Source organism: Trachypithecus francoisi, unplaced genomic scaffold (genome assembly GCF_009764315.1).
Source record: "Trachypithecus francoisi isolate TF-2019V2 unplaced genomic scaffold, Tfra_2.0 Lachesis_group11, whole genome shotgun sequence".
Lineage (NCBI taxonomy): Eukaryota > Metazoa > Chordata > Mammalia > Primates > Cercopithecidae > Trachypithecus > Trachypithecus francoisi.
In genome coordinates, this window is record NW_022681456.1 from 100,413,258 (window position 1) to 100,535,153 (window position 121,896).

A 121,896-nucleotide genomic window follows, 5' to 3' on the forward strand; every position below is an offset into this window, starting at 1 on the left:
GCCTGTTGTTTGGGCTACATCTTTTCACTTGAGGTCATAAGTGCATCTTATGGGTAGTAGAAAGTTGTAGGGGCGAGGGGTACTTGTCCACAGGTCTATGAATAATTGATTACTACTAACTACAAACTCATATCACAGTCACATGTACCTTTTGTTTAGTTAATAGTGATAGAAAAGAAAAAAAAAAACACAGCAAATTGATTTAGGCAGGGCTCTGTTTACCACCAGCCACATTTTTCTCCCACTTTACCATCAGATAGGTCTGAGAGTGGTCTATCTCTCTGAGCGGTCTCCTCAGAAATTGCCCTGGGGATTTCCTATCCAGGAGAAGAAGCTGGGATAGGTGGTCTCTTCTGGTCTCCTCCAGCCCTCCAAGCTAAGTTAATGCTGCACCTCTTAGTAAAACAGGAGAGTTCCCTGCTCCCCTGTAATCCCTTGCAGGATATGCCACAGGGGTGCGGCTTGTCTGGCCGCCACTCAAACCCCTTACAGGAGGGGGAGCACACAGATGGGCAGGTGCAGGAGCTGAGGTGAGTGCTTTTGGGCTTTGGCCCCATGGTGGCATCTAGGGGTGTGTGCCTATGACTCTCAAAGTCCCAGGGGGCATACTACAGTGCTCTTTTAGCTCTGCTGTCCGTAGACGGCTTAAGTGTTAACCAGCTCAGTGCCCTCTTGATACCTGGGTTCTTGTCTGCCATCCAGGAAGAATCAGGTCACACACAGATTTGAAGGATGGTGAATGCGGGAATTTTATTGGGTGATGGATGTGGCTCTTAGAGGGAAGGATGGGGAGCTGAAAAGGGGATGGAGTGGGAAGAGGATATTTTCCTGGAGTTTAGCTGTCCCATGGCACATCTCTCTGACTGTCCCCAGCTGAACTCCTCTCAACATTCAGATGCTCCTTCTTTTCTCTCCTTCTCCACCATGCCACTCTTCTGCTCCTCTGCTCTTTTGTTCATCTGTTTGTTTGCTTGTGAAGCCTGGGGTTTGGGGTTATATGGGTACAGGATAGAGGGGTGTGGTGAGCCAAAAGGCAACATTTGGCTTGAAAACAGGAATGCCTGTTCCCATTTAGGGCTGTGGGTTTCCAGGCTTGGGGGTGGGGCCTTTGCTGGGGAACTGCCCTCTTCTACCCAGTATTTCCCTGTCACCTGTCTGTATCATTAGGACTATAATGTGCAGGGCAGCTGTATGGCCTGGAAGCACCTTGTTTCACAATCCTAGGAGCAAGGTCTACTGTCTTCTGGGCCTCTTCCCAGGACCTCTGCCTCTCCAGGTTTGGCTTCCCAGTCCCTCACCAAAGCATTAGGTTCATTAACTCCCTGTTGTGGCTTCAGTTGGACGTGGAGGATGGAGGTGAGGGAAGGCGCCTTCTAGCCTGGGTGGGGGGCAGAAGGCACAAGGGGATGAGAACCCTCAGGACAGAAGAAGGGGTGAGCCAGTTGAGAGGTGGGTGCTGCCCTCAGTCCTGCTCTGTACCCCACCTCCCTAAAGTGAATGGACTCACCCACTTTACCCTTGCCAACCTGAACAAAGAAAATGCCATTCACCTAGCTGTGAGGTGGGCTTTTTGTGCATGCATGAGAATGGGCTGCGAAGCCACCACTCCAGGGTGCACAGAGAAGGTGGGGCACAGCCTGCTCTCTGGGCTCTGTCCTGAGGACAGACCTGGACAAGGGCCTTCACTTCTGACCCCTCCCAGCAGGGGAGGGGAGGGTGTAGAGCTAGATAAAACCAGTGTTTGCTATTTTAATTACCTCCCTCTAAGGGCATTTTCATATGAAACTTTGTTCTATGTTACATTAAGGGAGAGAGATTTTTAGAGGAGCTGGGGGAGGAGGCCCCAGGGGTTTTCTTCTCCCCACAGATACATCTATCAGTGAAATAAAACACAGCAAAGCACACAGCACAATGCCCAGCACATGGTAAGTGCTCACTGAACATCATTAACACTCTCTTCCATTGCAGTTGGTGAAAACAACACTCAGGATACTTCAGCTTGGTGAAGAAGAAAAATAAAGCCCAAGTTCTACCTCTGGGGCCTTGTCCTCCATGTGGTAGCTCAAGGCTAAGGGCAGCTCTGGCTCCAGGATTGCTTTTGCTCAGAATGGGCCAGCATGTCAGAAGTGGTGTTGCCTGCCCTCTGCCATTCTGCATCTTCAGCTCAGCCCACTGTGCCTTTCCAAAGGACAGGCCATATTCCTATCCTCCTGCTCCATGTGGAGCTCCCACAGCTCATCTTTCCTTCCAACTGGGGGGTGGTGATATAGTTTGAATCTGCCTCCCCGCCCAAATCTCATGTCAAATTGTAATCCCCAGTATCGGAGGTGTGGCCTGATGGGAGGTGACTGGATCATGGGGGTGGATTACTCATGAAGGTTTAGCACCATCCCTTTGGTACTGTCCTTGTGATAGTGGGTGACTTCTTGCAAGATCTGGCTGTTTAAAACTATGTGGCACCTCACTCTTTCTCTCTTGCTCCTGCTCTAGCCATCTGACATGTCTGCTCTCCCTTCACCTACTATCATGATTGTAAGTTTCCTGAGGCCTCCCTGGAAGCCAAGCAGATGTCAGCATCATGCTTCCTGTACAGCCTGCAGAACTATGAGCCAATTAAACCTCTCTTCTTTATAAATTACCCAGTCTCAAGTATCCCTTTATAGCAATACAAGGACAGACAAATATAGGTGGGCAGCCCTGAGAGAGCTCTGCCCCTCCCCTGTCTGAGTGGCTCAAAGCTAGGATCTTTTCTTGGTGCCCTCAGGGGCCTGAGGATAAAGTGCGCCCCAGCATGCAGGCTCTATAGGAAGAAAGATGGAGGGAGGCACTGCTAGGAAAAGGAAGAACACTTAGCTCACACCTCAAGAAGGTGTGACTAGATGAGCAGAAGCCCCTGTCCCAGGGGAAAAAGTGTTCTATCCCAAGGCACATCCTGGTGTAGGAAGATTTGGAGCTCAGGTGGGATTCAGGCTCAGCAGGGCTTCAGGCTCACTATCCTTTGCTCAAAGATACTATCAAAATAAGATGTCAGGAACTTCTCAGCTATGCCAAACAAAGGCCCAAAGGCCCAGCTGTCTACCATGAAGAGGAGGGACAGCCTTCTCTCTAGGGCCACAATGCCCTATATCATTCAGCCTGGGACCTTTCTTTCAGAGTTGGTTCTTTGCACCCTCAAAGCATCATCTCATCTGTTACTTTATTTGTGACTCACAGGAAGCTTCTGAGTCAGGCAGGGCGTGTGTTATCACAATTTCATAGAAAGGGAAACTGAGGCACAGGGTGGGCTAAGTGACTCAGGCTAGAGTGAGTGGAGGACAGCACTCAGATCTTCTTGGATCCAAACCAGACATCCTTCTCCCACACAAAACCCTCACCCTAATCTTTTTTTTTTTTTTTTTTTTTTTTTGAGACGGAGTCTCGCTCTGCCGCCCAGGCTGGAGTGCAGTGGCCGGGTCTCAGCTCACTGCAAGCTCCGCCTCCCGGGTTTACGCCATTCTCCTGCCTCAGCCTCCCAAGCAGCTGGGACTACAGGCGCCCGCCATGTCGCCCGGCTAGTTTTTTGTATTTTTTAGTAGAGACGGGGTTTCATCATGTTAGCCAGGATGGTCTCGATCTCCTGACCTCGTGATCCGCCCGTCTCGGCCTCCCAAAGTGCTGGGATTACAGGCTTGAGCCACCGCGCCCGGCCGGCCCTCACCCTAATCTTAACACTTCTGTGGCTCCATGGGTTCCTCAGTGATTTTAGGAGGATTGTGTTGGTGTGTGTTGCGGGAAGTCAGGGATCCCCGAACGGAGGGACCGGCTGAAGCTGCAGCAGAAGAATATAAATTGTGAAGATTTCATGGACATTTATTAGTTCCCCAAATTAATACTTTTATAATTTCTTGTGCCTGTCTTTACTGCAGTCTCTGAACATAAATTGTGAAGATTTCATAGACATTTATCACTTCCCCAATCAATACCCTTGTGATTTCCTATGCCTGTCTTTACCTTAATCTCTTAATCCCTTCATCTTCGTAAACTGAGGAGGATGAATGTCACCTCAGGACCCTGTGATGATTGCGTTAACTGCACAAATTGTTTGTGGAGCATGTGTGTTTGAACAATATGAAATCTGGGCACCTTGAAAAAAGAACAGGATAACAGCAATCTTCAGGGAACAAGAGAGATAAGACTTGGAGCCTGACTGTGCTAGTGAGCTAGGCAGAACAGAGCCATATTTCTCTTCTTTCAAAATCAAATAGGAGAAATATTGCTGAATTCTTTTTCTCAGCAAGGAACATCCCTGAGAAAGAATGCAGCCTGAGGGTAGGTCTATAGACGGCCCCCTTAAGGCAACCACCTTTTAGGGTCGAAGCTGAAGGGATGAAATAAGCCCGGGTCTCCCGTAGCGCTCCCAGGTTTATTAGGATGAGGAAATTCCTGCCTAATACATTTTGGTCAGACAGGTTGTCTGCTCTCAAACCCTGTCTCTTGATAAGATGTTATCAATGACAACACATGCCTGAAACTTCATTAGCAATTTTAATTTCGCCCCATCCTGTGGTCCTGTGATCTCGCTCTGCCTCCACTTGCTTTGTGATATTTCATTACCTTGTAAAGTATGTGATCCCTGTGACCCACCCCCTATTCGTGCACTCCCTTGCCTTTTGAAAATCACTAATAAAAACTTGCTGGTTTTATGGCTGGGGGAGCATCACAGAACCTGCCGACATGTGACGTTTCCCCTGGACACCCAGCTTTAAATTTCTCTCTCTTGTACTCTTTACTTTTATTTCTCAAACCAGCTGAGATGCTTAGGAGATAGAAAAGAACCCACGATAAATATTGGGGGTGGGGTTTTCCTGTGATAGGTGTGCACATGTGCCTGTGTGCGCGTGTGCATGCCTGCATGTGTGTGTGATGCCTTACTTGTTGCGGGAAGGGCAGGAGGGTTGGCAGTCTCTGATTTTTTGTCTCTATTTTGGATATTTTAGGTGCCACTCCTGAGAGAGCCAGAGAGCTGTAGTGTGTTAAGACAAGGGGTCTGAGGAGGAGGAGACCTGTGAAGTAAAGGTGATTGAAGACCCTGAGTCCCACAGGAAGCCCAGCCTGTTCCCCACAGAGATGTGAGCTCTGCCCAGGTCAGTCACGGTGCTGGGAAGGGTCTGGGGGAGGCAGGGGCAGGTCCATGGAATTTCTCCTCTGGACATGATTTTGGGGAGAAGAAGAGATCAAATATTATAAAACATCTGCACAGCATGTGGCATCTCATTAGGGGGATGGGACCACCCCCATTACACACACACACACACACACACACACACACACACAGACTCCCCTTTTTAGCTTGGCCTTTCCTCACCAGGAAAATTTTCAAGCATTCTTTTTAGGCTGTAACCAATAGTCATCAATATATTTTCCAGTAAGATTCAGTGCACACATACATACATTAACAATTAACGAATTTTTCATGCAACATCTTGTAATAAAGTCCCAGAAAAGGGTACTGTTGGCAAATTTAGGGCTGAGATTTTTGTCCTTGCTGGAATTTTTGGAGTAGAGTGTTTAAACTGCAGACCTAGATCCATTAGAAGGTTGTGACATCAATTTGGTCAGCTCTTTAAAAGAATAGCATAGCATAGCACAATAGGAAATATCAGAGTGCATCAGAAGTCACAAATGTTAGTATTATGTGGTGAAACATTTGGTTCATTGCCAATATGTGTGTGTATCTCGAGAGTCTCTTTGTAAAATGCCTTGATGACAGTGGGTTACATTAAAAAGCATTAAAGACACACTGTTTTCAGAAGCTTTCCTGAAAGTACTTTATATTGAGGAAGGACTAGCTTTTTAGGCTTGTGAAGAAAGGAAAGGTGTGGCTGGAGGTGATGGGAGGGAGGCCCTGGACCCCCCAGGGGGATGTGGAGAAAGGCTCCAGCCAAGCTAGGGCAGCATGTGACTTCCTGGGGTCCAGAGCTTTCTGCTCCAGAACTGGGTTGGAGGAGTAGCAGAGGTGTCTCCTGTCCCCCTGATGAAGAAAGAAGAATCTAGTGAATAAGGAAAAGCATGGAAATAGTAGAGATCAGGAGTTCTTGACAAATCCATCAACCACCCTGTGCCTTCATGTCCCCATCAACAAAATAGGATGGTGGGGGTGATAGACCTTCATGTTCCTGACGAAATGAAACATAGTCAACACAAAACCAAAAGAAACATTGGAAGCTTCTTAAGAGATAACATTCTCTAAATTGATTTTTGGGGAATACAAATTCGTATACAACCACCTATCCTGGAAGTCAGGAAAAGTGTACGCTTTAACCCATTTTGGTTGCTTGGTTGTGAATAAACCAGTCCCCATACTCAAGGAGGTTTTCCAAACTAGTTAGGAAGCTAACAGGGCCTCAGAAGAGGAAGATAACATGGAGAGCTCTAACTAATTGCCCACAGGGTGGTACAAACCCCGAGGGGTACAGGCATTCAGAGAAGGTTGAGGGCAGGATAAGCTTAACATGTGTGATGCACAAGGTCAAACAGCTGGATGTGCAAGAGTAGGGGTGACATGTCTAAGAGGAAATATAATAGGGAGGGCTTGACTAGTTGAGAATGAGAGCAAGGCGGGGAGGCATAAGAATGTGAGGTCTCACTCAACAAAGGCTGTTGCACATCTGTAAAGACTCAAAGTTACTGTGCTGTGCCAGGAACAGGAGTGGATTCACAGAAGATGAAGGCAGCAGTGTCTCCCCTCAGAAGTGGGGGCTGCACCAGGGACCAGCAATTTGGTGGCTTCACCTGCAAAAGGAAGTTAAAAGGCAACTGTGCCTCTCAGACTGCAGGCCGACACACTAGGGATTGTGAAATCAAAATTTTAATGAATGAGAACAGATTAAAGTAGATTAGAACTTACCAGTGTGCAACATAGTCACACTGGAAATTTAGCTACACAACAATCCATCCACCGACATAGAGAAATGATCCAAGAAACTGCCAGTAACATGGTCAAGAGTAGGGAATGGCATCCATTGTCAGGGAGGATGCCTGGATGTGAGGGAGATTCCCTGGATGGAATCCCTCTTGGCCTGGCTGGCTCCAGCTGAGATAGTGAAGCACAAGATTCCATTAGGTGCATCCGTGCATGATGGGAATGTGTCAAATATATTCTCACTGTGATGGTGACTGTGAGTCACCATCAAAAGACCCGGATGCCATTGACTTAATACCTCCCAAGCTTCCTTACACCGTGTCTAGTCGCCGACTGAATGATTGTATGCTTGTTGTAGGCAGCTGCTTATGTGCCCTTGGTGATGAAAGGGTTGGCAGGGCAGGGAGAAATGGGGGGTGGCTGGTAAGTCTGGGTTAAAGTTGAGAGTAGCTGTGGCACACAGCAGCAGCACATGCAAACACAGGAGCTGAGGCCTTTCCTTGAAAGAACCTAATGGGCCTAGAATGTTTTCAACTCTCTTGATGCCTTTGACCTGAGACTGCCTTCACTGCCCCAAATCTGAAATGCAAGTTCATAGGACAAGCTGTGAGTGAGGAGCTGGAAACTCCCAATCAGCAGGTCTGGAGACATCTGTGATGCCGGGGGCACGGCGGAATTTCCTGGGAAGGAAATACGTCAACCTGTATGTAAGCACAATATGGTGGGGCAGGGGGAGGGTCTCTTCACTAAGGAAAAGAGCAAGCTGCTTTCTGGGGGTGGCAGCTGTCCCTACGCAGTGGCATTTCTCAGCCTCCCAGAATCAGCCCCAAGAGTTCTCTGTTCCAGGCTCTCCTACTGGGGAAATCCTACCGATGAAAATCAACAATTGACACACCCAGAAGAGGACAAGAGAAACATCCAACAATCCCCGAAGACAGGCTCCCTCTGCTCTGCCTCACTATTAAACACATACCTTGCTTTCCAGATGTGGCCGGTGGTCCCCTCTAAGGGGACACTGGTCAGTGCTGAGGGATGATTGAGAGACCATGGAAACCTGACTCAAACAACGTCCCCAAAGTGAGCTGGGCAGATTTCCAAAGTGGTGAAACAGAATCCCAAAGGCAGGGTGTGCCCAGATGGGCCTTGGACATATGCTGCACAGTATGTCTCAGAGATAAGGTGACAGGGTGGGAAAAGGAGGTGTGTCCGGGGCCACAGACATTGCTTCTTGCACCCCAGCTGGGTGTGAGCTGTTTCAGGCTAGCATGCTCTTTCCCTGCCCTGTTCCTGGTTCTCTGGCTGGTTTTGCAGGTCAAAGGACCTCCTTCTACCTGGAATGTCTAAAGTGACAGAAGAATTTAGGGGGACACATCGCCCAGAAGATAGTCCTGCCCTGCATCTGCTTGACCCTCTGGTGGCTCATACATTTGGACAGGCTGCCAGCCACCACCCAGCAGGCTGGACGGTCCCCAAGATAAGGGACAAATCCCCGAGAGATCAGTCAGTCTTCCCTGTCTCCGACTGCTGGTACACCTCCTACCCCTGGCCCTAACAGCCCCTCGCTAGGGCTGCTCATTCTTCCTGTGCAGGCGAGAGCCTTAGCAAAGTGGTAATGTCACAGGGTGGACCTAGGAAATACTGCTCAGTAGGAACTCTTCCCAGGATCCCGAAGAATCAGCAACTGCAGGATCTGCCTGAGCTATCTTCTTGTGGTATCATAGATGTCCCCTCATCAAACAGGCTTAAGCTGCAGGGCACCCATGCAGACAGAGTTTGAACATACTGGAAATTTAGCTGCACAACAATCCATCCACTGACACAGAGAAATGATCCAAGAACCTGCCAGCAACATGGTCAAGAGTGGGGAGTGGCATCCAAGGAAAACATGTCAGGGAGATTCCCTGGATGGAATCCCTCTCGGCCTGGCTGGCTCCAAGTGAGATAGTGAAATGCAAGATGCGAGAATCAAACATATTCTTGGTATTTAGGACTAACTCACTTAAAGAGTTATCTAAGATCATTCTATTAACCCCAGGCAAGATGGGGTTAATAGAGGTCTAAAACTGAGGTCTAAACCTCGGTTTCCTGAACTTTTACTCATTTAATCATATATTCCCTACATGGACCTAGGCTTTAAATAACTTTGTTTACCCAAAGGCATTCAGCTGCTAATCAAAGCTCATAATCAGCATAAGATGACCAGTGTGACCCAACTGACTTCAAAGAAATGCAGTTTTGCTTAGTCCAGGTGACATTGCCTAAAAAAGTATGATTTCCACTGGGCTTTCTAAAATATTGAACATACCTTGAACATTTCCTAGATCTCCAGGGACCCAGGAGCCCCACGTTGGGACCATGATGAGCTGGGCTAGGGAGGTGGCAAACTGTGGGGACACTGTGTGTGTTATTCTAAAAGATTTCTTTTATTATTATTATTATTTTTTCCTTATTTTACTTTAAGTTCTGGGATACATGTGCAGAACGTGCAGGTCTGTTACATTGGTACATGTGTGCCATGGTGGTTTGCTGTACTCTAAAAGATTTCTAACAGTTGGTTTCCCCCATCTGTTCTCAGCCTGCTGGTAGGCAAGAAAGTCATCTTTATTTTGTACTCCTCTTTATCCCTTTCTCTTCCCTCCCACATAGGCAGTGATCTTCCCGTTCTCTCTGCCTCTCAGAGCTGGGCTTTCCCCACACAGTGTTGCTCTCTCCAGGGAGCACATCTCATCAGAGCAGCTGCCGCTGGGGAGCCTCTGCCAGGGTAGGTCGTCAAGGCAAGCAAGCCTGATCCCTGCCCTCATGATGCTCAAGAACATGCTGGGACAGAGGACACGATATGTAAATAGTTTGATTCCAATATAGTGTGAGACTTAAACTCTGGGTCAACGACAACCTGAGCTAGAGGTTGGTGGGGCATTGTTAATGGCCCGATTAATTGTAAAAATTAAAGCAGCAAATACTAGTTTGGTCTAGCTCTGTGCGATGTGCATTATACTTCTTCACAGACCTTATTTTGCTTGAACCTCACACCAACCCTGTAAGATAGATTGATATAGAGGGTATTTGTGTTCTGGTTTATAGAAGATACAGGCATCACGATTCTCTATTATACTGATGAGAAGACCAAGAGTGAGAGAATTCACAGCTGCTAGGTGACAGGCCCAGGGTTGAAATGCAGATTATCTTGATTCCACTCAACCACAGCGTTCTGAAGTTAGAGGAGAGGCAGGCCACATCAGACTGACATAATCATAAACTATATTTTGAGATGGTTGAAATTCATGCCAGGTCTGATGAGGTAGGATTGAGATGGGTGAAAATGATGGCATGTGAATCCCAGGTGGGTGGAACTAGCTGGAAACAACAGCTGCAAAGCAGTGGTTGCTCAGAAGCAGGGGTCTGCCTTGCTTGGCAGCAACCACTCCCAACAACTCACACTATTTGTGTGTCCACAGGCATTTTCAGCGGTAGCCTTAACCCTTCAGAGAAGCCATCCTCCTGCCTCATTCCCAGGTCATTCTCCACCAACCCCTGATACAGCCCCCAGCCCAGGCAGGCCTGGCAGCTGGTTCCCACCCTGTGCTGGAGGTAACTGAGTCTAGCAAGAACCTCACCAGCAGTGTCCTGTCCAACCACTGCAGCTCCTGTGCTGAGGAGACCACCCCCTGGCACAGGGATGGCAGCACGAACCAGAGAGCCTGGCCTGTCTTCCCCATGGTGGGTAGCCAGGCTGGGACCCTAGGAGGCAGTTCCACAGCAGTGCCAGCAGCCTGCTGAGGTGGTACATGACTCCTTACCACACAGCAGACAGGGAAGGGAGAGGCCATGGGCAGCAAGGGGACTTGGCATGGGGAGCGGAGAGGGAGAACCTGGCTCTTTCTGAACTGAGTGTATGTCAAGCCTCTGAGCCAGAAAGACCCTCCCTTCCCTCTCAGGGCTACAGAAGGACAGCTGGCGCTGGAAAACAGGACCACGCAAGATGTTACTGGCTTTCTTAAGGCTGGGCCTAATACAGACAGAGAAAAAAGCTACTGAGAAAAGTATCCCTGCCATAGGCCAGTAAACTTCAAGAAAGGCCTTGAGACTCCATCGTATGAGCCAGCCATGTGCTGTGATTGCACAAAATGCAAATGTGAGTTTGAACTGGATCTATGCAAAGAGAGGGTCAGCATCTGTGGTGCTCAACCCTGACTGCTCATAAGAATCACCTGTGGCACTTTGGAAACCCATGACAAGTGAAACTGATATTTTTAAAAGCCCTTTGATGATTGTGATGCACAGCCAGCTGGAGAGCCGCTCGTCTAGAACAAGAGAGCTTTCAGTTCCACTGTACTCTGCCTGGTGAGAGCATCTAGAGCATCCTGGCACCACATTTTAAGGGACCTTCAACAAACTGGAACAAACCCAAAGGAGGATGATCAGGATGGCAAGGTCCCTAGGACCATTTCACAGGAGAACTGGTTGAAGGAATTAGGTAAACTAGGAAAGGAGATGACTTCAGAGGCTGTGCTGGGCATCTCCCACCTGCAATGGGAGGCATGGGGAAAGGGTCACGGTCTTGGAGCAACTAGCTCAACGGACAGGCGGGGACATTTCAGGTCACATGAGGAAGACATTCCCAACTGAACTCCCGAAACGAGGGGGCATTTCCTAAAAAGTATCGAGCCTCCCATCACTAGACATATGCAAGCAGAGATGGTGCCCATCAGTCATTAGGCTGTCATTGCAGGAGATGGGAACTTAAACCAGATGGCTTCGAAGGTACTTTGAAACTCCAAAACTCTGATGCTTCACGTAGCCTTGTTACTGTCATGCGCACCCGTGTGAAGAGACCACCAAACAGGCTTTGTGTGAGCAACATGGCTATTTCACCTGGGTGCAGGCGGGCTGACTCCGAAAAGAGAGTCAGCGAGATAAGGGTGGGGCCGTTTATAGGATTTGGGTAGGTAAAGGAAAATTACAGTCAAAGGGGGGCTGTTCTCTGGCAGGCAGCAGTGGGGGGTCACAAGGTGCTCAGTGGGGGAGCTTTTTGAGCCAGGATGAGCCAGGAAAAGGAATTTCACAAGATAATATCATCGCTTAAGGCAAGGACTGGCCATTTTCACTTCTTTTGTGGTGGAATGTCATCAGTTAAGGCGAGGCAGGGCATTTGCACTTCTTTTGTGATTCTTCAGTGACTTCAGGTCATCTGTGCATATACGTGCAAGTCACAGGGGATGCGATGGCTTGGCTTGGGCTCAGAGGCCTGACAGTTACCCTTTATTCATTTCACAGATCTCTCCTGAGCACCTACCACGTGCAGGCGCTCTTCTAGGTGCAGGGACACAGCTGAGAAACAGAGCCTCTGCTCTAGTGACTCACATTGTGGTGAGGAGGGACAGATAATAAATAAACACGTATGCAACAGGTCAGGAAGGGGCAGGAGCTCCAAAGTAAAATTAGGCAGCATCAGGAGAGAGTGATGTGGGCTGGGAGCAAGACGAACAGACGCCTGGGAGGAGCGGTGCCAGGTGCGCTCTGTGGCTTCCTCCCTTCCTTTGTCTCGGGAGCTTGGTTTCCCGTAGCCAGGCATAAAGCTGCCAGCAGGGAGGATGGAGAAGTTTTAGGGGTCGCCTGCTGGCCTTTCCGAGCAGGTGCATGCATGGTGTTGGCATGCATACTTCTGGATCCTCACCCCAGGAAATACAGCCAGCGGGCTATGGGCAGTGGGCTCGGGGCTGCAGTTTCAGCAGGGAGAATGAAGGTTTCTTGGGAAGAATAATATGAAAGGCATCAGAGAGGAGAAGAGAAGGGCAGGCTGGGATAGGCCTAGGAAGCAGCAGGGCAGGCTCCCCCGTCCCTCTGTGAGGCAAGTCTTTATTTGATGACGGCTTTTAATACCCAAGGCAAAACTTCTCTGGCCTACACATCCCTAATCCTTCGGTTGATGCTCCCTCTCTGCTCATTTCCTACAAGCACCCCTCACAACGCCTCACACATGCGCGCACACACGCAGGCACACACACATGCACTGGCCCGCGAAGTTCCGCGTCAGAAGCCCCTTGCTGCCACCCTCTAGAGGAGTCAAGCATCAGTGATAATGTTCCTTTGATTCTTCATGGCCTCCAACCCCGCCCCCTAGGTTTTGATTTCAGGACTGGGGCAATTTGCTCAAGACCCCGAGTTCACGGAGATCTCAACACAGAAGCTGGCCTCCGCCTGTGACAGGACAGGAGACGAGGTAGAGTGCGAGGCCCACAAAGTCCTCAGCTGGGCGCCCCGCGGAGCCCTGCAGACGCCGCCCTCTTGCCTTTCGTGAACTGCCGGGACCTGGCCAATGCCGGCAGGAGCCAGCGCAGAAGAGCCTGGGAGCTGCGCGCCCAGGGCCGCGAGTGCGGGGGAGCTGCGGGACCGCAGGGTCCGCTCGGCAGCCGTAGTCAGGGCGCCGGGGAGTTAAGCTTCATATTTACTTCAGTGTTCCTAATGGGCTTGTTTCAGACGTGCTCACTGTTCTCGCCACCTGAAGAACCGCATTTTCATGTATTTGTATTGGGACAAGACGTAGAGTCCGATGTGTAAAGGGCCTGCTTTGAGGGAAGAAAGGCCGCAGCCCGGGGTGAGTCCGCAGAGACGGCGGGTGACGAGGAGGCGGGAGATCAGGGACAGAGGGGAGGGTAGAGGCGCCTGCCCGCTACTGGCACTGCAGGCCCGGCGCTGCGAACCTGCGGCTGCTTCTGGGGACGGGGAGCCCGGCTTCCTGCGGCGCTCAGCAAAAGGACGGGAGAGCAAACGGGTGTCTTTCAACAGCTTGTAATAAAAGCATTTGCACATATCCTGTATGAGCCTCCCTGTCTCCAGAGAGCCAGGGCCTGTGGATTTGGAGAAGGGAGCGGGGCAGCACTTCTCGCGAGGACCCCAGCCCAGCCCACAGAGGGAGGAGGAAGCTGCCGAAGCCGCGGAGCTCCGGGAGAGAAGCATGAGGGCTGGGGCCCGGCGTAGCAGTGCAACTCACCCCAGACCCGGGCACAGCGGCGGCTGCCCGGCCACCTCCGCCCGCCCGCGGCGGGATCACTTACCTACAGCCAGCATGCGGAGCTCCAGCCCAACAGCTGGGCAGGCAGCCGAGAAAGGAGCTGGCGCCGCCCACAGGGATAGGGCGCCAGCGCCCACAAATGAAGATGTGCTCAGCGTTTGTGGAACGTTCTTTTGTTTTGTGGTTTGACACTTTCCTTGCAGTTTTTGTTTTTTGATTTGTTTTGGGCTTTTTACAATTTTAGTTTAGTTTAGTTTAGTTTTTATTTTCCCAGAGGGGAGGAGAGGAAGAAAAGTGTTTACAAAGTCCTGTAGCCACCCACCTAATTTTCGCTTTTGCCAATGTAAACTGGGTTTGGTTTTCTTGTATTATTTAAATGGTTGTGGTTTCCTTTATCCAGGGAGGGTTCAATAGAAGACTGTGTTGGATAATTATACCAAGTATTGTGTATGCCCAAAAATTTGTTATAAATCCCTTAAGTAGTAATCCGTTTTTTTTTTTCTGGCTTGGTTTGGTTTTCTAATGTAAAGGTAATTGGCAATGCATTTGATATATCTTGCACAATATGGGTAACTGAGTTGGGTTCCTTTTTATCTTGCGTGTATAGGTGGGTGTGGGAGGGAGGAGCATGGGTGAGTCTCTGTGTGTGTTACACGTGTGTATGTAGTAGGTTGTGTACCTATATCCAAATGTATATGCACCCATATCGTGTGCCCACGGCATCTGTGAGTACACAATCCGCCTTTTCTGGTTTAATTGTGTGGAGATCTAAATCTGGGACCATTTGAATACAAAAACAGACCACTGCCTCTACTTCTAAGGTGGTAATCTGTAACTCTTTGCATTTCTGTCCCACAAGATAATGCAAAAACAATGCGATAATATTCACTTAAAAAATATAGTTGTGAGTTCTTTGGCATTAAAACTGTATTAAAAAAACAGAAATTTAAGGGAAAAAAGAAGGCATTTTGCTTCAATATATCTCATGTAATTTTTTATTACTTTTATGTTTCTGTTGAAGAAACTTAAATTCAGGTCAGTTTCAGTATTTTTCACATTTGTTTTAATGGAGTTACAATTGTGCCAAGTGAATATGATTATATTTTAATTCACTTCTTGTATATTTTGCTGCATGTAAATCATTTTGTATTTGGAGTGTGACACGGGTTACTTCTGAACACTTAAGTGCTTTTCTCTATGTGATTGAGGGAAAGGGAATGATTTTTCTTTTAATTTGTACAATGAACAAAGGTATTGTTGCAGTCTTACTAATGCATTTTAATGTAGCAGTTTCTCATTGTTTGAACTAGTACCCAGGGTTCTTTGTCTTACATCCAAGAAGATTAAGGAACATGGCTACAAGGGTGAGGTTGGAGCAAAAGTTTAATAAACTAAAGAAGAAAGCTCTCCACAGAAGAGGGGAGTCCAAGTGGATTGCTGGGTTGCAGCTGATTGCAATAAACTTCTATATGAAACTGCTCTCCTCCCTGTAACTGTTTTAGTAACTTTTTACCAGTAAAACTGTCTGTGCAATTGCCCTTATGCAGCTGTAGGTATGTCTCTAGGCAAAGCACCACTTCTCTTGTTTATATAACTGTGGGTTTGTTTTAGGTAAGTCTCCCTCCTCCCTGTGCCAGTTTCCATGGAGCCCACTGTGTATATGCCTGAAAAGGGGAATAAACTTTTTCCTGGGAGTTTGCTAATTATACAAAGAACAAAGGGCTTCTCTGCTGGACTCTGTCTGATTATCTGCATGCAGGTGCAGCCTGAGGTTTTTCCCATGTTGTTTTATTTTTCCCTGTTGCTGTGACTTTTGAGACAGGCTGCTTTTGCAGTCCGAGTATTCCCCAACTGATTTTTTCCTTTTCTTCTCCCTCAGTATCACCAGTGTAAGTCATTATTCTGGTATCTGCAAACAAGTTAGGACATTACTGCTTTGCGTATCTTGTGTTTGCTTCCATTTCACTCAATTTTTCTAAAATCATGTGATGGGTATATTTGTACCATGTCTTACTTTGTGAAACCAAGACCTGTTTTATTCTTTTTGTTTGTTTGTTTTTTTGAGATGGAATTTCACTCTTGTTGCCCAGGCTGGAGTGCAATGGCGCAATCTCAGCTTACTACAACCTCCACCTCCTGGGTTCAAGTGATTCTCCTGCCTCAGCCTCCCGAGCAGCTGGGATTACAGGTGCCCACCACCACACCCGGCTAATTTTTGTCTTTTTAGTAGAGACGGGGTTTCACCATGTTGACGAGGCTGATTTCAAACTCCTGACCTCAGGTGATCCGCGCACCTTGGCCTCCCAAAGTGCTGGGATTACAGGCATGAGCCACCATGCCCGGCCTGACGTGTTTTATTCTTGTCTTCATTCTGTCCACTCTGCTTGGGTTCTCTGGCTTGGTACTTCTCCAAAAACAATGCTTCACTGTGAGGTGTAGGGAGGCATTCTGACCAGCCTCTCTGTCCCTGAGCTGGCATCAGAATCCTTCACAGAAGAGGAGGCTGACCTTCTCTTCACTGCCACAGCATGGACTTCTGCCTTTGGTTTCCTGGGGAAAATGTGCCCTGACTGAGAGGATGGAAGTAGTGTCAGGCTGGCTGGAGGGAGGGGCCTCTCCATTCCAAGCCTCTGCTCTACCCAAATGCAGACAGCAGGAGCTCAAGACGGGCAACTGGGTGAAACCTTTGTTTGTCCAAAAATCAACTCTGCCATATTCATTTCTCTATCCCTTCCTCGCTCTAGACCAGGCTTTCCTCTCGCTGCCATGGAGGGGACCAGGAAAAGGGAGGAGGCAGTAAGCAGGAGCTCATGGTGGTGGAAACAAATTTTGTGGGGGCAACTCTTATGCTAGTTTGCATCTCCCTAGAACATTGCCCTATGGTGTTGTGTCCTTCAAATGTATTTTGACAGTGATGGTTGAAAAGCAACTGCTTTGGGGAAAATAGGACCCAACTATTCACCCTGAATTGACTCATTGAATCTCTTCTAGTCCCAGTGTTCAGCTCCTCTCGGCACTTATATCAGCAAGCAAGAAATTAAAATAGACCACCATCCATTCCTCAATGACAGTGAGTTGTGCTTTCATGGACTGATTCATGAAAAAGTGGAGAAATGTGTCAGCAACTCCCAGGTTAACTGTTTCTAGAGCCTAGAAACAAGAGTCTTTGTGGTTCTCCAAGTTCAACCCATCTAGATTTTCTTGGTTCCTTTTCATTGCCATAAAGGTCTTCTAGAAATTGACTTTAGGTAACATCCTTTTTCTGCTTTCCCAAGGTTTCTACCACTGTGCTGCTAAGATTCTAGTTATGATGGTGATGGGGGCCCTTTTGAACTGACAATGGGTTCTTGCTGTATATTTGGCCCCTAGATGGAAATTTGGAGTTTTGACTGACCCTACACACACACACACACACTCTCACTCTGTCTCTCTCTCTCTTTCTCTCTTTCTTTCTCTCTCTCTCAAAAGTTTTCTGCTGCCTTCTCTTTTGAATTTTTCATTCCCAGGTCTCACTGGACAGTGGCATGGGCTAATGGGGTGGGCTTGTGTCCACAGCCCGCAGGGTCCCGCCAAGTATGATCCCCTCACCCTCCCCACTCACACCCACAGCCTCCCTTCTTGTCTAATGTCAACACTGGCCAGAGTAGCCTTCCTCCCTTCACCCTACAAGAAAGATGTCAGCTGTGACAAGGGCACCTTGCCCAGTGCTGCTGTGAGGAAGGAGGTACAGACGGGAGTTCCCCATCTAGGGTAGTGGATCTTTCCTAGCCTGACCTGCTGGTCGTCTAGTCCAAGACATGTATGATGCCTGTCATCAGGATAGTTCAATGAGTAGTGACATCAATGAACCACACCCACAATGTGCTTAGTGATGTCTACTCCCACCTAAAATGGAATTTTCCCTAGGACCTTGTGAAACATAATTGCCAAATCTTCTTTAACCCTCCTGAACACCCCTGCATGGCAGGAGAAAACAGCCAGTGGCTGAAAAACCAAAGGACTTGAAGAAGCACAACTTAAGACCTTTGATTTGATCAACTTAATTTTTATTTGTCCTCTGAGCAGCCCTGCCTCTTTTATTTCTACACCTTGGTCTTTTAGTAATTCTTCATGTGTGTGGCCATATGAGCAAAAAAATCTCCAGCTGTTTGTTTTCTGCCTGTTCCTAGAAGATTTTCACGGTTTTGAGATAAAAAGAGGAGGCTTTTTCCTAGGCTTTGACTTGGATTAGTGAAAATTTCCCTGCTATTCAGAAGTTATTAGTTATAGCTCCCAGTCGACTTCCCTCTGACTGGGGAATCAGGTCAAAGAACAAGAGGATGTCTCTTATCCTCCCGTTTCCTGGTTCCAAATTCCAGGTGCTTGTCTGGAGTGAAGTTGCCTGTCACTCTCTAACAGCCGTTCTCCATCCAGAATGTCTCCTGACCCTCCAGCTGAAGACAGCAGAGCCAGCACAGGAGAAGCAGACCTTTCTATGCCCAAGTTCAAATCTTTCTGAGAAATAAGAACACTCAGAAAATGAGAAGTTCGGAATCACCAAAAGAGTGATGGTTGCTTTACAGAGGCTGAACGATGCACACTTACCACTTCTAAAGGCAAAAATATAGAACAAGAATTTAGGTTAGGGATAGACTAGAACCCTGGTAATTGGGGTTTTCAGCACCATCACGCCATTATCATAAATCTTCCAAAGGAGGATGATGGCATCTCCATGCCTAGAGGCCTGGAATAATTGAAATGCCATTCTCTAGGAGTTAGAATCAGTTTAGCAAAGAGACCAAGAAAAGGGTTGTCTGGCTCCTAGAAGCCCTCTTTAAACCCCAGGACAGTCAAAAACTTGCTGATAGAGTCTGGGCCAATTCTGTTTTTGAAAGAAGACCTGGTTCTGGGGTAAAGGTCAGCACAGAGAGGACTGAGGGGAGAATAGGGGCAAGAAAAGGGCATATTTTGGCTCCTTCTGTGTCTCTTCCCATTGTTGCAGAAAAAACAACGACAACAACCAGGTTCTCATCATACAACCAGGAAAGATTAGGCATGCAGACACTTTGAAGGGTGAGTGGTTACAGAATGTATTGGGTGAAAATAAAAAAGATTCTCAGCAAAGCGAGAGGGGTTCCTGTTAACAGGCCCCCATCTCACAGATTGAATTCCAGGTCACCAAACAGCACGAACTTCCTGAGGCCCCACCCTGTACCCCCAGTGCACAGGCCAGTCGGAGGTTCTCCAGGGACCACTTTTTACTTGGCTGTCTTACCATTTTCTGGAAAGACATTTTGAGTTCACCTAACCACAGTGACCAGTGTGGTGGAGTAGCTGATGTCCCAAGGATCTACACAGGAAGATTTTCAATCTGGTGGTGTTTTCACAGCCACATGGACCTTCCTGGCAGGTGTGAGGGTCTCTGCCACCCAGTCCCCCACTCTGCTAATGTTCTTCCTCTCATGCTATCCAGGTGCCATGTGACACAGGTCCTGTCCAAAGGCAGGTGGGGAAGCTCAAACCTGACTCACAGAGCAGCTCACAGTCGCCAGAATCTGGGTTCTCCAGCAGCCACGTTTTGAGGAAAGACGCGTCCTGCAATTGTCACGGATGGGGCACTTTCCCCCTCCCTACACAGATCTCCCTCTTCCTGCCCCTCCTAGCCCCCAGCTCTCCCTTCTCCTTGTAGCTTGGTGAGAGGGACAAGTCAGAGAGTTCCACATACAGATGTTTGCACAGTTTTTTTGTGAGGCCACTTTTGGTTTTAATTATTTATTTCTATCTCAAAGCAATGAAAAGTTAGTTTATTGCATCATATACCAATATAACAGGTAAATGCGTTTTTGCTAGATCTCCATATTGGTTTTTTGTTTTTTTGAGACAGGGTCTCACTCTGTTGCCTAGGCTGGAGTGCAGTGGCACAATCATGGCTCACTACAGCCTTGGCCTCCTGGGCTCAAGGGATCCTGTCAACTTAGCCTCCCACATGTAGCTGGGAATAGAGAAGCATGTCACCATACCCAGCTAATTTTTGTGTTTTTACAGATACTGGGTTTCCCTATTTTGCTTAGGTGCGTCTCCAACTCTTGGCTCAAGTAATCCTCCCACCTTGGCCTCCCGAAGTGCTGGGATTACAGGTGTGAGTCACCACACATAGCTGGTCTCCACATTGTTGGGGAGATGCTTGAACACCCCCTCTACCAAAACACACACACACCTTAAGGCCCAACGACTGGAGTGGAGCTCTAGATAAGGGACTTTTCTTCTTTCCAGAATAGCAAGCACTGGATAGACAGACATGGAGAGAGAACCAGAGTGACTCCTTGAATGGAAAAATTACTTTCTTGGGGGAAAGAAATCATCCCTATTAATAAGCAAGATGATTTCCACATAGAAAATTCCAAGGAATACACACACACATCCTAAAAGTAATACAAGGTCAATACAAAACACACAACTGAATTTCTATACACTAGCAATAAATAACTGAAAACCAAAAATGTCAAAATAATTACACCTATAATATCTCTGAAACATAAAACTTTTAGGTATATACAGGATCTGTGTGCTGAAAACTTACACAATGCTGTAAACAAAATCAAAGAAGTGCTAAATAAATCAAGAGTATATGGATTCATGGATTTGAAGACTCAACATATTAAATATTTTAAGTCTTCCCAAATTGACCTGTACTTTTAATGCAACTCCATCAAAATCCCAGCACAGGATATTTTATAGATAGAGACAAAGTGGTTCTATAAAGGGTAAAAAGAAGAATACAGTGAGTCTTGAAATAGATCTACACAAATACAGCCAATTGACTTCTGACAGAGGCGCAAAGGCAATTCAGTAAACAAAGACACTCTTTCAACAGATGTTATTGGAACGATTGAACTGTCATGTGCAAAACATTGAACCACAACCTAAAGCTCCTACCTTATATAAAAATCAATTCAAATGGACCACAGATTTAAATATAAAATGTAAAACTATAAAACTTTTAGAAGAAAATATAGGATACATATTCAAGACCTAGTCCTTAGACATGCCACCAAAATAATAATTTATGGAAGAAAAAATGGATAAAATGGACTTCATCAAAATTTAGGACTTTGGCTTTGTGAAGGATTCTATTAAAAGGATGAAATGACATGCTATAGACTGAGTGAAAAGATTTGCAACCGTATCTCTGACAAAGGACTTGCATCTAGAATATACAAAGAACCCTTAAAACAACACATTTTACAAAATCCCCTGAGAAAATGAGCAAAAGACACAAACAGACATCTCACCAAACAACGAATATGAGGCCAGTGGCTCACGCCTCTAATCCCAGAACTTTGGAAGGCTAAGGTAGGAGAATCACTCGAACCCAGGAGTTGGAGACCAGCCTGGACAGCACAGGGAGACACCATCTCTACAAAAAAATTTAAAAATTAGCCAGGTGTGATGGCATGCGACAGTAGTTCTAGCTACTTGGGAGGCTAAGGTAGGAGGATCGTTTGAGCCAGGGAGGTTGAGACTGCAATGAGCTGTGATCACACCACTGCACTGCAGCCTGGGTGACAAAGTGAGACCTTGTCTCATAAAAAAAAAAAAAGGAAATGAACAGCAAATATGCACATGTAAATATGATCAGCATCATTAGCCATGAGGGGAATACAAATTAAAACCACAATGAGCTATCACTATTCCTCTTACAATGGATAAGATGAAAAATAACACCAGATGCTAGCAAGAATGCAAAGAAACTGGACATCTCATACATTGCTAGCGTGAATAGAAAATGGTACAGCCACTCTGGAAAATAGCTTGGCAGTTTCTTATAAAACTCAACATGCACTTACCATGTGACTCAGCAATTGCAATCTTTGGCATATATCCTGAAGAATGGAAACTTATGTTCATAAAAAGCCTGTACATGAATGTTCTTGAGAGCCTTATTCATAAGAGCCCCAAACTGGAAACCACCCAAATTTTGTTCAATGAGTGAAGGATTCAACAAACTCTAGCATATCCATTCAATGGACTACTACTCAGGAATAAAAAGAAATAAACTGTTGATACATACTTCAACTTGAAGGATCTTCAGAGCATGAAACTGAGTGAAAAAGGTCAATTGCTGGCCGGGCGCGGTGGCTCAAGCCTGTAATCCCAGCACTTTGGGAGGCCGAGACGGGCGGATCACGAGGTCAGGAGATCAAGACTATCCTGGCTAACATGGATATGCATGAACACGGTGAAACCCCGTCTCTACTAAAAAATACAAAAAAAACTAGCCGGGCGACGTGGCGGGTGCCTGTAGTCCCAGCTACTCAGGAGGCTGAGGCAGGAGAATGGCGTAAACCCGGGAGGCAGAGCTTGCAGTGAGCTGAGATCCAGCCACTGCACTCCAGCCTGGGTGACAGCGAGACTCCATCTCAAAAAAAAAAAAAAAAAAAAAAAAAAGATCAATTGCATAGAAGGCTACACACTGTATAATTTCATGTAATACCATCCTCAAAATGACAAAACTATAGAGATGGAGAACAGATTAGCAGTGGCCAGGGGAACAGAGACAGGTGGGTGATGTAACTGAAAAGGGGCAGCACAAAGGAGTTCCACTTGGTGATACAACAGTTCTGTGTTGATGGTGGTGGTGGTGGTTACAAGATACTATACATGAGGTCAACTTGCATAGAAAACACACACACACACAAGTGCATGTAAAAATTGTGAAAACCGCATAAGGTCTGTAGTCTAACAATATTGAACCAATGCCAATTCCCTAGTTCTGATACTGTAACTGCTGTTATGGAAGATGTCACCTTTAGGGGAAGCTGTGTGAAGCATCCAAGGGACTCTGCCTACTATTTTGCAACTCCCTGTGAATATAATCACTGCAAAGTAAAAAGAAGAAAACTAGCAGTGAAAACACTGGAAACAGCCCAATGTCCATCCATATGGGACTGATCAAATAATTAATGGCACATCCACACCACACAACTACATGGAAATTGAACAATTCAGAGATTCTGAATTGTAACAGAACAGCTGGGTCTACTCCCAGGGTGGTACCCACTGAGCCACATAAAAACAAGATGAGGCTTGTTGAATAGAATGGAACATTTTAAACCCATGCGTTTCCTTGCAAATCTGTGCTTCATGTTTTAAAAGCAACCTCTTACACAAATTTTAGCTGCCTAATTTGCAAGAAGATCATGCACCCTTTTGCTGTCTGATGGGGTTCTGTGAGGTTTCTTTTTTTGTTGTTGCTATTGTTTTTCTGGATAGTAACTGTTACCATTGTAATGTATTTCACTTTGGTTGTTCTTTGTGTATATTTATCTACATTTTACAAAATTGGTGTCACACTATACATCATGAATCTTTTCCCCTTGAATTTTTCCCAGCATTTTATTGTGAAAATTTTTAAACAGAAAGGTTGAAAAATTGTACAGTGAGCAGCCATAAATCCACCACCTAGATTCTCGTTACCATTCTATGATATTTGCCAATCACTTACCTGTCCTTTTATCAGTTCCTCTGTGCACCCATTAATCCATCTTTCTTTTTCAAGGCATTTCAAAGCAAGTTGTAGACATTACTACACTTAGCACTTCAGCATGCGTATCATTAACTAGAGTTCAATATTTGTAGTTTTTTTAGATAACCTTTACGTACAATTAAATACATACATTTTTAATGTAACATTAGATTAATTTTTACAAATATATATACCTGTGTAACCTAAACCCCTATAATATATAAAATATTATCATCACTCTAGAAAGTTTCCTCATGTCGGGGGTTGCCAGATTTAGAAGGAAAAATAATAATAAGATGCCCAGTTACATTTGAATTTCAGATAAATGATGGCTTTGTGTGTGTGTGTGTGTGTGTGTGTGTGTGTGTGTAAGTATGCCCCTACTATTGCATGAGAAATTCTTGTCCTAAAAAAATCATTTGTTGCCGACGTGGGCATGATGGCTCACACCTGTAATCTCAGCACTTTGGGAGGCCATGGCAGAAGGATTTCTTGAGGTCAGGAGTTCGAGACCAGCCTGGGCAATATAGCAAGGCTCGGTCTCTATGAAAAAAGAAAAAGAAATATTAGCCAGTTGTAGTGGTACACGCTTGTAGTCCTAGCTACTTGGGTAGTTGAAGTGGGAGGATCACAGGACCCTAGGAGTTTGAGGCTGCAGTGAGCTATGATCACACCATTGCATTCCAGAGTGAGACCTTTCCTCAAAAAAAAAAAAAAAAATTACTCGGCTGCAATCCCAGTGCTTTGGGAGGCCCAGGCGGGCAGATCACGAGGTCAGGAGATTGAGACCATCCTGGCTAATACGGTGAAACCCCGTCTCTACTAAAAAAAAAAAAAAAGCCGGGTATGGTGGCGGGCACCTGTAGTCCCAGCTACTCAGGAGGCTGAAGCAGGAGAATGGTGTGAACCTGGGAGATGGAGCTTGCAGTGAGCCAAGATCACACCACTGCACTACAGCCTGGGGGACAGAGCAAGACTCCATCTCAAAAAACAAAACAAAACTCATTGTTTATCTGAAATTCAAGTTTAACTTGGCATCTTGTACTTTGTCTAGCAACTCCACAAATAACCCTTCCTAGTCAATCCTGGATCCTTTATCCTCTAGATGCATCCACTGTCTGATTTTTTTTTTTTTTTTTTTTTTTTTTGGTCATCTGTGATGGTTAATATTAGTTGTCAACTCGATTGGATTGAAGGATGCCAAGATAACTGGTAAAGTATTGTTTCTGGATGTGTCTGCAAGTGGAGACATTTGAGACTGACATTTGAGTCAGTGGACTGGGAGAAGAAAATCTGCCCTCAATGTGGGTGGACACCATCCAATCGGCTGCCAGGTGGCTAGAACAAAACCAGCAGAAGAAGGTGGGATAAGCTGACTTGCTGAGTCTTCTGGCTGCCTTCTTTCTCCCGTGCTGGATGCCTCCTTCTGCTCCTCCTGCCCTTGGACATCAAACTCCAGGTTCTTTGGCTTTTGGATTCTGGGACTCGCACCATTGGTTTTCCAGGGGCTTTCAGGCCTTTGCCCACAGACTGAAGACTGCACTGTCAGCCTCTCTAGTTTGAGGTTTTCGGACTTGGACTGAGCCACTACCAGCTTCTCTCTTCCCCAGCTTGCAGGTAGCCTATCGTGGGACTTTGCCTTGTAATCGTGTGAGCCAGTTCTCCCTAATAAACTCACACACACACACACACACACACACACCCATACATACCCTATAAGTTCTGTCCCTCTGGAAAATCCTGACTAATACAAGATCATATATTAGCTCTGCCTGTTTTACAAGGATCTAACTTCATAAATTGGAATAATAAAATATATCTCTTTTGTGTTAGACTTCTTTCACCAAAATAGCATTTTCAAAATTTATTCATGCTATTTTATCTAATATTAGTTTGTACTACTTTATAAATATGCCACAGTTTTTCCTACTGATGTACACCTGGACTGTTTTTAGTTTGGGGCTATTATAAATAGAGCTTCTACAAACATTTTTGTACAAGTCTTTTTGTGGACTGTGTTTTTTTATTTCTCTTGGGCAAATACCTAAAAATGTAATAGCTAGGTTACAGAGTATATGTATATTCAGTTTCCTAAGAAACAGGTAGACCTTTTCCAAGTAACTATACAGTTTAATATTCCCACCAACAATGCACGAAAGTTTGGGTTGTTCCAAATCCTGGCCAACATTTGGTGTTTCAGTGTTTTTATTTTTAGTCATTCTGGTAGGTGTGTAGTGGTTTTTCATTGTGGTTTTAATTTGTATTTTCCTAACAACTAATGATGTTAAGTACTTTTTAATGTTCTTGTTGGTCATTCATATATATTAATTTGTAAAATGTCTATTGAAATGTTTTGCCTATTTTAAAAGTTGGGTTGTCTTTTTATTATTGAGTTAAGGAGATTTATTTATTTATTTATGAGACGGGGTCTTGCTATGTTGCCCAGGCTGGCCTTGAACTCCTGGGCTCAAGTGATCTGCCTGCCTTGGCCTCCCAAAGTTCCAAGATTACAGGTGTAAGCCACCCCACCTGGTCAGGATTTTTAAAAAATATTCTGTTTATCAGTTATTTGTCATATATATGTCTTGCAAAATATTTCCCTTATGTCTTGTCTTTTTCCTTAATAGTGTGTTTGAAGAACAAATTTTTTATTTTTATGAGGTTTCATTTATAATTTATTGCTTTCTATATCCTAAGAAACTTTTACCTATGTCCAGTTCACAAAGATATTCTTTTGTTTTCAACTGGAGACTTTATAACTTTTATGTTTAGGTCTATGCTCCATTTGAATTAGTTTTCATGTGTGGTGTGAGGCAAGGGTAGAGGTTCATTTATGTCTGTAGAGAGATACCTAGTTGTTCCAGAACTATGTCTTAAAGAATTTTCTTTTCCCATGGGATTGCTTTGGCACCTTGTTAAGAACAAAATGGCCATGGTATGCATCTATTTGGGGGTTCTCTATTTATTCAGTTTACTTATTTGTTGATCTTTATCCCAGTATCATCTGGTAAAGTTTTGATTACTGTAACTTTAGAATAAGTCTTGAAGTCCAATAGTGTAAGTGCCCCAACTGTATTATTCTTTTCCAAGACTGTCTTGGATATTTTAAGTCCTTTGCTTTTTCATATAAAATTTAGAATCCTGTGAATAAACCTGATGGGTTTTAAAATTTGTTTAATTTTTGTTTTATTAAATATGTTTTCTGGGCCAAGCACAGTGGCTCACACCTGTAATCCTAGCACTTTGGGAGGCTGAGGCAGGCAGATCACCTGAGGTCAGAAGTTTGAGACCAGCCTGGCCAACATGCTGAAACCCTGTCTCTACTTAAAACACAAAAATTAGCCAGGTGTGGTGATGGATGCCTGTAATTCCAGCTACTCAGGAGGCTGAGGCAGGAGAATCACTTGAACCTGGTAAGTGGAGATTGCAGTGAGCCGAGATTGTGCCACCGAACTCCAGCCTGGGCAACAGAGCGAGACTCTGTCTCAAAAAAAAATGTTTTCTGAATATATTGAAATGACTTTTCTCATCTTGTCATGAGATGAAAATGTTTTTCTTTGTTCTACTGATGTGGTGAATTTGCTACTATTATTGTATTATAGTCTATCTCTACCTTCAGAGATAGTAATGTTCGTTTTATATACTTGGAAGCTCTGGTGTTGAGTGCGTAGATATTTATAACTATTATATCCTCTTGCTAAATGGACCCCTATGTAGTGACCTTCTTTGTCTCTTTGCAATCTTTGATTTGTGTCTCTATAGGTAAAGTGGATTTCTTGTAGGCAGCATATATTGGGTCGTGTTTCTTTATTCATTCAGCCACTCTGTGCCTTTTAATTATAGAATTGAGTCCATTTACATTCAGTGTTATTACTGAAAAGGTAGGACTTACTAGTGCCATTTTCTTGCTTATTTTCTGATTGTTTTGTAACTCCTCTCTTTCTTCCTTTTCTTACTGTCTTTCTTTGTAGTTATTTTCTCTGGTAGTATTTTTTAATTGATCACTTGTTATTTTTAGTGAATCTATTGTTGGTTTTGTATTGTGGTTACCATCAGCATTACAAAAAACATCTCGTAGGTGTAACACGTTATTTTAAAGAGATGACAGCTTATCTTAGGTCATGCACACAAAATAGGAGCAAACAAGGAAAGAAACCCTCTACACTTTAACCCCATTCCCCCAACACACATTTTGACTTTATATTGCCTCAATTTACTTATTTTATATTGCCTGTCTCTTATCAAGTTGTTGTAGATATTATTTTTAATAGGTTTGTCTTTTGGATTCATACTAGGATTGTATTTATATTATAAATATATAAATACACAGTTATGGTATTAGACTACTCTGGGTTTGTCCATATACTTAATTTTACCAACGGGTTTTATATCTTCAAGTGTTTTCTTTATTCACATTAATTTTTTTTTCTTTCAGAATGAGTAACTACCTTTAGCACTTCTTGAAAGATGAGTCTGGTGGTGGTGAATTCTCTCAGCTTTTGTTTGTCTGAAAAAGACTTTATCTCTCCTTCATATTTGAAGGATAACTTTGCTGGATACAATATTCTTGGATATCTGTTTTTTTCACTCAGCACATTGAAAGTGTCATCTCACTCCTTTTTGGCCTATACAGTTTCTGTTGAGAAATCTCTTGTCAAATGAATTAGAGCTACTTTATATGTTGTTTCTTTTCTCTTGCTGCTGTTGGGATCCTCTCTTAGAGAAAAAGGATCCTCTGTTTGTCATTGACCTTTGAGAGTTTGACTATTATATGCCTTGGGTTGGTCTTATTTGGGTCAAAAATGTTTGGTGTTCTTTTACTTTCCTGTACCTGGGTATTATCTTTTTCTCATGTTTTGGAAAGTTTTCTATTATTTCTTTTAATAAGGTTTCTATACTTTCTCAACTCTCTTGAATACCAATAATGTTTAATTTTGTCTTTTCAGGTAATTTTCTCTATCTTGTAGGTGATCTGTTTCTTTTCTTTTTTCTTCTTTGTCCTCTAACAGTGAATATTCAAATAGCTCATCTTTAAGCTCACTGACTCTTTCCTCTGTTCAGTGCATTTGGCTGTTGAGGGTCTGTAATGAATTTTTTAGTCCAGCAAATGTATTTCTCAATTCCAAGATTTCTGTTTGATTTTTTAAAATTACTTCAATCTCTTTGTTAAATTTCTCTGATAAATTTCTAAATCTGTTTTTTGTGTTATCTTGGAGGTCATTAAGTTTTCTTAAAACTATTATTTTGGGCTAGGCACAGTGGCTCATGCCAATAATCTCAGCACATTGGGAGTCTGAGGCGGGAAGACCACTTGAGGCCAGGAGTTTGAGACCAACCTGGGCAACATGGTGAAACCCCATCTCTACTAAAAATACAAAAATTAACTGGGTGTGGTGGTGCATGCCTGTAATCTCAGCTACTCGGGAGGCTGAGGCACAAGAATCGCTTGAACCTGAGAGATGGGGGTTGCAGTGAGCCAAGATTGCACCACTGCACTCCAGCCTGTGTGACAGAGTAAGACTCCAACTAAAACACTAATATTTTCAATTATTAGAGAGTTCACATATTGCCGTCTTATTAAGATCAGTCACCGGTTCCTTGTTTGGTTTGTTTGAAAAAGTCATGGTTCCCTGATTGCTGTTGTTTCTTGTGGATGTACATCTATGTCTTTCATTTAAGGATTAGCTCTTTGTTCAAGTCTTCTGTGTGTGGCTTGTTTTGGTTTTTATTGGATATGTTTGCTTACAGATTATCTGTAATTTATCTGTTGACTTCTTTTTTTATTGCTAGGTCACTGCCTTCTTTTTGTCACTAGATGGCACTTTCAGCCTAGGTTTGCTACAGTTCTAGTAAATGATCAGAATGCTTCCTAGCTCATTTTGCTGAGTTACAGAGGTTCCAGAGCTAAGGATGGTAGTCTTACTTCCCTCCTTTGTCACTGGCTGCCCTCAGGAATAGTTCTTTCAAGGTACTCCTGATACTTTCCTTGGGTTGAGGCAGGGATGGGTCTCCTGCCAGAGAACCCAAGATGGTAGGAAAGCTGGTTGTCCACCTCAACCTCGCTTTTTCCAGTGTGGAAACTGTGAGTCAGGGAGAAATTTTCCGTATACTTGGTGTTGAGCAGACTGGGAGGATGGGCATTGTGGACATGAAAATATGATTATCTTACTATCTTCTCAAAGTTTTTCACTTCTCTGTGGCCCCAGGAACTGTCTCATCTTCATATTTAAGTTCTGACATATTGCTGGCAATAATCTCAGAGCTATGTATTTGTTTTTGGTTTTCTGTGGAAGAAGTAAAGCAAGCCTGATTCTATGCTTCCATTTTGGAACCCCTGGTGAAATTTTGATTAATAACTATTCTGCAAATGTTTGTATGTTTTACTTCCTTTTCAGTTATCACCATTCTGCAGCCATGTTATTGACAAGCACTTTCACATAGCTCTATATACCTCACCACATTGTTCTCACTCCCTTTCGTAGATAGAAATGACTTCTAAGCCTCTGATTCTATGGACTCATCTTGCTTCATCTCTCCCAACATTCTTTGTATTCTGTCATCTGCAACCCTCTTTCTCTTCCTTTAAACTTCACTGCACCTTTTCTTTAAAATATAAATTTAATTATTATTCCTGGACCTAATGATTCCCTACTCTGGCTTCACATAACAGGAAGAACTCCAGCCTAAGAGTTAGGAATTTCTAATTTATTGACCAAGTACACCACCTAGCTCTCTCATTATCCTGGGCTCTGCCACTGACTGTGTAGCCTCAGGCTATTAATTGAACCATCAGAGCCTCAATTTACTTATTGTTAGGTGAAAAAGATTAGATTAGATTAGTGTTGTGGTTTTGTTATGTGATGGTGGTGGTTTGTTTTTCCTTTGTTAATACCAAAACTCTTTCAACAATCTAATGAAATTCATGAACTCTCTTTCTAAGGTAAAGCACATTCACACACACATTTTGCAAATAATATCCAAGTGTTTACAAACTTCCCAGAGCCTATTCATGGACTTCAGCCTAACAATCCTTAGACTGGATATACCCCTTTCTTAATAGTTCTCTCTGGTTCTAATTCCTCTTAAAATTAAAAATTAAAAAAATTCAATTTCTATTCTGTCTAATAATTCATATCTGAGAAAAATGGTTCTGACATCTCTCAGCCATATTCTGATAATCAGGATTTTTAAAAGTCCCTATGCTAAGAAGCTAAGTGGTTTAGGCAAAAAAAGCTCCATAAATCTCGATCTCCTGACCTTGTGATCCGCCCACCTTGGCCTCCTGAAGTCCTGGGATTACAGGCGTAAGCCACCTGTTTATTTTCCTCCTAGAAATAAAAGCTAATCATTGTAGAATTCGGTGGCATTCTCCCTGTGGGTAGTTGCCCCAGCCATGTGAAATGCTTGCTCCTCCTTTGCCTTCCACCATGACTGTAAGTTTCATGAGGACTTCCTAGAAGCAGAATCCACTATGCTTCCTATACAACCTGTGGAACCTCTTTTCTTTATAAATTACCTAGTCTCCAGTATTTATAGCAATGTGACTAATACAGAAAATTGGTACCGAGTAGTGGGGTGTTGCTATAATGATACCTGAAAATGTGGAAGCATCTTTGGAATTGGGTAACTAGCAGAGGTTGAAAGAGTGGGGAGGGCTCAGAAAAAGACAGGAAGATAAGGGAAAGTTTAGAACTTCCTAGAGACTTGTTAAATTATTGTGACCAAAATGCTGATAATGAAGTCCAGGCTGAGGAGGTATCAGATGGAGATGAGGAACTTATGGAGAACTGGAGCACAGGTCAGTCATTTTTGCTATGATTTAGCAAATAAACTGACTGCATTGTGCCCTCGCTCTAGGGATCTGTGGAACTTTAAATTTGAGAGAGATGATTTAGGGTATCTGGTGGAAGGAATTTCTAAGCAGTGAAATGTTCAAGATGTGGTCTGGCTGCTTCTTCTAACAATATATATGTATGAGCAAAGAAATGATCTGAAACTGGAACTTATATTTAAAAGGGAAGCAGAGAGTACAAGTTTGGAAAATTTGCAGCCCAGCCATGTGGTAGAAAAGCGAAGCCTATTTTCTGGGGAGGAATCAAAGAAGGCTGCAGAGATTTGCATAACTAAAAGGAAGGCAAATGTTGATAGACAAGACAATGGAGAAAAGGGTTCCAAGGCATTTCAGAGACCTTTGTGGCAGTCTCTCCCATCACCGGTCCAGAGTCATAGGAGAGAAGAATGGTTTTCTTGGCTGGGCCCAGGGCCCTGCTGCCTTATGTAGCCTTAGAACACTGCTCCCTGCATCTCAGTCACTCCACCTCCAGCCATGGCTAAAAAGGGCCCAGGTATAGCTGGGCCCTTAAATATTTAAGAAAGGATTTGGTCTGTTACATTTATGAGTTAATACATGAATCAAAGAACAAGCAAAAGTGATTGTACTTATTTTCTACAAATATTATGAGAGTAATAAATGGACTTACAAATTTTGTCAAGTTGAATTTAAAAGCTTGAGAAAAACTAGGATTTAGATTTTGCAACTCAATTTAAGGGACTAAAAACAAAACACTTTACTGTGAAAAAGTTTTCCACACACAGAAACCCCTCTTGAGATTTAGTGAATCTCAGTTGGCACATTTATTCAATGGTTTATTCAAAACATATTTTGGCCAGGCAAATGTCTCACACCTGTAATCCCAGAACTGTGGGAGGCCAAGGCAGGTGGATAACTGGAGGCCAGGAGTTTGAGACAAGCCTGACCAACATGGCAAAACCCTGTCTCTACTAAAAATACAAAAATTAGCTGGGTGTGGTGGGGCACACCTGTAATCCCAGCTACTCAGGTGGTTGAGGCATGAAAATCACTTGATCTGGAGAAGCAGAGGTTGCAGTGAGCTGAGATTGTGCCACTGAACTACAGCCTGTGTGACAGAGCAAGAGTCTGTCTCAAAAAACAGACAAACAAACAACATATGAACCATATGTATTAATTGCCTACTGGGTATGTATTAATCTAGGCACTGGGAGTATGGTTGTCTTAGTCTGTCTTCTGTTACCTAACAGAATACTATATGCTGGGTAATTTATTAAGAAAAGAAAGCTTATTTAGTTCATGAATATGGAGGCTGAGAAGTCTAAGGACATGGGACTGGCATCTGGTGAGGGCCTCCTTGCTGTGTCATAACATGGCAAAGGGCATCACATTACAAGTGGTCAAACATGTGCATGTCTTTCTTTCTCTTCTTATCTTCCTCTTCTTATAAAGCCACCAGTCCCATCATGGGGGTGGGGGCCCACTATGATGACCTTATCTAATCCTAATTACTTCCTAAACGTTCCACGTCAAATCAACATTTGAATTTGGGGATTAAGTTTCCAAGACATTAAATTTAGGGGACACATTCAAACCATAGCAATGTGGGGAAATGACTCCCACTTCCTTCCTTCATTCAGACTTTACACCAGCAGAGCACATATTGGAAAAATAAGTCAAACAAACAACATGATTTCAGATAATGGAGACACAAATATCAGCAATCAGAGACTAATTCTTAATCCCATCTTCCTCATTGCGAAGGGTATTCTGTCTCCTCTCCCATTTTCCAGGAATGGGATCAGCGGGCATTTCCTTTTTCCCATAGCCAAAGACACCACCAAGTGCTCCATTTCCTACCTGACTGATTCTTGATACCAATCTACTGCTTCTTTCATAATCAGTCAGTGAATCCAAAACTATTGTTTGTCTATCAACTGTCTCCTTAAGACACTTCTTGAGGGCACTTCTGTCAGGGCAGAGAAGTGAACAAAAAAGAACAATTGCTTTGTTTGCAATAAACAAAGCAAACATTCACTTAACACCTCACACTCAGCTAAACGTGAATGTGGAGAGAGCAACACAGGACTGAGGAAGTCAGGATCCTTGCCGTCGGGGGGGATCAATCTTGTAGACAAAGCAAAATTGCATTTCACCCAAAGACACCTATATTTTCTACACTTTAAGATTTCTAAAATGGGACTTCATCTTACAGTCATGACACCTTCGACTGGATGAAATACAGTAACTATAACACAAAGCAGCATTTTGCCCTGAGAGGTGTGCAAAGCCTACAGCAATTAGGACACTGGACCAAGGCCAGGATGCATATTAGAATCACCTGGGAAACTTTTAAAACTACCTTATGCCCAGATCCCACTCCAGACCAACTGAATCAGTATGAAAGAGTGGGGTTGAGCATTTTGGCATTGGTACTTTTTTTTTTTTTTTTGAGACGGAGTTTTACTTGCCATCCAGACTGGAATGCAGTGGCATGATCTCAGCTCATTGCAGCCTCTTCCTCCTGGGTTTGAGTGATTCTCCTGCCTCAGTCTCCTGAGTAGCTGGGACTACAGGCACCTGCCACCACGCCTGGCTAATTTTTTTGTGTTTTTAATAGAGATGAGGTTTCACAATGTTGACCAGGCTGGTCTCGAACTCCTGACCTCAGGTAATCCACCCACCTTGGCCTCCGAAAGTGCTGGGATTACAGGTATGAGCCACCACGCCTGGCCAGCATTGGTGGTTTTTAAAGCACCCTGTGAGATCCTAATATGTAGCCATAGTAGAGAACCAGGATAGCAATTTCAAATGAGAGTACACATTCCCTGAGGTTACCTGAAGACTTTCCAAGGGGCATGCTGACATGAATACTTTGGCAGAGGTCAGCACACTAGGGCTTATGTATGAAATCTGCTGCCTGTTTCTGTACCCCCCAGGGAACTAAGATGGTTTTTACATGTTTTAATGGTTGGGGGAAAAATCAAAAGGGAACTAATATTTGGGGACACATGAAATTCAATTGTAAGTGTCCATAATTAAAGTTTTATTGGAGCATAACCATAATCTTTTGTTTACATATTGTCTATGGCTGCTAAAAGGTCAGAGTTATAGAGTTGGGATAGGACTGTATGGCTGGCAAAGCCTGAAATATTTACTATCTGACACTTTAGAGAAAAAATTTGCTGACCCTGGCTTGAAGAGAATGAATCTTCAGAATCTCAACATCTTATGTCCTATTCCAGAAACTGACCTGCCTATAAAGCTACCAGATGTTAAGGTGTCAGGTGTGGGTGGAGGCTTATTTCCTTTCCCACACTTTTTTCGTAGTTGTCCTCCCACTTTCAGAAGAAAGGTAGGCCTCTCACCAACACTGGGGTATGAAAAAAAAACCCTAGGCACCAGACAAAAGAATAATCCCAAATACTGGTGTCTGATGGGACTCTGACCACTGGGTAACCATATATATCTATATATCGATATATGTGTGTGTGTGTGTATGTGTGTGTAATATATAGTAAATCAGGTGAGTTCCAAATATTGCGTTACCAAACCTGAAGGAGAACCCAATCAAGTTATCAGCTGGCAAATTACTGAAAGTATTTGGCTGAGTGTAGTGGTGCACGCTTGTAGTCCCAGCTACTTGGGAGACTGAGATGGGAGGACCTCCTGAGGCCAAGAGTACAAGTCCGGCTTGGGCAACCTAATGAGACCACATCCCTAAAAAAAAAAAAAAAAAAAAATTGGCGACAGATGGCTATGGGATTTTTGGCATGTAACTTAGAAAGAGTTCAAAAAATTGAGTAACATAGTGATAAAAAATTAACGTTATAATTATTTATGGAAGCAAGGTACTTTAAGGCTTACATTTAAAATATGTTAAAACATTGAGTATTGTCTCGTAGGAATAAGCAATATTTGTTCACAAATATGTGAACTAATTAGGAAGAAAAAGTCAATTAATTTCATTAAGAGGTTAATTTAAAATAACAATTTGTTATAAAGTTTAATAATTATTAGTATGTGGATTATATTTACGTTATTTTGATCAGTTATGTACTAATAATTGTAATGATGAAATGAGGATCTCAGTTTCTTGCTACAGGCAAAGGCCCTTCTTCTTCTCTGCCACTTGAGCCCCTCATAGGATGGCTCACAGTGAGGCAGTAGAATAGGGTCTGGAGGCAGAAAACCTAAGGCGATTGGCGCTGACCTCCTAGAACTCGATCAAAAGGAAAACCCCATGTCTCTGGCAGATGAAAAATGGAAAGTACCCCTGATAGGTCACCTCCCTGTGACCAATCAGACTGGTTACCTCCCACGACCAATCAGACTGGATGGGGGCCAAGTCTTCATTTGCATAGGGTGCAACCAAGTAACCAATGAGAAACCTCTAGAGAGTATTTAAACCCCAGAAGATTTTGCAGCAGGTGTTTTTTTTTTTTTTTTTTTTTTTTTTGAGATGGACTTTCGCTCTTGTTGCTCAGGCTGGAGTGCAATGGCACAATCTTGGCTCACCACAATCTCCACCTCCCTGGGTTCAAGCAATTCTCCTACCTCAGCCTCCCGAGTAGCTGGGATTACAGGCATGTACCACCACGTCCGGCTAATTTTGTATTTTAGTAGAGACAGGGTTTCTCCATGTTGGTCAGGCTGGTCTTGAACTCCCAACTTCAGGTGATCCACCTGCCTCAGCCTCCCAAAGTGCTGGGATTACAGGCATGAGCCACCGCGCCTGGCCTACAGCAGGTGTTCTTGAGCCAGTTACTAGAGTGGGCTCCCACTCTGTGGAGTGTAGTTTCATTTCAATACATCTGAGCCTTCCTTGCTTCATTCTTTCCTTGCTTTTTTTGTCCAAAATGCCAAGAACCTGGAGGACTAGTAATCAAGCCCTCCACCGATAACAACAGCATAGCTTCTCACAGAGCAAAGAACTGATAGAGAGGCTGGGCAGGACGGAAGCCATGGCCTTTTTGGAAACTAATCTTGTAAGTGACATCCTATCATTTTTATTGCATTCTGTTTATATTCGATCTATTCTATTGTTAGCCTCAAGCAGGGAGGGGGTGGGGAATTTCAGGGGGTTCTGACTACCAGGAAGTGGGATTCAGGGGCCATCTTAGAAGCTGCCTCCCACAAAAGCCAATTTTTACATAACAGTTACATCCTCTACATCTATTTAAATTTAGCATGGTTTTAGATGTCATCTTAAAAATGCATGAAAGGATGCAGTTTTCCAAAACTCTTTTAGAAACAAACAAGCAAAAATATTTATAGATCACTGAGCTTCAGGCCTCATTCATCCAGGTCCTATCCTTTGCCAGGGGCTCGCAGAGATCATGGCCAGGGCCCAGTCAGCAGAGGCAAAGGCCTTGAATGTTTTGGACAGTGAGAAACCCCATCGCCCCAGATCTGGGAGATCCTCTCCCAGCAAGTGGAATATGCAAGGGAAAGGCTATGTGAGTCTAGATTCCATGGGTGTTAAGGCCAGGCAGAGGCAGACTTTAACAGGCAAGGAAATGAAGATGATGGTGGGTTCAGGAGGAAGAGGTTAAAAAGTGCAGTTTACCTGGCCAGGCGCGGTGGCTCCACCAGCACTTTGGGAGGCCGAGGCGGGTGGATCACAAGGTCAGCAGCTCAAGACCAGCCTGACCAACATGGTGAAACCCCTTCTCTACTACAAATACAGAAAAATTAGCTGGGCGTAGTGGCGTGAGCCTGTAATCCCCTCGACTTGGGAGACTGAGGCAGGAGAATTGCTTGAAACTGGAAGGCAGAGGTTGCAGTGAGCCGAGATTGTCAATAAGAGCAAAACTCTGTCTCAGGACAAAAAAAAAAAAAAAAAAGCAGTTTACCAAAGGCAATTGTGGCCGGAGCGTGTAGGATGAACTAGGGGAAGGGAAGGCTCGAAGCCACGGACTGGCCATGAGGAGTGGCAGGAACCTAGAAGAGGGGAAACGCATGCCCGACTTGGTATCGTCCTGGAGGGTCCAGAGAGAAGAGGATGCAGGCAGCACACATTTTAAGGGATGAGTCGTCGGAACTGGATACTAATCAGATATAATCGGCTGACGACATTCCTTCTGTGGAGTAAGCCTCTTGGGAAGACACTCTTGGGTGCGGAGGGGACCCAGAGGGACGAGACCAGATGCCTGCTGGTCTCCCAGGTTCGCGCTGGAAGGCTGGGAATTTCCTTGCCTCCTCCGCACCGCACCACCCTCCACCCCCAGCCCGGAGCTTTCCCTACCTGGAGAGAAAAAACGGAAAGGCCGAGAAATCAGAGCGAGAGCGCAGAGTGAAAGGCGTGGGGATGGGGGAGGATACAAAGGGGCTAGGTCTAAGAAAACCTTCCTAGAGTCCCGACTTGGGGGCTTGACATCAAGAAGAGAAATAAGAGAAATCTGAAACGGGGGCGAGAGCAAAGGCAGGGGCGTGGGGGAAGAGGCGATTATAATCGACTTTTATGGCTTGACAGCCAGGGCGGAAATTAAATTTGGGAGCTGGCTAAGGCTCGAGAGTAAGGTGACCGCTCGCCCCGCGGGTTTGGAGCTGTGGGCTGGGGGCAGAGGGAGCAGCGGCAGGAGCGCGTGTCTGGGGCGCACGGGCCTGGAGGGGCCGGAGGAGAGCCCAGTCCCCAGCTCAGACTCCTCTCCTAGGCAAGGTCCCCAGCTGAGCCCGGGCTGGAAGCTGGAAGCGGGCTAAGTAGAGCTGACTCGGACTTAGCTGCCCAAGGAAACGCCTCCGGGCGTTCTTCGCTGCGCCCCCAGTCCGGGGCCCCGACCCCTTCTGGACACTGCAGGGGCCGTGCGGGCGCAGCGTCGCCGGCCACTCGTCGTCCCGGGGGCCCCAGCTGGGGCCGCTGCTGCTGTTCTAGAGCTTGCTGGCCCCCGCGCGCCTCTCTTGCAGTTCCTGGACTACTCGGGGGTACCACGTCGTCCCGGAAGCGCGGCCACCCAGAGGATGCTGCGGCCGCGGGGGTTTCGGGACTACTCACCCGAGCTGGGGAGGCAGGAAGTCTGTGCTGGCTAGGGATTAGTCTCAGAGGGACTGTGGGGCTTGGACACAAAAATCGTGGCGCACTGGGGAGGACACCCGGTGCGGTGGGAACTGCAGCGTAGACCCGGGAGAAAAGGGGGTTGGAGGTGGGGGGAGATCGTGCGGCACGCTTTGCATAACCTGACCTGCAGTCCTGGGCTAGAGACAGGAGTGATACCTCCGCCTGAGCCCCTGAGCCGCAGTTCAGAGAAGGCTACCGCGGTGCTGGGTCCTGCGGGAGAGCCAGCAGGGCTGGGGTGGAATAGGAGGAGGGGAAGGAGCCCTGAGAGGAGCCAGGATGGGTCTGGAGCTGGCTCCAAGTCGCATGGCCTACACACCCTCTCCGCGCTGCCCAGCGGGGCACGGCCCGACCTCGGAAGGCCCATCCGGCCCTCGGAATCGGCCGCTCTACCAGGTGCCCATAATGCTGCCGAGGATCCTGTGCCAGTCCCGTGGCAGCCGTGCAGCAAGTGGGCGGCCCGACTGACTTCAGCCGCCCCCCTCCTGCGTTCGTCGAGACTTGTAGGCGATCCCGGAGGCCTGCAGGGGCGCAGAGATCAGAGTACTGAGACATGGTATGATATTTCAGGGAGAACTGCGCAGAGGATGACCAAGGGTCACCTCCCTAGAGGGGCGAAGTCCTGAGATGTAAGGATGATTCTTAAGACAGCGCCCTTCCCGCCCCTTCCAAACCCCCAGACAGACCACCACCCGGGTCTGGGAACAGGGTGAGCACGTGGCGAGAGACTGTCTGGTTTTGTAGCTATCAAGTTGTACCCACGCTGCGCCCATGGGAAGTGACCCATCTGCTTGTTAGGTAGTGGCCTTGCTGTGAGCCAGAGCCATATGAAGAAAAGAAAGAAAAAAAGGAACAGCAAAACACGGTGCCCCTGCACAATGTGCTTTCCTTTCTTCTGCCCTCCCTCTCCCAGGCTGTCCTCTTCTTCCTCCACTTGTAGTTTGCTCAGCCCCCTTCTCTCCACTGCCAACCCCTACCCAGTTGAATAATGCTCAGTATCTGAGTCAGCGGATGTGAAACAAAGAGTTATTTCTCCTTATCTAATTTTGTGGAAGATTTACTAAAAGAGGGTGGAGGGTGTGTCTATTTAGCAGGAAAAAGATGTTTTTAACGTGAATAATGTTGAGAAATGTTCTGTGACTTTTACTGTTGGGCAAAGCAGGGAGACACCTGCCTAGCTGGCCCTTCCTGCAGGCTTGGTAAAAAGTCCTTTCACCTGGAGGATTGGTGGCCATTTGTCAGGTGCCTAAAGAATACAAGGTGCTATGCTAGGAACTAGAACTGTACAGAAATATCCCAAAGGTTCTAATGTCATGGGACCTAACTCATTTAGGAGGAAGTAAGGCTTGAAGGTAGAGAACTATCTTGCAAGGCCGCCTGTAGCAAGCTCTTTGCACAATCAGTGAGTACAGAAATCCAGGGTAAACAAAAATTACTTCCAACTGGGATATACTTCATAGAAAAGGCATCTGGGTTGGGCGCAGTGGTTTATGCCTGTAATCCCAGCACTTTGGGAGGCTGAGGGGGGTGGATCACCTGAGTTCAGGAGTTCCAGACCAGCCTGGCCAGCCTGTCTAACATGATGAAACCCTGTCTCTACTAAAAAAACTACAAAAATTAGCCAGGCGTGGTGGTGGGTGCCTGTAATCCCAGCAACTCAGGAGACTGAGGCAGGAGAATCCCTTGAACCCAGGAGGCGAAGGTTGCAGTGAGCCCAGATGGTGCCACTGCACTCCAGCATGGGCAACAAGAGTGAAACTTCGTCTCCAAAAAAAAAGAAAAGAAAAAGAAAAGGCATTTGGACAGCCCTGGGGTTGGCAGAAGCCTTCCCGGTGGTAGAAGCCAAGGTCCTTGGGTGGGACAGAATAAGGTATGTGGCTAGAGTGGAGAATCTGTAGCAGGAACTTGAGAAAAGATGCCAGAAAAGGAGATAGGGACTCCTCTGTGGCATGGGAACTGGGCTTTGACTTTCGTTGCACAGTGAAGCAACCGAAAGTCATGAGCAGGGACACAGCTGGCTCCAGAGAGGGCTGGAGAGAGATGCTTACTAGCCATGTTTGTCCGCAATCTCCCACTCTACCCTTGTTTTTTGAGACGGCATCTCGCTCTGTGGCCCAGGTTGGAGCCCACTAGTGCCATCTGGGCTCACTGCAAGCTCCGCCTCCTGGGTTCACGCCATTCTCCTGCCTCAGCCTCCGGAGTAGCTGGGACTACAGGCGCCTACCACCACGACCAGCTAATTTTTTTGGTAATTTTTTTAGTAGAGACGGGGTTTCACCATGTTAGTCAGGATGTTCTTGATATCCTGACCTCGTGATCTGCCCGCCTCTGCCTCCCAAACTGCTGGGATTACAGGCATAAGCCACTGCACCTGGCCTCACTCTACTCTCTGTAAACCTGGCTCACAGACAACTAATCTCCATGGACAAACAGCTCTGTTCCAGTGACTGGTCCTTTTCAAGAGAAAGAAACCCTGGGCTCTCTCTCTCTTCCTGGTGTTGTAGTGATATAGTGAGGGGTGTACAGATGGGGCTTCAGAAGACCTAGATTCGCATACTGACTTTGCTGCTTACTATCTCTGCAACCTTGGGCAGTTGCTGCCTGGGTCTGGGTTTCCTGAATTCTACCATGAAGGCACTGGGTGAGCCTTCTTAAAGTGAGCCTGCACCACCTTCTAGATTATAAATGTCTGTTGAAAGCCCAGTTAGATTTAGCCCTCCATGACTCTATTTTGAGACAGAGAGGAGGGTTTTGCCGGCCTGTTCTATTGCTGACTCAAGGCTGCAAGCACAGCACGTGGGGCTTAATAAATAAGTGTTGAATGAAAGAACGAAAGAATGCAATGCATGAATAAAGGAATGAATGGTTAGCTCTGCTTGGAAAGCATTGGTAAGCTGAGACCAGCCCCAGCACGGGTTCTGGCTGCCTGGGGTTAGCACCTCAAAACCCAGGTAACTCTGATGTCCCCACAGAAATCAATACTGGAGAAACCATCAGTAATTGCATTTCCCTGGGCAGTCTTTTGGCTCACCCTTTCCCTACCTGGTCTTTCTTGCCATTTCCCATGACTGTCATCCAGAGGAGTCTCCGTAAGAAAAAACAACAACAATTTGGAGTTGGTCACTGTGAATGTTTACACACAATTTTATAGACAGAATGTGTTTCATCACAAATTCTTTTCTCCTGAGCACTTTTTATTTTGAACTGTAGTGTTAGAACAACTCTTTGGTTTAACAGTTTTATCTTCTGGTTGCCAGAAGCTACTTTCAGCCAAACCACTCTTCCAGAGTGTACAAAGCTGTGTTCTTTGTGCCAGGCACTGTGCCAGTGGTTCACATTTCATCCCATGCTCACAACAGCCTATGAGGTCAGCATGATTAACCTGTTTATGAGAAGCTGGGTGACAGGCCCGAGATCCGCAGCTAGTGCAGGTTAGGGCAGGGCTATGCATGTAACATCAAAGCCTACTTTTCTTTATCAGGCATTCGGTAATGTTCACTGAATGCACAGAATTGAATATAATCTTTCATTTCTCTTTTTAACCTTTCCACTGTGGATAGAGAATAGTGGCCTACCTTTTGGAAGTGTCCCATTTTTATTATTTAGAGAGGCAGCATAGCGGCAATTAAGAGCATGGGTTCTGGAGCAAAACTGCATGGTACAAGTGTTTGCTTTGTGGGACCTTGGGCCACTTAGCTCACCTCCCTGGGCCTTGGTGCTTTCATCAGTACAAATGGCATAAGGGTACTTAGCTCATAGTATTGTTGTCAAGATTAAATGAGATACATGTATAAAGTGCTTGGTGTGATGCCTGGTGCAGAAGAGGAGAAATAAATATTAGCTGCTCTCACTGTCATCTTCATTGTCATGAATATTCTCTTCTGATTTTTACAAGATCCTTCATGTAATGCCATTCACAAACAGGAACCTCATAAATAGTATTCTTATCCCACTATTTTTAAAGAATGGGTAGTTGGCAGTTCAAAGTGAAGAAATTAGGAATGACTGTTGGAGAGGAATTTGTTGGACAGAAAAAGATGGGCTTTCGTATCTAAAGAAGATTCTTAATGCATTTTTAACATTATTAAAATGTTAGGTTAGTGTAAATTCTATATTGGAATTAAATTATTAGGAAGATGTCCACAATTACTTCCCTAAACAAATGAATATCTTTTGACTTAAAAATAGGCATAATATCTTTTGACTTATAATAGGTGAAAATTACATTACTATTATAGAACCAAACTTGGGTCTGCTCTTCTGGCACAGTAAAACCAGATATCTACACTGAAGTTTTGCAGCAATAGAAGGAAAAGCATTCATTTGTAGGGTGCCAAACAAGAACAACCAGGCAGCTAAAAACCTGTGTGGCTAGAACTGCTAGTAAGAGGGAGAATGATATAAAAACAGAATTAGAGATGAAAGCAAGGGGCCAGATTACTAAGGGCATTGGGGTGAGATGGAGCAGGAACCCCCTTTCAAGAGGCCGGAAAACCTCAAACATGGAAATAAAGAAAAATCTGGAGTTCCTTCAAGGGAAATTCCAGGAACCTAGCTAGCCCCAGAAGTAAAAAGAAATTTGTCAAACAAGAAGGTAATAGTAGTCTAAAGCAGTAGCCAAGGAAGTTAAAGTTCCAGAGATGTTTGCTTTCCTTATGGAAACTAAAGATAACATCTTAACACATGTCCCAGAGGTGTCTTTCAGAGATTTGGACCCCACTGAGTGCCCTCACTGAATGGATCTGCTGGCCTGTAGACCTCAGACAAGCGGGAATTGAAAACTGAACTCTGACCACATTCTTTGTCCTAAAATTTTTCCAGAGGGGCTTAGAGAATGTCATAGTACCCTGCGGGCTCTGGGGACACAGCCAAACTATTTCATTCTGCTTGACATTTTTCTGCCGATCCCAATTTTTTATTTTTTAAAGCTTTTCTTCCTAAACCAATTGCAAAGGAAAAAATCTTCGAATCTACCTATGACATGTAAGCCTGCTTCACGATATCCCACCCTTTTAGGCCTAAGCCAACATGTAACCTCCATGTATTGATTTACAGGTTTGCCTGTAGCTTTTGCCTGTGCTACAGGCAAAATCATAAAACAACACATGGAGGTTACATCCACCCCTGCCTTTAAAAATCCTTGCCTGCAAGCCATCGGGGAGTTCAGGTCTTAAGCTTCAGCTGCCCTGATTCTGCTTGCTTGGCGCCCTGCAGTCAGTGCCTCACTTTCTCTCACTGCTATCCCAGTGTCAGTGATTGGCTTTGCTGAGCCAGGTGAGCAGATAAAATACAGTTCTATGACATCTCTCTCTTTTGTCTTAAAATAACCCAAGTTTATTTTTGGCTTAAGAGCTTTTGAACTTTCTATTCTTGAAACACTCTTACTCAGATATTCATGAATTTGGTCTATTTAGGGGAGAAGGCATTGAGAAAAAGATAATTAAAAATGATTTTCTTTTTTTAGGCTTTTGGTTTGATCAACTTGGATGCATGGTGGTTCTCCATTTACTGAGGTGTGAATAGTGGGGGAGGAGATGTGGAATTTGAGATGTCTGTTACTAGCTTACATTTATAGAATGCATAAGTATTGTATAACAAATTATCCTGAAACTTAGTGGCGTAAAGCAGCATTTATTACCTCATTGTTTCTGGAGATTAGAAACCTAGTTGTGGATTAGCTGGGCCCTCTAGCTCTGGGAATCTTGCAGGGCTGCAGTTCTAGGACTCAACTGGGAAGCATTGTCTTCCTAGCTCCCTTGGGTAGTTGCCAGCAGAATTCACGTTCTTGCAGGTTGTTGGACTAAGGCTTTATTTACTCACAAACTGTCAGCCAGAGGTCTCCCTCAGTTCCTTGCCACATGGACCTCTCCATAGAGCAGCTCACAACATGGCAGCTGACTTCATCAGAGAAGGAGAGACACAGTGCTAGCAAGATGGAAGTCACAGTCTTTAGTAACCTAATCACAGAAACCATGTTAAATCTGTATTAGTTGGGGTCCTCCAGAGAAACTGAACCAATGGGATACATACGTGTATGTGTGTGTGTATCTGTATCTATATCTATAGAAAGATGTATTATGAGGGATTAGCTCATGTGATACAGAGGCTATGTGCAAGCTGGAGGGCCAGGAAAGCCAGTAGTGTAGTTCCACCCTAAACTTGAAGACCTGAGAACCAGAAGCAAAGATGTTCAAGGGCAGGAGAAAATGGATGTCTTGGCTGAAACAGAGAGTACATTTGTCGTTTTTTTGAGAGAGAGTCTCGCTTTGTCACCCAGGCTGGAGTGCAGAGGTGCAATCTCAGCTCACTGCAACCTCCACCTCCCGGGTTCAAGCGATTCTCTTGCCTCAGCCTCCTGAGTAGCTGGAGTTACAGGCACCTGCCACCAGGCCCAGATAATTTTTGTATTTTTAGTAGAGACAGGATTTTGCCAATGTTGGTCAGGCTGGTCTTGAACTCCTGACCTCAAGTGATTTACCCGCCTCAGCCTCCCAAAGTGCTGGGATTACAAGTGTGAGCCACAGCGCCTGGCCAATTTGTCCTTTCACTATCTTTTTATTCTATCTGGGCCCTCAATGGATTGGATGATGCCCACTTACAATATTCTTTACTCAGTCTACTGATTCAAATGCTGATCTCTTATGGGAATATCCTCAAAGGTACACCGAGAAATAATGTTATACCCACTATGAAGTTGACATTAAAAAAATTAACTGTCACACCCTCACTTTTGCCAAATTCCGTGTGTTAGAAGTAAGTCATTAGGCTCAGCCCACACTCAAGGGGAAGGGATTATGCAAGGGCTGATCACCAAGACATGGAGACCATTGGGAGCTATGTCTGAAGCTGTCTATCACAGGTATGTGGGCACTATCCCAAATGCTTTACATGTCTTAAGTCACATAATCCTTCCAGTACAACTTAAGATAGCTATGCTATTATTGTCTCAATTTCACAAATGAGATATCAAGAAGTAAAGTAACTTGCCTGAGGTCAAACAGCTAAAGTCAGTCAGGTATGGAGATTTGAACCTAAGCTGTCTTGGTTCAGCATCTGTATTCTTAACCTGTTGGCTGCATTATTTGAAATGGCGGGGTCCAGTAAGAGCTGGAATCTGGACTTCTTGGAAGAGGATTGGACTGGCAAAAGAGATCTGGAGGATGAAATAAACGAACCCTAAAAGAATCACAACTGATTTTTGATTTATTTCTCTTTTGCACCCAGACTTCTCTCCAGTGCCAAGGAGATAAGCTTTTCTCCTAGCATCTTTGTAACAGTGAAAAGGAGGCCTAGCTTAACAAAATCCATTTTGCTCCTAACAGCCCTCTTCCCCCTCCAGGTGGTAGCTTTTAGATTAATTTTGCTTATCTCTGCATGTAGGCCAAGATAATGATACGATGGAAGGAATTTAGTTTGTAGTTTAACTTTAAAGCAAGGATAATAGGATGCTAGTTCCTTCTCAAAACTAACCTCCAAGGAGATAAGGAGTGTGTACATACAAGTAACAATGTTATATTAAAGATTTATGGGATCCTAGCTTTCACTCAGTATACGAAAAAATAAAATAATAATAAGAAACATATAATTAAAGATTTATAGGAGCATTGTGACCTGACCAAGGACAAAGAAGTTTTCCACCTCCCTGTCAGACCCTTTCTGCTGCCCAGATGCCTGTAACCATCGGTCACCTCTTGACGTCAATCTCCTTCTACCCACTTCCCTTAACATTAAAGGGACTGGAAATGCACATTGCCTTGAGACAGTTCTTTAGGACATTAGTCTGCCATCTTCTCGGTTTGCTGGCTCTCTGAGCAATAATTCACTGAGTTGTTGCCCTCTTGCCCCAACACCTTGTCTCTTGACTTATTGGCTGTCGTGCAGTGAGCAGTACCAGCTTAGACTCCACTACATTATCTTGTAGTATTCATCTATTCCCTTACTTTTGACAAGTGTTTACTGACTACCAACTATGTACACAGTACACAGTACACAGTACACAGGACAGTACTAGATCCTAGGGAATGTATTTTTAGCTCTCTGGATACAAAAGATGAAATTTAGTTTGAGAAGTTTTTGAACAACTTGTTCAAAACATCTACTTAACTGTCATCTATTTCAACTTGAACCATCTTTCTATTAAATGTACCACTATTAAATGTTGTGATGGTACTAGAAAATCAGCAATTTGTAAAGCATTTGCACAAATTCTAACAAGGCTTACCACTTCGCCTTTTTCTATTATCTACTTAGGAATCAAAGCAATGCCTTAATTTAACGTATGATATTGAAAATAATTTTACAATATTTCCAATTAAGTTAATTTTCACATTGCTTTTGTGCTCTTTGTCATCACATAGAGAATGATGAATTCTATTTTACATTTTATTAGTGAACATAGGGTGTGTTTTTCCATTTGGGTCACTATTAGCTCTCTATTATCTAATTTCAAAAATACTGAGTTCAGTACCCAATCTACAAATTATACAGTAACTTCTCTAAATGAACCACAATTTAGAGGTAAGCTTACAAGCCATTTCTTCATTTGTGCATATGTGTAACAAGCCAAAGCTTAATGGTTCATTTCAGTTAAGTAGGTTGCACAAAATTTAGAAGTTCGTTAGTAAGAAATGTGACCTAGAACCATTACGGAAATGAAGAAAAAATGAAATTACATAGTTTAGACCTATATTATCCAATTCCTAATTTAGTCAGAGATTATTGAAGTGACAACCCTCCTTTTTATTAAATAAAATATTTAAAAAAATAAGAACATTGTTCTGCTCTTAATCTCTGCTAAATGGACAGTTACCAGGAGAAATATGTTATAAAAACCAGCCTATGAAGAATATCAGGAAAGGAAGTAATGTTACCCGGAAAATCTAACCTACTAAATTTTGATAAGCATACGAGCCACCAATCTAGTCACATTGCCAGGAAATTCTGATAAAAGGCAACTATTAATTTCTAATGGATAAATCTGACACAATCTCAGGATAATTGCATTTGGACTCCTTATTTTTTTTTTATTATTATTATTTTTGAGATGGAGTCTCGCTCTGTTGCCCAGGCTGTAGTGCAGGGTGCAATCTCAGCTCACTGCAAGCTCCGCCTCCCAGGTTCACACCATTCTCCTGCCTCAGACTCCTGAGTAGCTGAGACTCCAGGCGCCTGCCACCATGCCTGGCTAATTTTTTTGTATTTTTAGTAGAGACGGGGTTTCACTGTGTTAGCCAGGATGGTCTCCATCTCCTGACCTCATGATCCGCCTGCCTCGGCCTCCCAAAGTGGGAATCCTTATTTTTTTTTTAAGTTTTTGTGCTATTGCTATGGAAATATTCTGATGATTTATATGGTTGTGCCAGAGTTTTTAATTTGTCTATTAGAATTGTGAGAACTTCCTTTACAAAAGTGCTCATTTTTATGTAGCTAAGAGACCAGTACAGATCTTCTCCAAAGAATATCATCATCACAAATTAAATTAAAAATTAGCATACAAAAAGATTCACATTTTATTGCTGAAAGTGCCTCCGGATCTAAGTCAGCCCATCAATCAAGGCTTTCTTAGACACTGACTATATGTTTAGTATAATCCTGAGTACTCTGGGGCTGTGGAACTCCACATCTGCTGAACACCAGGATCTAATGGGGGGATTTATCAAATAAACAGGTTCACAGTGGCTCCACTTCTGAAGATTCAAACTGGTGGCTTCTGGCATGAGGCTCTTGGGAATCTGTTTTTTTGTTTGTGTGTTTGTTTTTCTTTTGTTTTGTTTTTAACATCACAGGTGATTCTGATGATTAGTCAGGACTGGGAACCATACCTGCAGTGGTTCCCAAAAACTGGTCCCTGGACCCACATTATCTGCATCACCTAGGAACTTATTAGAAATGAAAATTCTCAGGGCTGTGAATGGAAAATAAAAATCTTGGGACCCCAAACTCACTATGCCAAAGGGAAAGTGAAGCTTGGGAACTGAGTCACACAAAAACAAAAAAACTGCCTTCCTTTTTGTTCCCAACCAAATAGCTACAAAATAGAAGGTCACATATCTTCCCAGGGGTCCTCTCTCACAAATTGCTCACAAGGAAATTCCTTATGGGGCCCCCAAATCTTTCAGAGTACATATCCCTCTTATAAACTTGCCCTAAAATAGAGTGCTGTTGAATCTTACCCTGACAATGCAAATTAACAGCTTATTTTCACAGGTAGGGGACAAAGATAAGACTAGAAATTCCTCCATCCACCCCAAACAAATGCATAATTGACTTCCTCCTCTACTCTATGCTTGCTTTATCTTATGTAAAATGTAGATATACCCAGCATGAGAAGAATGCATAATTTACTTTAACCCCATCACTCTCTTTTCACATGTAAAATGTGGATTCAGTGAGTACTAATAAGTGCTAATAGAAGCCTCACAAAAATGTAAACATGTTACTGCCTACACCCAGCCTCTTTTTTTTTCTCCTTTCCCTTCTACCTGCTCTTTCCTCTTTAAATGTTGAAGTCCTTAAAACTCTCTTTGGAAAAATACAGGCTACAGATTCTAATGTAACTTGTGTTTCTTTTTCCCTGGCCACATCCTCAACCTTGGCAAAACAAACCTCTAACTCGATTGAGATCTGCCTCAGCCAATTTTTGGTTCACAGGCTCTATTCAGACCCACTAAATCATAGACTCTTGAAGTAGGGATTAACAATCTGTGTTTTATAAAGCCCTCCAGGTGATTCTGATGCTTGATACAGTTAGAGAATCATTTCAGATTTTTAATCTACTGAGCTTAATGACCTTTTCTTCATATGAAGATTGATGTCCAAGTTCTTTCTTTCTTTGCTGCAGAGCTAAGGAAATAGGACTTACTTTTTTCTCTTTGATTACCTAGCCAGCCACTATACCTTTGGGGGTTATCTTACTCTTAATATGCCTGAAAAAGTGTGGAGGGGAAATAGCTTTCTCAACTTACCACTTCCTTGCTGCTTGGGAAGACAAGAATATATGTAGACAGGCCCTTCTGCTTCCAAGGAATATAGGAAGGAGATAATGAATGATAACCAGTATGAAGATGTGTCAGAAGTTCTGGGATTTTATAAAGCTTTTCTGCTCTGGTCTTGTACCCTCTGTTTTTATTCCTGATTATGGAGCTCATATCTTCTCCACTTTCTCACTCCTCCTTTAGCAAACCCTATGACTCTTCACACCAATTCAAGGTCTAAAAAGAAAATACAGCCCAGCCAGAGATGGCCTCTTTCAGCATAAGTTTTATTTTTACTTGTTAATGGAAGTCTCCCTAAAACAAAATTGTAAGAGTTAAAGAAACAGGAAAGAGACACAAAATGTGGTTTGACAGTAAAGACAGGTTTATTTTAGATAACACCTGAGAGGGGCTTCTGGCCGACGTTGATTAGGAGCACTTTCTCTTACAGACTAAGAGTATATATTGGTTTTAGGGTGAGGGGGCTTATTACAAGCTTGGAATGTTTCTGTGTGAGGGAGAAGTTTTATGGCAGAGTTGGAATGTCTCTGGGAGGAGTAGGGGAATTTATCCTGGGGCAGACATCTTACTGCCTGGAGGGGGGTTATCTTAAGGCTGGCATCTTCCTGGCCGGAGGGGAGTTATCGCGGGGCTAGCATGTCTCTGGTCAGGGAGGAGTTTGGAATGTTTCTGGTTGGAGATGTTATTTGTGGTTATTGTGGTTTATGCTGACCTTAGCCCTTAGGCTGATGCACTTTGGATTTAGGCAGTTTTTTATTAAGGTGAACTTTAGAATGAGGGGCTTGTCCAAGATGACGATGCTCCTGCTCTGTTAAAAATTTGTTTACTGTCATGTGGATTTTTCTTGATGGATCATTTAGTATTATTACAATGAACATTAACTGCTATATGCTGCAACAAACAACGATGTCATGGACTTTAAAGACTGAAGATGTGTTTAGCCATTAAATGATCTAAGATGTCTAGGATTTTACTTCTTATATTTATTTCTGTTTTTCTTTTCACCACCAAGTGATCAGAAAATCTGCCTAAATACCTTTTCCAATGTTAGTTTTTACTGCTTTGAATATTTTGCTTTTAATTTGGGAGGGCTGGGAAACCAGAAAATAAGTTTGTTAAAATTGTGTTTTAAATGAGCACAGCAGATTAAGTTGTGTGATACTCAATGCTGATGAGGTTGTATTAAAGTTAGAACTTCCTGATTATTGTTCGAAAGCGTTAATGTAATCCTTTGAGAAAGCAATTTGGCAACATATAACAAGATCCTTAAAATACTTATATTCTTTAATATAATATTCTTTTTTTCTAGAATTAATGTAAGAAAATAATTTATTGCCAAAGTATTTATCTACAATGAAATTTTAACATAATTTATAATAAGGGAAAAGTATAAATGATCTAAATATTTAATAGAAGAGTTTTCAGGTAAATTATGGAACATTTAATGAAACTGTATATAGTCATTAAAACTGATTATACAAAGATTATGAAATAACTTTATCTTATGATACATGAATATGATTGAATATTAAATGAGAAGGTAATTCCCACATCCACTTGAGAGCTTAGAAATAATGAGTATTTTATATGTTATCTCATTTAAACCTCATAAAAAACCTCTAAAGTGAGCACTATTATTGTCTACATTTAATAAATGAGAAAACTATCACCAAGAGCTTAAGTAACTGGCAAATAATTGGCAGAGCTGAGATTCCAACCCCAGCAAAAGAGCCTGTGCTTACTTATAACTATGGGGCTTTAAGCAGAGACATCTCAGTTTATGCTTGGTGTCCTAGCATGATTATAGTGTCCCATTTCATTCTTAGAAGTCACAATTTGAATGATAAATCGTATGGTTACACTAGCTCTATGTGAATACACAGCCATGCTAAAAAAATAAGTAAATTATCAATAGATAAGAAACTATGGGGATTTTTTGAGACTAAATCCATGTAGAATCAGAGGAAAGAAGAAACTGGTAACCCAAACCAGCTGAGGAAAAGAAGAGCATGATCACAAAGAATCAGTGACCAAGTGGGCCCCATGCCTGGAGGCTGTCAAAGCCAGGATGGCATCCAGGAGCAACTTGTGTGGGAAGTAGTGGGTTACTATAGCAGGAATAGAGTTCAGTTGTAGTAGATTGCAAAACTGCTCACAATACATCTCCAAACAAGAGTGTTGGGAGATGTGTTCCCACACCTTTGAATCTGGGTTGGCCTTGTGGCTCTCTTTGACTGAAAGAATGTGTTAGAAGTGACACTGTGTGAGTTCTGGACACTGCCGCCAAATGAATAAGCTTGGGCTAGCCTGGTGGAAGATGAAACCACATGGAGAAGGACCAAGTGCCCCAGCTGACAGCTGGCCACCTGCCAGACATCCAAGTGAGGCTACTTAGGATTCCTCCAACCCCTGCCTGCCCAGTGGATCAGCCAACTGCCAACTGACTGCATATCTTGCAGCTGACTGCAAACGCATGAATAAGACCATAGAAAAACTGCCAGGTTGAGCCTAGGCCAAACTGCTGACCTGCAGAATTGTGAGTTGAAGAACATTGTTATTTTAAGCCTCTGAGTTTTAGGGTAGTTTAGGATGCAGCAGAAGTGAACTAATATACCAAGAAGCCCTTGCAAATATCTCCAACTTCCACCCCTCAAAAATCCAGGTAGTGTTTATTTGGAGGTGTCTGTGACAGGCAGGAGCAGTGCTTGGGATAGAAGAGCAGTGACTATATGTCTAAAGTCATTTGGGAAAAATTAATATCAACTGAGCCTGGAAAAACAAGCTACGATATATCACAGCCAATAAGACATGTAGTTCCTTCTAGAAATAAATCATGTATATCACGAGATGAGATAAGAACATGGCAAATTTTGCCAAATATCTAAGTGAACTCTATCTCTATCCAGGAATTATTATTACTGTTATTTAATGTTGCTGTTAAAAAAGAAGAGCCTAACCATTAGGCCTGCCCCTCAGCATAACTCAGATACTAGAATTTCAACTGACTGTTGCTACAGCCCATAATTTTGCCCCCGGGTAAGTAATAAAAAGAGTTAGAATGCTTTCCCCCTTGGAAGCAGATACTTGGTTATACCCAAAGGTTTGGCTGTAAATTGCAGGAAAAGATCCTCTTTCACTGCCAAGGTAATAAGATCTGGCTGGGTGTGGTGGCTCATGCCTGTAATCCCAGCACTTTGGGAGGCTGAGGGAGGTGGATCACCTGAGGTCAGGAGTTCGAGACTAGCCTGGCCAACATGGCAAAACCCCATCTCTACTAAAAATAAAAAAATTAGCCAGGTGTGGTGGTGTGCACCTGTAATCCCAGGTACTCAGGAGACTGAGGTAGGAGAATTGCTTGAATCTATGAGGTGGAGGTTGCAGTGAGCTGAGATCGTGCCACTGCACTCCAGCCTGGGAAACAGAGTGAGACTCCATCTCAATTCCAAAAACAAACAAACAAACAAACAAAAGAAGATAAGAACTGCTTACCAGTGTGCAAAAATTAATCCATCTTACTAGCAGAGGGTGATTTTATTTCTTATTGAGGTGAAATTAATATAACATACAGTTAGCTACTTTAAAGTATACAATTTAGTGGTACTTAGTATATCTGCAATGTTGTACAACTACTTCTTTGGAGTTACACAACTTTTTATCACCCCCCAAAACATCCGTACCATTAAATACTCACTCTCCGTTGTCCCCTCCCCTCGTTCCCAGTTTATCACTAATCTGCTTTTTGTTTTTATTATAGGATTTGCCTATTCTGGTATATGTCATACAAAAGGAATCATTCAATATGTGACCTTTTGTGTCTGGCTTCTTTCACTTAGTGCAATGTTTCTGAGGTTCATCCAAGTCATAGGATGTATCAGTACTTCATTCTTTTTAATGGCTAAATTATATTCCACTGTATGTATATACCATGGTTTGTTTATCCATGCATTTGTTGTTGGACATTTTTTGTTTCTAACTTTAGGCTATCATGAGTAATGCTCTTATAAACATTTGTGTACAAGTGTCTCTGTGGATGCATGTTTTCATTTCTCTTGGGGTACATACCTAGGAGTAGAAATGCTGGGTCATAAGATAGTTCCATTTTTAACATTTTGAGGAACCCCTAGCATTGGTTAAGATAACTGAAAATAAAGGGAAAAACAAATACTCTGACTGGTTCTTTCTCTTGGTACCCCAACATTTTGGTGCCTTAAAATTTTCTTCCTCGGCCGGGCGTGGTGGCTCATGCCTGTAATCCCAGCACTTTGGGAGGCTGAGGCTGGCGGATCACGAGGTCAGGAGATAGAGACCATCCTGGCAAACATGGTGAAACCCTGTCTCTACTAAAAATACAAAAAAATTAGCCAGGCGTGGTGACAGGCACCTGTAGTCCCAGCTTCTCGGGAGGCTGAGGCAGGAGAATGACATGAACCCGGGAGGTGGCAGAGCTTGCAGTGAGCGGAAATCGCACCACTGCACTCCAGCCTAGGTGATAGAGCGAGACTCCATCTCAAAAAAAAAAAAAATTTTCTTCCTCATATTTCATTATAAAGAATTAACAATAGGTCTAAAAGGGAAAATATTAAGCCATTTTCTAATGATGCCCAAAGGTGAGATAAAAGATATATTTTAAAAAACAAATATCAAGCAAATAATAACAGATGTGATAATAACAGATGTAGTAATACGGATGTAATAATAACAGATGTAGTACTACAGATGAAAAAGACTAAAAGAGATAAAGAAAAACATTTTGTAATGATAAAAGAAATATTTATCCAAAAAGACATGACAGTTAAGATCTTACATGGAACCAACCACAGATTTTCAATATACATAAATCAAATACAGGTGGAACTATAAGGAGAAATAGACAAATTTATAATTATAGTATAAGATTTAAAATATATAGTGTCCTTTAGAGAATGACAATATTTACCAAAAATAAGATTTATGTATTTAATTTTTAGAATTCATATAACATATTTAACAGGCTGCATCTAGTATCAAGCACATTGCCTTCTAACCGGTAGCTTTCAAGTGGTTGTTTGGCACACATGCAGCTAAGGCCAGGTGGCTCAGCTACAGTGACAAGTCACACCCTATAGGTGATGATAGATCCCATGGGTTTGGATAGTGTCTTAGGTCTTTCCCTTCTACATCTGAAAATATGTCAAAAGGACAGAGGGAGACAGGAACCTATTGTTCCAAAAGTAACCTGTACTTTGTCCTCCAAACTTCCCGCATTGACGCAGAAGGTAGGAGGAGCATCTTCTGAGAAGCATGTTCACCTTTGTAGGGAAACCAGCACCCATCATCAGGGGCTTAAGAGGCATTTTGAGGCATAATCAGGGGCACAGTCAGGCATAGAACCGTGCTAGACTTCCTCTATTGGAGGTTCACCTCAGCAGTTTCTAAATTACCAAGTCGTCCAAAACCAATTAATTGTAAGAAGGTACCAAACTACATCCTTGGAGCTTGCCTCTGGTGGTGCCCAGGCAGAAGGTACATCCCTGTGCTGGCGTAGCGTCCAAGACCCTCAGGGAACCGATAGGCAAGGCTGGGAGCCTGGAGTGGTTTTCAGGTTGGGAATGTGCAGAGGTGTGGGGCCAGCTCCATCTGAGCCCCTGGCTGCCAACCTGGAGTGAGGACCTGCAGCTGCAACAACAGCAGAGCAGGAAAGGATGTTGAGAAAGTCCAGGAAAAGAAAGTCAGAGGGGCTGCAGTGGCCCCATTCTCCCTGCTGTCTGATTTCCCCAACATCTTCGCCTTACTCCAGGCTGTAACGGAGCCCAGTGCAGGACACTGTGCTCTTCAGATTTCTTTTGCCAAATGGGACTTTTTGTACTTGTAATTGTTCCCTCCTCTCTGGTACTCTAAGCCTCATAGTCCTGTTTTTCTTGAATATAGCTTGCTCCATATGGTCCCTTTAGATTCCTAGAAGAAATTTCTGCTGCATCATGTTAGGTGTCCTAGAGGCAAATGAATTCAGCTTCTCAGAAAAGAGGTAACTTCTAAAGTACACATCTTATCCTAGTGGTTAAGTGTTGTCTGGAGAATATTTAACCCAATAATATATTATGTTCCATATAGGATTTTTTTTGCTATATCTGTTAGAACTGCTTTTGCTACTGTAAATGTGATATCTGTTGATGGGAGCTTCTCCTTCCCTTCTTTGAACTGGGATAAAGAAAACAGTTGACCATATAGAGTTGTAAACCAAAAATAAAATTTGAAGGCCCTGGCAACCATTTTAGAGGCCCAGGGCACTCTAAAATTTAACCTGAAAAACTGGTTCAGGCTAAGATGGGAAGTGGAGGTTAGCATGCCTCATTATACCCCTCCAGTATTAACATCAACACAGACCATAATTCTAAGAAGAAAAATTTAGAGTCTATTCTTTCTAAAGCCTGCTACTTGGCATACATACATGTATTGATTGATGCCTTATGTCTCCCTAAAATGTACAAGTTTTATCATGCAGGTAAAGATTCCAAGTAGCATGTTAAAACCTTGGTCTCCACAATCCCTTATTGTAACCCAGATACCTTTCTACTGATAATAACTCTTTCAACCAATTGCCATTGTACGATCATGCCACTTATATGATTACTGAGCACTCTAATGGTAAGAAGAAACTAAGACTAGCTGGTTGTTAATCTTAACTTTAGCCAAGACATACCCCAACTCAGTTACTTACCTAGGGATAGGTCTCAGGCTGTAGACTGCTCTCTACCATCCCAGAAGCAGGAGAAAGACCTCATTTTCCCTGTTAGAAGTGCGCTCAAACTCCACAAAGGAGTTACCTGCCTTGGATCATCATGGAAGCAGGAAAACTTGCCTTCCTTGTTGGGAGCAAGTAGAACTCCAAAAAAAAGCGGTGGGGGGGGATTTGTAAGGAAAAATAAACTTTAGATCTTGGCCACATTTGGGGAGATCAGGGATTCTCTGGAGGGGATGCTCTCACACCTCAGCAAATTGTCCTGTTGATTTGATTTGAGCCATAAAGTTAGCTCATGCTGGTACCAAGCACCAGGAGGAGATTTGTCAAAGGTCAGGGGGCATCTCCACTCATAATCCCTCAGTGGTTACCAAATGTGAACCCCCAAAATTTGAGACAGGTCTCAGTTAATTTAGAAAGTTTATTTTGCCAAGGTTGAAGATGCATGCCCATGACACAGCCTCAGGAGTTCCTGATGACATGTGCCCAAGGTTGTCAGAGCACAACTTGGTTTTATACATTTTAGGGAGATATGAGACCTCAATCAACATAGGTAAAATGAACATTAGTTCAGTCTGGAAAGGCAGGACAACTCGAAGTAAAAGCAGGGCATCTTGAAGCAGGGAGGGGGTTCCCAGGTCACAGGTAGGTGAGAGACAAGTGGTTGCATTCTTCTGAGTTTTTGATTAGCCTCTCCAAAGGACTCAATCAGATACATATTTATCTCAGTGAGCAGAGGGATGACTTTGAATAGAATGCGAGGCAAGTTTGCCCTAAGCGATTCCCAGCTTGAATTTTCCTTTTAGCTTAGTGATTTTGGGATTCCGAGATATTTTCCTTTCACAATTATATACAGTTAACAATACTGAAGGAAAGGTGGCAGGCAAACATAATTGCTTCTGGATGCAGATGTTTACATTTCTTATACCTAAGATGCTTATGAATTGGAATTGAAGAGTGCACGTTGAGCAAAATTTATACCTGGTTTAGCCTTGCCACAGGGCTGCGTAGGGCAAACAGCCCAGGCCCCTTCACTTAGGATACATTTACAGTTGCCCTCTGCACCTTCTCCTATCTTCCCACTAAGTACCTTCCAAGCAACAGATACTGTGGTGGTTGCTGAGATCTGACAAAGAAAAAGACTACTACTCAATATCTGAAACAAAAAGCTGAATCTAATGCTGCCTGAAGCACAGTCTCCTCCAGTAAAGCAAGGAGCTGATTATCTATAGAAGTTTGGGGAGCATGTGTAAGAAATCAAACATATATCTCAGTCCTGGGCCCAGTACAAACACATTCCTCCATATATCTCAGTCCTGGGCCCAGTACAAACATTCCTCCATTTGTCTCAACTTCCTGGGCCCAGTGCAAACATTCCTCCATTTGTCTCAACTTCCTGGGCCCAGTGCAAACATTCCTCCATTTGTCTCAACTTTAGAAAAACACCACCTGGAGAGTCCCCGATAAGGTCACAACCGTTTGTGGAGTGGTTTTACTGAAAGCACGGGAACCAATAAAAAAAAAAAAACTGCTAAATGTATAACTTAAAATGTTAACCAGTTGTAATGCTGTAACCCAAAGAATTCCCTTGTTTCTCTGTAACCTTACATATCCTGTTTACATCGGGCTATAAAAAGTGAGCGCATGCATCGTTCGGGGCCCTCTTGTATGCTGTGGAGCAGAGGGACCAAGTTCGAACTTGCAGTAAAGATCCTTGCCACTTGGCTTTGACTCTGGACTCTGGTGGTCTTCTTCGGGGAATAAACGGTCTGGGCATAACACATGAAGTTGAGGGATTGGTAGACTTTAAGAGGTGGGGTGGGTTGGTTGTTGCCAGCTAGGGAAACTCAGTTGTTTAGATGAGATTGTTGTGGACTGGCTGGCTTTCAAAAGCATAGGGTTATTTCTGGCTAGATTTCAGAAGTGTGTTCAGTTAGGTAAGTTGCCATCAATCCAGTAGACCAGATTATTTTATTTTATTCCTTTCTGGGTTCTTTTTTGAGACAGGGTCTCACTTTGTTGCCCAGGCTAGAGTACAGTGTACAATTACAGCTCACTGCATCCATGAACCCCTGGGTTCAAGTGAACCTACTACTTCAGTCTCTCAAAATGCTGGGATTACAGGTGTGAGCCACCATGCTCAGCCCATTAAACCAGTTTGGAACTAGTTCTGGTGGTTACTTGCTGCCATAACTACAGCACATTTAATTTTTTCCCAAGAGTGTCAGAATTTTTTTTTTTAATTTTCAAGTCACTGCCTTCAAGAAAATCATAATCTATGTGGGGAATAGTCATGCAAGCTATACATAGAGGCGGCATAACGGAGAAGTTAAAAGCACAGGTTTCTTGCTAAACATGAAAGATTGGAGACTCGCATTTCCTTTTGCTCCTTCCTGAATTTCCACCTAGATGACACTAAAGGGATTTTAAAAGGCACAAATCTAAGAGAAAGAACATGAAGGGAGACAACAAGAGGGGGTAGAAGAACAGTTGAGAGATGCCAATTAAATTTTGGAAGCCCCCAAATCAGTTTGCAATTGCTAACTGATCTAGCAGAGCAGAGAAAGCAGAAACAATACTGCCTGCAGAAAGGGGAGCCAAAAAGAAAAACCCTGCCCTCAAACCCTGGAAAATCTCAGGTATAGGTAGTATTAGTTATCTCTGAAGGTAGGGGTGAGAAGTGAGGCTGAAAACAGAAGGATGGATTGAATATCTGTGAATGAAGCAGTTAGACCCTTATATCCCTTTCCATACCATAGGCAGACAAGTAACCCAGCCCAGCAGAAAATGGAAAGGTATTGAATTGAGAAACTCAAACTCAGGCATAGGTGAAAGGCAGGAAGCTCTGCAGAAAGTAGGGGAAATAAGTGGAAATTGATATAGCTCAAAGTCAGACTCTAAAGCCTCCTTCCTTACCGTGGCTCTTAGAATGCTGGCATCTATAACACCCACCAAAGTATGAAACTGGAAGGAGAATTTCTCCTGGGGAAAATGGCCATGCCTAGAAAAAAGATTTAGAGATGCTGACACATTTCTGGGGAGGTTTTAAATAATTTAGTACATGCAATGAGCATGTGGTTCTTGCTACATTATTTTTTCACTTGCTATTTCACCATTTAGAGCAGAATAGGTATCAGTTTTCTGTTCAGTTTTAGCATATACATAAGGCTACGTGAGTAATTTATTGGCTTCTTAGAAGTCTATGTAAACAACATAGAAAAGCATGTTATATTAGCTAAAATTACTTTTAGGCCGGGCGCAGTGGCTCATGCCTGTAATCCCAGCACTTTGTGAGGCCGAGGTGGGTGGATCACGAGGTCAGGAGTTTGAGACCTGCCTGGCCAATATGGTGAAACCCCATCTCTACTGAAAATACAAAAATTAGCCAGGTGTGGTGGCATGCACCTGTAGTCCCAGCTACTTGGGAGTCTGAGGCAGAATCGCTTGAACCCCAGAGGCAGAGGTTGCAGTGAGCTGAGATCGCGCCACTGCACTCCAGCCTGGGTGACACAGCGAGGCTCCATCTCAAAAAAAAAAAAAAAAAGTACTTTTAAAACTGAACTAGTAGTAATTATTTCTAAGCACAAAAAGGCAATAGAAAATTAATGAGGCCTGTTGTCAGCTGTTTTGATCTCTAAACTTAGAATGGCAGGTTGGGGATTGAAGTCCATTTGTTTTTTCAAAAATTGTGCACTAAGCACTTATTCCCACATGTCAGGCGTTGTACTAGGTGCTGGCATTTGGTATTTTCATGATTGCACTTTAAGAAATATAAAAATGACTGAAAAGCTTTTAAAAATGTAGGGTTAAAAATTAATGATGAGGAAATATCTCTCAGAAAGTATCTTTATCACAAAAAGATAAAGAGATGGAAAATAGAAGGACCATATAAGAAAACTAGAAAATCAGCATTCAGCTCAGGAGATACAAAATCTGAATAATAGGAGTTTTATATATATATATATATCACTATATATAATTCAATACCATATATAAAGTATTTATATATTATATTAATATATATTAAGTCTATATATATATAGAGAGAGAGATGAGAGAGAGAGAGACGAGAAGAGCGAGAGAGAGAGTGAAATAAATAGAGGATAAGAAGTTACCAGAGAAATAATTTTTAAAAAATTCTCAGAATTGAGTTTCTGATTGATAGGGCCCACTGAGTGCACCAAGTTACCTCATCTTGAAATTTCAGAATCCTGGGGACAAAAAGAAGATCATAAAGGCTTCCCGAGGATTTAGAATCATAATGGCATTGGCTACTCAAAGGTGACAGTGGAAACTGTGAGATGATAGAACAATGTCTTTAAAATTGTCAGAGGAAAAAAAAATGATTTCTAACTTGGAATTATAAACAAATCACATGTGAGGATAGGGCAAGTTTTAGTCTCTAATATTTTACCCCAATCTTCCTTTTTTTCAGAAAGCTACAAAAAAAGAAACTCAAAGGATTAACTTAAGATCCAGAAAGTGGGAAATTTATTACAAAAAAAAAAGAGACAATGGGAACCCCTAGGCTGAGAGTGAAGGTAGATCTCAGACAATGGCTAGGCAGCAGCACTAGAGAGCCAGCAGTCCAGATTGGTGCAGGTTAGAAAGCTTTGGGAGAGGTAGGTCCAGGAAAATGAAATTCCTACTATACCTGAAGAACTTAAATGTACTGAGATATAGACAACTGGGCTAGAGTTTAGGGATGATAGAGTGATTCAAAATTAAATGTCTCCAGAGAAAAAAGTGACACTGATGTATTTCATTTGTTTGCCTAGAAAACAAGATTAGATGAGATTTTGTTTGCCTAGAAAACTAGGCGAACTTCCTAGTAAGTGCTTAATGAATTGTAGCTATATAATATGGATTAATACCATAGAGAAATATATAAAGCTGCATAAGAAGACTTGTGAAAGTAGCACTTAACCCTGTCAGGAGGAGATAGGAAAGGTGTCACAGTAGTAGAACGCCACAACGGGGTATAAGTGGATGAATAGAGTTTGACAGGTGATGAGTGGAAAGAACATTCCAGTGTAGAAAGGTATAAGCTGTAACATAAGAGTCTGAAAGATATGTGTTAGCAATGATAATATGAGCCAAGAAATTATATATTGTGCTTAGTTGACTTTCAAGCCTAAGGCCTACAGATAAATTGTTACAGACATTTAGGATCTCCGGGAATATTGCTCCCATGAACTCTTCCTGAGGAATGAAGTAGAAAATTAGCCTCAGATAATCAAAATGACTAGAGAGGCATTGACATAAAGACTGGTGGCACTGGTCCTTAATAGGTCTAACATCACAAAAAGAGAGATAACCATATATTGTATACGTCCTGCAAGAACATGGCAAGAGCACAGCTGTGAAGAAGCAGTGTCAAAAAAATTAAGCTTAAGTCTAATCATGATGGAAACCTAAGATGGGTGGAGAGTAAACTGAGAGAAAATTTGGAAGCCCCCAGGCCCTCGGTTCCATAAGAATGCGAGGGAAGGGTAGGAGTGAAGAATGACGTGAGACTCCCAGTGCAGGTCACGTTCCAGTATTTAATCCAACTTTTTTTAATCTTTAAGCTGATGACACCTTTGGATATTGCCTATGATCTCTGAATCACACAATGTCGCTTTGCCTTAATTTTGGCTCTCTGATGAAAAGATTGAATTAATCACACAGCTCGATTCCTAGCACATTATCATCATTAGACTGAGCAAGGTCCTTGTCTTGTTTTAGTTAGTCCCTATTAACCCCATTTCCCACTTGCATCTCCTTCCTCTCCTATAGGCAAACATTTTAGTCTTTTTAATGTGGTTTTTTACTTGTTTCTTTATATAGTTCTTACAAAACATGTATCTTTGTACGCATGTGTATTTTTGTTTTACAAAAATGTGCATCATATACATCTTAGTCTTGGGCATTATGCTTTAAGTTCAGCCATGCTGCAATGTGCAAATCTGATCTATTGCTAATCTACTCTTCCAGTGATGGACACCAAGATTATCTTCTATTTACTGTACCATAAATATTGTTACAATGCACATATTTTCATATGTCCCCTTGGGACATATGTGACCTGAGACTATGGACCTGAGACTATTTGAGCACAGGAAGGAGCTTAAATACTGCCCAATATTCATTTATTGATAATTAACAAGTATTTATTGAATGTTACCATAGTACCAGCTACTATTTTAGCTTCTAGGCATATAGTAGGAAACAAGATAGACAAGGTCCTTGCTCTCAAATAGCTCACTTTCTTTCTTTCTTTTTCTTTTTTTTTGAGACGGAGTCTGGCTCTGTCGCCCAGGCTGGAGTGCAGTGGCCGGATCTCAGCTCACTACAAGCTCCGCCTCCCGGGTTCACGCCATTCTCCTGCCTCAGCCTCCTGAGTAGCTGGGACTACAGGCGCCCGCCACCTCGCACGGCTAGTTTTTTTGTATTTTTTTCGTAGAGACGGTGTTTCACCGTGTTAGCCAGGATGGTCTCGATCTCCTGACCTCGTGATCCGCCCGTCTCGGCCCTCCAAAGTGCTGGGATTACAGGCGTGAGTCACCGTGCCCTGCTCAAATAGCTCACTTTCTAAAGAAACAAAACAAAGACTTTTTTGGGGGGTAATAGTCCTATGCAGAGAATGAAAACATTGTGATGTGCTAGTGTCAGAATGGCTATTTAGATTAGTTAGATAAGAATAAGCATTAGAGCTAAGTTCTTGAACGACAAGAAAAGGTCAGCTAGGTAAAGAGCTGGGTTAAAAGCCTCCTAGGCAGAGGACACGGTTAAGTGCAATGGCCCTGAGGAGGGAATAGCCTTGACACATGGGAGAGCAGCAAGAAGGTCCAGTGTAGGGATAAGAAAGAGTGTAATGGAAGAGAAGTGTATTAGTTATCTGTTGTTATATAACAATATTACCACAAATGTAGCAGCCTGGCACAGTTTAGCTGGGTCCTCTGCAAAGCTGCAATCAGGGTATTGGCCAAGCTAGGGTTCTCATGGGAGGCTCATCTGTGAATCTGCTTCCAAGCTCAAGTAGTTTTTGGCAGAATTCAATTTTTTGCAGGCTCTTGGCTGGAGGGCCTCAACCTCTTGCTGGCTGTTGGCTGGAAGCTGCCCTCAGTTCCTTGCTGTGGGGGCCTTCCCCTCATGGCTGCTTGCTTCCTCAACACCAACGAGAGAGAGAGAGTTTCCCAGCAAAAGAGGTTATAGTCTTGTGTAAGGTTATCACAGAGGTGATGGCCCATCACCCTGGCTGTATTCTGTTGGTTAAAAACATGTCCAGGTCCTGCCCACTCAAGGGAAAGGAATTATACTGGGATGAATACCTGGAGCTGGGGATCATGGGAACCATGTTAGGGGCTGTCAGCCACAATGAGGAAACAGAGGTGGAGGTTGGGGGAGGGTTTATATCATGAACATCATCTTAAGCACTATAGTATGAACTTGTTTTGTCTAAGTGAGGTAGAGAATGATTAGGAGACCTGAGCAGATTATATCATATTTTAAATTCTTAACTATCCCTCTGCTTCAGTGTCTAAGAGACATTGTAGTGGGGTCAGCAGGGAAGCAAGAAATCCATAGGAGGCTGTTGCTGTAGAGAGGAGACAGTGGCCTGGCTTCGATGGAAGTGTATATAGAGAGAAGTGGACAGAATTGGGATATGCTTTCGAGGTAGAGTGGATAGCACTTGCTGATAGTTTATTGGGGGACTGTTCACAGACAAATTTAGTAGTTTGCCCAAGTTTACAAACTGTCATTGGAAGAGCTAGAATTAGAACTCTGCCTGCCTGGTTCTTCATCCTGTTCTTTTTCTACTATGCCATTATAGACACCATGATATATCCAGTATATCCTCTCTATACCAACTCTCATTGCCTGCCCTCTACCTCTTACCTTCAAATTTTGCTTTAAACAAATAAACAACTATTGCACAGGCTGCTCTGAAGAAGAGGCATTGTTGCTGCAACTCTAAATCATGTTTTTAGAATTGGTAACATTAATAGTTATAGTGTCAGGTAGGCATAGCAAAAGCAATGATCTTAGAGAAAACGTGTCTACTCCAGCATTTGCATTAAGCCAGACTACCCTTCTATGTAGTAACTTCTGTGATGCCCCCTGTACACGTTTACAGAAGTCTGGGTAGCCCAAGCAATGCAAAGCATGGGGAAAGAGACTATGTTGTCTTCTTGATTTGTGCCGTCCTAAGATGTGGGGGTTTTGTCTTATGAATCCTTTATGTAGTGTCCTACTTCCTTTCCCTAGGCTGTCCTAATCCTTCCATGGGATGTATTCTTCCCTGGCTACTTTTAGAGTAGATAATGGCACATGAGTGGAAACTGTTTTTGTAAGAATAAGGACCAATTACTGAGTATTATGACAGGCAATGTGCTAAGTACTTTACATCTATTAGCTCATTTAATCATCAAAACACTCCAATGAATTATAGTCTCATTTCAGAGGAAATAAAACTAAAGCTCTAAGAAGCTGACTTATTAGCTAGTGGTTTTGCTTACCTGCATCTGAAGGTAACTCTCCTAGAAAAAAATAATTTGCCTCAATAGTGAAACATTTAACATTTAAGTGAAGTTCCATTTAGTCTTTTTCCCCCATGTTGTTTTACTTATTGTTAGACATTTTGAAAGAAACATTACGAAGTCTTTAAAAGTATACATCTTTTAAAATTTCCTATGAAAATCAACATGTTGTTTATTTTCCTTTCTTCTCCATGGCCCCAAGATAATTTCAGTGCCAACCTACATGAATAATATGCATGCTCTCAGGATTCCTGCTGAGATTAAGGGAAAAATTCTTATGTTAAAAGTAATTTGCTGAATTTTTTTTCTGGCACAGACATCTGCTTTAAAGCTTTAATTAATGTTGCATGGTTTTAAAGAGACTAGTTTCCAATAGCCCAAAAAATATCAACATTATGAAGAAGATGAAACAGATGTAGGAGCACTCAGATCAAATAAGGAGCTCAATTATCTTTGGAAGGTAAACGTTGCTGACCCCTACTTTTGCTGCCTGATACTAATTACAAAGAAAAAGAATCTTAGGAGGGCAATTCAGATGGGGCAGCTGGGAGGGGATACTGGAAAGAGAAGTAGGGAAGTGCCATAGAAAAGGTAAGGCAGCCAATGAAGGTACTTTATTTACCAGCTACCTTGTGGAAAAACCCTAGGAGGTAATGTAATATACAAACCTCAGAATTATCCCACTAGAGGGATGATGGAGCTGAAAAGTCAGGGATAAATGGTGCTCCTTGTGCCTTGTGTGTATGATGAGTGGGGGGGGGGGGGGGTTGAGGGTACTGGAGTTCATTTTCTGTGCTTTTGACCTTCCTATAATCCCATAAGACTCCTTGTTCAGTTGGGAAGGGGACTCTCAGGCACAGAGACTGGGCAGATATTGACAGTCGGAAGTCACAGAAACACACTGACAGGTCTGAGGAATGTGAGCTGGGCACAGCAGCACTTGCTACACATGCTGTGTTAATGATGGGGAGGATAAACAGGTTGCATATGTTGCTGATGGGAGTTTAAATGTGGTTACTTCTATGGAAATCAATTTGGAAACACCTATCAAAAGCATAGTTGTTTCAGTAATACTGCTTTGAAGGTTTTCTCCTACAGATATATTCATAAATGTGCAAAATGATGTATGAATAAGGTTATTAATTGCATCACTGTAAGGCAAAAGGTTGGAAATATCCTTAATATTTTTCACTAGAGGACTGGTTAAATTATGGTACCTTTACTTTTTGTATAAATTTATGAGTTCCAAGTAAAATTTTGTTACATGCATAGACTGCCTAGAGATCAAGTCAGGGCTTTCAGGGTATTCATTTCCTGAATAACTTACATTGTGTCCATTAAATAATTTATGATACATTTAAATGCAATACTATGCTTGTTTGAAAGAATGAGGAAGCTCCTTGTATAATGGTATACCGTTGATTGCAAAGATACACTGTTAGGAGAAAAAAGCAAGATGGAGCAGTGTTTGTATGTGAACACATTTGGATTTAAAAAATGGTGGTGGTGGGCCGGGCGCGGTGGCTCACGCCTGTAATCCCAGCACTTTGGGAGGCTGAGGCGGGTGGATCATGAAGTCAGGAGATAGAGACCATCCTGGCTAAAACGGTGAAACCCTGTCTCTACTGAAAATACAAAAATTAGCCGGGCGTGGTGGCGGGCGCCTGTAGTCCCAGCAACTCGGGAGGTTGAGGCAGGAGAATGGCATGAACCCCGGAGGCGGAGCTTGCAGTGAGCCGAGATTGCGCCACTGCACTCCAGCCTGGGCGACAAAGTGAGACTCTCTCTCAATAAATAAATATATAAATAAAAATTTTAAAAAAATGGTGATGGTGGTGGGAGAATGTATGTTATATGTGCATAAAATCTATGGAAAGTTCCACCAAAGATAGTTAATACTTGTTAACTTGGAGGAAGGGAACTAAGGACAAGAGTGAGGGGATACTTTTCCTTCTGTATAGCAACTGTATTCCATTAGCTACTCAAAAATAAAATGTAAATAATTTACAAAGAACATTGTATCTTGGGGGCAGTTGGGAGCTGCTAAATTTTGTTTTAATCTTTCACTGAATAGGTGATCAGACCTGTTGGGATGGACAGGCAGTTGGGTGGGATGCAGAGTTTCAGAGAGCCTAAAGGGAGAGAGAATGACTGGAGAAGGAACCAAAGTTTAGTTCCCAGGGCCAAAGCACCAATCAGGGAATAGTATTCAGCTGTTAACTTGTCAGGCAATGTACTTGGGTAGGTAGGGGACTCAGTTTGAAGGTAAATGGTATCAGGCTATCAGTTTTAACTGCATTTTTTAAGATTCTGTATGTCTATTTGGTATCCACCTATCACAGGACCAAACCATAAATAAATATGGTGAACCATATTTACCTCTGTTCTGTAAGTCGGCTTCCTGGGAACTCATGTGCAGACCACCTGATCAAGGTTGTGGCTCCACATACGTTCTTATCTAATTCTCACATACCAAGGCACTGTTTGCCCTGCCCTAAATCATCACAGGGCCAGGTATCAGGCAACTAGAGATCACCTCTATAGCCCAAAGCCTATTGGAATTATTCAAACTAGTCAATCCTCAACTGCTTCCCCTGCTCTGCCTTGCATTTGCTGCAGAACCCCAGTAAGGGCTCTGGTCTATGCCTTCCCCTCACTCCTGCTTCTGCCCCGCAGAAGTCGGCATGAATAGAGCCTCCTTTTCGCCTTTTGCCTTCTAGACTTCCAACGCTCTCTGCCATGAGTATACACATTTCCACTTAAAAACAAAAATAAACCTAGAGCCCTTAAAAGAAAGTTTTATTAGTATATAATTCACATACTGTATCACACCATATATATTAGTTTTATATGGCTACAAATTACCACAAATTGGGTGAATTAAAACAACAGAATTTGTTTTATTGAATATTGTTTTATTTTATTGAATATTTACAGAATTTTGTTTTATTTTACATTTACATAATTTACAGAATATTGTTTTATTTTATTGAAAATATTTATTTTCTCACAGTGCTGGAAGACTGGCCATCCAAAATCAAGATGTCAGCAGGGGGACGCTCCTGAAGGCTCTGGGGAAGAATCCTTTCCCTCCTTTCTATGTCCTGGTGGTTGTCAGCACTCCTTGGTGTTCTTTGGCTCGCTAACTAAATTGCTTTACTGTCTCTGTCATCACATGGCCTTCTTCCCTGTGTCTCCTCCGTGTCTTCAAATCTCTCTCTTCTCTCTCTTTTTTTAAGCCAGAGTCTCGCTCTGTCGCCCAGGCTTGAGCGCAGTGGCGCGATCTCGGCTCACTGCAAGCTCCGCCTCCCGGGTTCACGCCATTCTCCTGCCTCAGCCTCCCGAGTAGCTCAGACTACAGGTGCCCGCCACCACGCCCAGCTAACTTTTTGTATTTTTAGTAGAGAAGGGGTTTCACCATGTTAGCCAGGATAGTCTCCATCTCCTGACCTCGTGATCTGCCCGCCTCAGCCTCCCAAAGTGCTGGGATTACAGGCCTAAGCCACTGCACCTGGCCCCAAATCTCTCTCTTCTTACGAGGACACCAGTCCTTGGTTTTAGGTGTCCATCCTAATACAGTATGGCCTCATCTTAACTTGATCACATCTGCAAATATCCCATTTCTAAATAAGGTGATATTCAAGGTACAGGGGTAGGACTTTAACATATCTTTTTAGTGGATACAAATCAACCCACACCACCATACAATTCACCCATTTAAAGTATACAATTTAATGGTTTTTAGTATACTCACAGAATTGTGCAATCATTATATCAACTTTACAACATTTTCATTGCCCCACAATGAAACCCTGTCCTGTATGCATTAGCGGTCACTCTCCATTTTCCTGCAACACTCCCCCAAGTCCTAGATAACCAGTTACCCATGTTCTGTCTCTATAGATTGCCTATTCTGGACATTTCATATAAATTGAATAATATAGTATGTGGCCTTTTGTGCTGGCTTCTTTTTTTTTTTTTTGAGATGGAGTCTCACTGTTGCCCAGGCTGGAGTGCAGTGGCATGATCCTGGCTCACTGCAACCTCCACTTCCCAGGTTCAAGGGATTCTCCTGCCTCAGCCTCCCCCATAGCTGAGATTCCAGGTGCCCACCACCACGCCTGGCTACTTTTTGTATTTTTAGTAGAGATGAGGTTTCACCACATTGGCCAGGCTGGTCTCCAAGTCCTGACCTCAAGTGATTCACCTGCCTTGGCCTCCCAAAGTGCTGGGATTACAGATGTGAGCCACCGCGCCTGGCATTGCTTAGTATAATGTTTCTAAATTTCATACATGCTGTATCAGTACTTCATTCCTTTTAATAGCTGAATAATATTCAATTGTACAGATATAACACATTGTATTTAAGCATTTATTAGTAGATGGGACATTTTGGTTCTACGTTATTACTTTCTTTCTTTATTTATTTTTAAACGAGTCTTGCTCTGTTACCCAGGCTGGAGTGCAGTGGTACAATCTCGGCTCACTGCAACCTCTGCCTCCCAGGTTCAAGCAATTCTCTGCCTCAACCTCCTGAGTGGCTGGGATTACAGGTGCCCACCACCACGCCCGGCTAATTTTTTGTATTTTTTTTTTTTTTTAGTAGAGACGGGGTTTCACCATCTTGGCGAGGCTGGTCTTAAACTCCTGACCTCGTGATCTACCTGCCTTAACTTCTCAAAGTGCTGGGATTACAGGTGTGAGTCACGGTGTCTGGCCTGGTTGTTTCTACTTTTTGGTGATTTGGATAATGCTGCTATGAAAATTTGTGTTCAAACTTTTGTGTGCATATGTGTTTTCATTTCTCTTGGGAGTATACCTAGGAATGGAATTGCTGGGTCATATGGTAACAGTATGTTTAACTGAAGAACCACCAGACTGTCTTCCAAAGCAGCTACATCATTTACACTCCCATCAGCAATGTATGAGGATTCCAACCAATTTTTCCACGTCCTCGTCAACCCTTGTTATCTTTTTTTATTATGATCACCTATGTAGGTGTGAAATGATATCTCATTGTGGTTTTGATTTACATTCCCCTGATGACTACTGATGTTGAGCATCTTTTCATGTACTTATTGGTCACTTTCATCTCTTCTTTGGAGAAATGCCTAATCATATTCTTTGCATATTTTTTAATTGGGCTGTCTTTTTATTAATTAGTTCTAAGAGAGTTCTTTATATATTTTTGTACAAGTACCTTATGTATAATTTACAAATATTTTCTCCAACTTTGTGGGCTGTCTTTTCACTTTCTTGATAGTGTCCTTTGAATCACAAAAGTTTTCAATTCTGATGAAGTCCAACTTATCTATGTTTTCCTTTGTTGCTTGTACTTTTGATGCCATATCTCAGAAACAGAACTTTTTAAGGACATATTGTTTATTAAAAATGAGTAAATCATTTATGTGAAAAATTCTGGGCTAACAAAGTCATGGTGAATAAGAAGTATTTTTTCAAGTCACTAAATAATTTGTACCACCTTAGGCTTTCTTTTTAGAGTCACTTTTTTTGTGTTTCACTTAGGATTCTTGTCCTCGTACAAGAATAATAATTATGTAGATTACCATTTATTCAAATAGTTATGGGTGTATAATATTGCTGTGATTCCTATTTGTATAACTAACATTTCTGTTAATGTTAGTTCTAACTTGTTCACAGAAAGTAAAAAGAATATAATTAAAATAATATGAAATTCTACCTCTCAAAGCTAATCCAAAGTTAAAGTTTATTTTATTTTATTTTATTTATTTTTATTTATTTATTTTGAGACAGAGTCTTGCTCTGTCGCCCAGACTGGAGTGCAGTGGCGCGATTTCGGCTCACTGCAAGCTCTGCCTCCTGGTTTCACACCATTCTCCTGCCTCAGCCTCCTGAGTAGCTGGGACTACAGGTGCCCGCCACCATGCCCGGCTAATAGTTCGTATTTTTAGTAGAGACGGGGTTGCACTGTTAGCCAGGATGGTCTTGATCTCCTGATCTCGTGACCTGTCCGCCTTGGCCTCCCAAGGTGCTGGGATTACAGGTGTGAGTCACTGCACCAAGTTTATTTTAATAAAAAGATGCTCACTATATTTTAAGTCAAAATAGCAGAATTGCAAAATGTTTAGTACATTCCTATTTTGTAAAAAATTACATAGATATTTTCTTGGAAATAAGTCTAGAAGAATATAAGCAAAAAGTTAATAATGGTAATCTATGGAGGGGGCAGTTTTCATGTTTTTGGGAAAATACTTTTTCTGGTTTGGTATAAAGACTGAACGTATGTAATCCCAGCACTTTGGGAGGCCGAGACGGGCGGATCACAAGGTCAGGAGATCGAGACCATCCTGGCTAATACGGTGAAACCCCGTCTCTACTAAAGAATACAAAAAACTAGCCGGGCGAGGTGGCGGCGCCTGTAGTCCCAGCTACTTGGGAGGTGGAGGCAGGAGAATGGCGTGAACCCGGGAGGCGGAGCTTGCAGTGAGCTGAGATCTGGCCACCGCACTCCAGCCTGGGCGACAGAGCCAGACTCCGTCTCAAAAAAAAAAAAAAAAAAAAAAGACTGAACGTATGCTATAAAAATAAAGTGAAAACATCTTTCAGCCTTTTCCATGCATATTTAAAATGAAATATTTTACAAAATCACAATCTTACTAAATGTTTTATACCGTGTTTTATCCTGTGCTTTTTTCACTTCATATAATATGATGTCATTGAATATTCTTTGAAAAGATGATTTGTACTACTTGAATTAAAATTCAAGGCTTAGAGTCACATTATTTAGCCATTTCTCTATTGTTGAATGTCTAGGTTGTTGTTTACAATTTCTCACCACTTAAAAAAATGTGGTGCCTAACATTTTCATAAATAAATGATTTTTTTTTTTTTTTTTTTTTGAGACGGAGTCTCGCGCTGTCACCCAGGCTGGAGTGCTGTGGCCGGATCTCAGCTCACTGCAAGCTCCGCCTCCCGGGTTCACGCCATTCTCCTGCCTCAGCCTCCCGAGTAGCTGGGACTACAGGCGCCGCCACCTCGCCCGGCTAGTTTTTTGTAGTTTTTAGTAGAGACGGGGTTTCACCGTGTTAGTCAGGATGGTCTCGATCTCCTGACCTCGTGATCCGCCCGTCTCGGCCTCCCAAAGTGCTAGGATTACAGGCTTGAGCCACCGCGCCCGGCCAACATTTTCATAAATAAATGATTGTTTGCATCTCTGATTATTTTGATTGGGGAGACTCCTAAAATAAAGGTTACTGGATCAAAATATATGAATATTTAAAAATGTCTTCCTGAATGAATTCCTTTGAAGACACTGTAACACTGAATTACTTATTCTTTTTGGTTTCAATTCTTCAAGTGTAATTGCCTATTTCTATACTTTATTTAGTGCATGGAAGCAGCAAGGGAAAGGCATGAAGCAGCCTGGAGTGCATGTTGCACTAGAAGGCAGGAGACCTAGATTCTTTAGGTCTTGGAAAACTCACAAATTTCCAGCAGCTTTATATACCTTATCTTTCAAATAAGTGGGGGTGGGATTCCTGAGTCATAAATTCCACAGTTCTCTAGTTCTCCTTGGCTACTAGGAGAAATGCTGGGCTTCGTACTGTGGGAAAAGCAGTAAATACAGGTATCCCAGTGGAGGATACGTTTTCATGGCCTAGTCTCTAGACACATGCTTTCACAGAAACAAAATGAAATCCTTAACAATGCTGTTAATGGGTAATATTACGTCTGTTTTATTATCAGCTGTTTTACAGCTGAAAAAACTGAAGCCCACAGAATTTCAGTAACTTGCCCAAGCCGCATTCAGCTAGTAAGGGGCAGGAATAAGAATCTAGTCCATGTGTGTCTGGCTCCAAAGCCCATGCTGTTGGCACTTTACAATACTTCAAAGTTGGACAGAAATCGTATTTTTATGGACTTGATATTATTGCTTTAATGACACACATTCACAAGTTCTATGCTGATTATTCCTCCTCTAAAGAACTTTTATTTCAAAGGTACTTAATGGTGGAGCACTATTAATGCATTAATTTCAATATCAGAAAAACAGTATCAACAAAACCAATAGGAATGTATAATTATAATTTTATGAAAAAATAAGCCTACCAAAATATTAATCTTACAAACCAGATATTTCTCTAAAAATACTCTAAACTATTATGGCAAGTTTTCTTTTCCTACCTGAGGTCTACATTTCTCAGTTCTTTACTTTCATAAAAGCTTCTTTTCTCAAATATTTGAATAGATACTCTATGAATCAGCAAGTATGTGACAATACTTTATATATGTGTGTGTGTGTATATATATATTTTTTTTTTTTTTTTTTTTTTTGAGAGAGAGAGTTTCGCTCTTATCATCCAGGCTGGAGTGCAATGGCACAATCTTGGCTCACTGCAACCTTCGCCTCCTGGGTTCAAGTGATTCTTCTGTCTCAGCGTCCCAAGTAGCTGGGACTACAGGGGTGCACCACCATATCCGGCTGATTTTTGTATTTTTAGTAGACATGGGGTTTCGCCATGTTGGCCAGGCTGGTCTTGAACTCCCGATTTCAGGTGATGTGCCCGCCTCGGTCTCCCAAAGTGCTGCGATTACAGGCCTAAGCCACCATGCCTGGCCGAAAGTACTACATTTTTAACAACTTTATGTTACTGTTCCCTGTCTTTTTCTTTCCTAGCCTTATTGTTATTTTTCTTGGTGACTTTCTCCCTCTCTCTCGGTGGCAATTATCCACAAAGTCTTGTACAGCCAATAAGAAACAGACTTCTATCACCCACAACAATATGTCTAAGATAATTTCTCATATCTCTACTAATACGCTACCAGGTTTCACATCCTTAGGTGGATTTATCTTTCCAGTTTCAACAATATGAAGCTATATGAATTTTAAGTGACTGCAGCATAACCATCCCTGCAGCAATTGAACATTTGTCAGACAGTGCATATTTAAGAGCTTCACATTTTCAAAGGATGTAAAGTCTTGCTGTTTTTGTAGAAATCAAACCATCCATTATAAAAGTCTTTAGTATTTTTGTCTTTCGGGTTTTTTGATTTAGTCGTTTTTGCCATTTACATCTATAGCTTTTACTGAATTCCCCCACTCAGCTCCATGAAGGCAGAAGCTATATTGTCTCAGTCACCATTATAGCCTTATCACCTACTACATAGCAAGTGCTAAGTATCTGTTGAATGAATGAATGAATGAATAAATATATTCGTCTATCAATGATTTGAGATAACACTTTTTATATTTCAAATATAGTTATTCCTTGCTAAGCTTGGAGGTGGTATGCCACAAATACTGCCTCACAGTTGGCAAGAAAAGTCACGGTGTTATAGAAAATAGGGAGTGAGAGAGGGTAAAATAAACCAAACTCCTGACAAATAAAAGTTTTGGGGACATATGCTTTCAAAGTAAGCCAGACTTACTGACTTTAAAGATCTCCTCTAGCAGAAAAGCTTTTATCTGAATCATCTTTGTAACCTGTTTAGAAGACATTGCTTCAGGAGTATCTACTGTGGTATGTTCTCCTATAAATGTCACGCCATACATATACAGACTGTACCTTACTGGACTTGAAATTTAATTACTTTTGCTTTTGCATTCTTTCGTGATCCATTTTCATAATCCTTATTGAGAAGTAAATCTGTATAGATTTATTCATTTAGGAGAATATCCATTTAGTAGAAAATTTAAAATTTATGGCCTCCTTTTTTGCCTGGCCGATTAGAAGGCAAACATTTCATGACTAATTTGACTGGAATACGGTTTTTAGATTCATCATTAGCTTGGGCTACAACTCAGGTTGTGCTGTAACTTTGTGTCAACTCATTGATCCAACAGTGTGTCCTTCACATTTTTTCTTATTATGGCCACTGTTTTTTGTGTCATCAAAGGTGAAGGCACAGCCTTCCTCTCCTCATGTTCAGCATCTTCTGCTCTTTCTCTGGTTATAAACAATGAGTAAAAGAGAAAATCTAGTATTTCTCTGACCCTTAAGAACACATATGGGATTCACAGATTCAAAGATAAAATGCAACATTAGGGAACATTATGTCACCAGGGACTGAAAAGAACACAGATAATAGATGCCAAAAAATGTATTAAGTAATGTTAAAATTAATTTTGTGTGAAGTTGACCAAGGCTTTTAAAACTAGACCTTTGTTTCCTTGATTATTATTCTGAATTTTCTCTGTTCTCTTGCTAGTCTCAATATTTTTTATCAGAGCGTCAGGGACAGACAGGACCTAAAAAACTCCACTTGGTGTAATAACTAAACATATGTTGGGGCAAAGTATTGCTGAGTGTGTCTGTGTGTGTGTGCTTTTCTTGTTTGGTCTCAGAAACACCTTCCTTTCCTTAATAAACTTTTATGTATTTCCAGACTTTTCTCTTAATTTTATGTAACCTTACAAAGTTTTTTTTTACAGCTTTCTCTGCGTGCCAGTCAATAAATGTGTTTCACATGAACAAATAATACAGCTTGAATAAACTCAATCCTATTATTGCAGGTTGCGAAGTCACCTACTCCGTTTTTATGGCAATGCTGATTTGGGGCATTCTGCTCTTACAGGCTGATTCTCCTGTAAGGAAACGGTGTTTATTCCCCATCCTACTATGAAAGATGCTATCTGAGAGGCAAAGGTGCCTCTGCATTTCACGATTGCCCACTGGGCTAGGACAGCCTCAAGCTCGGCTTATCTGGCAGTTCCGCCAAGGGCGCGCTGCCCTCCTGGAGCTATTGGAGTCACCTGTTCAAGGTCGCGAACCCACCGGTGCAGCCGGCAATCAGCGAGGTCCAGCGGGGCTGCGCGGTTTCCGCTCTGCCCGCATTCGGCGTCGCCTGGGCCCCCACCTGGTGCCCCGCAATCTGCGCAAAGGCTGTGAGACCGCGCCCTCTCCCGACCTACCCCACCAGCCCAAGCTGGGCCCGGAACTAACACCCCACAGGCGCAGGCGGCCAGCTGCAGCCGGGAAGGGGCACCGGAAGGAGGCGGTGGCGGGGCGGCCGGGGGAGGAGCGAGCCGGGGCGGGGCGCGGCCTACAAAAGCCACGCGCGGCACGGAGGGCGGGCCTGGGCGCGAGCGGCGGAGTCAGCGGGGTGCCTGTCGCCGCAGAGGCCGCGGGCGAGGACCGGGAAGGGAGAGGGAGGAGACAGGAGGAGGAGACGCGAGTGCGGGGTGGCGCCGGTCCACCTCCGCAGCGCTCCTGCCTCCCGCCGGCTTTGGAAGGCGGGCCCGGGCTGCGGCTGCGGCGGCCTCGGCTGCCTGGGGAGGTGAAGTCCGGCTGCGGCGGCCTCGGTCGGCGCGGCGGAGGGAGGCGGCCGACCCGGCGAGGGTGGGCAGGTCTGGGTGGCCGGCGGCGAGGTGGAGGGGCGGCTTGGCATCCCCGGGGCGGGGCGGGGCTCCCGTGGGCCGTGGCCTGTGGCCGGTGCGTTTTCCTCCAGGTCAGCCTCCCCTGGGGCCTTGCAGAAGCGGTTTCTGTGTCCCCGGGGCGTCTGTGGGAAGGGTGGGGGTCGGTGCCTGCAGGGCTCTCCGTGGCCGCTCGGGAGAGGTGCTCTTCGCGCAGGCTCGCTCGGAGACTTGAGGGGGGTGCTCGCTGGCGTGCATGGGGCCTGTTCTGTCCTTGCTTTGGGGATGCTCCTAAGCGGGGAGAAAGGGATACCGCGGATGCTTGGAGGTCGAGGGAGGGATACCTAAGTGCGCAAAGGCCACTCTTTAGGGCAGGGGAAGGGCTCGCTAGAACAAGCTTTAACTGGTTGGGTGTAAGCAGTTTTGGGCTAGTCTAAACCAAACAACCGAGAATCAACGCGGAGTTCCTGCAGGTTGAGAGAGAGTACCTGGCTGAGAATGTCCAGTAGTGATGGATTGCCTTGTAGGCCCCAGAGCAATTGGGGAAGTTAGCATTCTTGTTCAAGAAGCTGCTGGGTCACTTTAGAGCTATGAGAGAATGTTGTGAGTTTGGGATTTTCTTTCATACGTTCAGGATTGAGGTTAGGGCTGGTGGTGAGGATCATGTAAAGAGGTTTGAGTGGCTGCCTTAGGTCCCGGTGTGGGAAGCTTATTCTTTTGGTGTCATCACGTGTCCATGGGAATTATTTAGAATGTGGTCTGCCCTCATGAGAGGAAAGGAGCTGTGAAGCCATTGCAGTTCTTCCTCCCTATGTGGAAAATCGAATTTCTGGAAACATCCTCTATGTTGGAGATTTTGCCTACGTAAAGGCTATCCTTATTGGCTAGCGGCACTAATTACTTTAAAAGTAGGATGGAAGTACAGTATCTGAAACATCACTGGGTTTTGAGCTCACTTCTGTGGAAAAGAATTTAAGGGAGTGGTCTAGACTTTCCAGGGAAGTTATTGTCTGGCTGTGTCCCTCTAGTCCTAATTTTATACTTAACTTTCCCCCACCTCCTTCAGCCTCATCTGTTTCAATGGTGCAACTCTCTTCATCCCCTTTTGGTTACCAGTCACCTTCAGGCCATTCAGAGGAGGAAAGAGAGGGGAATATGAAGTCAGCCAAGCCCCAAGTGAACCACACTCAGCATGGGGAAAGCCAGCGGGCCTTGAGCCCCCTGCAGTCTACTCTGAGTTCTGCTGCATCTCCTTCCCAAGCATATGAGACCTATATTGAAAATGGACTCATATGCCTTAAACACAAAATTAGAAACATCGAGAAAAAGAAGGTAACTTTTTTTTCTTCCAGTTCTGTATATGCATGATCTTAAAAGATTAAGGAGCTGACATTTTACTTTCAGAGCTCGTAGGTGTTCTTTACTAAAAATTTAACTAACCTTAGGTTTAGCTGCTTTAAACAAGCAGGCTACATGTTGGAAGTATTAAACATTTTCTGTTTCATTTGTCAAAACAACTGAATAAAAATATTCTTCATAGTAAAATTATTATGCATGCTGCTGTTGAAATACTTTAAGAGCTAGCTATTTTAGGTCAGATTAATTCCTTATGTAGTATTAATGTTTCTTTTCATAGATGTGTTAATAGCTGATTTTTTAGCTTGTTTTCCTTGTGACTTTCTGCAGCAGTTGATATTGCAGTATTACTGCTGCAGTCATTGGAAGGTTTAACCGTGGTAGAACTAGAAAATGTTTTACCACTTACTTTTGTGTTGTTAGGTGAGGATTTAAGATTGCTGGGTGAAAGCGTTGTAGTCAGCCTTGTAAAGAGACCCAAGAGTTAAGTCTAGCTACAGAAAATGCTGTTGTAAAGATCTAAATCCTTCCTCATTTCCTGAGTCATGTAGCCTGTGAAACAGATTGCACGTTGCTTTGCTGTATTATGATTCTCTTCTGCTTTTGGACAGGTGAGGTTGAGTAACGGTCTGGACCTATGGGCTCTTAAATACTTTTGTGCCAAGACCTAGTGAAACCTTAAAGTTGCTTTTAATGGAGGGATGTGAAGAGACTCTTCAGAGTCTGGTTGACTCTATTTCTTTTCTTTTTTCTTTTTTTCTTTTCTTTTTTAAACTAAGAAAGTAGTAAAAAGGGCAAGTTGCTAGTAACTTCTCTGTGGCTCTCACCATTTGTCTTTTTAATGCATGCAGTTGATCACAAGTGTGATAAGGTGAGTGCAGGTCAGCACAGATTCCCCATCAATATGATAAATGGTCAAAGCAGGATCTATTGACAGAGCCTCCCTCAGGTGGAGGACCTACATATATGTATACGTATGCTCTCTAGCTTACCTATAGTAGCTCTTTAGTTTTGAATACCTATCTGATAGTACCAGTACTTCTTTCAACCTTCTGGGAAAGATTTTTGCCACTAAAACCAATACAGAAGGAGCCTAAAAAGTGCTTTTAGAATACCATAGTGGGGCCGGTCCTGGTAGTGGATCACACCTGTAATCCCTGCGCTTGGGAGGCCAAGGCAGGTGGATCACCTGAGGTCAGGAGTTCGAGACCAACCTGGCCAACGTGATGAAACCCCGTCTCTACTAAAAATACAAAAAAAATTAGCCAGGCGTGGTGGGGGGTGCCTGTAATCCCACCTACTCGGGAGGCTGAGGCAGGAGAATCGCTTGAACCTGGTAGGTGAAGGTTGCAGTGTGCCAAGATCACGACACTGCACTCCAGCCTGGGCAACAGAGTGAGATTCCATCTCAAAAAAAAAAGAATACCATAGTGGGTTTATGTCATTATTATGGGGCCAATAAATGCAATTTATCTTTCATAATTTCCTTAAGTATCAAATATAATATGAAAAATAACTTCAGGATGAGCCTACTTTAATGATAGAAAAGAATTCTTTTATGTTTCTGTACTTCCAATAGGAGTTTCCTTTTAGGAAAATGCCACATAATTCAACAGGTAACTGAACTAACAGTTTAAGCATAAGATTAGAGTAGGGCTTCTCAACCTCTACACCACTGATGTTTGTACTGGATAATTCCTTGTTGTAAAGGACTGTCCTGTGCATTTTAAGATGCCTAGCAGCATCCCTGGCCTCTAACCACAAGATACCAGTAGCACTCTTCACCTCCCTTCCCTCTCCCAAGTTGTGATAACCAAAAATATCCCCAGATATTGCCAGGTATCTTTGGGGGACAAAATTGTCCCTTGTTGAGAAACTACTGTGTTGGGGACATATGATTTACTAGTTAAGTCCCCATGGGTTAAGTAGTCTAGTTTGTTATTAATAGAGTCATTAGGAGAAAATAGTTTTGTTACTGCTTAACTTTTGTAATTCCAGACTCATGTGATTCTGTGTATTTTTTCTCCCCTGACTGGAACTCATCTACAGTTGCTGCGTGCCTTATAGTAAAATGGTAGTCTTGCAGATTGATAGCTTGCTTCAAGGACTTTGTTCCCTAGAGACAAAGTCTGGCATTTAGTTTATTTGCTTCTGAATTTTGTATCAGACTATAGTAGATACAAGTTTCTCTTTTGTAGCTCAAACTGGAAGATTATAAGGATCGCCTGAAAAGTGGAGAGCAACTTAATCCAGACCAGTTGGTAAGTGGCTTATGATCTTTTAGTAAGACTTGCGGGTTTTCTTTTCTTAATAAAACTCTACATGGATTTAGTGAGACCAGAGTTTTTATAGTACACACACACAGTTAAAATCCACAGTTTGTTCAAAACTGTTTCAGAAGCCTTTGTTGTTTGTGCCTGTTAGATCTCAGATATGACTTTTTTTTTCTGTTGACTAGAAGACAGTATGCATGGGGGTGTAGATTGTTAAACAGGAGTGAAATTGTAGACTGTCACTAAGAGTTAACATACAGATTTAAATTAAACTTACGTGCCAGAGTGGACTGAAGGAGAAGAGAAGGGCATACTCTTTCAGCTCTTCACTGGTGTATTCTAAACCTGACATCTTTGTGCTCCAAAATGTGAAAGAATATTTACTGTAGCTTACCTTAGTTTTCTCTAGCTGCCTCACTTTAATTCCTTTCATGGTCTCTTCCTACTTTTCTCTCCTGGATTTTCGTGTCCCCTCTCAGGAGGCATGTTATCTGATAGATATCTGGCCTTTAAAAAAAAAAAAAACTTACTATAAACATTAGGCTACTTGCGTTTTTTCCATTGGTTAGCTTGTCAATGATATACCTGGTAATTGCAAATTTTATGTAATTTGTGAAGGAGAGTTTGCAATATGGAAAGGAAACAGTGCTTTGTGGATGTTTGCCATTTTGACTTGATCATGTCTCCTGGCTAAGAAGGGACACATTTATTTGAAAATTATTTGATCTTGTTTGTGGGTCTTTTGTCTTTATGTTTTTCAACTAAAATTTTTGGCTATACGTCATAGATACTGGCATTCACGGACTTTTCCCATTCCATAGTGACTCCTCTTCACTGACCCAGAATTTTTGTGATGTAGTAGTAAGTTATAATTTTGCTGAGACACATATTCGAATTGTGTGAGCTCTGTGAATGGTGTGCTCACTTAGCTGGGGAGAGGACCTAGCTGGACATGCAGCATTTCAGTGTGGCTTTGTTTTGAAGTCATGGTGTGTTCATTAACTCTTAAAGTGATAAAACTTTTTTTTGTGTGTGTAAATATTCTTGAATAAAGTGTCCTGTTAGAATTGTGTTCTTTATTTTTGAGAAACATCGGGGAGAGGGGGTTGGAGATTGATCATTCCCATGGTAGCTCTCTAAGAAATGTTAAGGACATGCTATATTAATTGCTCCAGCCAGGCAAACTTCATTCTTAATATTTCATTACTGTCTTTATAGCCACATGTTGCTTCTATAATAAATGTATGAACTTTGTTATCTGGAGTCATATGCTGACAATTGCCCAATTTATATTGCCAACAGATCAGTCCTCTGAACTCAATATTTCTGTGTCCATTTGCCTATCTGACACTTTGTAATTTTTCCCTATTCCCCAAAATCTGCTTCTCCTCTAATCTTAGCTGTGTGAGTTGATGGCTTGATCAACTAGAAGGAGGTGCCAAAAATCTTGGAGAATTTATCTCCTTTTTCCTCATAGCTCACGTCCAGCTCATCAGCAAGTCTGCTCACTTCTCCCTTTAAGGTAAATCAGGAAACTGACCATTTCTGCCATCTTCATCCAGGCTGTATAATCTTTCATCTGCATTACTTATTACAGTAGTAATTACTTCTTCCTCGCAGATTTTTCTATTTCTGCCCTCTCCAAGTCTGTTCAACGTAGTAAATTCAGTGATCCTGTTCTGATGCAAGTCAAGATGGTTATTCCTCTGCTCAGAAGTCCCCATTTGTTCACATCTGGTGGTAAAATGTCCTTACTGTGTCTACAAAGCACTACAGAATATCCTTCCTGTTTTCTTTGACATTTTGACTCCATTTCCTGCTCTTCTTTCCCTCGCTAGCTCCAGTCTACCTACCCTAGCCTCCTTGCTGCCCCTCAGACATCCCAGGCACACTTCTGCAGGGCTTTTTGCACATGATCTTCCTACTGCTTGGGATGCTCTTTCTCCAGATGTTTCAGTGGTTCAATTCCCAACCTCTTCCATCTTTTTATTTGAAGGTACCCACAGTGAGATCTGCTCTCACCTCACTACCACTTCCCCATTCACACTTCTTAGCTCCTTTCCTTGCTTAATTTTTCTTAATAGAAGTTAGCACTTCTCTGACAAGCTATGAAGTTTTATTTTGTTTCTTTCCTACCCTTACAATGTAAGTTCCATGAAAGTAAGGATTTTGTCTGTTAGTTGCTGTATTCCTTTTTTTTTTTTTTTTGAGGCGGAGTCTCGCTCTGTCGCCCGGACTGGAGTGCAGTGGCCAGATCTCAGCTCACTGCAAGCTCCGCCTCCCGGGTTTACGCCATTCTCCTGCCTCAGCCTCCTGAGTAGCCGGGACTACAGGCGCCCGCCACCTCGCCCGGCTAGTTTTTGTATTTTTAGTAGAGACGGGGTTTCACCGTGTTAGCCAGGATGGTCTCGATCTCCTGACCTCGTGATCCGCCCGTCTCGGCCTCCCAAAATGCTGGGATTACAGGCTTGAGCCACCGCGCCCGGCCCAGTTGCTGTATTCCTAATGCATAGAATATAGCATGTAGTAGGTATATAAAATATTTATTACATGTAGATTTACTAAGTATAAAATGAATGTTAGGTCTTTAGATGTAACTAAGCACGTAGTTGGTGCTACTTTTGAGAAATCACACCTCATACATGCAATATATAAGGTGGAAAATTTAGAAAATGCAGGTAAGTCAGAAGGAAAAAAATAGAATCTTCAGAGAACTGTTACCAGTATAGGCATACCTCAGAGATATTGTGGGTTCTGTTTCAGACCACCACGATAAAGTGAAGATTGCAAAAAGCAGGTCACACAAATTTTTTGGTTTCCCAGTGCATGTGAAAGTTATGTTTGTCCTATACTGTAGTCTCTTCAGTGTGCAGTAGTACTGTGTCAAAAAGAAGGTACACACCTTTATTAAAAATTATTGCTAAAAAATGCTAATAATCGTCGGAGCCTTCAGTGAGTTGTAATCTTTTTGCTGGTTGACGAGTGTTACCTCAGTGTTGATTACTGATGATAGATCAGGGTGGTGGTTGCTGAAGGTTGGAGTGGCTGTGGCAGTTTCTTAAAATAAGACAACAGTAAAATTAGCCACGTTGATGGACTCTTTCTTTCATGAAAGATGTCTCTGTAGTATGTGATGCTGTTAGATAGGATTTTGCCCACAGTAGGACTTTTTTCAAAATTGGAGTCAGTCTTTCGAACCCTGCTGCTGCTGCTTTATCAATTATAAGTTTATGTAAAATTCTAAAGGTTTTGTTGTCATTTCAACAATGTTCATGATATCTTTACCAATAGAGTCTATCTCAAGAAATCTCTTTCTTTGCTCATTCATAAGAAGCAACTCCTCATCTATTAAAAGTTTATCCTGAGATTGCAGCAATTAGTCATATCTTCAGGCTCTACTTCTAGTTCTCTTGCTGTTTTCACCACATGTGCAGTTACTTCCTCTGCTGAAGTTCTGAACCCCCTCAGAGTCATGTATGAGTGTTAGAGTCAGCTTTTTCCAAACTCCTGTTCATGTTGATATTTTGACATCCTCCCATGAACCACAAATGTTCTTAATGACATCTAGAATGTGGGGAATCTTTTCCAGAAACTTTTCAATTTATTTTGCCCAGATCTATTAGATGAATCACTATCTATGGCAGCTATAGCCTTCTCAAAATGTATTTCTTTCCTTTTTTTTTTTTTTTTTTTTTTCCTGATAAGGAGTTTCGCTCTTGTTGCCCAGGCTGGAGTACAATGGCGCGATCTCGGCTCACTGCAGCCTCTGCCTCCCAGGTTCAAGCAATTCTCCTGCCTCAGCCTCCTGAGTAGCTAGGATTACAGGCATGCGCCACCATGCCCAGCTAATTTTGTGTTTTTAGTAAAGACGGGGTTTCTCCATGTTGGTCAGGCTGGTCTCGAAATCCCGACCTCAGGTGATCTGCCTGCCTCGGCCTCCCAAAGTGCTGGGATTACAGGCATGAGCCACCGCACCCGGACTAATGTATTTCTTAAGACATGAAAGTCAAAATTACTCCTTGATCCATGGGACGTGGAATGTATGTTATGTTACCAGACATGAAAACAACATTGATTCCTTTGTATATTTCCGTCACAGCTCTTGGGTGACAAGGTGCATTGTCAATGAGCAGTAATATTTTGAAAGAAATCTTTTTTTTCTGAATGATAGGTCTCAACAGTGGGCTTAAAATATTCAGTCAGCAGTGCTGTTAGAAGGTGTGCTATCATCCAGGCTTTGTTATTTTGTTTGTAAAGCACAGAGTAGATTTTGCATAATTCTTAAGGGTCCTAGGATTTTCAGAATTGTAAATGAGTATTGGCCTTAACTTAAAGTCATCAGCTGCATTAGACCCTAGCAAGAGAGTCAGCATGTGGAAGCTTTGAAGCCAGGCATTGACTTCTTATCTCTAGTTATGGAAGTCCTAGATGGCACCTTCTTCCAATAGAAGACTCTTGCGTCTACATTAAAACTCTGTTGTTTAGTGTAGTGAGCTTCATCAATTATTTTAGCTAGATTTTCTGGCTAACTTGATGCAGATTCTACATTAGCACTTGTTGCTTCATCTTGTTCTTTTATGTGATGGAGATGGCTTCTTTCCTTAAACCTCATGAACCAGCTTCTGCTAGCTCCCAATTTTTCTTCTGCAGCTTCCTCACTCTCTCAGCCTTCACCGAATAAAAGAGAGTTAGGGTCTTGTTCTCGACTAGGTTTTGCTATTGCTGATGTGCTCAAATCTTGTGCACATCAGCAATAGCATTTGTTTGCTTATTATTCATGCATTCACTGGAGTAGCACTTTCACCCCATACAAGCTCAACCTCTTCCACTGTAAACATCTCTCATCAGAGAAATACATTTTTTACTTTCTATGAATCTACATTGATGCATTATCATCATCACCCAAAGTTCGTAGTTTAGAGTTTACATTAGGGTTCACTCTTGATTTTTAATACTGTGTTTAATACTTGAGTTTTAATACTGTGGCAGTGTTTCTGCTATACATGGTCTTTAAAGTTTGGTTGGATTATTGTGTGAAACTGTCTGTGCCTGGTTCTCTTTGAGGAGGGAGCTCTTTGAAAATATTCTCTATTTTTTCCTTTGGAAATTGATTTTGTTTAGATTTCTTTTGGCATCAGTTTTTAAAAACTTCTCATTGAAAATCACCTGTTTTATTCAGTTTTTAAAATTCATTTCCATAGATTAGGGCCAAGTAGTTTTTAATAAAAGTGTAATACAGCCTGTTTCTGTTGTAATTTTCTAGTTTTGTGTGGTTTTATTTCCTCAGTTTACTCTTATATTATCTAGGGGTATATTCCTCCCTCCCACCCAAAGTCAGCTTTGGACTTTATTCCAGTTTTTAAAAATTTTTCTGCTTTTTTGTTTTTTGGTTATTTGCTTTTCAAATTGTGAAAATTTTCTAAAATTTCTTGAAGACTGAATTTTCCTTCAAGCACTGGTTCAGTTGTATTTGATTTGATACTGTATTTTCAGTATTATTTGTGATAAGTTTTATAACTTTAGTTTGATTTGCTTTTTTAACTCAACAAGTACTTATAATAATGTAAATAAAACTTGTAATGTTCTATATGGCTCTTGCAGGCTCTTTGAAGTAGTAACTCTTAAGGGATCTGTCAAGGCTAAGCTACATAAGGTTTATGTTAAATTGGTAACATAGGTTTCTCTTTTCAAATAATAGAAAGAATGTCTAATGAAGTTGTTTTTGGAGTCACTTTAACTTGTAATAATTTAATGTAACTTTATAATTTGAATGATTTAAATTGTTACATTTATAACTTTAGTATGTTTGGTTCAGATCTGGATTTGAAATGGAGAGCTGAGATTCAAGTGAATTCTCAAGCAATAGGCAAGGGGAACTTGATGTCTTTGGTTCTGCTGAAGTTTTTGTTGTTAAAGAATTAGAATTTGGTATCTTTTTTTTGCTGCTGAACTGTGATCCTGTGTTATATTTAGTACATCTGTAGTAAACTCATAAAAAATATAGAATCTTCCCTCTTTTGTAATTCCATTGCTGTTGGCCTAGTCAAGGCAAGCCACGTAAACTTTACGTATGCTTCCTAGTTAATATCCTTGTCTTGAGATCCTTCCTTCAATTCACCAGTCCTATTGTCTGTGGTGTCCTTTTCTTGAAACAGCTCTCAGTATATTTCTTTCAAAAGTTTTAAATTGTTCAGAATCTTGAGCATATCTGATGCTCTCTAAGATCATCTGAACTATCTTTTATTCATTCAACAAGATATATTAAGTATCTACTCTAGGAGATGCTGTACTTAATATTAGGGTTATAATACCTAGGGGACAAATATGATCATTACCATGTGTAGTCTATAATGTAATGGGGAAGAGAGTGGGGAATAAGCAAATACAGATGTGATGGATGTTAAGAAGGTGAAGTACAGGATGAAAAGACATTGTAATGCAGGATCCATCCTAGTCTAGAGAGTTAAGGCCAGCTGCCCTAAGAAAGGAAGAACTTTAGTTAAGACCTAAAATATGAATGAGATTTAGCCAGTGAAAGGGGGGAGGGAGGAAGAAGAAGAACAGAAGGCTAGGCAGATGCTTGCATGTGTAAAGGCTCTGAGAAGGAACAGATTTTTGGTTTTTTACAAAGAAACTGTAAAGAAGGTCATGTGGATGGGTGATGAAGCTGGAGGGGGTAGGTCTTTGTGCACCATTTGAAAATTACTTTTTCCCAGAGACATCAGAAATGGTACAGATACATTTAAGCAGGGAACAACTACAGATTTTTAGTTAAAAAAATCAGTTTGATTGCAGTGTGAAGTATGGTTTGGAGATGGTGTATGGATGTAAGGAAATTAGAAAAGGGTTGCCTGTAGTCTAGGTGAATGATTATGGAAGCCCTACTAAGGCAGTGGCAGAGGGACTTGAATCAAGTAGCTGGATCTGAGAGGTAAAATCAGCATGGCTTGGTAATTGGATGTAGGAGTAGAGGGTAGAGCTGAGAGTGGTTTCAGGTTTCTTGCTTGAACAATGGATGGATGGTAAAATCATTTATTAAACGAGGGACCACTGGGGCAGAAGGAGGTTTTGGGAGGATGGAGTAGGATGAAGAGCTCAATTTTGTACTGTTGGTTTTAATGTGCCTGGTAGACATCAGTGTCTGGTACCAGGTGTTTAGGTAAATGGGTCTGGAGCATGGAGAAGTTTAGCCGATAGAAATATCACCTGTATGACCACTACTTGAAATCATTAGAGGAGATGAGACTGTCTTGGGTGAGAGTATGGAAAGCAGAGTAGAGAAGCCTAGGACAGAATCCTGAGGAACTCTGACATTTAATGTTTGGACAATAATGGCTAAAAATGTGATGTACTTATTAGGATCAGGCATCATTCTGAGTGTTTTATACATATGCAATCATTTAGATTGTGCAGCATCCTTGTGAGGTAGATTCTATTACTCCTATTTTACAGGTGCTAAATACAGGTGAGAGAAGCTAATGGAAAAATTGCTAGTAAATAACCAGCTGGAAAAATGGAAGTTTAGTGTTAGGAGAAACAAGAAATGTCTGTAGAGCAGGAGTGTGCCTTCTTGTTGAAGGCTGCTGCTAAGTCAACCAAAATGAGAGCTATAAAAGATCCATAGCTTTAAAGGATGACATCGACAATTGCTAACTTCAGCTAAAACAGTTCTGGTGGAAATGGAATCCAGGTTGATGAGGTCTGAAGAACTGGAGACTGAAAACACGTTTGAATTTGTGTAATGCTGGAGGGAAGTAGTTGTCACAGAAGAATTAATTTTTCTTGTTTAGATTGGGAATGACATGAACTTGTAAAATGCTGACTTAAGCATCAATAGAGAGGGAGCAGCTCTCTGTTAGAAGACCTTAAAGAGGGAATCCTAAAGGAAAGTTTTGTATGAAGGCAGAGTTCAGTAGGATCCAGGGCACAGGTAGAAGTGGGGGTGGCAAGGGGATAACTTCTTCACTTAGTAAAGAAAGGAAAAATGAAAGGATAGGTCTACATTAGATGATGGAAAGTTGTAGTTCCCAGCTGATGCCGCTTTTTTTGAGTCAAAGTTAATACCACTTGGGAGTAGAGATGGAGGAGTGTTTCTTTATAGTTTTACATCCCTCTGAGGACTGCATATCCTGGTAATGTTATCTGCTTATTCTAATTTCCGTAGCAGGAAGACTTCTATACCTTTTTATTATAAAATATATGGCGGAAACAATATATTCCATGTAAGTTATAACACATAATAAAGCAAGCACCAGAACCCAACTCTCAACTCAAATAGTATGTTTCTAACAGTGTTGAGGCTGCTTTCTAGTGTGGTACTTTCTGTTTCCTGTAACCATGACCCTGAAGTTTTCCCTTGCTTTTAAGAGCTTTTTTTTTTTTTTTTTTTTTTGGCTGCTCTGTTAGAGTTGCTTTTTTTGTACGTTATAGTAAGTGGTATCATGCTATATGTTCTGCAGTTTGCTTTTTTTACTCATTATATTTAGTGTTTTTATATCAATACAAGTGCCTGTATTTTATTTGGTTCTCTCTACTTAATTTTAGTCTGTAAATAGATGGATGCTTGAGGTTTTTTTTTTGTCACTATGAAGAATTTTACTTTGAGGAATTTTTTTTTTCAGGGTATATCATTAGGCTGTAGGACATGCTTATGATTAACTTCATAGGTGAAAATACTGAACTGTTTTCCAAAATTATTGTACCAATTTGTACTAATACTGGTATTATTACATAGGAGTTCCTATTCTGTAGTTTTATAAAGACTTAATATTAGTCTATTTTTTCAACATTATTGAGATATAATGTACTTAACACAAAGTAAACCCATTGTAAGCATACATTTGTTTATAGTAAATTTGTAGAGTTATCGAGCTTGTTAGCACAGTCTCATTGTAGAGTATTCCTATCATCCCCTCAAGGTTCTCTTTTGTGCTCTGATTTACTTTCTAGCTTTATAAATTTGTCTTTTCTGGACATTTCACATAAAATAGTCTTCTGCATCTTGCTTCCTTTACTTAGCATAATATTTTTGAGGTTTATCCATGTTATATAGCATATACCAGTATTTCATTTTTTTCTGTCGCTGACTAGTATTCCATTGTATGCATGTACCACATTTTGTTTATCCACTTACCAGTTGCTGGATATTTGGATTGTTTTCATTTTGGGATATTATGCTGCTGTATACATTTATATACAAGTCTTTATGTGGACATGTTTTCATTTCTTTTGGGTAGATACCTTGGAGTGTAATACTTTACTCTTTTAATTACTGAGGCTTTATAATATGTATTTGGTTGTGCAGGTTCTCCACCTTGTTCTGTTTCAGATTGGTCCTTTCTCTTTCCATATAGATTTGAGTTAAAGTCCCATGAAATGACCCCCCTCTTTTCTGTCAGTGTTGTTCATCTGGGAAATCTTTAAAAAAATTTTTGCTCCTTTAAATTTCCTGTAGGACATTGCATATTGTTTGTTATAATATTTATTTTTGTCTGTTATAGGTAATTATTCTAAGTCTTTCTACCATATTATACATGTCTCGAAGTTGGTTGTTCATCTGTTTGATACTCACCGTGCTATTTGTGTAATATGTTTGAGTAGTGAATGAATATTAACAGAGAAATCCTATTGGCTCAGTGCTATTAAAACCAACAGGCCTCTCTGATCTTAGACTTTATAGGGGTAAAATTGGGACTCATGTTTCTAATATAAAAATTGAATTTCTGGCATTAGAATTGAATTTTTAAATGCAACTTAATATAACTTATATTAATATTCTTTCTCCTTTTTCTTTAGGCAAGTACTTTTTTTGTGTATGTATAGTAAATAGCGATAAGGTCTTAAATCTCTTCTGTGTTTAAGAAACACTTATTTTCACATATTTATACTTAAACAGTCATAAAATTAATGTTTTCTTATCCTATTTGGTAGGAAGCAGTAGAGAAATATGAAGAAGTGCTACATAATTTGGAATTTGCCAAGGAGCTTCAGAAAACCTTTTCTGGGTTGAGCCTGGATGTGAGTATGTTTTCTTTGCTTTTCCTGAAACCAGTTTTAACCATTGATCTTGGAGAAAATGTCAAGTGTGTCAGTGTCTAATAATGGTGTTTGGTTATTCTTCATCTAATTTCTGCTGATATTTTATTGGGATGGAGGGTTGAGGATAACTGTTGGAGAACTAGTTTTTTTTTTCAGATTTCTGTAGTCTCAAGGGAGAACACAAATGGCATCTGAATATGAGACATTGTGAATAAAGCATTGGTTATCTAATGTATGTTGTTTAATTATAGAATTATAGAAATCATTGAGAAAGGGAATCAAACTTTTGACAAGGTATATTTATTAAAGATATTTTAGAATATAGGCTTGTAAATTTATATAAGATAGGCTTCTTTCACATTATTTAACATACGAGACACCAGAGTTGGTAGTCTTGAAAGCATGCAAATTATTAATGGGAAAATTAATGACTCACATTAAATAGAGTTAAATCTGGCCCTGCTACTTGTTAGGTTATGTATGTTGGCAGTTCAAACTTTTATCTCTGACAAATTTAATCAGTAATATGAAGTCTTAAACACTTCTCAATGAAGTATTCTTTACTTTTTCAAATCTTAGCATTAGAAGGTCCTTTAAAGGTCATGTTCCAACAATTGCAGAAATCTTTAAATAAATTCATTCCTGGAGTGGAGAGCATGCCTCATAAGATAATCTCTTCTCTTTTTTTGGATATTTTCATTTAAAAAAATTATATATATTTTTTATTGTATTTTAGAGACAAGGTCTTACTCTCTCACCCAGCCTGGATGCAGTGGTGTGATCATAGTTCACTGCAGGCTATAATCCTGTACTGAAGGGATCTTCCTGCTTTGGCCTCCCAAAATGCTGGGATTACAGGTGTGAGCAATCGCCCTGGCCTATTTTTCTTTTTAGTGAACTAAAATTCTCTTCTCCATTCCTCTGGAATCAAAAAAATTATTTTAGGCTGGAGACATTTACCATCTTAATTCTTGGCTAAGAAGGATTACAAATATAGTTAGAAGCATACTTTTATGATGTTTAAAATTTTCTGTCTTCTGTCTTTACTCATAGTTACCCAGTAACAATTTAGTTTTTCATTCAGGTCTGTATTTTTCTAATGTATTCTTTTCTTTTTAGATTAAAAATGTTTAAACGATGCCTACCTTGTACCAGGCAGCTATGCGGTTCCACTTGATTTTTACAATAGTCTGGAAAGTTGCTATAAATAGTCCCATTTTACAGATCAGGAATCTTTTTTTTTTTTTTTTTGAGACGGAGTCTTGTCCTGTCGCCCAGGCTGGAGTGCAATGGCGCAATCTTGGCTCACTGCAACCTCCGCCTTCCGGGTTCACATGATTCTTCTGCCTCAGCCTCCCAAGTAGCTGGGATTACATGCACGACTTATTCTTCTTTTTAAGAAAACTTTTATTTTAAGTTTAGGGGTATATGTGCAGGTTTGTTATAAAGGTAAACTCATGTCATGGGGATTTGTTGTTTAGATTATTTTGTCACCCAGGTACTAAGCCTTGTACCTAATAGTTATTTTTTCTAATCCTATCCCTCCTTTTACCTTCACCCTCAAGGGGCTCCAGTGTGTGTTTTTCCCCATATGTGTCCATGTGTTCTCATTATTTAGCCCCCACTTATACATGAGAACATGTGGTATTTGGTTTCTATTCCTGTGTTAGTCTGCGAAGGATAATAGCCTCCAACTCCATCCATGTTCCCACAAAGGACATGATCTTGTTCTTTTTTTATGACTGCATGGTATTCCATGGTGTATATGTACCATGTTTTCTTTATCTAGTCTATCATTGGTGGGCATTTAGATTGATTCCATGTCTTTGCTATTGTGAATAGTGCTGTAATGAACATACACGTGTATGGTAGAATGATTTATATTCCTTTGGATGTATACCCAGTAATGGGATTGTTGGGTCAAATGGTGGTTCTGGTTTTAGCTCTTTGAGGAATCGCCACACTGCTTTCCACAATGGTTGAACTAATTTACACTCTTATCAACAGTCTGTAAGCATTCCCTTTTCTCTGCAGCCTTGCCAGCATCTGTCATTTTTAAATTTTTTAACAATAGCCATTCTGACTGGTATGAGATGGCATCTCATTGTGGTTTTCATTTGCATTTTTCTAATGATCAATGATGTTGAGCTTTTTTAATATGCTTTTTGGCCACATATATGTCTTCTTTTGAAAAGTGTCTATTCATGTCCTTTGCCCATTTTTTAATGTTTATTTTTCTTGTAAATTTATTTAACTTCCTTATAGATACTGGGTATTAGATGTTTGTCAGATGCATAGTTTGCAGAAGTTTTCTCCTGTTCTGTAGATTGTCTGTTTACTCTGTTCATGGTTTCTTTTGTTGTATAGAAGCTCTTAAGTTTAATTAGATCTAACTTGTCAGTTTTTGCTTTTGTTGTGATTACTTTTGCCATATTTGTTATGAAATCTTTGCCAGTTCCTACATTCAGAGTGGTATTTCCTAGGTTAGCTTACAGGGTTTTTATAGTTTCAGGTTTTACATTTAGGTAAAAGGAACTTATTCAAAGTCGTATGGCCAGTAAGTGGTAGAGCCAAGATATGGCCCTAGGTACTTTTTCTCTATACCATGAAGATAGTGTCTTATCTGTGTGTGTGTGTGTGTGTGTTTTCTGCTGTAGTCTAGAGGTAGCTCCCAACTCACCAAATTTTGTTAATATCCATGAAATTATTTTTACTTGCCTGTGTTTGAGATTTACTTTCATTTTAGGTGACATGAGAAAGTACTTTGGAGGTTGCCTTACTGAATCAAGACCCTAAAAGGTGCTTGGCAGTACTTTTGAGTTTTTTTTTTTTTTTCTTGGTAATTTTTTGGGCTCCTCTTTTAAGTTTTTCTTTTGTCAGACATGTTCTATAATAGCCAGTTTTGCAGTTTGTGGAATGTTTTCTTTTTTCCCTTCAAAATAAAGTTGGAAGTCCTTCTTTTCGACCTTGTCACATTCTGCTTTGTCCTCATGAGTTTTGTCCCCTGGTAGGGATTCATCATTCTGAGTCTCGATTAAGAAAACCAATTTTATTGGCCAGGGGCAGTGGCTCACGCCTGTAATCCCAGCACTTTGGGAGGCTGAGGCAGGAGGATCACGAAGTCAGGAGATCCCAGACCATCCTGGCTAACATGGTGAAACCCTGACTCCACTAAAAATACAAAAAAGTAGCCAGGCGTGGCGGTGGGCGCCTGTAGTCCCAGCTACTCCAGAGGCTGAGGCAGAATGGCATGAACCCAGGAGGCAGAGCTTGCAGTGAGCTGAGATCGCGCCACTGCACTCCAGCCTGGGTGATAGAGCGAGACTCCATCTCAAAAAAAAAAAAACCACACAGAAAACCAACTTACCAATTTTATCATTCAGTACTACTGATTAAGAGTGGTTTACTTCTTCTGTTTTCCTTTCCAAACTGATCCTCAACTGGAAAAAGAGAACAATGTAACTTACCTTTCTAATTTTCATCTAAAGAAGGCAAAATTGGCCCTTGTCCGTGGCTTTTCATGACACCTGATCATGATCTGGGAGACTTTCTTGTTACTTGATTTTATTCAACAAAAATTTGAGGCCCTGATATGTGTCAGACTCTGTGCTGAGCACTAGTGAATATTGGTGAACAGTAGATGTAGTCCCTGTCATCGTGGATGCAGATAAATAAAAAATAGCCAGGGATGGTGGCTTACGTCTGTAACCCTAGCCCTTTGGGAGGAGGATTGCTTGAGTTCAGGAGTTCGAGACCAGCCTGGGCAACATAGGGAGACTTCATCTCTATAAAAATAAAAAATAAAAAAACAATTAGCCAGGTATGGTGACATGTACCTGTAGTTCCAGCTATTCAGGAGGCTGAGGTGGGAGGGTCACCTGAGCACAAGAGGTCGAAGCTGCAGTGAACCTTGGTTGTGCCACTGCACCCCAGGCTGGATGGCATAATGACACTCTGTCTCAAAAACAAACAAAAAACCCAAAAATACTTTGATAGGGGAAGTTCAAGGTGGCATGAGCCCATACGACCACCCAGTCCTACCTTGGGAGACTGGCCAAAGATAAATCTGAGATAATCGTGTGGTATAATTGTCTGAAGATGCCCTGTGAATCAGTTGCTTTTGCCTATACCATGATGAAACTCTGTCCAAGAGAATCCCAGTGTCTTGGAGAGCTAGGAGTGCCACCTCCATCCTCTTTTCTTCTCTCAAGCAGGATCAGAGAATCCTATAGTTTTGGTAAGTGTTGTTGATGCAGTCTATACTGAGGTCTTGGAAAAAGCCTTACTGAGCCTTTCCCATCTGAGAAAATGTGCTTGCTCATGCAACCTTCAACCAGTCTATTTCTCATTCTCAAAATTTTATCTTCACTTATTATCTTTCTGCCCCTAGCAGTAGCTCAATTCAAAAGTTGCTTCCACATCCCCTAGGAAGGGATTAATTATGCCACAGTGAATTTTTTTCATGAGATTTTTTCCCCCCTAATTTTAATCTGTTAGGATTTATGAACATCTCTTTTATATAATTTAAAATATTGATGCTATATCAAAATACTTTGACCTGTCTATAGAAAAAAATCTTAGTGGTTTTTTTTTTTTGTATTTTAATCTTCATACCTTGTGAAATATCCAATATGACGGAAACGTTACAATTAGAAAAACTATGGAGGGAGAAGACCTTTTAGGTTTCTTAATGGAAAGAGATAGTACTTTTTAGTTAAATGGCAAGTCCTTTCTGGGACCCGTGAATATTATGTCAGACTTCAAGGTGTTACAGTTCTAAGCTTTAGAGTAGATCTAGGGCTGCTCAATCTATATACACACATTGTTGGAGGGGAAACTTTTTTTTTTTTTTTTTGGTAGGGGATAGGATCTCACTTTGTTGCCCAGGCTGGAGTGTAGTGGCACTGTCACCACTCAGTGGCACTGTCACCACTCACTGCAGCCTTGACCTCCTGGGCTCAAGCTATCTGTCTACCACAGCCTCCTGAGTAGCTGAGACTACAGACATACACCACCATGCCCAGATAATTTTTGTATTTTTTGTAGAGATGGGGTTTTGCCATGTTGCCCAGGCTGGTCTTGAATTCCTGGGGTCAAGTGATTCACCCTCCTCGGCCTCCCAAAGGGCTAGGATTACAGGTGTGTACCATTGTGCCTGGCCTGAGGGAAAACTTAAGCTCCATTTATTTTCTATATCTGTTTTGTCAGCTAAATATTGGAGGATATAGCTCGGTCCAGACTGACAGCACAAATTATTATTTAAAAAATTTTTAATTTTACTTCTTAAACAAAATAGCATGTTTGCTGTGGCTGATTTTTGGCATTACACTTGGAAGACATTTTATGTCCGTTAGCTTTTCAGTTCCTTATGCTTTAGCCAGTCGTCTTTGGTTGATTGAAAATTGACCTTTTTAGTTCAAATATATTTTCCCTTGAAATATGAAATGAAAATAAAAATCCTAAAAGGTCCAAAAAGGACTGATATACATACACGCAAAAGAGTAAAATGTTGAAATGAATATGGACGTCAGTGATTGGTACTTCACTGCTCATCATAGTGATATTAGCAGTACTAGACATATCCTGGATTTGGGAGTCAGATATTTGATCCCCTTGGCTCCAGTTACCTGAGACAAACCAGTTTATTACTCAGTGACTTCTTTAGCTCAAAAAGGAGACAGACTAAACTGATAGTTTGACAGTCATGAGATTTATCATCTAATCTCAGCTATTTGGGTTTAGACTTTGTAGAACACGTATTTCTAATATGGGATGGTAGAGAATTGTTACCCTTAATTAGCCATTTGTTTTAACAGCTACTAAAAGCGCAGAAGAAGGCCCAGAGAAGGGAGCACATGCTAAAACTTGAGGCTGAGAAGAAAAAGCTTCGAACTATACTTCAAGTTCAGTATGTATTGCAGAACTTGACACAGGAACACGTACAAAAAGACTTTAAAGGGGGTTTGAATGGTGCAGTGTATTTGCCTTCAAAAGAACTTGACTACCTCATTAAGTTTTCAAAACTGACCTGCCCTGAAAGAAATGAAAGTCTGAGGTAAGCTAATGAAAAGATTTTCCTGAAATGAAGCGCTTGACACTTTAGCTCTTTAGCAGTGTGTGTGTGTGTGTGTGTGTGCTTGTGTTAGAGAAGGGGAGAGAGAAATTAAGAAAGTATTAATTTGATTCAATATGGAAACTTTGGCTGGCCCAGACTCTGACAGAGTTGACAGATTGTCTGAAAGGAAAGTGAATTTGAATGGTCTCATTAACATGCTTCTTTATTATAATACTGATTTTTAAAAAAATGATGTCTGAGCATCAAATTTTAATCCTGTACAAGTATATTATAATATCTATTTCTAAAACTTTTAAAATAATTTTTTCAGAGTTGCCTTCTTACTTCTGCTATACTTAGGTAGAGGTAAATAATATTTAACATGGCCGGTATCATTAAATTTTCAAAGTAAGAATTATTTGGTGTTCTTCTTATGCTGTGAATAACTAGTGAGAAATAACATTTGATAGTTTAAAATACAAAGCCTGCAAATTGGGGCTGTCTGATTTTTTTCCCTCACAGTGATCCACTGCTCTTTTTGTTTTGATGGAGTAAATCAGCTAGGGGACAGATGCTTTGCTCTTGCTTTGTTAGATGCAGGCTATTCCAGCTTTGTATTTGTTAGCCATACTAAAGTAGAGTCAGATTTCAACAGTTACTAGAAGTCAGTCTCTGATCAGAGAGAAACCTAATAGAACTCTTAATTGCCTATGTATAGCCATATATTTTTAAATTCTCATGCTGATAGTCTACTCCATCATCATCATCTATACATTGCTTTCTTTGCTTTTGTGGGTTCAGGGAATGTAGCTTCACTTTAATATATGAAATGTAAGCAAAACATAATTTGTTAAATAAGCTGCTTTCTTTAAAGTCAAATGCGGCTCTTAATATTTCTATTTCAGTGTTCTTTTATCTAGGGCATACACCTGAACTAATGATACTGCATTGGCAGCTTTAAACTCTTTTTGGTCTATTCTTTAATAGTTTTATTTGGTAAAATCCATATTTTAGTTGTTTTAAGGAAAAATTCTTACATTTGAAATCCTCAAGCAGGCATTTAGTCACTGTGTATACATTTCAATTTTTTTATTTCCAAAGAGCAAAAAGACAAAATTAACATTTGAATGTCTTGTCTGTTAATGGGTTAATTGCATAAATTGTGCTGCTCCATATATATGTACTTCTAAAGCCACTTTGTTCTGCTGCTGCTTTTCCTTGTCAGTGTTGAAGACCAGATGGAGCAGTCATCCTTGTACTTTTGGGACCTTTTGGAAGGTAGTGAGAAAGCAGTGGTAGGAACGACATGTGAGTTTTCTCTACTCTGGACTTATGCAGTAAATACTAAACTTTATGTCTAGAAGTTTAGTATGATATTGAGGGTCTAAACTGTGTCAGTCCATCAGAACTTACATGTCTGACAATAGTATATTCATTGGGAGAATGATCCCTTTGTTTAGTCCTGTTAAAAGCAGCTATTGTGTAACCCTAGTCACTAAAATGATATTCAGGGAGAGTTTTGAAGTGGCAAGTCAATATGATTTGGATATAGAGCTAAGTGCTGGCTTCAACACTAGCTTGATCATTTTGGGGTTCAGTTTTCTATTCTGTGCGGTAGTACCTGTTCTATTTAAGAATCTTAAGTTCACACAGTGTTAATAATCGAGGCTTATCTACTAGATCAGCCTAAGAATATATGAATGGTTTTATAGTCTATTGAAACATTGTTGTCTGTTGATCCGGAAGTGGTCTGTGGAAAGAGAGTTCTTTTGGCTTGCTAAATAGACTTTGGCCAAATGACCAAATACAAATGACTGGACATGAAGTACATAGCTTTGTGTACTAGCTTAGAGTAATGAAAACTTACTAGAAGGTAGTAAATATTTTTGTTACCAGTGATTGCTTCGTTGAAAAAAAAAAAATCCAAGTATCTGTAACTATCTTAAGATTTCTAAGTTCATTCAAGCTTAATTCAAAATTAAAAGTTTATTTCTTGGTTAGAATGCAAAATGAGTTTAGAAAATAGTTTGGCAATATTTTAATAAAATGAAGCATACACTTATAACACGAAGCAATTGGTCTTCTAGTACCTAAGATAAATGAAGACGTGTTCATGTAAGTACTTGTACATGAATGTTCATATTAGCTTTATTCAGCTGATAAATCGATAAAATGTGGTATACCCATACGGTGGAATCTACTCACCAATAAAAAAGGGACAGAACTATTGATACATGTAACAACATAGATGAATCTCAAAATAATTATGCTGAGTGAAAGAAGCCAGACATAAAATGAGTACATATTGTATGATTTCACTTATATGAAATTCTAGAAAAGACATAATGGAATGATAGCGGGTTATTGGTTTTCAGGGGGTCAGGGGAGGAGATTAATTGCAAAAGGGGTAGTAAGGAACTTTTTGGGTTGATGAAAATCCTCTGTATCATGATTCTGGTGGTAAGACAACTAAATATCTGTTAAAACTGTACAGTTAAGATAGGAGAATTTTGCCTGTAAATTATAACTGAAAGCTGATTTTTTTTTAAAGACAAAATCTGTGTCATAGTAGTCCTATGAAAGGAATAATATACTCAAATGAAGTACGGAAACTGCTTAGTTTGGAATTATGTTTTTAATGGATATTCAAATAAAATGACTTTAGACCTATTTGTAGTGTAGTGACTTCAGCATCATTTTAAGGTTTTTCTTGATCATCAAATGGTCAGGTGGTAGGAATGACAAACAGCATAACTTGAGTAAAATCTTCATGATGGAATTTTGTAGTCTAAAAATACTTCAGAGTTTGTACAAGATAGGGTTTTCTAAAATAGATTAATAATATTAGTAATCTAATAGAGATTGTCCAATATAGGACTTTCTAACCCAACCTAATAGATTTTGAGGAACTGACTTTCACTTCTCTAAAGCCTTAATTACTTGGGGAAGATAGAGTGGTTGCTAGTTGTGATGTCTTGGGAGCAGATAGGAAAAATGACTTATTTCTCATCTCAGAGAATAGATGTATGCTTTAGTGACATACTTGATTAGGGTCTCTGATTTTTAGTCATTTTTCAAATGGTGGAAATGGAGGTCCAGAGAAACTAAAGTGACTTGCTGAACTTTTGAGATTCTGATCTTGTTAAAATTCATATTGATTCAGCATAAAATAAAGATGGACTGTATATTTACTTTTCATGGTACTGATAAGTTCTCCAGTCAGTACCATGAAAATGTAAACTGTTGTAAACTATTGTAACGATGTATTGTGTACATCAATGTAAACTATTGTAACGGTGTACTACAACTAGGATAAAATTAGGATTTCCCAGTAATTTTCAGTGAGGTCATGTGACAACTAAGTCTTAATCACTCTTTCTTAGACAAACACTTGAAAGATCTACTGTCTAAATTGCTGAACTCAGGCTATTTTGAAAGTATCCCAGTTCCCAAAAATGCCAAGGAAAAGGAAGTACCACTGGAGGATGAAATGCTGATACAATCAGAGAAAAAAACACAATTATCGAAGACTGAATCTGTCAAAGAGTCAGGTTTGTTGTGACCTCTGAAAATCCTTATAGTGGTTGCATTTTTTAATACCCCAAATGAGTCACATATTGTACAATGATTGCCTTATTTTAATTTGTAAGGTTCTACATGCATGGAAATCTTTACTTACTGCAGGATAAACCTAGGTTTATAAAACATCTGTAGGCTTTATCACCATGATTTACAGAGTGAACCTTATTAGAAATATTAGTTTGTACTTTTTCCCATAAGAATACATTGGTTAAAAGGAGGCATTTATGGAATTCAGTAAACTTCTCTGTTAAACTACTAGTGGGATAATTCTGTTTAAAATTGTTTACAATGAAAGTTATGGTAGAATCCAATACTGTAGTAGAATGAGGATGTAATTAACCTAAGGTTGAAATATCGATTCAGGAGAAAAAGTGCTAAAGTCAGTAAAGAAAATATACTTTTAAAATTACCATTTGCCTGGGGAATAAATATTTTGAGCAAATGGCACTTTTGCTTTTGTTTACCAAACTTGGATTTATTAACTATCTCTTCTAAGGAGGCAGTCCAGGCAGGGTTCTGGTAGCCATAAGCAAGAGTCAAACCATTTTCCATGTTTATTTCCCCTTAGTTCTTAATACAAAGTCCAGTGCTTAAGTATCTCCACTCTCTTATCCCCTCCTAACCTTAAACTGGCTTGTAAGAGGTTTTTAAGGGCTCTATTTCAAGCTGAGATGACCAATTTTTACCCCATGGGACATGAGCTATAATGCTAACTTGAAAAAAACTGTGTTTTAGGGTAAGAGGAAATAGTCTTATTTTCAATCAGATATCAGTTTTAAACCGAAACTTGACTTTTGTGAAGTGTCTTACATAAGGAGAGCTACTAGTTTGAATTAGCCTCAGACCACATGCTTTGGACTAACAAGCAATAGAATTCCTCTTGCCATCAATATACTTGATTGTATTGCCCTTTTTCTGTTATGAGTCTTCTGAAATATGTTTCTAGAATGAATTATAGTTGTAATCTGTCCAAAAACTTATAGTTCCCGTAGTGTTTATTCGAATTCTTTTTATCATCCCAGAGTCTCTAATGGAATTTGCCCAGCCAGAGATACAACCACAAGAGGTAAGATACTGAAGGACAATTTGCTGATGTTGATTTTCCAGCCTTTTGTATAGGGTTGTGGTTGGAAGCTAAGGCTCTGGAGCCAGACTGCCTGAGCTTGAACCCTGGTTCTGCAGTTTACTAGCTTAGGGACTTTGGGCAAGAAGTCTGATCCAGCTGTGTCTGTTATTCCTCATATGTAAAACAGGGATAATGATAATGACTAATTCATGGGGTTATTGTGAGGATTAAAGAGGTTGATCTAAATTCTATATTACTTAGAATTTGACCTGGCACACTGACTGCCCAAGTGTTAGCTATTTTTGGCCCCTGTGTTAGAGGAACTTTAAGATGCACAGGACTTTGCCTGTCTCCAGAATTTACTCACATTGGTAGCAGAAAAGGGTATTTGTTTTCTCTCTGAAGTGACATTGGAATTCATGGGAAGCTGAAAAGAATGGGAGATTCAAAAACAGTGTAATTGATGTATAGGGGAAATAAATAAAACACTGGTAGCTTAGGAAATGTAAGGTTTAAGGTTACATAATTTAACTTCGAAGTTGAACTGTCCTCTGCCTTTTAATGTTTGAGGGAGTCACCTCGGGAGAAGGGTCCTAAGGCTGGCAAAGGCAGAACAGCCTTGGTAGAAGAGTCCGAATCAAACAATTGTTGCCAGTCTTAGGCAAGTCAAACAGAAATTGCTACTTTTGAAGTAGCGAAGTCTGTATTTCTGTTAATTGAGGAAAAAAGAATGGACAGAAAAGTAGGAAAGAGAAGTAGGAAAGTCTTTTCAAGTAGAATAAGGACAGAAATTTCATATTAGTGCAGCAACTTAGATCAATGGACATAACGATAGTAATAGGGTTGAATATTCCCTTCAAGGTCTTCTATGAATTTTGTGACTTAAGTGCATTGTTTCTCTATCTAGTTTCTTAACAGACGCTATATGACAGAAGTAGATTATTCAAACAAACAAGGCGAAGAGCAACCTTGGGAAGCAGATTATGCTAGAAAACCAAATCTCCCAAAACGTTGGGATATGCTTACTGAACCAGATGGTCAAGAGAAGAAACAGGAATCCTTTAAGTCCTGGGAGTCTCCTGGTAAGCACCAGGAGGTATCCAAGCCTACAGTTTCCTTAGAACAGAGGAAACAAGACACCTCAAAACTCAGGTCTACTCTGCCAGAAGAGCAGAAGAAGCAGGAGATCTCCAAATCCAAGCCATCTCCTAGCCAGTGGAAGCAAGAAACACCTAAATCCAAAGCAGGATATGTTCAAGAGGAACAAAAGAAGCAGGAGACACCAAAGCTGTGGCCGGCTCAGCTGCAGAAAGAACAAGATCCAAAGAAGCAAACTCCAAAGTCTTGGACACCTTCCGTGCAGAGTGAACAGAACACCACCAAGTCATGGACCACTCCCATGTGTGAAGAACAGGATTCAAAACAGCCAGAGACTTCAAAATCCTGGGAAAATAATGTTGAGAGTCAGAAACACTCTTTAACATCACAGTCACAGATTTCTCCAAAGTCCTGGGGAGTAGCTACAGCAAGCCTCATACCAAATGACCAGCTCCTGCCCAGGAAATTTAACACAGAACCCAAAGATGTGAGTTGATCTGTATCATTCTGCTTCTGTCAGTGTAGGCATAAATAAGGTGTTGTGGTAATGACTTTTTAGTTCTCTCTCTTTTTTTTTTTTCGAGATGGAGAATCACTCTGTCACCCCGACTGGAGTGCAGTGGCACAACCTCCGCCTCCTGAGTTCAGGCGATTCTCCTGCCTCAGCCTCCTGAGTAGCTGGGACTACAGATGCATGCCACCATGCCTGGCTAATTTTTTGTATTTTTAGTAGAGACGGGGTTTCACCTTGTTAGCCAGGATGGCCTGTATCTCCTGATCTCGTGATCCACCCATCTCACCCTCCCAAAGTGCTTGAGATTACAGGCGTGAGCCACTGCGTCCAGCCTTAGTTCTCTTCAAAACCCATGTGAAGTTAATGTATGAAATATTTCACCCTCTTTAGTGGGTAGATTTATTATATTCCCTTGAAAACTGGGAGTTAATCTAGTCTGTCTTTGAACCTAATCTGAGATGAAATTTCTGCAATTATAAAATGTTGTTTTAATGCCAAAATTTTAACAACATAACATGATATGAAAATAGTAGATAGTTTAGACAAGACCATAGTGTGAACAAGTGAGTAATGTAAATGCTTGTCACAGGATGGGAGATACTGTATTTCATTTGTTGTCATTTACCTGCTATATGAATAACTTTTTCTGACAAGTTCTATTTTTCTATATTATCTTGCTTCTCTTCTACTCCTTTATGGTCACTCAGTTTAGCCCAGGTCTTTATGAAGGTGGTTTAGGGTGGTTGCAGATACTTCAGTATTGGGGGAAGGATTTGAATTAGTTCTCTATTTCCATTTCAAAATGAGAATTTTTCCAAAGGTAGGAAGAGTGTTGGCATTAAATATTTTGTAGTTAGGTTTTGGAGTACAAAATTCAGTTAAAATATAAGGCCACATTCTTTTAAGCATAAATAACCTATTTCAGATAGATAACACTTACATTGAATAATTCTTGGGTATAGTACTATGTTAGGGTTGCCTTTTATTGTAAATTACTTATTTACTACTATTTATAACGTAAACTTGTTACCACCTCATTTGCTGAGATGTATGAACTTGTGCTTCCACTGATCTCTTATCTTCTGTGGAGTAGTCTTCCTTGCACTTTTGTGCCATTTTAGCTAAAGGCTTTCTGATAAACCATTGGCCCTCTAATAATGTGAAAAACATTTTGCTTGGGGAAAGCAAAGCATTGCATTTTATAAGTAAATTACCCTTGGCTTAATTCTGCTATGGAAACAAAATTTTAGAGTTATGTGGCTGTTTTGCTCTCCTTTCTCCTTTCAAGTTGCTAATATTAATTTTAGCTTCTTCCTGACCCTGCGGAAGATTAGCAGCTTTATTTTATTAACCAAATGTCGCACAACCATAACTGTAATATAACTATTTTGAAAAACATATTTTAAAACCCAACTTAAAATATCTCAATAAAGCTGCTTTTAAAAACGTGGTTTAAAATTCCAGTAGGTATAGCAATGCAGAACTTTTACCATACCAGAATATTATCATGCTATTTGATGAATTGCATTTAAAATCAGGGTTGCATATTTGGAAAGGTCAAAACATATTTAATTTGCTTTTGTGGCACAGATAGCATTATATTGAAGTTGCAGGGTTTTTCATTTACTGAGAGGAGAGGATACTTCTGTGTGTAATACAGTATTTTTCTGTCTTTCTTGGAATCTGAGCCATCTAGAATATTGACTAAGTACAGTCAAATGCAGAATAGAGTTCAAAGCCAAAAGACTAGATAACGTGAAATTAATCGCTAATGTTCAAACCTTCCTCCTAAAAGAGTCTCATATGTATTCACTTACGGTCTCTTAACTCTATTTTATCTGGTACCTTTGACAAACTTAGCTGTGTATCTTCTTTGAAAATTAGAAGGTGGAGAAGAGGAGCTAGTGGAGACTGGCATGTTGACAGCTTTAAAAAGTAACTGTAAATTGGTCTAATTCAGGATGTGTAGCAATTTTAAGCAATTTAGGATGAATATCAGTAGCCCCCAAGAGTGTACTTACTTTATAACAAAATATAGTGTATCCCCCTCAATTTTAGGGTATGTGTATGTATGTATTTATATATGTATTTACATTTTGATTTCTGAAATCAGATACGTCTTAAAAATGGGATGTATATTTAATGTGGTAGTAGTAATTTTTGCCCTGGAAAAAAAATCATTGGTATGTCTCATAGTCATTGGTGTCTTATACTAGAGGACATATGGTAACTTGTGTCCATAATGAAAACACTCTTAACAAGGAGGTTCTGTTGGATCTTTTTTTTTTTTTTTTTTTTTTTTTGAGACGGAGTCTTGCTCTGCCACCCAGGCTGGAGTGCAGTGGCCTGATCTCAGCTCACTGCAAGCTCCGCCTCCCGGGTTTACGCCATTCTCCTGCCTCAGCCTCCCGAGTAGCTGGGACTACAGGCGCCTGCCTCGTCGCCCGGCTAGTTTTTTGTATTTTTAAGTAGAGACAGGGTTTCACCGTATTAGCCAGGATGGTCTCGATCTCCTGACCTCGTGATCCACCCGTCTCGGCCTCCCAAAGTGCTGGGATTACAGGCTTGAGCCACCGCGCCCGGCCGGATCTTAATTTTGTGTTTTAGAAAGAGTTCCATGAAAATTGTGAAGGGGAAAAATCTGTTTAAAGTTTGCTCATTTAGAAACAGTATTTATGAGAAAATTATCTGTGATAAATGAACATTGCTGTTTTTTCTTTTCCTTTAAGATGTAGTGATAAGCTGTTTCCTAGACTAGGCTCTTGAATTTGAATTTCGCTCTTACACATTATGGGTTTATCTTGTAGGTGCCTAAGCCTATGCATCAGCCTGTAGGTTCTTCCTCTACCCTTCCGAAGGATCCAGTATTGAGGAAAGAAAAACTGCAGGATCTGATGACCCAGATTCAAGGAACTTGTAACTTTATGCAAGTATGAGTCATTTACAAAATCTTAAATGATATTCATGGGGATTCTAATTGGAAACATTACAGTGAAATTATTGTTAAGGGCATTGATTATTCTGTCAAGTCCTGGCTCTGCTGCCTCCTAGCTCTCCTAGCCTAGAGTTTAGGCAAATTACTTGATTCTGCCTCAGTTTCTTTATTTGAAAAATGAGGATTATTGTTCCTACTTCCTAAGTTTGTTAGAACAAAAAAAAATGAAGTAAGCATGTGAAAAGCTTAACTTGCACAAGTATCATTACTGCTATAGATCATCAGTACTGAGAACTGTGAGAACCTACTCTATTCTTGGTATTGTTAGGTACCGTTGTAGTATAGATATAGAAAATAAGACATTCAATGCCTTCAAGGAATTTATATTCCAGTTGTAGAAGATTGTAAATTTATGTTAAATCAACAGTTAAATGATAAATTGTGTTATACAATATGTTTATGTTGTGAGATACACAGAATTTGAGAATAGTATGAGATTACTGAGGGCTAAAGTAGTCAAATAAGTATTTTTGTTTAGTAAAAGATCCTGAGCTTTGAATATAGACATGGGTTTAAATTCTGTTACTTACCAGCTGTTTAATTGACCTTTAACACTTATGTGCAAAATGTAGGAATTGCCTATACCATCAGATTACTTGAAGATGAACTAAAATGCTCCCTGCAAATGTGTAGCTTAAGTGTGCAAAATACTGGAAACTTTTCTGGGAGAACCGAGATAGGCAGAAGAGAGTGATTTCTCATCATGGAAGTGTTTTAACAGCATGAGCTAGTAAATGGTTGAGATAAATAGGTGCTCTTTGGTTGGGTGTAATAAAAATGGGGGTTCTGATTAGACTAGGATTGATGGCTATGTGTAGGACCTTAGTAAGGTCAAGAATTTCTTCTCCAACTTAGTCCTTAGATTTACTATTGTAGTTTTTTTGTTTTGTTTTGTTTTGTTTAAAGACAGGGTCTCACTCTGCTGGCCGAGGTTGGGGTGCAGTGGTGTGATCAAAGCTCAGTGCAGCCTCGAACTGGGCTCAAGCAATCCTCTTGTCTCAGCCTCCTGAGCATCTGGGACTACAGGCACATACCACCATGCCTAGCTAATTCTTTAAAAATTTTTAGTAGCAGCAAGGTCTCGCTTTGTGCCCATGCTGGTCTTGAACTCCTGAGCTCAAGCAATCCTCCTACCTAAGCCTCCCAAAGTGCTGGGGTTGCAGGTGTGAGCCACTGTGCACAGCCTACTCTTGTGGGTTTAGCACTCTACACAGCCTTAAGGTATGGCAGTTACTTTAGATTTTAATTTTAATTCTTAATTTCTTTTTCTATGGAGACTATTTTTGGCATCTTGAGATAGTGATTAGCCAGATACCTATAGCTTTAGCTAGATATCTGTATCTAATAGACTATAGGCAACATCATGAATAATTTAATGGTAATAGCTTTTACATGAGTAATCTCTGTTTCTACTCTATTTAAAATTGTATCTTTAGGAGTCTGTTCTGGACTTTGACAAACCTTCAAGTGCAATTCCATCGTCACAACCGCCTTCAGCTACTCCAGGTAGCCCCGTAGGTATGTAATCATTCTAAAGACTTGGAGCAAACGTCTTGAGCTAACAGCTGTTTGTTGTTGTTGTCGTCTTTTCAAATGATTTTATTTTAGATGTCCTAATATGTTGGTATATTAATTTATTCTAACTGTATACATCTGTTACCAGTTATACATGGGCAAATTACCGTTAGGACATTAGTGTACTTAACTGACTTGTTTTCACTTTTTGGAGAAAGGCTCTGGATGGGTGAATGGAAATACTCAATAGCTGTTTTTGTAATTTATGTTGTTGTTGGAGTGAATTCTGACCAGAACTTGCTTGACTCCTTTGGACTCTAAATCTAGTGTTGAGGCTTTTAGGTCTTAACTACGGGTGCGATTACCACAATGAAGTGGAGAACGGTGATTAACACAGTAACTAACAAAGGAGCCTACGTTAGAATCTGGCCCGATGCTTCAAAGCTTAGGGTTTTTGCTCCACATTTGTTTTTCTCCAGAGAGGAGTGACATAAAGCTAGTCCAGCTGTAGTGAGCAGTATACACCAGCTTGAAGATTGGTGCAGCAATTCCTGGGTGAAGTAAGAGTAAATAGAGAGTAATTAATAAAAGTGATGAATATTAACAAGAAGAAACAAACTATATAATTGAAAAGTATATTAATATATATAATCAGAAGAAAACTGAACAGATGATCCAGATAAGATTGACTTTGAAATTTGTGAAACTTAAGTTTATCAGTTAATTCCTATGCATGGTAGCTCGGGTCTTATCTTCCAGATCACTATTATCAGTTATTTTTTAATGTCTTAGTTCTTTCTTTTGGAAGTCTTGAAATGCTATTTTTGCCCATTTAACCTTAGAATATCACTCTGTGTCACCGATGGAACTAGTATTTTCTATTCTTCTACAGTTCTCTCTTTTTAAAACTCTTAATAGAAAGTGCATAATGAACTTGAAACCTAGTCCTTCCAGCTAATGCCTTTTTTTGTGAAGTGTAAGCTTTAGTTTCCTCCTAGTTGATACGCATAAGCTTTTGTCTTCCTTCAATAGTTAACTGTTTGTTTTACTTCTTGCAGCATCTAAAGAACAAAATCTGTCCAGTCAAAGTGATTTTCTTCAAGAGCCATTACAGGTAACTTTCCAAATTAATCTTTTATTCTTTATTACTCAAGGAAGAAGCTCTTGCTTTGGAAAGAATAATCAGACTTACTGATTCTAATGTACCTAATGAAATTACTGAAAGTATTCTAAGCATATCTAGTTTAGTAGATTAAATACAACTTGTCCTAAAATGATTCCCTGATGACTATCCTGAAAACATCTAATACAGGTTTGCTGACTTCAGTAAGGAGAGAGCAAGCCTGAAGAAGTAAGAGGGTACCTTGTCTAAGAATATTATGTTCTCTTGAGCTTAAGTCATTTAGTTTATTAACATAGTAAAGTGTCTGAAGAAAGAAATTATTATTTTTTTAAATTTTTTTTATTGAAACAGAGTCTTGCTCTGTCACCCAGGCTGGAGTGCAGTGGCATGATCTCAGCTCACTGCTACTTCTGCCTCATGGGTTCAAGCAGTTCTCTGCCTCAGCCTCCCAAGTAGCTAGGATTACAGGTGCCCACCACCACACCTGCCTAATTTTTTTGTATTTTTAGTAGAGATGGGGTTTCACCATCTTGGCCAGGCTGATCTTGAACTCCTGACCTCGTGATCCACGCACCTCAGCCTCCCAAAGTGCTGGGATTACAGGTGTGAGCTGCTGCACCCAGCCTTAATTTTCAAACTGTATTTATTGAGCAGGGTATATTGAGGTTTTTCCTACTTTCCTCCAATTCACTCACTGCTTTTACTAAAGCAGTTAAATTTTATCTGTTCCAGCTGTTTAGGGTTCTCCATAAGGCTTTCAATTGACAAATAAATTTTTTGAAAAGCACTGGTCTAGTTCAGTAGTTCTCTGGTGGAGGCTGTGGGATGGCTGCATCGGAAGCCCCTGGTCACTTTAATAAGGTATACATTTCTAGATAAGACCTTAGACCTGTTAGAGCAGAATTTTCTAGGGTGTTACCTATATTTTTAAAAACTTACTGGTTGAATCTTCATTCCCATTTTTTGGAACATTGGTTTCAAACATCATGTTTATTTACCAATAACCCACCTCCAACTGGTCTACTTAAAAAGCACTAATTTGGAAGCAGGAACTGCCATCACTTCTAAATAAATATTAATATAAATGTCTTTGTTATTAAATGAACCTTTTAACTGAAATTCAAGCCATTTTAAGATTAACTATCAAGTGGCCTAAGATGCCTTAACTTAGCGTCTGTGAATCTTCACTTGGCAACAGAGTTAGTTATTTCCCCACAACAGCCAGTTCTACTTTTCTTGGGCACTTGTCTCATTACTTTAATGACAGAGCCAGAAGAAAGACCTAGTTTTAGAAACACTCTAATCTCATAATGGTTCTAATATTTTGGCCAGATCTAAGTTAGGCCTATTTATTTGGGTAATATAAGATGTTCTAAAGGATTTCCAATGTTTTTTTCCATAAGATCTTGAAACTTAATCCCCAGTCTCCTTCCTAAAAAGCAACATATCATAATGCCTCCTTCAAGAAGGTCACTGAAACATAATTTCTCTGTTTTGTTACCCTTCATTAGTTTCCAGTTCACCTATTTTATTACTTGGGGTCCTCAGAACCACATAGAAGCATTTAGATAAAAGGAGTGGATTCACTGAAACTTTAGACCTTGCTCTTGCCAGATTTTTATGGGTGTCTCTCTGCTATTTTTGAATACCTGTTGCGTGATAGAATTCTTTCCTAGCCACTCTTTTCATTTTCTGTTAGTTACAGTTGTCACAACTTTTGTTCCTAATGTACTTTCTCCCAATTTTTATTTTACATATGCTATCAGCTTTGATTTTTCACTGGCATTTTTGGTGCCATTCTGATTTATGTAGAGCTTATTCTTTCTATTTATGCTTTAGCCTGCCTTTTTAGGACGCTGATAGCACTTAGCATGAAAGCATAGTTACTATGATCCTTGGCAGAGCTGTGCCTACAGTGTTAAATATGCCCAAAGCTCACCTTCCCATGGATGCTATCTACTGCAGGGCCAAGAATCAGTGAAAATGGGATGAGATGTGTAGTTTTGGTGACCAGGCCTGGAAAGGCAGTGTAGCAGGCTGCTTGTGTTTGAATCTCAGCTCTGCCACTTAATTGTAGTGTGATCTTGGGCAAATTTCTTAACCTTTCTTTGTCACTGCTTCATTGTCAATAAAATGCGAATAGTACCTACCTCACAGATTACCATTAGGATTAAATATATTAACATGTGTAAAGTGTTTAGTAGAGTGCTTCTTGACACATGTGCCTGTTCAGTAAGAGTAACATATTAGGAAGGCCAGGGCCCAAGAAATCTAAAGTGAACAAAATGTGCCTTTTACAATGTTTTGTATTTTCCTGTGTCTAGGCTACTTCTTCTCCAGTTACTTGTAGCTCAAATGCTTGCTTGGTTACTACCGATCAGGCTTCTTCTGGATCTGAAACAGAGTTTATGACCTCAGAGACTCCTGAGGTAAAAGACCAATTGTCTTAATTTCTTTTGTGTCTTAAAGAATAGCAGAACCAGTTTATCTTATGAATTACAGGCGTGATTAGTTGAATGATGTACCATTTATACTTTATTAATGTATTGCTTTCTATAGATACTGTGATCTTAGAACGTATACAGATAACTTTATTGTGGCTTTGGCATATAAATAGATTTAATATGGTATTGCCTTATCTAGTGCAATAAATGCCAATTTTTAATCTAAAGTAATGAAAAGTGTAGGTAGCATTAAGTCAAATTTCTCACTATATTTACACTGGAGGACTTTTAGGAGAAAAGTTTCTTATTTGTATAACTGAAAGCTCAATAACTTTATATTTTTAATATTAGCACTTACTGAGTTGGAATGAGTTACAATCTGATTTTGGCTAACTTTGTCAAAAATATTTTGGGTCAGGTGCAGTGGCTCACGCCTGCAATCCCAGCGCTTTGAGAGGCCAAGGCAGGTGGATCACTTGAGGTCAGGAGTTCAAGACCAGCCTGGCCAACATGGTGAAGCCCCGTCTCTCCTAAAAATACAAAAATTAGCTGTGCACGGTGGCGCGTGCCTCTAGTCTCAGGTACTCAGGAGGCTGAGGCCGGAGAATTGCTTGAACCTGGGAGGCTGGGAGGCGGAGTTTGCAGAGATTGTGTGCCACTGCACTTTAGCCTGGGTGACAAAGTGAGACACTGTCTCAAAAAAAAAAAAAAAAAGGCATTTTAACGGTATTATGTTTGTGCTTTCAATTTCAATTCTAAGTTACAGTTTTTACTAAGTTTGAGTAAATTCTTAAGATGGACATAGTAGGATGAATTTTGAGGGGTAATTTAGCGACTATCAGGTATTTTTTGTTAACTATTATGCAAGAATATGTATTCATTATAGAATATAAGAAAATATAGATAATCCTTAGTTTTTATGGTGCTGACTTGATCTGAATTTAAATTAACTCATTCCTCATTTTAAGAAGAGGAAGAAGTGATTGTTACCAAGTAACTCATAGCTGTCTGCCTCACAGTCTAGTTGAGATTGGTTTTTGGTATTTTTTAAAGCCTTTGGATTTATAATCTGTTACGTCAAGAACTTGGGGCTTCCTTAGGTAAGGATTACTTAAATCGGATCAGAGTTGTTTTCTGTTTTAGGTAGCTGACTTAGAAACCCACTAATAAGTCTTTAGAATAGAGAAAAATTAACACTAAACAACTAACCCAAGTTTTTTCTTAAATCCAATTCTGATGTATAAATTTTGAATAATATTAGGTTCTTAACCGGAAATTACCATTTCAGGGTTTGAAAAGAACGAGGTGCATAAAAAAAGTTCAGCCCCTCATCTGTTAGACTGATTATTGGTAAGACTCTTTCACTTAGTCAGCAAGCTGTGCAAAGCAAATACTGGTATGCATCCTCAGCAACTGAGATTTGAAGTTGTAAGCAAAAGCTATTATTTTGCATTCCTGTGTCCAAATGTCATCCTAAAGAACTTGCTGACTTATGCTAGTTTGGGTTTTAGAGTAAGTTAACTGCTTGTTATATGGCAGGTGATTGGCTGATGCTGCATTTCTCCTCCCCAGGCAGCAATTCCCCCAGGCAAGCAACCATCTTCACTAGCTTCTCCAAATCCTCCCATGGCAAAGGGCTCTGAACAGGGCCTCCAGTCACCTCCAGCAAGTAGTAGTTCAGTAACCATTAACACAGCACCCTTTCAAGCCATGCAGACAGTGAGTATGAAACATGAATGATGATTGCAGTTCATTATTCCTGTTAAAAGCCATTGTTTCTCTTACATAATTATTGGGTACTATGTGAAAAGTTTGCCTTTTTAAAAATTTATTTGCGTTCGTAGAATTATATTTGGCCAATAACAATGCTGTTGTGGTAGAAGAGTAGGAAATCCGCAGGCTCTAGAATTTTAAATAGGTGTTTTATCAGAACATTATTCCCTCTTTCAGAATTAGTAGCAGGCAAAGTCGAGGACCCATATTAAACAAACACAATGTGTGGGTGAGAAACAGAATTTCTAGCAACAGCTTAATAATACTAACCATTACTAATATCAGTACTAGTGTTATTCCCTAACATCAGTAACCTGAAATACCGGACACATACGTGGGTGTTCTGTCATTGCTGAAACTTTCATTTTATTTTATCCTGATCTCAAGATGGTTTTTGGAGATTTGTTCAGATTTGTGTGGTGTTTTGAGTTATGTATTTTTCTACAAATTGTAGTTAAGCCTTTTTTTTTTTTTTTTAAATAATATTACAGCTAGTTTGGTATGTTTATTCTGTAAACACAGACTAGTCTAAAACAGTTCTTCGGGGGGAAGAAAGCCTTAGTGAGCCAATAAGAACCCTTCCTGTTGGTGCTTAGTGTCCCACTCCAAGCACTTTGATGGTGGTAGTGGGGCCAGTAGAGTAGCATGGAAAGCAGGCATCACCCGGGGAGATTGGCTGGTGAGTCCAGACAGTTGAATTCACTCACCTTATCACTTAGAATATCTTATTTCTAGACAGAATAGTTTTCTTGCTTTCACTCTTTTCCTGTCAGTTCATCCTGCACAGGATAGCCACATTGGTTTTACCTTTACTTTTGTCTAATTAAAAGCAAGCAGTGTTCCATTACAGAATGAAATTTAGTCCTCTGAAATTCAGTACCTTTTCAAGTCTGGTATACCTGCCACACTGGTCCTCTGGGCTTGCCTTATATATTCTTATCACAATACCTTTTGCTCATGCCAATCTGTTTTATCTGTCTGTTTGAATCCTACCCAGTACACATTGGTTCTTACTCATTTATTGATTAAAGAATAGTTACAAAACCAGGCACTGTTCTTAATCACTGAGGTTGTAGCAGTGAAAAAAAGTAAAATATGCTCAGGAAACTTAACATTTTATTATGGAGGTAGGAGGGCTGGGGAGACAGATACCTGTATATTAGGTGCTGTGTGACATAAGGAAAAATGGAGCAGAATCAGGGAGCTAGAGAGTCATAGAAGGACAGATCATTGCTTGCCACATGGTAAAGATTCAGTAAACGGTGAAATATTTCGTTCATCTTTAGTTTTTGAAAAAAGACCCCTTTCCCTTATAGCTTTTATTCTCAGTAAGCATTATTATGATAGCATAGTAGCAGGAAGATTAACTTTTGCTCTTACGTGTAAATTCTGTCAGGAATCAAGTAGGAGTGTTTTTTTGTTGTGTTTTTTACTGTGGTAAAGTATGTGTAACAATATTTACCATTTTAACCTTTTTAAAGTATACAATTCAGTGGTATTATAATAGTACATTCATAATGTGCAATCATCATCACTACTTTTAGAACTTTGTCATTATTACAAACAGAAACTCAGTATCCATTAAACAATAATTTCTATTTATTTGTAACCCCCTCCACAGCTCTGCTAATCTCTATTCTACTTCGTTTCTATGAATTTACCTATTCTACCTCATATAAGTGGTATCCTACAACATTTTTCCTCTTGTATCTGGCTTACTGCACTTTGCAGAATGTTTTCAGAGTTCATTCACGTTATAGAGTGTATCAGAATTTCATTTTTATATGGCTGAATAATCCATTTTATGTATGTACTTCATTTCGCTTATTCATTCATCTGTTGGGAAGTTGAGTTGTTTGTACCTTTTGGCTATTGTTCTGAATAATGCTGCTATGAACATAGGTGTATAAATATCTGTTTGAGTCCTGCTTTCAATTATTTGGGGTCTATACCTAGAGATGGAATTAGTGGATCATATGTTAATTCTATATTTTTTGAGGAGGCAGCATACTGTTTTCCACAGGGTGGCTGCGCCATTTTGCATTCCCACTGGCAATGCGTGAGGGTTCCAGTTCCTCCGCATCCTTGCCAACACTTATTTTCTGTCTTTTTGATAATAGCCCTCCTAATGGGTATAAAGTTTGTATTGCATTATGGTTTGGATTTACATTTCCCTAATGATGATGAGCATGTTTTCATGTGCTTATTTGCCATTTATATTCTTTGGAGAGATGTCTATTCAAGTCCTTTGCCTGCAAAATAGAAGTTTTTGAATGTACGATTTTTCTGGATACCACCCTTAAGAATTTTCTTTGAAACTTCCCAAATGACTCAGCGTGTCCTTGTCTTTTAAGGTATTTAATGTTAATGCACCTCTGCCTCCACGGAAAGAACAAGAAATAAAAGAATCCTCTTATTCACCTGGCTACAATCAAAGTTTTACCACAGCAAGTACACAAACACCACCCCAGTGCCAACTGCCATCTATACATGTAGAACAAACTGTCCCTTCTCAAGAGACTGGTAAGATTTTTGCATATGATATTTGGAAGACATAGATGGACAGCCAATTGAATGGAAAGCAAGTCTAGCAAGTCTGTAGTGACACTTTAGAAGTATTTTCCTGACTAGTAAGCATTATTTCTTCACATGTTCCTCCAGTGTTGAGAAAAACCTAATGCCCTTTCCTGTGTTGAGTTTACCTATTAATTTTAATTTTTGTAGAGATAGAACTTACAAGACTGATTTAACCTTGAAGTGGGTTTGTATTTTCAAATCTATTTGCTTTGATTACCACAGACAGTGATTGAGGTAGATGGGCACTATCTGGCTGCTTGTATGAAGGTTTTGAAACCATTCTGTTAACCCTTTTAACACAGATGGTTATCTGTCCTTTTCTTTTTATCTTATAACAAAAGATTGAAGACTGTGAAGATATGACTTAGTATGCTCATTGTACAGTTTGCTTAGAGATGGGAGACTATTTTGATCTTTCATGCTGTTCTAAATCATGAATAGGTAACTTTGTACTCATTTCTTAATTTAAATTTTAGAAGCACTTGTAGATTTTTCATATTGGTATTTCAGATCCCTATTGAGTTTTTTAACTGAAGTCGGAGCAAATGAATTGAGCATTCTGAGTACTTGGCTAATCAAGTGATGAAGAGGTGGTAATATAAATTCTGGGACCTAGGCACAGATGACCCAATTCTCTTCTCCCCTCTACTGTTGAAAGACAGGGCAGGTGACTTACGTAAATGATATTTTTGTCATGTGCCTTCTCAGATACAGTATTAATTAGAATCCATTTTCTTTTACTCCCTCATCCAGAGTATTTAGCCTGCTTTTTAAAAATTGTCATAAAATATACATAAAAATTACCATTTTAATCATTTTTAACTATATAGATATTCTGTGGCATTAAGTACAACCAAATTGTTGTGTAATTATTACCACTGTGCACCTCCAGAACTTTTCATCTTCCCCCAACTGAAACTTTGTAATCATTTAATACTAACTCCTCCTCCTCCTCTCCCCCTAGCCCCTGGCAACCACCATTCTACTTTCTGATTCTGAAAATGACTGCTTTAGGTACCTCATATAAGTGGTATACAATATTTGTGCTTTTGAAACTAGCTTATTTTACTTGGCATGTCTTAAGGGTTCATTCGTGTTGTAGCATGGGTCAAAATTTTCTTCCTTTTTTAGGCTGAGTAATATTCCATTATATATGAATTATGTATTTGAATCATGTAGATGAATTGTATATATGAATATATATCTCCTATTTGTTTTTAAAGGGAGCAAATTGTATTAATGATTTTGATATATATTGGCTTTTAAGTATAAAGACTATTACCATTTAACTCTTGGACTCCAAAACCGTTTTTCTTAAGCAGCAAATTATCATCCTGATGGAACTATTCAAGTAAGCAATGGTAGCCTTGCCTTTTACCCAGCACAGACGAATGTATTTCCCAGACCTACTCAGCCATTTGTCAATAGCCGGGGATCCGTTAGAGGATGTACTCGTGGTGGGAGATTAATAACCAATTCCTATCGGTCCCCTGGTGGTTATAAAGGTATGCCCTGAATAAAATTTAATTATACTGAATTATTTTGTCTGTGTGTTTACTTGACTCAAACCATTTTTACCTAACCTTGCTTTTACCTAACCTTTTGTCATTTACAATGTAGTAGAGAATTTCCTGTTTGTGAATAATAAAGTATTTTTAATATACCTATTCTCCATAACAGAGGAGCTAATTTTCTGTATGAAAAGCAGATTGATTTTGTGACTTACTGAAGTGGAAGCTTTCACCGTATTGTTTTACAGAGGATGAATTTTCATATTTGAGTGATGTTTTTCTTTTGTTGACTTAATTCTGCTAAAAGTGTATCATATTTACGAAATGCCCATTATCTAGTTATTTGTTAGATTATGTCACAAAGAATATAGAATTTGAGACTAGAATAATGATACTCTCTTAAACTTTTGTTATGATTCCAAGTATCCTAGTCACTACTTATTATTAACAAAATACTCTAGATAGGCTGGGTGCAGTGGCTCACGCCTGTCATCCCATGACTTTGGGGTGCCGAGGTAGGAGGATCATTGAGGCCAGGAGTTTGCGACCAGCCTGGGCAACACAGTGAGACCCCATCTCTACAAAGAATTTTTAAAAATTAGCTGGGCATGGTGATGTGCACTTGTAGTCCCAGCTACTTGGGAGGCTGAACTGGGAAGAATGCTTGAGTCCAAGAGTTTGAGGTTACAGTGAGCTGTGATCTCACTACTATGCTCCAGCCTGAGTAACAGAGTGAGGCACTGCCTATAAAAAAGCAAACAACAAGAAAACAACCCTTGACAGAGGCCCTAAGTAGCTAACTGCCCTACCACCACGCTTTCCCAACCCCAACCTGCATTTTAGCAGTAGTAAATTTATAAACCTGGCTTATTTGAAGACATCACATATAAATGTATGTTTTACTGTGGAAGCAATATTAGTAGTTTGCTTAAAGAGGGTATAATTCTAATGATGGCATTATACAATCAATTTAACTTTTAAAGCAATATAGAATTAGACTGTTTAAAAGTTTAATATGATTTTGTACATAATCTTATGTAAGTTTGTTTATTTATTAGGTTTTGATACTTATAGAGGACTCCCTTCAATTTCCAATGGAAATTATAGCCAGCTGCAGTTCCAAGCTAGAGAGTATTCTGGATCACCTTATTCCCAAAGGGTAAGTGAGAATAGTTGTCATAGTTGAATAATGGTACAGTTGTTGATGTTAAGCTGGTGATTGAAGTATATAGCAGAGTCATAATTTGTTTTCTAAAAGTGCACTCTTAGTTTTAAAACTACTTGTAAGTCCTATGGAGAAGAGTTGAGTTGGAAGCTTTTTCCAATTACCCAAGAAAGATAAATGATAGCTGCTTGTTATGTGGAACTTAGAAGGTGTTAAGGACATTATTAATCATGTTGTTTGCATTAATCCATTTGCTCTTCCACCTTAGAGGAGAAACTGGTTCAGAGGTTAAATAACTTATCTAAGGTCACTCATCAAGGAAATGGTAAACTAAGATTAGAACGTGACTTTCTTACTCCAGAGCCCATAATTTTAAGTTTACTACATTGCCTTTGACTTAACTTGCCTAAATAGCAAATGTAGCAAAGCCTTTTTTCGTAAGATTTTTGTTGTTTGCTCTTATTTGAAGAACCCAGCATATTTTCTTTACTACATATGATAAAAGACTCAAGAGTATGTTAGAAATTCCACTTTAACAAACCTTGGGAACTTACGGATTTGAATCTATAATACATCAGCATATTCAGTTTTGAAGTTTTACAAGCCTTTGAGTATGTGTATGGTATCATACTGAGTTCTGTTGGTAATATATAAAATACCTATCCTTGGAGTTTACAGTTACATGGGGTAGGATGGATGTCCACACAGAGGCAGTATTGAAAAGGGTGAAGGCCAGGCGTGGTGACTCACGCCTGTGATCCCAGCACTTTGGGAAGCCGAGGCGGGTGGATCACTTGAGGTCAGGAGTTTGAGACCAGCCTGACCAACATGGTGAAACCCCATCTCTACTAAAAATACAAAATTAGCCGGACGTGGTGGCACACACCTGTAATCCCAGCTACTTGAGAGGCTGAGGCAGGAGAATTGCTTGAACCTGGGAGGTAGAGGTTGTAGTGAGCAGAGATAGCGCCATTGCACTCCACCCTGGGCAAGAAGAGCAAGACTCCGTCTCAAAAAAAAGAAAAACACCTTGGAATCTAAATGCCTTGGGTCTGACCCCTCATTTATCACTTCTCTTGCCACGTGACCTTAGATATGTTAGTGAAACTTTTTGAGCTCTAGTTCCTCATCTGTTAGTTTTTCATCTAACACTGAGGGGTAGTGAGGTTTTCTCCATGAGATATTCTGAGAATTAAATGAACTAAAGCACCTAAGTGCTTAGCACTACAGAGCCAGGTGTGTGTATCAGTCATACAAATACTAGATGTTATTACGTGATCCTCATGGAATGTATGTGAGGGGAGGATGTTGATTAATATAGACTTAAGTAAAAGAACTGTCTCTTCTTAATACCACTATGACAGTATTTTGTGTGCTCTTTTACATTTCTTCCTGAGGAACAAGAAATTGATAATGCTAGTTGCTATTGCAGAGGGGGGACTGGGAGTATGGAGTAAGAGGCTTTATTATTTTTACCGTATACCTTCTTGTCCTGTTTCAATTTTTTATTGCATATAATAATTACACCACTAATTATTCTTTTCATGAGTTGTATGAAGTTTGGCTTCCTTCATACTTGAGTTTGTTTGAAGTACTGCCCCTGGAACATTTTTTCTTAATATATTGGATTATATTTCTAGGCACTAAATATATTTATACAATATACTTTTTTATCAATTTCTTAAAAAAAAATTCCCAAATCCCAACATAGTTGGTATTAGTCTTCCCAGTTTGGTGTATAAATAGAGCAAGGTTGAGAAAAATCTGTGTTCTTGCTTTATGATGATGTCCTTTTATACTGAGATGAGGGACAGAGGACCATGCCACATGTAAAAATTTCTCTCATTACTCAGCATTGTATCTTTTACATAGTATTCTCCAAGTGCTTTATTGTTTTTCATTTATTAACAGATCTAATTGGTCAGATTAATTAACAGATGAAGCAAGTAATGCCACTGTTGCCCTTGCTTTGTTTTTCTTAGTGTTTGGAAACATCTGAGCCTCTTTGGTTGCTGGGGAAGGCCAGGTAAAGAACTAAAGGGACTAATCTTACAGATTTGCCAGCCAGTAGTCCTGTGTAATAACCAATTATAGTCCTGCATTTTTAATGCCAAGATAAATATTATATGTTCACTTTAGGATAATTTCCAGCAGTGTTATAAGCGAGGAGGGACATCTGGTGGTCCACGAGCAAATTCCAGAGGTAAGAGTAATTAGCTGAATAGTTTTTTTTACCCAAAACATGTCTCTAGTTCTTTCTGCATCCTCTACCAAGTTCTTCCCAAAGCGCATTGCTTTTTAGCATTTGTGTAGTTGAGGTTTTCAATTTGCTTGAATGTAGTACTAAAGTACTAAGGGAGATATTAGACTACTAGATAGGCTATGGAAACCAATTGCAAATTGAATTAAAAGGGTGGGTGTTTTAAAAAAATCTACTTGACACTAGAGCATATTTAATCTTATATATTCACTATGCTGATTTCAAATATTTTCATATGATGATTCAGGATGGTGGTTTTTGTAATAATGGGTACTTCTACTTTAATGTCACTGCATTAATAGATTCAAATAAGCAACAATTAAGACACCGTGACTTGAAACAAAAGCAGCATACTTATAACACTTTTTAAAATGTGAAGGAACTATTGAAAGTTTGTTTACGGGAGAAAAAAAATCATTGAAGAGTAACTTTGTCACAGGAAAGCAATCTTTTCCTTCTGAAAAAAATAGCGAGTATTCAGTTTGCCTTTACCTTAGTCTGAGCAGTGTTTTTGTATGGCATTTAAAACATTAAAAGTGTATGACTTGGGAACAAAAAAAACCAAGCATTCATCATGGGACTTAGTTCCATATCAGTCTATCTCTGAATGGCTAGTGGCTAGTAGTTCTAAAAACTGGTTCTTTTATGTAGTCTCCATTTTCTTGAGACCTTCTACATTAGCTGCTTTGTAGAATGATCTCTGAGAAATTAAGAATTATAGGAGGAAGATGAAGTAAAAAGTGTTCAGATCTGAGTTTTAGACTTTGCTAAGTTATCTAGCCTTTTGGGGGCCACATTTTCTTAATCTTTAAGAAGGATCAATTAGACAAGATTATCTTGGACCTTTCTGGCTTTAGAAGAGTATTGTAAAAACCTATTGCCAGAAAAATCTAAAAAAGTATAATCTAGCTATATATTGCTTTTGTTTTGGAATTTACTGTAAAATGTATCTTTGTCTGTTTCAGTAGCCGACTAATGTTAAATATTGTGTTCAAAGCTAACTGCTTCATTATGAGAAACTCACTGTTGCTAATAAAACAGCAGGGTGGAGTGATTCTTCTCAGGTGAGCAGCCCAGAAAGAGACAACGAAACCTTTAACAGTGGTGACTCTGGACAAGGCGACTCCCGTAGCATGACCCCTGTGGATGTGCCAGTGACAAATCCAGCAGCCACCATACTGCCAGTACACGTCTACCCCCTGCCTCAGCAGATGCGAGTTGCCTTCTCAGCAGCCAGAACCTCTAATCTGGCCCCTGGAACTTTAGACCAACCTATTGTGTTTGATCTTCTTCTGAACAACTTAGGAGAAACTTTTGATCTTCAGCTTGGTAGATTTAATTGCCCAGTGAATGGCACTTACGTTTTCATTTTTCACATGCTAAAGCTGGCAGTGAATGTGCCACTGTATGTCAACCTCATGAAGAATGAAGAGGTCTTGGTATCAGCCTATGCCAATGATGGTGCTCCAGACCATGAAACTGCTAGCAATCATGCAATTCTTCAGCTGTTCCAGGGAGACCAGATATGGTTACGTCTGCACAGGGGAGCAATTTATGGAAGTAGCTGGAAATATTCTACGTTTTCAGGCTATCTTCTTTATCAAGATTGAAAGTCAGTACAGTATTGACAGTAAAAGGATGGTGTTCTAATTAGTGGGATTGAAGGAAAAGTAGTCCTTGCCTTCATGACTGATTGGTTTAGGAAAATGTTTTTGTTCCTAGAGGAAGGAGGAGGTCCTTACTTTTTTGTTTTCCTTCCTAAGGTGAAAAATCAAGCTGAATGACAATTAGCACTAATCTGGCACTTTATAAATTGTGATGTAGCCTCGCTAGTCAAGCTGTGAATGTATATTGTTTGCACTTAATCCTTAGCTGTATTAACGTTCAGCTTACTAAACTGACTGCCTCAAGTCCAGGCAAGTTACAATGCCTTGTTGTGCCTCAATAAAAAAAAGTTACATGCACCTTCAGTGTTCCTGTTTGATTAAACATTTAGTTGAGAGGTAAAATATCTGCTTTTTAATATTCATCACTGATAACTCTTGAATGGTTATTTCTTCATGGGCTCCTGCTATTCTTTTAAAATAAGACATAGATAACAGTTCCTTCCAGGGTTACTTTTCTCTGATATTATGCATGCCATTCATCAAAACATTTGATCTGTTTTCCATGGGCCAAATCATGCATTCTTCTTGAAGCTATTCTATTTTGCAGTAGGGCATGGGTTTCCTTTAGTTAGAATCTTTTGGTAGCTACTACATGTGTAGTAATATACAATAGGAGATACACAGGAAATACTACTGGCCCACCATCAATACGACTTACACTTTCTAGTGGATTCTCAATTTAATTTGAGCAAGCAAAATGCTAAGACATTAAAAAGCAGAGGCTCTGTGGTCAGGCAATGCTGTCTTTCAGAGTCCTGATTTTGCCACTTAGTAGCTAATCTTAGAGAAGTTATGTTACCTCTAAGATGGATCTCTCGCTCTCTCTTTTAAATACTGTTTCTCAGATGTAAAATGTGAATGGTAGATTACCATCAGGACAGCTGTGAAGTTTAAGAATATATCTAAAAGACTTAACATAGTGCCTGGCACATACACATTTAAGAAATGCAGTAAAGTTTAGTGTTCATTCTAGCCATATAATACTTTCTCACACTTAAAGCTTGTATGTCCTCTTCAGTAATAAGTTTTTTGT

The 121,896-nt window shown here is 41.0% G+C and overlaps 1 protein-coding gene and 2 long non-coding RNA genes across 22 annotated transcripts; 1 reads left to right on the forward strand and 2 right to left on the reverse strand.

Annotated features, from left to right (window-relative positions):
• Window positions 1-724: 724 nt before the first annotated feature.
• On the reverse strand, window positions 725-14,013 carry LOC117090326. The gene is made up of 2 exons (XR_004439972.1): window positions 13,957-14,013; window positions 725-980 (listed from the first exon to the last, which is right to left on the reverse strand). It is a non-coding gene; the product is annotated as an uncharacterized LOC117090326 (long non-coding RNA).
• Window positions 14,014-53,884: 39,871 nt separating this feature from the next.
• On the reverse strand, window positions 53,885-75,452 carry LOC117091094. Its single transcript, XR_004440236.1, has 2 exons — window positions 75,252-75,452; window positions 53,885-55,245 (listed from the first exon to the last, which is right to left on the reverse strand). It is a non-coding gene; the product is annotated as an uncharacterized LOC117091094 (long non-coding RNA).
• Window positions 75,453-75,535: 83 nt separating this feature from the next.
• On the forward strand, window positions 75,536-121,161 carry CAPRIN2 (caprin family member 2). Of its 20 annotated transcripts, none has more exons than XM_033222514.1 (19): window positions 75,536-75,845; window positions 76,968-77,183; window positions 79,406-79,468; window positions 89,411-89,497; window positions 95,335-95,573; window positions 96,799-96,881; window positions 98,957-99,124; window positions 100,178-100,221; window positions 101,129-101,806; window positions 104,641-104,763; window positions 106,265-106,346; window positions 107,402-107,457; window positions 109,791-109,895; window positions 111,483-111,629; window positions 114,038-114,206; window positions 115,580-115,765; window positions 116,830-116,930; window positions 119,076-119,139; window positions 120,238-121,161. In XM_033222514.1, the coding sequence occupies exons 2-19, from the start codon at window positions 77,007-77,009 to the stop codon at window positions 120,804-120,806; spliced, it is 3,141 nt and encodes a 1,046-aa protein (XP_033078405.1). In that variant the 5' UTR covers window positions 75,536-75,845; window positions 76,968-77,006; the 3' UTR covers window positions 120,807-121,161. The 20 variants fall into 20 exon arrangements, with proteins under 20 accessions (XP_033078405.1, XP_033078406.1, XP_033078400.1 ...); XM_033222515.1 differs by having other exon boundaries at window positions 75,536-75,837; XM_033222509.1 differs by having other exon boundaries at window positions 75,536-75,775; window positions 76,918-77,183.
• Window positions 121,162-121,896: the final 735 nt, after the last annotated feature.

Coding starts and splice junctions, on each gene's coding strand:
- CAPRIN2 (XM_033222509.1), top strand. CDS start 76,932: ATGGTGCAACTCTCTTCATCCCCTTTTGGTTACCAGTCACCTTCAGGC. Junction 89,498..95,334: donor TTTCTGGGTTGAGCCTGGAT/GTGAGTATGTTT, acceptor TTGTTTTAACAG/CTACTAAAAGCGCAGAAGAA. Junction 99,125..100,177: donor TGAATCTGTCAAAGAGTCAG/GTTTGTTGTGAC, acceptor TTATCATCCCAG/AGTCTCTAATGGAATTTGCC.